Consider the following 115,831-nt stretch of genomic DNA (forward strand, 5'->3'; position numbering starts at 1 on the left):
ATATTCCGGCCGCAAAGACCAGGTCTAACATGTGTCCCGCCTGATGGGTGGGTGTTGTAACAACCTGGGAGAGTCCTAGTGTCGCCATGGATGACACCAGGTCCATCGCCTGGCTGGATGCCGCGTCATCGGCATGGACATTGAAGTCACCCAAGACCAAAAGCCTTGGGTGCTCCAACGCCCAGCCCGCCGCGGCCTCCACCAGGGATGGTAAGGCGCCGGCCGGTGCGTTAGGCGGTCGGTACACCAGCCAGATCGCCAACCCCTCCCCAACATCCCACATCAGGCCAACACATTCAACACCCGGGATCTCTGGAGCCGGAAGAGCCCTAAAGGAGTAAGCCTCTCGTATGAAGAGTGCCACCCCGCCCCCCCGCCCGCTAGTCCGTGACTGGTGAAAGACCGAGTATCCCGGGGGAACGGTCTGGGAGAGAGCTACCGTCTCCCCTTCGCGCACCCAGGTCTCGGTCACGCAAGCCAGGTCCATATCCTGTTCAATCAGGAACTCCTGCAGGACAGAGGTCTTATTATTAATGGACCTGGCGTTGCATAACACCAGTGACGGAGGCGAGTAATTCAACCTGGCCCCACTACCTGTCACCGTCGGGATGGGACGAAGGCTGGAAGGGGGTCGAGCACTGTTGTGTCTCGATCTCCTTCCTTTATAATGCTGCCTCGTCCCACCGTCATATCTTCCCCTCCCCAGGAGCACTGGAATCCCCAGGCCATTCATCTCCAATTAATGTCCCCTTAAATTGATGGAACCGTCCAGCTACCCTCTCTTCCGCCCCCTCCTCCCAGCTGATCTATCTATTTTAACTAATCTGCCATTTACTAATTAGCTATTTAACTAAATCCCCTCTAAACTTCTCAACAATTATTAGCTAAATTTAAATTAATTTAATCTACAGGCTTATTAATTATAAAACCCTCCCCAAAAATTATCTTCCTTAATCAATTTGCCACAGATCAATTTTAAGTTTCAGAAGCTCCTTAATCATAAAAACCCTCCCAATAAATTCTTCCTTAATTAATTCGCTATAAGTCAACTCTCACTTTAGCCAATAAATAATTTCCAATTTAAATAGCCTATAAACCACAACTAATAATAAATAATATCTCTCAATTGGCAGTTCAGATCTGATGGGGCGGGGGTTGGGGACAGGGGGATGTAAACAGTTGAGTAACAAGCAATGATTTTAAAGTGCTAATGCCTTTAAGCAGTGGTTTTAAAGTGCTAATGCCTATGAGTGCAGTGTTCTTATTTTTGCCGTGTTCTTATCCTTTTCCTTCTGGCGTACTGTTATCCATATGGAGCCTGCTTCTTGTCGAGCGGTAAGGGGGGGGGGGGAATTGCCGAAAAATAGATAGCTGGGTAAGGGTCATTGGAATGTTCTTATGTTGGTTATATGGCCGACTGGCCGACCGGCAGACTCGGGCAACTCTCTGTGCAGACTCAGGGGGCCCGGTGGGTATGAGCCCTCCGCGTCCCCTTCGTCCCACGGCCTCCGCCCTAATCCGCCTGTCAGCAACTCAATTCAGCCCTTCCAATGTTCTTCAGACCCTTCAGTCACCAATCCGTCCCACACTCCCCCCAGTCAAAGTCACACTCCCATACAGGGAGGGGGGTGAGGGGGACCACAGTTAGTCCGGCGTTTCTATTATCTCCCCCGGCTCACAGTTCAAACTCGCGGCTCGGCTCCTCCAGCCCCCCGCTCCGCTTCTCAGCCTCCGCGACCGCCTCAAAGATGTCCGGGTACGGTCCGGTCGGCTCAGCTCCTCCACCTCCGCGTTCGCTTCAGTTGCGCCCGGTTACGGCCCCGGCTGGCTCAGCTCGCTTCTCCTGCGGCACACACACGGCCCCGGCTGGCTCAGCTTGCCTCTCCTGCGGCACACACACCGCCCACAGCAGGTCCCGCCGCCGCCGCCGCCTTCCCACTCTACTCCGCGGCGCGGCGCAACTCGGCCCGAGCACCACAGGCAGGTTAGTTCGTTTCAGGGGGGGGAGGACGGATTGATGGTCTTCAAAATCCTCACCTCCCTTTCTCAGCTGCTTGTCCCTCCGTCTAGGGTAGAAAGCGAGTAGCTTGGCTTAGCTTGTATGGCGGTGAGAGCTGTTTCTCAAGGAGCTCTAACGCTAGGGCTCCTCCACCGCCGCCGTCTTGGTAGAAATAGAGATTGATGGCAGAAAGACAGTAATAGGAAATGTTTATGCTCCAAACAATACTCAAGAAAATTTTTTTGATATGTTGCACAAGAAATTGCTAGAATTTGAAATGGCGAATTACTGTATCTTGGGGGACTTTAATGCAGTTTATGATGCACATGAAGACAGGAAATCGGTGAAGAAGGTCAAAAAAACAAGAGGCGTCTTACCGAAATCCTTTTTTAGGATGATAGAAGAATTAAGTCTCGTGGACGCTTGGAGAACGAAAAATCCCACAACGAAATACTTTACCTATTTTTCACACGTTCACAACTCCTGGTCTAGGCTAGACATGTGCTGGCTGTCAACTTCCTTAGCCACATTATTAAAACAAGCTGACATCCTACCAAGAACTTATTCAGATCATAGTCCAGTACAAATTACTCTATACCAAGCGGTAACTAGACTACGTTGGACACTGAATACCCAAATTTTAAAAGAACAAGAGTTTTTAAAAGAGGTGAAAGAGAAGATTAAGATGTTTTTTGATCTCAATCGGAAAGAAGACTCGTCAGTACAAGTAATCTGGGATGCTTTAAAGCGTTTTTCAGAGGAATCGCTATTAGTTACTCTGCCAGAAGGAAAAAGGGAAGACTTCATAAGTATAATGAACTAGTGGAGAAATTAGACAAACAAGAAAAAATCCAGAAGGAAAGAAATTCAGAAGAAATCAAAATGAAGATTCGGAAGATACAACACCAAATTAATTTGCTATTATCAAAAGAGTTGGAAAAGAAATTAAAGTGGTCTAAGCAAAACTACTACGAAAACGCAAATAAGACGAGCAGATGGTTAGCATATAAACTGAGAAAACAAAGAGAGAAGAAAATAATTGGATCTCTGAAAGACGAAAATCAGACGGTAGTGTCGCAGAAGGGAAAAATGGAAGAAATAGTTAAGAATTTTTTTCAAAGGCTTTATAAAGGAGAACTATCGGAACATCTGCAAAGAGAATATTTGGAACAAAGCAAGATGAAACAGTTGTCAGAAGATCAGAAGAAATTGCTAGAGGAACCGATCTCCATGTTTGAGATAGCGGAGGCAATGAGGAAGCAGAAAAAGAATAAAGCCCCGGGCCCAGACGGATTGCCTATTGAATTTTATAACTGTTTTGAGTAGTTACTGATGGAACCACATAAAAGAGTGGTGGATGAAATAGCAGAAAAATCTAGGATCCCCGCATCATGGGAAGAAGCATTAATATCGTTAATCTATAAGGAAGGTACAGATGCATCAGAAATAAGAAATTATAGACCAATTTCCTTGCTAAATATAGACTATAAAATTTATGCCAATGTTCTGTCCAATAGATTGAAAAAAATTATACCACATATTATAGAAGAAGATCAAACAGGCTTCATTCCCGGAAGAACAATGAGACAAAATTTAAGAATGATTCTGAATGTTTTAGAATATTATAACACCCAGACAAACAACTTGCTGCGTTTAGTCTGGATGCCGAAAAAGCATTCAATAATGTAAACTGGAAGTTCATCTTTAAGACTCTAAAGGCGATTGGATGCGGAGATGGATTTGTGAGAGTAATAGAGACCATTTATACCAATCAAAAAGCCAAAATTAACATCAACGGATCGATATCGAGCCAGATAAGAATTGAACAAGGAACGAGGCAAGGCTGCCCGCTTTCTCCCTTACTCTTTGTTTTATCACTAGAACCTTTTTTAAACGTGATAAGGGAAGATCAAGAGATTGAGGGAGTTAAAGTGAAAAAAGAGACTTATAAAATACAAGCCTTTGCAGACGATGTATTGATTACATTAGAGGATCCTAATAAGTCGATTACAAATCTAAAAAGAAGATTAAAACAATTCAGAGAAGTGGCGGGTTTCAGAGTTAACTATCAGAAAACTAAGTTCATCACCAAAAATATGACGGAAGACCAGATCAAGGAGTTGGCTATGAACTCAGGATTTCTCTATGAAAAGAAGATCAGATATCTTGGTATTTCCCTAACTGCAGATCTGAAAACGCTATTAAGAGACAATTATGAAAAAATATTAAAAGAGATAAAAGATGACTTAACAAGGTGGTGTGACATGCAAATTTCATTACTAGGTAGAATCGCTTCGATCAAAATGAACATCCTACCGAAGGTTTTATTTCTGTTCCAAATGATCCCAATCTCAGTTCCCCAGACTTTCTTCCAACAATTAAACAAGTTAGTGACAAAATTCATTTGGCAGAATAAAAAACCAAGAATCAAATTAAAAGTCTTGCAAGATGCTAAACTAAGAGGCGGATTTGCGCTTCCAAACTGGCAGTTGTACCACAAAGCATGTGCCTTGACTTGGGTGAGAGAGTGGATAATATTAAGAAATAAAAAAGTGTTGAATTTGGAAGGGGCAGACTTACCAAGATAGTGGCATTCTTATGTTTGGTATAATCCTCCGGCTAAGGAGAGTAAATTTCTTAGACACGAGATAAGGAGACCACTTTTTAAAATATGGTGGGAGGTAAAAACGTTGACATACAGGTATACACCCAAGTGGCTATCACCGGTCGAAGCGGCAGTACACCCGAATCTTTACTCTTGGGAGGGCAACTATACATACGATTGTTTACTTGACTCGAAAGGTGAATTGAAAACCGAGGAATATTCAAAGCTAGATTGGTGGCTAAAGGCGCAAATAAGTTCCAGGTTTAAGTCGGATAAAGAAAAAGGTTTTTCAAATAAGCTAAATGATTTTGATGCAATTATTTTAGAATCAGATCAGAAATTGATTTCCAGAATATACAATTGGTTATTAGAATATAAGTTACAGGATGAAGTGGTAAAAGAAGCCTGGGTGCGTTGGATGGAAGACTTTGCCTATAGCATAGAAATTTCTGAGTGGGAGAAAATTTGGAGAGATAATTTGAAATTGACAAAATCGGCTGTGCTTAAAGAAAACCTATATAAGCTAATATATCGGTGGTACTATACCCCTGACAAACTTGCTAGAGCCTTCCCTACGGCTTCCAACCAATGCTGGAAATGTAATAAAACAAAAGGTTCCCTGTTCCATATGTGATGGCTCTGTGATAGGGCCAAAAAATACTGGACTCAAGTATCCATATGGATACATAAGATACTAAAAAAACAAATTCCGCATTTACCGGAACTGTTTTTATTGAATGTATGTAAAATCGATGTATCGAAATCAGAAAAAAAAATATTACTCCATGTCATAACTATCGCCAGAATAATTTATGCCAGATACTGGAAGACCTACAATATACCAAATCGAAACGAATTTATAGTTAAACTATTAGAGACCGTGGAAATGGATTTTCTTACCACAAGACTGAGAGATGGGAATATGAAGGAATGTAGAGACACATGGAAACCGGTGTATGACTGGGTAGAAAATATCAGATTTGAATAGACAGAACAAGAAATTATTGTTAGCAAATTATCTCTGTGCCCTTCAATGTGGTGGTGGGGGGTGTATTTACTGGTTGGTTTGTACATAATATGCAGATTACGAAACATAACAATAAAGAAAATTTAAAAAAAATGCCTTCTTCCTTTCTGTTAAAATTGTGCTGGTGTTTGTAAATCTCAATAGCTTCTCTGTTCAGGCGGGTATGATAATGTGAGACCGTAGAAAGGACTTCAGTTTTTTCAAAGTGGATGACGTGGTCTCCTTCTTGAAGTGCATGTTCAGCTGCAGCTGATTTTTCTGGCTGAAACAAGCGACAGTGTCTCGTGTTCGGTGAGACGGGTGTTGATACTGCGTTGGGTAGTGCCAATGTAGACTGCAACACAGGAGCAGGGTATTTTGTAGACTCCAGGGGTTGAAAGTGGATCTCTCATATCTTTGGCCGAGCGCAGCATGTGGCGGATCTGTTGTGTGGACTTGAAGACTGTGTCAACATTGTGGCGTTTGAGAATTTTGCCAATGCGGTCGGTGACGGATTTTATGTAGGGCAGGAAGGCTGTACCCACATTTGTGTGTGGCTCGGGATTTGGTGTGGATGGTCTCCTGGGATGCATGTTGATCCATATATATTGCGTGTTGATCCATATATATTGCTTTTGTCAGTCTTATAAAATGCTCTCCAAGATTTATTTTTTCCATTACTGCAAACGTAAAGTCCCAGTTCAGATTATCAAAGGCTTTCTCTGCATCTACAAAAAATAACGCCGCCTCTTTTTCTGGATGTTTCTCATAATATTCCACAATATTTACAACAGTTCTTATATTGTCTCTTATTTGCCTTTTAGGGAGAAATCCCACTTGATCTTCCTTTATAAAGTTAATCAGATATTGCTTAAGTCGTTCTACCAAGATTCTTGTATATATCTTATAGTCATTGTTTAAGAATGAAATCGGTCTATGATTCTTTAGAAGACATCTTTTAGTGGGCTAAGCCGTTACAAGGTTTCTCCTTGTGATTCCTTCATGCTGTCAAAGACGGCCATGTCAAATGAATCACTTTCCACACTCTGAGCATTCAAAAAGGTTTTTTCCCTGTGTGGTTCGCTAATGCAGCTTTAGAGTGCCACTGTGACTGAATCTCTTTCCACACTCTGAGCATTCAAAAGGTTTCTCCCCGTGTGGGTTCTCTGGTGCTGCTGAAGATGGCTACTCTGACGGAATCTCTTCCCACACTCTGAGCATTCAAAAGGTTTCTCCCCTGTGTGGGTTCTCTGATGCAGTCGAAGAGACGCACTTCGACTGAATCTCTTTCCACACTCTGAACATGCAGGTTTCTCCTCTGTGTGGGTCCTTTGATGTTGCCGAAGAGTGCCACTGTGACTGAATCTCTTCGCACACTGTAAGCATTCAAAAGGTTTCTCCCCTGTGTGGGTTCTCTGATGCAACTGAAGATGGCTACTCCGACTGAATCTCTTCCCACACTGTGAGCATTCAAAAGGTTTTTCTCCTGTATGGGTTCTCTGATGCTGTCGAAGACTGCCACTGTAACTGAATCTCTTTCCACACTGTGAGCATTCAAAAGGTTTCTCCCCTGTGTGGGTTCTCTGATGCAGTTGAAGAGACGCACTTCGACTGAATCTCTTTCCACACTCTGAACATGCAGGTTTCTCCTCTGTGTGGGTCCTTTGATGTTGCCGAAGAGTGCCACTGTGACTGAATCTCTTCACACACTGTAAGCATTCAAAAGGTTTCTCCCCTGTGTGGGTTCTCTGATGCAACTGAAGACGGCCACTCCGACTGAATCTCTTCCCACACTGTGAGCATTCGAAAGGTTTCTCCCCTGTGTGGGTTCTCTGATGTTCCTGAAGTTGGCCACTCCAACTGAATTTCTTTTCACACTGTGAGCATTCAAAAGGTTTCTCCTTTGTGTGGGTCCTTTGATGTTGCTGAAGTTGGCCATTCCGACTGAATCTCTTTCCACACTCTAAGCATGTAAAAGGTTTCTCCCCTGTGTGGGTACTTTGATGTTGCCGAAGACTGCTACTCTGACTGAATCTCTTCCCACACTGTGAGCATTCAAAAGGTTTCTCCCCTGTGTGGGTTCTTTGATGTTGCTGAAGAGTGCCACTGTGACTGAATCTCTTTCCACACTGTGAGCATTCAAAAGGTTTCTCCCCTGTGTGGGTTCTTTGATGCCATTGAAGATTGCCACTCTGACTAAATCTCTTCCCACACTGTGAGCATTCAAAAGGCTTCTCCCCCGTGTGGGTTCTTTGATGCAGTTGAAGATGGCCACTCCGATTGAATCTCCTTCCACACTCTGAACATTCAAAAGGTTTCTCCCCTCTGTGGGTTCTCTGATGCCATTGAAGAGTGCCACTCCAACTGAATCTCTTTCCACACTCAAAACATTCAAAAGGTTTCTCCCTCGTGTGGGCCCTAATATGCCATTTTAGAGTGCCACTGTCACTGAATCTCTTCCAACACTCTGAATATTCAGAAGGTTTCTTGCCTCTGTGTACGCTTTGGTGCACAAGGAGCTGTAATCTATTTTTGAAGTACTTCCTATACTGAATGGATGTACATGCCTTAATTATTCTCTGCTTTGGAAAATGTACATTAATCCTTTTTCCTTCTCTCTTCTCAACCATACAGCTGCCTTCCTTTCTCTTAGGTCTGCGTCGATTTCTCTTGTTTTCTTTCAACTCTTGAACTTGATTTGGCAAGTGCTGGAGAAGTTCTTCACCCTCCTCATTTATCTGATCATCCTCTGCTGGAATAAATAGAGAGATCCCTTTAACACCTGGGAGGGCAGGTAAGGTCCAAAAACATCTCTGTGACTGCAGACGGAAAGGACTGATGGCTCTTCAGCTTCCTCCAGTTTCCCTGATCTTAACCTCCTCCCACCTTTCTCCAGAATGTCTAGTATTTTAAGGATACCTCATCCCCTCAAGAGCTTGCAATCTGAGCTTGCAATGCCAATTTCCCCCCAACAAACTCCAGAGTCATCTCAGCTGTGTCATGCAATACCTGCCTGTCAGCGGAGGGCTCTTTTGTCAGATTCTGTGCAGCAATCCCTCAGTCCACCTTTTTGATGTAATTCAAATAAGGTTTATTTAAATGATGAGCATGTTCACAGCAACTACTGGTTTTGCTAAAACTGTCCTTTTCCAGACAAGCCATAACCTTGCAAATCAAAGTACCATGAAGGCCTCCCTTCCTCCTTAGCTAGCAGGACTATGATTGTACCAAGCCAAATGTTGCTCAGATGTTAATTAAAACCCCCCACGGCTATTGCTTACCTATACCCTTGACATAACCGTGAAGGATACTCACTCTCAGCTAACTCATTTAGGAAGGAAATATGTTTTTGGAATCCCCTTGAGAAACTCTCCAGCTTTTCTTCAGATGTAATACCACTGCCTTTCTCCACAAAAGTCTCTCTTATCCTTTCTTCTTAGGGGGGGGGGGGGGAGAGAGAGAGAGAGAGAGATCATTCTTATATGAGGGATGAAAGAAATTCAAGAATAAAAATTCTTCTGGAAGGATGGAACCATGATCAAGATTATAGCCTAAAATCTCAACCGATATAAAGGGGACAGATCTGTAAGACAAGCACTCTAATTCCCCTCAAGGGTCTACGTGAATTTTGTGGCCTGGTCTGACCTGCAGGTGTTCGTGATTTAACTCTCCCTGTGGCTAACATCCTTTATCATTTTCAGGGCCAGACTCAAGACTGTGGTACTTGGTTAACTGTGAGACCCTTTGCGTATCCCATTGTGTAACTAGGAGGGAGGGGAGATTGGGATGGTGCTGACAGCCTCCGGATAATTCCATCAGGGAGGACTCTTGATTGGGTTATTTGGACCACCTGACTCTAGAGGGGCAGAAAGTATAAAACTGGTAGAGACCAGAGAGAAGCCAGGCAAACTCTACGCACATACTATTCTAGTATGCTTTGATATTTTCTTGCTTCACTGTGATGAGATTTTTTTGTAGAATACCTTACGCTACAGGTGGGATACTTATGCCGTAATACGAAGCACTATCTAATACCAGGTATTTCTTGTATAAGAGAGAACAGTGAGCTTTTCATGGTTTTCTGTTGCTGTTTAGTAATGTCTTATTTTCACATCCTTCATCAGTCTTTATATATTTTTAAAGGGTCTGCTTTACTTGTGTGAACCCACTGAACTGGGTGCTGTTCAGGTGCCAAGACTGGGGACCCAGGCTTGGGGTCTTGACAGGATCATTTCCAAATCACAGTTAAAGGGGATGTTTGTAATTCTATCGAAGGGAAATGGTGTGTTGAATATGTTAGGGAAAGAGAAATCAGGAACTAACCCTGTGACGAAACGCCATTTTAGGCCTGTATCTAACTGGAGGCAGGCTTTGGGGCCTAGTCTCTTCCTCCTCTCCCCTCCCCTCCTGTCTGGAACCAGCGATTCTGAGGAGGCCTCCTAGAGAGACGGGAAGTCTTTCAGGCTGGTCTCCCAGATGGCTGGAGGAGGGTAAACCAGTTCCCGGGCAAGAACTGCAATTTATTTGGGGTGGGAAAACTGACAGTCAAAGTGGACAGTCAGTCAGTTTGAGTTCAGTCTTGGAGATTGGTTAGTTGAAAAGGTCTGGTCAGGCCTGCAACAGTCCAAGTCAGGTCATCCCGTGAGGGGAAGTAGTATAATAGGGAGAGAAGGAGCATTTCCCCCCTACTGTAATCTGTTGCTTCTGTTCACTCTTTAAAAATGCCTGTAAATAGTTGTATGTTGTAAATAAATGTTATGTTTGTTTAAAGTGCAGTCCCTCCGTACCACATAGTTTCCCCAACCGCCTTAGACCACGCTACTGCAAGAGGGGAGTCCAGGGAAGGGGGAAGGCATGCAGCTGGCAAGGGTGCCAATCCTCCAGGGGTCTCCCAAAGAAGGACTGTGGTCTCTGTGATAACTATGTGCTTTGTTGGCAGAGGACCCTGAGGCCAGACCTCAGAACTGGCAAGGAAGATTGGGAGTCCAGTTCCTCTCGTCAGGAACCCCTAAATTGAGCAGGTGGTGGCAGCATGCCGAAGTGGCAGGAAGAAGATTAGCTCCCTCCAGGAGTTGGCAACCCAAAAGGGAGTTGACGGAACCGCGTCTGAAGGCCAAATCGGGCCGGTTCTGTCACAATCCTGTTCCAGAGTTTTTCTGAGCGTCTCTGTTGGGGGACACTCTGAGCTCAGTATGAAGTCCTCAGGGGAGGAGGACTCCTCAGGAGAAGGGGAGCCATGCATGGCTGGCTTTGAGTCAGCAGAAACAGGAAACAGGCTGATGAGCTGCAGGCTGACCAAGGCTTACCACCAGCAGCTGATCCAGAGCCACCACCCAGCCCTGATACAGCAGGTGAGACTCAAGTGATTCAGAAAGGCTGAGGGACTTGGGAATCTTCAGTCTGGAGAAGAGGAGGTTGAGGGGGGACATGATTGCTATCTTGAAGTATTTCAAGGGCTGTCACTTAGAGGAAGGTGGGGAGCAGTTCCTGTTGGCAGGAGAGGAGAGGACTTGTAATAAAGGGTTTAAATTAAGGGTGGGAACGTACCTGCTGGATATTAGGGGAAACTTTTTAATGCTAAGAGTTGTTCAACAGTAGAACTGGCTACCTAGGAAGGTGGTGAACTCTCCCTCACTGGCAGTCTTTAAGCAGTGGCTGGACGAATACTTGTCAGGGATGCTTTAGGCTGATCCTGCATTGAACAAGGGCCCTTGACTGTTTGGTCCCTTCTAGCTCCATGATTCTACAATGGTGAGGGGTCTGGAGACCAAGACCTATGAGGAAGGCTGAAGGATCTGGCTATGTTTAGTCTAGAGAGGAGATAACTGATAGGTGCTATGATACTCAATGTCAAGTACCTGAAGGGCTGTCATATAGAAGATAGTGGTGTCTCGGTTTTACATCCTTCATAAATCTTTCTGTGTTTTAGAAGGGCCGGGATTAGGAAAACAGAAATCAGAATCTAGCCCCTTCAAGCATCTTTTTGAGCATCTCTGTTCTGGCCCAGCCTGAGCTCAGCATGAAATCTTTAGGGGAGGAGGACTCCTCAGGAGAGGGGGAGCCACGCATGGCTGGCTCTGAGTCAGCAGAAGCCAGTAAAGAGGCTGATGAGCTGCAGGCTGACTACCTGTCAGGCTCTGTAATGTCCATGAATATTAACTGTAACATACTAACCATGTGGACTTCTGATACTAACTCAAAGATCTTTCCTGTCATGTAGTTTCTATGCATATCAAAGAGACAGCCATTAATGTGTAAACATTGGTGATGCTCCCAGGGAACAAAAGAATGCGACCGTTAAAAGATAGCTTGGCCGCAAGGCAACGTATCAGGGGAAAGAGATAAGTTGAAGCCTGTGTGAAAGTTTGCACCTCCAACTTGAAGCGGGGATTCATTAGACCAGCAACCGCACCCCACGCGGCCCCAGTACTATTCAGAAAGAAGAAGGACGGGGGGCTTAGACTTTGCACAGATTTTCGCGGGATAAACACTATATCCATGTCAAATGTGTACCCGATCCCCCTGATCAAAGACTTATTGAGTACGGTGTCGGAAGGGTCCATCTTTACCAAACTAGATCTGAGAGGTGCATATTTCTGGATTAGAATTTAAGAGGGAGATGAGTGGAAAACGGCATTTAATACACCCATGGGGCAATTCGAGTACTTAGTAATGCCGTTTGGGCTGCAAGGTGTGCCCAGAGTGTTTATGAATTTCATCAACGAAGTACTGAGGGAATACTTGAACAAAGGGGTGGTGGTGTACCTGGATGACACCATTATCTATTTGAAAGATCTACCCTCCCACATAAAGTTGGTGAGGAAAGTACTCAACACGTTGCTAGAATACAAACTGTATGCCAAACTGTCAAAGTGCGAATTCCACCAGGAGGAACTCGATTACTTGGGATTTAGAGTCTCGGGGAAAGATTAGCCATGGACCCAGTCAAAATACAGACAGTACTATACTGGGAACCCCCGAGAACACATAAACAACTCCAATCTTTCCTCGGGTTCGCAAATTTTTACAGGGGGTTCATAGAAGGGTTTGCTAAAGTTATGCTGCCATTAACTGACCTGCTGAAAACTAAGGGGAAGGGTCCAGAGGCGAGTAAGCCAGGGGCCAAGCTAGCATGGTCTCCCAAGTGTCAACAAGCATTCGACAAGCTAAAGCAACTGTTCATGAGCGAACCTATCCTGGCACACCCAAACGAACTCAAACCCTTTGTGGTGCAATGTGACGCTTCCGATGAAGCCGTCGGAGCAATATCGATGCAGCGAGATAATGAGGGTAGATTAAAACCGTGCGCATATATCTCCAAAAAGTTCTCTAACGAGCAGCGCAATTGGTCAGTCTGGGACAAAGAGGCGTTCGCCGTAACGTTCGCGCTAAAAACATGGCGCTCGTGGCTAGAGGTGGCGCGAGTGCCGTTTGAAATTTGGACAGATCACAAGAACCTAGAGGCACTAACTGGGCGCCGAAAATTAACCGCCAAAGATCCAGTGGGTGGGATTAATTGCCAAGTTTGATTTCACACTCAAACACATACCGGGTTCCAAAAATTTTCTAGCGGACGCCCTCTCCCGGCTACCGCAGCACAAAAGTCAGAGAAAAGAGACCATAGATTCTCTCATTCCCCCCTCGGCAATAGCGGGGGGAGTGAACACGCGGCCGGGGAAAAAGACCGGGTCCTCGGAACCATGGGGGGGTAATAAACTGATCACCGAGACCAAACATGAGGGGGAGGACCGCCCAGAGGGAATAACCAAAGGGGAAGGAGAGTTTTGGTACTATGAAGGGAAGTTGTATGTCCCAAAAACCCTCCGCCCAGAAGTATTGTAGCACTGCCACAACAGTAAAATAGCCGGGCACTTCGGCTACGTGAAAATGCTGCACCTAGTAAACCGACAGTTCTGGTGGCCCCAAATGAAAAAAGACGTTTCCGAATTTGTGGCTTCATGCCCAGTGTGCATTATGGCTAAAAAGAGGGGAGGTAAAACTCCAGGTCTACTTCGCCCCACCACTACGGCCGAGAGACCTTGGTCAGTAGTACCAATGGATTTTATAGTTGAATTACCGGCCTCTCAAGGGCGCACAGTAATCCTAGTAGTGGTGGACACCTTCTCTAAGCAAGGGCATTTTATCCCGTGCAAGCAAATACCCACGGCTAAGAAACTAGCTCGATTGTTTTTCTAACACGTGGTCAGACTACACTCATTCCCCGACAAGGTCATTAGTGACCGCGGCTCGCAGTTCGTTGCCAACTTCTGGCGGGAGTTTTGTAAAATAGCGGGTATAGAACAAGGATTGAGTTCCGCCTACCACCCGCAGACGGACGGACAGACAGAAAGTGTGAACGGACTTCTAGAACAATATTTACGATGCTATGTGAACTATCAACGAACAAATTGGGTGAAATTACTCCCCTTTGCAGAATAAGGGTACAATAACAGCGTACACAGCTCTACTAAAGCATCACCATTTCAGATCGTGAATGGCTACGAGGGAAAGCCATTCCCTCTACTACCAGCTCCCGAGGGAACAGCGCTCCCTACCACTAGTCACCAATGGTGGGAAACTTTAGCTGAAGGTTGGAAAGTGATCCAGGAAAACCTGGAAACGGCTAAGCAAGACTATAAAAAACATTTGTGATGCAAAAGGAAGTAAGAGATGGGGAGAAGGAAGCAGATGACAGCCAGTTGCTTGGGGGCCTTATAGGAGCCCTCTGAGGGCCTGAATCAGCCTACAGGCCGTATGTTCACACCTGATTTAGGCTATAGTTGGAATACTTATGTAGTAACAAGGAAAGGAAAGGAAAGGTCCCCTATGCAAGCACCTGTCATTTCCGCCTCTGGGGTGACGCTGCTTTCACAACAAGAGGTACTATCTAATACCAGGTATTTCATGTTTAAGACAGAACAGTGAGGTTTTCAGGATTTTCTGAGGTTGAGCTGTAGAAACTGCACTGTTTAGTGTGGTGTCTTGGTTTGACATCTTTCATAAATCTTTCTATGTTGTAGAAGGGTCGGCATTAGGAAAAGAGAAATCAGAATCTAGCCCCTTCCATAGTCTTTCTGAGCATCTCTGTTCTAGCCCAGCCTGAGCTCAGCATGAAATCTTCAGGGGAGGAGGACTCCTCAGGAGCATGGCTGGTTCTGAGTCAGCAGAAGCCAGGAAAAAGGCTGATGAGCTGCAGGCTGACCAAGACTCACCACCACCAGCTGATCCAGAGCCACCACCCAGCCCTGATGCAGCAGGGGAGGGTCACGTGATTAAGAAAGGCTGAGGGAACTGGAATCTTCAGTCTGGAGAAGAGAAAGTAGAGGGGGGACGTGATTGCTCTCTTGAAGTATTTCAAGGACTGTCGCTTAGAGAAAGGTGGGGAGCTGTTCCATTTGGCAGCAGAGGAGAGGACTTGTAATAATAGGTTTCAATTAAGGGAGGGAACGTACATACTGGATATTAGGGGAAACTTTTTAACAGCAAGAGTTGTTCAACGGTGGAATTTGTGGGAGCCTGGATGTTGTGGAAGCAACAAGTCATCCTCTTAGACTTTGGGACCACAACACCTGACCCTTTCTTTGTGTGACCTCGGATTTTGACTTCAGCTTTGTGACTCTCTGGCTTGTGCAGGACCCTTGGACCTCCAGGCTACACTCTCCAGTTTACCCCTTCTGGTAACGACCCTTTGCCTTGTGCACTTTTGGTATGTGGACATCTGAGACCGAACTCTGGAATCTGTGTGAGCACCTGAACATGTCTGGCTTGCTGGCTCTCATCCCCACCCCTGCCTCTGGCCAGGACACCATCTCTGGTTAGGGGTGATGGCCACATCACTGGCCTCAGTTGCCCCCGGGCAAGTATCTGAAGAGGCCTCAAAATGATGCATTGCTGTGCAATAGTTTGATTCATGCATCATCCCAAGCGGAACAATTCACACCTTTGGCACTTGTGGAAGATCCTCCTTACCCAGAGAGATGACGCTCAGATAGTTCTCCTGCATGACTTCCCTGTAGAGGGTTTTCTGGCCCGGATCCAGCACGTCCCACTCTGCAGTAGTGAAACTGACAGACACCTCCTCAAAGGAAAAGGGGCACTGGAAGAAAAAGCAGATTCCCTCATCAGAGATGATGCCAGGCAGAGACTGCACACTGGAAGGGAGTTGTCTGGGGTGGAATAGGATGTATGGGTTGATATGGGTAAAGGGAGTGGTGGTCAGAACCTCACTCACCTGGAGCATTGTAGAAACTGCAGGAGCAAAAGCCCCCGCGAGAAAGTAAGAGGAAACCCAGACTGTCCCCTGCTCATCTCCCCTACCTGGACCAGAGGTAAAGTGGCTGTTTCCACAACTCTGGAAAGATGATGGATCAGCATCTCTCCACTGCCTGTTAGGAAGAGAAAGGAGGACGGTTGTTTGTTGAGACTTTTTTTCCATTTGATTGTTTGTTGCTCACTTCACACACTCCCTTTCCAAGAATTGGAAACCTTTTCCTGTGCATACTCAACACAACTTTTTGCTAAACTTTGGGAGAGCCAGAAGAGAAGTATCCATGAGCCTCAGGGGGTGATAAATGCTGCCAACATGTTTGAGACTTTTGTGAGACATAAAAATGTTCCCTGTGAACTCTGGAGTTGCAAAGGTCACAGCATCCCTGCTGGATCAGACCAAACGCCCAGGAATCCCATTTTCCTGCCAGCTGGGCTCTTGAGTCTGGGCTGGGGGTGGAAATGATGTCACATGACATGTCACCCTCACATTCAGCCCAAAATTCAGACCCACTTGAGCGCTTCTGGAGAATCTAGGGTAGTATTAGAGGCAAGCTTCACTCCAAGGCCCTCCCCCAAATCTCTGGGGTTTGAGGAAACATCCGGTCATCCCTCCTGCAGCACCCTATTTCCCACAGTGGCCTACCAGGTCACCTACCAGAACAGGCACAGAAGCAGAATTTTCCCATGATTATTTGCTCTCTACAAACTGGTTTTCAGTGTTCAGTGCAGGCCCAGAAGGCAGAGGCTCCCTGAATTCCCCCGGAAGAATAGCTCTGCCCACATCTGTCTAACTTGTTTTCTTTTTCGAGCAACCCTGAGTTCCTCTTTTGGAAGGAAGGTGAGACAAGAATATTCTAATTAATGGGAGGAACTGCCCTCTATAATTCTGTCTAATACCCTTTAAGAAGAATCACAGATAGTGGATCTTCAGTGAATATGTCTAATCCCCCCTTTGAGAAGATTCACAGTGAGTGGACATTCAGTGCTATGTGTTATGTGAAGAAGTACTGAATTCTTTTCCTGACCTGAACTCTCCACCCATCACATCCACAGGGTTCCCCAGTTGTAAATAAGCAAAAGGAGTCCTTACCCCAAGAGAGGGCATCTTGGGCACCCTCCTGGGCCTGCGCCCTCTGCCCTTCCTCCAAGGAACCTCGTTCTGCCTCAGGGAATGGAGCTTCTCTCTCCAAGGATGGTCCGCACATCTGAAAGAGCAGCGAGTGAGAAGGGGAAGAGATGGAACGGAGAAGAGACCAAGCAACGGATCCTGCCCCACTCCCAGACTCTGCACTCTTCCATCAGCAGACCCAGTGAGACATCTGGAGTGATAAGAAATTCTCTAGTAGAAGAGGCTGCTGAAGGAGGCTGTTAAATCTCCCATTTGAATGATTAACACTTGGGCAAATCTCTCTCAGGGAAACTTTAGAATTAGCTCCAATATCCTTGCTTGAATTGGACACAGCTGGAGGAAACCCCCTCACCTGCTCTGCCTGCCTCTTCTCCTCGGCCTGACTCAGGAGGAAGCCTTCGGCCAAGGCCACCGCCTGGGAACTGGTCTCCGGCCCACATTCCCTGACCCAGCGCTGCATTTCCTGGGGCAGGAGGGCTAGGAACCTCTCCAGGATCACCAGGTCCACCATCTGCTTCTTGGAGTTCCTCTCTGGCTTCAGCCAGCGGCTGCAGAGTCGATGGAGCCGGCTGCAAACCTCTCGGGGCCCATCAGCCTCACGGTACTGGAACTGCCGGAAGTGTTGGCCATGCACCTCTGAGATCTCCGTGACCTGAGAAGGTGTCTCTGGCACGGGGCTTTCCCAGCCTTCACCACCACTCCCAGCTTGGGTGGGAGGGGGGCCATTGCTTGCTGTCTTGCCAGCTGCAGCTCCTTCTGGGTCCTGCTCTTCCATCTCCCTCCCCTTCTCTTGGGTCACCTCCGACTGGATAGAGATGCCTTGAGTCACTTGACTGTAAAGAGATAGAGACAGTAACATTATCAGAAGGAAAGTGAATGAGAATTGCCCTGGTAGATCAGAAACAAAATGATCTTGTGGTTTGTAGACCTGGTTTAATATAATTTTGTTATATGACATACCAAGCTGTTTTAGACATGCCTGCTTCATTCTTTGGAAAACTTAATTGTATCTGTTGGGCTCTTTAAGGATGTTACAAGCTTAGCCTCTCATTACATGGGTTCAGTCTGTCCAAGGGGCTCATTCTTAAGGGAAACTTGAGCCGCAAAAGGACCAGGGGGACTGGTGACCGCTTAACCGTTGTCTGTATCTCTTCAGTAGACCTGAAGGGTTAGGCAAGAGCACCTCTTTCAAAAGCCATGGGGTCCCCCTTTGAACTGCAGGGTTCACCTGGTTAGATCTCCAGCAAACATGTCTTTTGGGAAGGCTGAAAACCAGCTCCTCATGGCTCTTGTCACAACTAGAAGGAGACTCTCAAGGGAGTTGCAGGACTGGATATCATGATAATGTAACCACAGGGGCTCAGTGAATTACTCTCAACATTCCACAGTTAAGAAGATAGATTTACATATCCATCTCCAATTCTGATATTTGCATCTCTATGATTATCCCCAGAATTAAATCCAAACAAATGGTGACCAGGTAAACTGAGCTTGCTATCCCTGTTTGGTCCTTGCATCTCTTAAGCATCTTCGTTATGTCGTATGCTAGTTTGCTGGTCAGTGGGAAGGGGCCATAACTAGCTTCCAGTAACCACTCTGGTTTGGGGTTCAACTCAAGCAGGGCCCAGAATAGCCCCCCTCTTCAGCTTCCCTCCCCCCCCTGCCCACACACCACGGGGTGGGGGGCACTGACGGGTGACCCCTCAAGCCTGAAGTGTCAGAAGGACCCAGGCCCATAAAGGCTTCCGTGGAGGAGGGCGGGATCGAACCCGGCTCTCCCAGATAAGAGTCCCTGCACTAACCGCAGGACACCCCACTGGCTCTCAGCTGGTCCCGGGCAGTTCAGGTGTGCGGGGAAAGGGGGCGGGGGGAGGGGGGTGCAGCAAGGTAGCCCCGCAGCAGAAGACAGGCGAGAGGAAGAGGATGGAGTCTGGGGAATGGCAAAGGGCCCTTCTTGACCCTCTTGGCGGCGGCAGCAGCGTCCCGGGGGCTCCAGGCGCGCCTCCCACCCCCCCCCCCCCCGTCTCCCTTGAGTGCTGCAAGGCCCCCTTCCCTACCTGGCCGCCTCGCCTTCCCCTCCTCCGGCCCTCGTGGCGCTGGGAGGGGCCGGAGGAGCCAGGCGCCCCGCTGGGCGATGCTGCTGCTTCTGCAACAGGGGGAGGGTCGCAGGAGGCCTCTGCTGCTCTCTCCTTCGGCCCCACCGGCGCAGCGCCCCACCCCCGGCAGCAGAGCTTGCACGTCTTCCGTTCCCGCGCTCCCTTTGCAAAGGCCGAGCCCGGGCATGCACGCCTTCCTCCCCTTCCCTTCCGGGATTCCGGGCTAGGAAAGGGGCTCCAGCGCCCCCTGGGTCCGGCCTCTGCTCTGCCGGGACTGCAGCTCTTCCACACGCCTGGACTCCTCTGGGCTGCAGAACAAGAGAAAAATATCCTGCCCCTTTTGCAGGGAGAGCTCAGCCTTGCAGCCTTCGTGCCTTTGGGGGCTGGTCCCAGACGCCTGGGAGGGGCCTCCTTGCACCGGGGGCAGAAGGAAGGAGAGTTTTTTCTCTCACAAACAAGGGAAGGATTAATCCTTGAAACCCACATGAGTGGGGGGTGGGGCGGTCATCAGCACTTTGGGCTGCCCACCAAGCATAACTTTTGTGCCCAGAATCCTAGAGAGGCAGCCTGGCATCTGTTTCCCTGGGCATTCTGGGAATTCAGGAAGACACCTTCACTTCCTGTGGTACCCATGCTGCCTTTCCCTAAATCAGACCCCTCCCCTTGGTCCATCCAGGCCAGAATTGTCCACTCAGACTGGCAGGGCCTCTGCAGGACCTCAGGAGTCCTTCACATCACTCACTCCCCAAGAGGGTCTTTGAACTGGAGGGTGAATAGGAGACCTTGGTTCTGCACGCCAAGGGGATGCTCTGCCCCTGAGCCACAGCCCTCACTCCCCTAATCCCACCTTTCCTTTCAGCCTACAGATGGTGCTAGTCCTCAGTGCTCTCAGGCAGCCGCCCAGCCCCGGGGCCCATCACAGCCAGTGTTGTCTGCTCAGACTGGCAGCAGCTCTCCATGGTCTCAGGCTGAGGTCTTTCACATCACCCACTGCCTGGTCCGTTTAACTGGAGGTGCCAGGATTCAAGCAGGGATGCTCTGCTACCACTGAGCCATGAGCCTCTGGGCGTGGAAAGAGGGAGGGGCTCTCTGCCTTGTGCTGAAGGGCCATTCATCTCTCAAGAGTGCCCATCTTTCTGACTGGCAGCTGCTCTCTTTCATACACCAGACCTTTTAGACTGGTGACTGGACTGGGGCTCTTCTGCAGGCAAATCAGAGTCTCTGTTCCTGAGCCCACCCAAGTTGGGTTTTTCTCCCCCACCCCCAAAGCGATTCCTATTTATAAGATATACCAGGCCACCTCGTTCCTCGACTGAATGGACCAGAGTGCAACAGGAGCTGACCTGCGTCCTTCGCAGGGACGTCTTTGTGTCTTGGGCTTCCTGGTTTCCCCACTGCCGTTAGAAGCCCCATCTCCTTTCCTCCAAGGCAGGAAGTGGGCCGGGAAAGTCACAGCTGATGTGGTGAACAGGATGGGCGAGGAATTTTAAAAATTCCTCTCCATAAGTGGGTGTTGAAACATGCGGACTGGCCTACTTCACAGGGTTGTTCTGGGGATTTTTACAAGCCTCAAAGTGGTGCACTGATGCTTTCAAGCACAGACTGCATTTATGCCTACAATGGAGCAGCAGTCCCTTCCATCATCAGGTAACTGGCCTCAGGTAACTCACGTGAGGTCCAATCTTTATGGAAGCTAGGAATGCCCATGTTTCAGTGGCAACTTTCCTTCTTAATTCTGGTTTGGGGACCGCAAAGAGGGCTGCCTGGTCCTGATTTCGTAAGAAAACAGAAAAGAAGGCTGAACGATCACAAACAAAACACCGTGTAAAGCTATAAATTCACAACACGCTGAACACTTCAATACTGTAAAATATTATTTCACTCCAAATCAAAATTGAATCCCTGTGTGCTGAATACACATAAATGGAATAATTTTAGTCATTATCCAGTCCATACAAATTCTGAACTTTAAATTCTCACAGTTCTGGCACGATGTGCAACATCCAACTGAAATGGTCTTTAAGCGTTTCTGCCAGTTTGCAGATAGAGTGGAATTCAATGGTGTAATGCACCCGTCATCAAAATTGTGTGCTCCCAGTGTTTCAGCAGCTTGGTTGTCAGTTCCTCTGGGAGGTTGGCAACCCTGACTGTATCGGGGGTGGGGGGTGGGCAATCAAGGTCAAGCTGTCCCTCATTTTCTGCTTCCTTTTCCCACCCCTCCAGCTGCATCTGAGTTGGGCCACCCTGTAAATGGGCAAAATCAGCCACTGACCATACACTTGCCTTCTCTGCTATGCCCCCCTCCCCGGCTTTCTGCAAATTATGCACATCTGGACCATTTCCCCCTGTGCAAGTCTAACCTCCTTCTTCCTGTCCGAGTGCCTGTTTTTCTTCTTCCCTGATACCTGCTCAGCATATACATTTGTAAATATACAGATTTTGCAAAACACTCCTATTATACTTTGCCCCAAATGGAGCTGCCCCTATAAAGGTGCCCTGGAATGCCTGAACACACGTGAACGTGCCTGATGCTGAATCAGAGGCGCCCCCCCCCCCGGTTCATCGTTGTCTACTCAGACTGTCAGTCACTCTCCAGGGTCTCAGACAAAGGTATTCCACAACACCTACCAACTGGTCCTTTTAACTGGAGATGCTGGAAATTGAACCTGGGACCTTCTGCAGGAACAATCTATAAGCTCAAAACCACACATTATAGTCTGTATGGGAGATTCATGGGTATTCCTCCGTGGAAATGCCCTCCATATTTTCTGTAGTGTTCAGGAGCAGATGACTATACTCTGGAAAACGAGGTTTGATTCCCCACTCCTCCACATGCATCCAACTGGGTGACCCTCACTCAGTCACCAGTTCATTCAGAGCTGTTCTCTGAAGAACAGTTCTCTCAGCCCCACTTGCCTCTTGGGGTGTCTGTTGTGGGGAAGGGAAGGGAAAGGAATTGGAAGCCACTCTGAGACCCCTAGTGAAGGGCGGGGTAGAAATCCAATACCATCGTCTTCTGTGAGATATAAAGTGGTCTTCTGACTGATTCTTGTGTGAGCTTTGGAGCTACACAGAATTCCTCAGGATCTCAGAAAGTGAAGGTTCTCTGCTAGATATGGGAGAAAACCTACCTACACCTGAATACATTGTGGACACATTGGATGGATAGCAGAAAAATCCTAATTTTATTTTAGGATCACAGAATCACGGAGTGGGAAGGGGCCTCCAGGGTCATCTAGTCACACCCCCTGCACAATGCAGGAATTTCACAAATCCCTCCCTCCCCCAACACATCCCCAGTGACCCCTGCTCCATGCCCAGAAAGTGGCAAAAACCTCCAGGATCCCTGGTCAAAGCAGCCTGGAGAAGTATTCTTCAGGATTTCACAAAGCATCGAGGCTGCATCCGGAGTGCTATAAACACACAGTTTTCCCACAGTTGTCACTTCGCCGTCTGGACCAGCCTCAGTTGCTAATGCACCTTGTGACCATGGAGCTGGAAAGTAAGAGTTGTGTTGTTTTAACATTAAGCAAAAATGTCTTTAGTCTACTTGTATGCATGTCTCAACGAATATTATTTCCTTTATTTTCACTTTTGGGCAATAATCAGATTAAGTAGGATGTGTGAATCGGGATAGGGAAAAAACGAAGCATTGACAGGATCTTTTATTTCTTTAGTCCATCCTTGATTTTATACTAAATTTAGATGTTTACAGTTTTAATGGCATCTTCTTTTACAATTTAATTGTACTGCCTCATGGCACAGTGTGGTAAAGCTGCAGTGCTGCAGTCCGAGCTCTCTGCTCATGACCTGAGTTCGATCCCGGTGGAAGCTGGGTTCAGGTAGCCAGCTCGAGGTTGACTCGGCCTTCCATCCTTCTGAGGTTGGTAAAATGAGCACCCAGCTTGCTGGAGGGGGGGGGGGGAAGCGTAGATGACTGGGGAAGGCGATGGCAAACCACCCCGCAAAAAGTCTGCTGTGAAAATGTTGTGATGCAACGTCACCCCAAAGACACAAACGACTGGTGCTTGCACAGGGGACTACCTTCACCTTTTTACTGCCCCCTACTTCCTATTATCTGGGTCCCTATGAATAAATGCCTAATAAAGTTTTCAGTAATCCGAAACCATGGAGCCCTTCAGTCCCTTTCCTGCTCTTCCTGGCATATCTCTTCCATGTCAAAAGAACCTTCTTCTGGGTCCCTGGGAAGGAAACAATGCCTCAGTCGCAGGTTTGCCTTGGACAGTGGGAAATAAATGCTTTTATTCACATGCAAGAGGCCCACTTGGAAGGGGAAGGAGAGCAGCCGGCATTTTGGCACCCTTGCAGGTCCAGGGGGAAGAGACCGGGCTTTTGAGCCCCAATGCAAATGCCCCTCCCTGCGATGGCGAGGGGGGGGGGCACGGAGGAAATGGGACTTGCAGGGAGTCTTGGGCAGAATTACAGTTTCCTCCTTGGCAAACTAGAAGCAGTGAAAGCAAAGAAAGGTCTGCATGGACAAAGAAGCAGCAGCAGCCAACATCAGCTGGAGAAGGAAGGTGAGTTGGGTTGCCAACACACACACCCCACCTCTAATGTAGTTTTAATGTTGAGCTGCTGTAATGGTTAGGGGACACTATGGGGGTGGAAAGATGGTCTATAAGGTCTGAAACAAACAGACGAATGAATAGAGTCTAATAGTCTCTCCCTCAGCCTTCCTTGTGCTGAACTTTACATAAATAGATCTGTTTTAACTCATAATCATAATGATGAGTGTGTTTATTTATTTATTTATTTATTTAATTCGATTTATATCCCGCCCTATCCCACCAAGGCGGGCTCAGGGCGACTTACAACACGAAAAGCTAACAAAATCAATTTAAAATACATTAATAATACATTAATAATTATAATTATACAATAAAATACATAAAATACATATAAAATACATAAAAACACGTAAACTCACTTCAGTATGTATGTGTTCCCTATGGTTGCCAGCTCCAGGGTGGGAAATACCTGGACACTTGAGGGGGGTGGAGCCTGAGGAGGGAGGGGCTTCAGTGGGGCAGAATGCCACGGAGTCCACCTTCCAAAGCAGCCATTTTCTCCAGGCCAACTAATTTCAGTTGCTTTGAGATCACTTTTCCTGGGAGATCTCTGACTCCAGCCACCACCTGAAGGTTGGCAACCCTTGAAGAAGATGCCTTTGAAGAGTGACACTGTGACTGAACCTCTGAACCTCCGGCCCACATTCCCTGACCCAGCGCTGCATTTCCTGGGGCAGGAGGGCTAGGAACCTCTCCAGGATCACCAGGTCCACCATCTGCTTCTTGGAGTTCCTCTCTGGCTTCAGCCAGTGGCTGCAGAGTCGATGGAGCCGGCTGCAAACCTCTCGGGGCCCATCAGCCTCACGGTACTGGAACTGCCGGAAGTGTTGGCCATGCACCTCTGAGATCTCCATGACCTGAGAAGGTGTCTCTGGCACGGGGCTTTCCCAGCCTTCACCAGCACCCCCAGCTTGGGTGGGAGGGGGGCCTTTGCTTGCTGTCTTGCCAGCTGCAGCTCCTTCTGGGTCCTGCTCTTCCATCTCCCTCCCCTTCCCCTGGGTCACCTCCGACTGGATAGAGATGCCTTGAGTCACTTGACTGTAAAGAGATACAGAGACAGTCACATGTCACAAAGAAAGCGAATGAGAATTGCCCTGGTGGATCAGAACTGAAGTGCTTCTTGTGGTTTGTAGACCTGGTTTAATATAATTTTGTTATATGACATACTAAGCTGTTTTAGACATGCCTGCTTGGGTCTTTGGATAACTTAACTGTCTCTGTTGGGCTCTTTAAGGATGTTACAAGCTTAGCCTCTCATTCCATAAGTTCAGTCTGTCCACATGGCTAACTCTTGAGGGAAACTGGAGGCCCAACAGTACCACGGGAACTGGTGACCCCTTAACTGTTGGCTGTATCTCTGCAATAGACCTGAGGTCCTAGGCGAGAGCAGCTCTTTCAAAAGCCACGGGGGTCCCCCTTTGAACTGTGGAGTTCACCTGTTAGATCTCCAGCAAACATGTCTTTTGGGGTGGCTGAAAACCAGCTTCTCATGGCTCTCGTCACAACTAGAAGGAAACTCTCAGTCAGGTGCAGGACTGGATATCATGATAATGTAACCACAGGGGCTCATTTGATTACTCTCAGCATTCCACAGTTAAGAAGATACATTTACATATCCATCTCCAATTCTGATATTTGCTTCTCTATGATTCCCTGCAAAATTAAATCCAAACAAACGGTGACCAGGTAAACTGAGCTTGTTATCCCTGTTTGGTCCTTGCATCCATTAAGCATCTTCGTTATGTTGTATGCTAATATGCTGGTCAAGAGCCCTGTGGTGCAGAATGGTAAAGCTGTAGTGCTGCAGTCGGAGCCCTCTGCTCACGACCTGAGTTCGGAAGCTGGGTTCAGGTAGCCGGCTCAAGGTTGACTCAGCCTTCCAAAGTCAGTAAACTTAGTACCCAGCTTGCTGGGGGAGGGGAAACTGTAGAGGGCTGAGGAAGGGAATGGCAAACTATCCTGTTAAAACATTGTGAAAGCAACGTCACCCCAGAGTGGGAAACGACTGGTGCTTGCACAGGGGACTACCTTTACCTTTTTATCTGCTGGTCAGTGGGAACAGGCCATAAATAGGTGCCAACCACTCTGGTTTGGGGTTGAAACCAGGCAGGGCCCAGAATAGCCCCCCTCTTAACCTTCCCAAGCTCCCCTGCCCACACACCACGGGGTGGGGGGCACTGGCGGGTGACCCCTCAAGCCTGAAGTGTCAGAAGGCCCCAGGCCCATAAAGGCTTCCGTGGAGGAGGGGGGATCGAGCCCGGCACTCCCAGATAAGAGTCCCTGCATTAACCGCAGGACACCCCACTGGCTCTCAGCTGGTCCCGGGCAGTTCAGGTGTGCGGGGAAAGGGGGCGGGGGGGGGTGCAGCAGAAGACGTGCGGGAGGAAGGGGATGGAGTCTGGGGAATGGCCGGGGGGCCCTCGACGCTCTTGGCCGCAGCAGCATCCAGGGGGCTCCAGGCGCGCCTCCCCCCCCCCGTCTCCCTTGGGTGCTGCAAGGCCCCTTCCCTACCTGGCCGCCTCGCCTTCCCCTGCTCCGGCCCTCGTGGCACTGGGGGAGCCGGAGGAGCCAGGCGCTCCACTGGGCGATGCTGCAGCCTTTGCAACCCGGGGAGAGGATTGCAGGAGGCCCGGCTGCTGCTCTTCCCTTCGTCCCCTCCTGCCCCACCAGCACAGCACCCCACGCCTGGCAGCAGAGCTTGCACGTCTTCCGTTCCGGGGCTCCCTTTGCAAAGGCCGGGCCCGGGCATGCAAGCCTTCCTTCCCTTCCCGGATTCCGGGCTAGGAAAGGGGCTCCAGCGCCCTCTGGGTCCGGCCTCTGCTCTGCCGGGGCTGCAGCTCTACCGGACGCCTCTCCGTGCGGCGGGACCGCTTTGGGTTGCCCCTTTTGCAGGGAGAGCTCAGCCTTGCAGCCTTCCTGCCTTCCTGCCTCGTTGCAGACGCCTGGGAGGGGCCTCCTTGCACCGGGGGCAGAAGGAAGGAGGGTTCTTCTCTTGCAAAGGAGGGGGGAGGGACTTCTATTTCAAACGGCGCGGCAAGTGTCAGCCGGCTTCGGGCTCTGTGCGAGGTGGACCTATGGAGTCTTCTAAGAATGAAGCGTTGCTACTCACTATATACAAGCACCTTTTGCACTCAGCGCTTTCTTATGAGAAGTATATTCTCTAGAAGTTTTGTATGTGCTCAGTTTACGTGTACGGTTCTAATTTTATTAATTACTGACTTTATTATACAAGTGTTGAAACGATTGTGATAGATGCCAGTATATATTTTTGGGATTTTTTATATATATTGATATAAGTGATCTTGATGGTTTTTTCATTATGTCACGGTATTTGTTTGGTTTGCAGAATCCTAGGCACGCAGCCTCGCACCTGTTTCCCCCGGCATTCTGGGAACTAGGAAAGCAGACTGGCCTACTTCACAGGGTTGTTCTGTTTTTTCCCGCCAAGCCTCCCAGTGGGGCACTGAGACTTAGAAGCACAGGCTGCCGGGGGGGGGTGTCTCTTTACCCTTACAGTGGAGCGGGAGTCCCTTCCATCATCAGGTAATAGGCCTCATAATTCATGGGTGGTCAAACCTGTAAGGAAGCTAGGAAGGCCCATGTTCCAGTGGCAGCTGTCCTCCTTGATTCTGGTTTGGGGGCTGCCTGATCCTAATTTTGTAAGCAAACAGGAGATAATACGGCTAAGGCTGAACAATCGCAAACCAAGCACTGCGCAATGCTATAAATTCACAACATGCTGAACACTCCAATGCTGTTAATATATTATTTCACTTCAAATCAACATTGAATCCGTGTGCGTTGAATACAAATAAATGGAGTGATTTTAGTCACTATCCAGCCCGTATAAATTCTGACCTGTCAATTCTCACAGTTCTACCACAATGTGCAACATCCAACCAGAACAGTCCTTAAGTGCTTCTGCCAGTTCACAGATATCACTGAATGCAACAATGTGATGCGCCTGTTGTCGTATTTGTGCGCTCCCAGTGTTTCAGCAGCTTGTTTGTCATTTCCACTGGGAGGTTGGCAGCCCTGACAGTATTGGGGTGGAGGTCATGCGCAAGCTGTCCCTCATTGTCTGCTCCCTTTTCCCACCTCTCCAGCTTCATCTGAGCCGGGCCTCCTCTAGGGGCCACCCTGCAAATGGGCAAAATCAGCCACTGACCAGCCTTCTCTGCTGTGGCCCCCGCCTTCTGGAATGGCCTGCCTGGGGAAGTGGGGAAGGCTCCCGCTCTCCTGGCTTTCTGCAAATTACGCGCAGCTGGATCATTTCCCCTATGCCAGCCTGACCTCCTCCTTCCTGTCTGAGTGCCTCTTCTTCTGCTTCCCTGATACCTGCTCAGCATATACATTTGTAAATATACAGATTTTGCAAAACACTCCTGCTATACTCCTCCAAATGGAGCTGCCCCTATAAAGGTGCCCCAGAATGCCTGAACACACATGAACGTGCCTGATACTGAATTAGACACACACCCCCACCCCGGTCCATCATGGCCAGTGTTGTCTACTCAGCCTGTCAGTCGCTCTCCAGGGTCTCAGACAAAGATCTTTCACAGCACCTACCAACTGGTCCTTTTAACTGGAGATGCCGGGGATTGAACCTGGGACCTTCTGCATCCCAAGCAGAGGCTCCACCACTGAGCCATTGCACTCCCCCTGTGCAGAACAGGACCTGGTTAAATATAATATTGTTATATGACATACCAAGCTATTTTAGACATGCCTGCTTGGTTCTTTGGAAAAGTTAACTTTCTCTCTTTGGCTCTTTAAAGATGTTACAAGCTTAGCCTTTCATTATATGGGTTCAGTGTGTCCAAGGGACTGATTCTTAAGGGAAACTGGAGCCCCAAAAGCACCAGAGGGACTGGTGACCCCTTAACCATCGTCTGTATCTCTTCATTAGACCTGAAGGGCTAGGCAAGAGCACCTCTTTCAAAAGCTACAGGGGTCCGTAACATTTAGGGACACCACGCCTTATAGAAGCCTTCCCTCCATGGGAAAAAATAAAGGACGGGGGCATTTTCTTTTGCGGCTCTTAGACTTGGACCCCCTGGTTGAATCTTTTTGAAACTTGGAAGGTAGTTTGAGGAGAGGCATCCAATGCTGTGCTGCAAATTTGGTGCCTGTAGAGTACTGGGGTCGGCGCAGTAAGAGACCAGAGTCGGAGAGTGATTTCAGCAAGCTTTACTTCAGGAACACATAACACACTAAACTCTGTTCAAACTTCCCGCTCCTTTATACAATTCTTGCCCCCTTCTGATTGGACCTTAACTATCTACATGGATTGGCTATTTACAGGGCCCTAAGGGCCTATCAGGGTACAGTATGAGCCTGGATGTTGATTGGCTACTTATGTTTCAATCCTTCCCCTGATTGGGCACGCTTAGGCCTTCTCTGGAACCCTGGTGTGGAGTGCAAGCTCTGGCTTGTTCGGCTTCCCTCCAAAAGTAACAGTTCCCTCCAAAAGTAAGTTCTCCCATTTGAGCCTAGGACACAACAGTGCCTCGATGTTAAAAACAAACAGCCAGGCAGAGCCCCAGATACCCGTGGATTAATTCTCCTATGGTCATTGGTTTCCAGGCGGTGGAGTGGGGGGGGAGGGCCCCAGTCGCCCCCCTGAAAGAAGCTGCAGCAGCCCTCTTTCTCTCCCCCCCCCTTCTTTCTTTCCCTCCAGGCAGGGGGGTCTGCAGGCGGAAGGAGGCCGCCCGGTCCAGACGCCCCCCTCCCCAGCCTGGCCAGCCCCCTTCCTCCTGCCCCCGTGCAGGGCACGAAGGGTCTCTGCAGCCCCACCCCCCACCACCACGGCGAGGTTCTCCCTGGCCGCCTCCTCGCTTTCCTCTGCTCGGTCCCTGCCGGCCTCTGGGACGCAGCTCTCCCCCTCGGGGCGCTGCTGGTGAAGGTGGAGCTGGGCCTGGGCTGCCTTTGAAGGGACGGGCGCTCCTCCTGTTGCTGCTGCTCCCCCGACGCCCCGTTTAGGCTGCAGCGGCTCTTTCTGGCCGCCCCCTCGGGCCCTCACCTCCCCGGCCCGGACAGCAGCAGCAGCAGGAGGGCGGCAGGGCTTGCCAGTCTAAGGAGCGTCCTTCCCCTTGGGGAGCCCGTGCTTGGCGAGGGAGACCCGCCGCCCCATCGCTGCCGGAAGAGGTGCCCCTGGGGTCCGGCAGAGGCCTCGGCTGGGTTGCAGGGGAGGCTGTACTGCTTTGGGTTGTCCCCCGCTCAGCCCGACGTTGTACCTTCGTGGGGTGGAGAGAGTTCAGCCTTGCAGCCCCGGGGGTCCTTGGAGCTTTCTTGCACAGGACTGTCTGGGAGGGGCCACCTCGCACCGCCATCACGAGGAAGGGGGGGAGGGTTCCTACGAGGAGGGAGGGCGAATCCTCCTCGGGATCCGCAGCTCAGCACTCCGGGACGCCCCCTCGAGCAACACACGTGCGCTTAGAATCGCAGGAAGGAAGCCTATATTGTACATCGTAGCGATACAGCACCATGAAATGGTTTTTAAAAATTTAAAATTGTAATTATGTTTTATTGGTTTTTAACTTGTGGAAATTAATGTTGTGAGCCGCCCTGAGTCTGCTTGCGGAGAGGGCGGGATACAAATTTAATGTAATAAATAAATAAATAAATAATGTCCCAGGGGCAGCTTTCCGCCTTAATTCGGGTTTGGGGGCAGAAAAGAGGGCTGCCTGGTCCTAATTTTGTAAACAAAAAGGAATGAAGGCTGAAAAAGCACAAACAAAACGCTTTGCAGTGTTATAAATTCACAACATGGTGCTGAACACTTCAGTGCTGGAATGTATTATTTCACTTCAAATCAAAATCGAATCAGAATGTGCTGAATACACATAAATGGGATGGTTTCAGCCACAGCCACCCTACCAAGCCCATACCAATTTTCACCTCAAATTCTTACAGTTCTACCATGATGCTCAACATCCAACTGGAGTAATCCTTATGTGTTTCTGCCAGTTCGCACATAGAGTGGAATTCAACAATGTGATGTACTCATTGTCAAAACTGAAAATGTGACAACATGGACCTGAGGTTGACACTTTTGCACGTTTCAAGAGAATCTCTCTTCTTCTGGTCACCTTAGTTGATGCAAAACTTAGGTTATGCCAGATGGACCCGATTGGCAAATGGTCCTTCCCTGCCAACGAGGCCTCAGTGGGTGGGGCACAGGTGTGAGGGGAACGGCAGGGGCTTCCCTCAGATGGGCACACCCCCTCCAGGAGCCTTCCAGCCCCACACACCCCTCCTCCCCCCTTCAGCGGAAAAGGGCCACAAGCAGCTGCAAGCAACCACCAAACCAGGAAGGGCCCCAAATAGCCCCCTCCTCACCTTCCCAAGCGCCCCCCCACACACCCCAGGAAGGGCACTGACAGGTGACAGATAAGCTTTTGAGGCAAATTAAAGCTTCTATTTAAACAAGGTGGGAAGAAACCAACAGAGAGAGGAAGGAAAACAACCGCTCGGGAGGAGCCCTTTTAGCAGACTGAGCAGGGAGACATTATCTCCATGGCAACCCTAGAGCGGCCTCCTCCCAGGGCACTGCTTTGCTACCTGCAGCCCAGGCTCCCAGGAGGCAACGGGCTTCCCTGGCTTGGGAGGACAACATGCCTTGAACCAGCCTGCATGGAAGTCAACCAGTATCATATTCCCTGTTCAGCCAGTATCATAATGCCCCTGTATAAATCGATGGTACGGTCTCATTTGGAGTACTGTGTGAAGTTCTGGTCGCCGCACCTCAAAAAGGATATTATAACATTGGAGAAGTCCAGAAAAGGGCAACTAGAATGATTAAAGGGCTGGAACATTTTCCCTATGAAGAAAGGTTGAAATGCTTGGGACTCTTTAGCTTGGAGAAACGTCGACTGCGGGGTGACATGATAGAATTTTACAAGATAATGCATGGGATGGAGAAAGCAGAGAAAGAAATACTTTTCTCCCTTTCTCACAATACAAGAACTTGTGGGCATTCGATGAAATTGCTGAGCAGTCAGGTTAAAATGGATAGAAGGAAGTCCTTCTTCACCCAAAGGGTGATTAACATGTGGAATTCACTGCCACAGGAGGTGCTGGCGGCCACAAGCATAGCCACCTTCAAGAGGGGTTTAGATAAAAACATGGAGCAGAGGTCCATCAGTGGCTATTAGCCACAGTGTGTGTGTGTGTGTATATATATATATGTATGTATGTGTGTGTATATATATATATATATATATATATATATATATATATATATATATATATATATATATATATATATATATGTATGTGTGTATATATATATATATATATATATATAAAATTTTTGGCCACTGTGTGACACAGAGTGTTGGACTGGATGGGCCATTGGCCTGATCCAACATGGCTTCTCTTATGTTCTTAACCAGGTAGGGTTGCCAACTCTGAGTTAAGGAATTCCTGGAGATTTCAGGGGTGGAGCTTTAGGGTTTTTTGGGGGAGGAAGTGTTCAATGCTGGGTTCAGTGGGGAAGAACGAGGGCTCCCAGAGTAGCAGCTTTTACTCAGTCATTCAGCATAACTATATCCAAGTAAATCTGGCATGCAAGCCCCAGGCTGTGGCCTGGTTACATACAGTGAGACCCCACCCTGCTCCCACCCACAGGAAGCCCCCTCTAGGTGGCCCCAGGCAGCCTGGCCAACCCTGGTTCTCATGGATGGAGAAGCCCACAAAGTCCCTAATGCTTCAGGCAAGGACATAAGACCACCTCAGAAGTTCTGGGATGGATGGAGGCTCACCCACTGAAACTTCATCCCCCGCTCACGGTTACTGGCTTTCCTCCCTGGTTTTGGTGTTATGTGTGTTTATGTTTTTACTACTGAATCTTTACAAAATTATCTTATGTGTATACATCAGGGCTGCCCAATGGTAGCTCTCCAGATGTTTTTTTACCTACAACTCCCATCAGCCCCAGCCAGTATGGCCAATGGCTGGAGCTAATGGGAGTTGTAGACAAGACATCTGGAGAGCTACCGTTGGCCACCCCTGGTATACATCACCTCGAATGTAGTTTTAATGCTGAACTGCTTTAACGGTTTGATGTTTGCCACCTTGGAGATACTGCTGGGGTGGAAAGATGGCCAAGAAGGTTTGCCATTGCTAATAATTCTGAAGCCTTGCTCTCATTGCAAATTGTATAATGGCACAGAAAAGCTTGTAGAAGCTTTAAGTGAAACAGGGCATCAAGTGCAATCCTGTCACGTTCCATATATGCCTTGCTGCACCGAACTACTGCAACATCTACTGAGAAGAAGAATTGGAGCGCGGGGCTCTGTTTAAGAACCAACCTTTGCCATAGCCTGGACTTTTCATTTGAAAATTTGGCATTAATTTCTCGGTTGTGAGACTTTGGGATACGGGGGGCATGCTCAGTGTTCTATATCTGTTTTTGTTATTCATTTCACCTTATTTTGTTCTATATTTATAAAGGACTTATAAGTTTTTGTATTATTATCGAGGCTGGATTTTTGCGGAGGTCGATTTGCCTTTTTCCTGCACCACCTGGAGGTTGGCAACACTGACTACATGGGAGGGGAGTCTTGCGCAAGCTGTTCCTTCTGTGCCTCATTGTCTGCTCCCTTTTCTCACCTCTCCAGGGTCATCTGAGTAGGGCCTCCGCTAGGTGCCACCTGCCAATGGGCAAAATCAACAACTCACCACACACGTGCCTTCTCTGTTGTGGCCCCGCCTTCTGCAATGACCTGCCTGGGGAAGACGAGAAGGCCCCCACTCACCTGGCTCTCTGCAAATTATGGACATCTGGATCATTTCCCACCCTCCTTGTTCATCGTGTGGAACCCCCTTGCAGAGCTACCCAGTCTAAGACAGCTTTTCCTCCCAGCCCCCCCCTCTTTCCCCGTCCAGGCACCCCCCCCCCCCATCTGGCTTCTCAAGCCCCTGTCCTCCAGCTCTCCTCCAAGCAAAGCCAGATCCAACAAGGAGGACGTTGGAGGACTTCAGTGTTTTTCCCCTCCTTGCTGTATCCTCTCTAGGAACTGCACACTGTCTTGTCTGCTTCTTAACCTTTTACTAGCTGCCGGGCACAGAAGCAAATAAAAGAACTATTTCCATGACTATTTATTTTCAAATGAAGGAAGAGATTCAAGGTGCCTTTAAAGCGCCAACCTGGCCCAGAAAATCTGCTCTCTGGTTCCAGAGGTATAGAATTTTGCTGTGGTTGCTCAGACACCTTGTCAGCCAAAAGAAAGCCAGGCAGGAAATCAAAGGGAGTGAAAAATTAGCTCTTAGAAGACAGGGACCATTCAAGCAATGCTTTAAAAAAAAATTAAATCTAATCCAATACAAGGGAAAATAAGTAATAAAAATATAAATCTAAATACAAAGTTCCAATTTATACAGTTCGATGCATAAACAATTTACCAAAACAGTACATAATATGCTAGATATTAAGAACTGAGAAATAGCTTATAATTAATTCTATTCGGCAAAAAGAAATTTTCCCAAAGCATTCCAAATCTGGGGCCCAAAGTAAATCCTAATCTATAGCCAAATCAGGATCATTATTGAAGAATGCTTCAAGAAGTCTGCTCCTCTGTCAGGGCTTTCGAATGACAGGCGTCTTGGAAAGGACTAACAGATGTGAGTCCAAATAATGAACAAGAAGCAGCATTCCATGAACAACACAAAGGGATTAGGGTTGTAGAACCAATCAGAAATCTAAAATCACAGCTGAAGCAAAGGCTTGGTCTTAAGATGACACATTAAATAATATATGATACAAGATTTGCTTCGTAGCATCCTAGGTTCACTGCCCTAAACACAGTAGCACAGACCACAGTCCCTAATGTTTTCTCCAAGTTAACTTTGTGAGTCATTTTAGACAGTTGGAGTCTCCTGCCCGAGTAGAAAAGCTCTCTTGATCCACTCAGGTTTGAATAGATTCTTCACCTCCTCGGGCAGGCCATTCCGCAACAGGTGTATGGGCAGTTGCTGATTTTGCCCATTTGCAGGCTGGCACCTGCGGAAGACCTCCCCCAGAGGAGCGGAGCTGTTGTGGGGGCACAGAGGGGGAGAGGCAGTCTGGCAATTACAAGTGTCCGAGGCCAGGAAGGGCTTTCTGGGTAATAGCCAACACTTTATATTGAGCCCAATAGCAGTGGAGAGGCTGTAGAATGGGAATCCTATTTATGCTCCATATAAGCTCCCATAATAGCTGAGCTGTGAGATTTTACCCCAGCTGGAGTTTCTGAATTCTGTGAGGAAAAGCCCCCTTTTTCCCGAACATCGCAGTCACCAGCATGGTTGCCAGGGCGCCTGGAGAAGTGAGCTCGCACACGTCTGGCCAGAGAGTGTGGGCAAAACTATCCAGGAACCTCAAGGGACTTATGTGTATAAGCAGCCCCAAGTTTGCAGGCAGTCTAACCCAGTACAGAGTGCTTGCTAACACACACACGGATGTTTTCCCGTCACTGCATGGGCCAGCCATGGAACAGAAGAAGCTGCGCCGCCACGGAGCTATCCAGGCGACCGGTTGTGAAGTGCTGAACATGGAATCCACCGTGTAACTCTAACACCACTCGTAGCCATCTTCCTGCCAGGCTGGACTTCATTCTCTCATAGTGGAAAGCTCACGTACTCACCCTATGTCACCCTTAGCCCGCAAGCAACCCAACGGCCCCATGAATGGATTAACAGCTCTACTGATGTTCCTGATTGTCTGGCAAAACCCTAGACAAAGGCTCCTGCTCAGAAGATGATGGGAAAAGAGGAAGAACATCTCCTGTCTCAACCAAGTCTTTTGTCTTTACCGGGGATACCTAGGTCAATATTTGATTCCCTATTGTCACCTTCCCAGATAAGCCCATTTAATCTTAAGTATTTAGCCATTTCCATTCTTTTCCCCGACTGACACCTTGGGGCCGCCCCAGGCCCTGTTGCAATCTGGAAGTTTCCAGGTACCCAGGACCAAGGCGAACTTCATTGGTCAAAAGCAGGCACCCAATTAGGTGCCACCAATGGACCTGCTATTGGCTCTGCGAATGTCCAGCCTTCGTGGTCATTACAGAGCCTCCCCTTTCTCCTCCCTGATACCTCCCATTCCCTGGGGGCTCAAGAGAGTCCTTATAACCTGTGGACTAGCTACCCACAGGTGTGCTTCTATCAGTAACCCACCTTCCACTGCATAGATCCATCCCCGATTCCTGATCAGTTTCGGGTCCCTTTCCCCCCGGCCACTTTTGTCTCCATTGGAGCCTTCCTCGAAGGTAAATATTACCCTGTATGTCCATCATGTTCCCCTATCGATCTATCTACATTTCTTAGGACTGTATGAATGTGTGATTGTTTATGTGTTTTTATCTTGTATGAAATTTTTCTCAATAAATTACAATTGATTTTATTAAATTAGAATTCTTTATTTAAGCATCACTCTCTGGTTAGTTAAACCTTGTATACATTGGTAAAAAGATTCCGAGTGAGCCAGGTGCCCACCTAACTAATTCCCCAACCTCGTTTTGAGGGCATTTAGGCTTACAATTCACAAAGTCTGATTTACTAGCAAGAAATAATAATCTCTTTAATGAGCTCTGACTTTTCCTTAGCAGTCCCCTGATTCATAAAGAAACGCTTAATCTAGGGTTGCCAACTGCCTGGAGGTAAAAAGTGGTGTCCCTTTAACAGCATGTGGGACAGTGGGATGTGTTTGAGGTCTCCAGACATGGCTAAATCTCCTGCCATAGTCTGACCATTTTTAACATTTCGTCCTGTTTAGCGTAAAATTTCTGTGTACATTCAAGCTTTCTAGAAAAGCTCTTTTGATAGGCTAAGCCGTTACAGTTTCTCCTTGTGTGGATTCTTAAGATGCTGTTGAAGATATCCATGCCAAGTGAATCTCTTTGCATTCAAAGAAGTTTTCCCCATGTGGGTTCTCTGGTGCAGATGAAGAGAGCCACTCCAATTGAATCTCTTTCCACAATCTGAGCATGTAAAAGATTTCTCCCTGTGCGGATTTTTTGATGCAGTTCAAGATGGCCACTCCAACTTAATCACTTTCCACACTCTCAGCATTCAAAAGGTTTCTCCTGTGTGGGTCCTCTGATGCCGCTGAAAATGGCCACTTCGACTGAATCTCTTTCCACATTCTGAACATTTAAAAGATTTCTTCCCTGTGTGGGTTCTCCGATGCAGTTGAAGATGGCCACTCTGACTGAATCTCTTTCCACACTCTGAGCATTCAAAAGGTTTCTCCCCTGTGTGCATTCTCTGATGCTGTTTTAGAGTGCCTCTCTCACTAAATTTTTTTCCACATTCTGAACATTCAAAAGGTTTCTCTCCTGTGTGGGTTCTCTGATGCAGTTGAAGATGGCTACTATAACTAAATCTCTTTCCACACTCTAAGCATTTAAAAGGTTTCTCCCCTGTGTGGGTTCTCTGATGTTGTTTTAGATTGCCACTGAAATTGAATCTTTTCCCACACTCTGAACATTCAAAAGGTTTCTTCCCTGTATGGGTTCTCTGATGCAGTTGAAGATGGCTACTCTGACTGAATCTCATTCCACACTCTGAGCATTCGAAAGGTTTCTCCCCTGTGTGAGTTCTCTGATGCCGTTGAAGATGGCCACTCCGACTGTATCTCTTTCCACACTCTGAGCATTCAAAAGGTTTCTCCCCTGTGTGCGTTCTCTGATGCTGTTTTAGAGCGCCTCTCTCACTAATTTTTTTTCCACATTCTGAACATTCAAAAGGTTTCTCCCCTGTGTGGGTTCTCTGATGAAGTTGAAGATGGCTACTACGACTAAATCCCTTGCCACACTCTGAGCATTTAAAAGGTTTCTCCCCTGTGTGGGTTCTCTGATGTAGTTTTAGAGTATCACTGCGACTGAATCTCTTCCCACACTCTGAACATTTAAAAGATTTCTCCCCTGTGTGGGTTCTCTGATGCCGTTGAAGTTGGCTACTCTGACTGAATCTCTTTCCACACTCTGAACATTCAAAAGGTTTCTTCCCTGTGTGGGTTCTCTGATGTAGTTTTAGAGTGCCACTGAAATTGAATTTCTTTCCACACTCTGAGCATTCAAAAGGTTTCTCCCCTGTGTGAGTTCTCTGATGCCGTTGAAGATGGTCACTCCGACTGAATCTCTTTCCACACTCTGAGCATTCAAAAGGTTTCTCCCCTGTGTGCATTCTCTGATGCTGTTTTAGAGTGCCTGTGTAACTAATTTTTTTCCCACACTCTGAACATTCAAAAGGTTTCTCCCCTGTGTGGGTTCTCTGATGCAGTTTTAGAGTGCTACTCTGACTGAATCTCTTTCCACACTCTGAGCATTCAAAAGGTTTCTCCCCTGTGTGAGTTCTCTGATGACGTTGAAGATGGCTACTCCGACTGAATCTCTTCCCACAGTCCAAACATTCAAAAGGTTTCTTCCTTGTTTGGGTTCTCTGATGCAGTTTTAGAGTGCTACTGTGACTGAATCTTTTTCCATGGTTTGAACATTCAAAATGTTTCTTGCCTCTGTGTACTCTTTGGTGCACATGGAGCTGTGATCTATTTCTGAAGTACTTGCTACACTGAGTGGCTGTACATGTCTTAATTATTCTCTTTTTTGGCAGATGTACATTAAACCTTTTTCCTTCTCTCTTCTCATCCATATGGCTGCCTTCTTTTCTCTTAGGTCTGCCTCGATTTCTGCTGTTTCCATTCAAGTCTTGAACTCGATCTGGCAGCTGCTGCTCAAATTCTTCACCCTCCTTGTTACTCTGATCATCCCCTGCTGGAATAAAGAGAGAGATCCTTTTAACAAATGGGAGGGCAGGTAATGTCCAAAAACATCTCTGTGACTGCAGCCTCCTCCAGCTTCCCTGATCTTAACCACCTCCCCACTTCTCCAGAATGTCTAGCATTTAAGGATACCTCATCCCCTCAAGAGCCACAGCTGAGTTTGCAATGCCAATTCCCTCCCACACACACACTCCAGCCTCATCTAGCCAGAACCACGCAGGGTTCCTGAATGCCATGAATTTCCAACAACACAGAAAGATTTTTTGAAGATGGTGCTTGGCAACTGAAAAGAATAAGAAGTGATTTAAAAATATCAAAGCAGACAGTATAAGCCAGCACTCTTGCTTCTATTGCTCTCAGGCAGACTTCCAGGTTAATTCAGATCCGAGCCTTGGCTGGCTGGCGGGGAATCCCAGGGGAAGTGGAGACTCATCCAGCAGTGCCTCTTGCTGCAATCCATGAAACCCCCCGGGGAACGAGGCAAAAGTGTGGGATTTTATCAGGAAGGACCAGGAACCCCCAGAGCCGATCAAAGGGCTTTTCCCAGATGACTCACTGCAACAATGAACACGCTGCTGTTTCGCACGACAGCACGGGAAAGTAAGCTTTGAGATCAAACTCCTGTAGCTAGAAGGGAGGGGCCCTGTGAACACAGCACTGGATTCTCCCCCAGCCAGCGGTGCTGTAATGATGAGTGAAACAGAGAAACCTATTTGCACAGCCTGAAATACCACACCGGAGGACTAAAAGCTTATTACAGAGTTCTTGCTCAGAAGGAGTTCTTAACCCTCCAAATCCCAGTCCCCGGAAGGTCTCCCTCCCTCCTTACCCAGCGGTCTGCATGACAGTACCAAACTAAATCTTGATCAGAAAGAAGTGAATGAAGAAAACCCCCATGGCTACTCCTTGCCTGTTCCCTGAACATGACCGTGCAGGATACTCACGCTCAGGCAGCTCATTTGGGAAGGAGATTTGTTCTTGGGATCCCCTTGAGAAACTCTCCAGCCTTCCTTCGGATGTGAGGATGTTGTCTTTCTCCACCAAAGTCTCTCTTATACTTCTGTCTTCTTTGGGGGGGGGGGGGGAGGATGGGGGGGGGAGAGAAATCATTCTTATCAGAGCCAGATATACATATTTTTGAGCACAAAAATATGGTTTTAAAAACGGAATACTTTCTTCTATCGGCATTACTTTGAGAAGGAGATCAGATCAGAGTTTCAAGCGGACACACTGGCAAGGGGGAAATGAGTGAAGTTGCCTCTTCCGACTCTACTGGTGGAACACAGAGAAGGGCAGAGTTTGCCAGGGGAAGAAAATAAAGGGCGAGCACAGAGAAAAGCTAAAAGGGAGCCTGACTCCCCACCCACACTCCCTGTGAATGAGGAAGTAAGAGACATCTCAAGGCTTCTTCTGAGGGACTACATGACCTGTCAGTGCAGCAAATTTATTTCCCTTCACCTAAGGAACGGGCTGTGCTGCTGCCTCCATTGCCTTGGGGGGTAAACGGATGTATTGAAACTAAAGTAGAGTGGAGTAGGGCACCAAACTCCAGTAGAGCAGCAGTAGTGGTGGCGGGGAATATCCTTCTATATCCTTCTTAAAATGTGGTGCCCAAAACTGAAAAGAGAAAGCTAGCCAGCAAAAGCAGCCCTGTGCATCCTCCCCCAACATTCCCATCGCAATTACAGAAAACAGAGAGGCCCTAGGCGCCCGCAAGTACATGGCAAGCCCTTTGACATCGGCAGCTTCAATTCCAACCAATAGTCCTTCAACTTTACAGGAATCCACGGTCCAGCAGCTCCGGAGGAAACCACGTAGTGTTCCAAATCCCAAGTAGTCTAGAACAGCAGATAAATCTTGCACACAGCAGTCTTGAACACAGTGATGAGGTAGTGTTTTATATCCCTCCGTTTCACTAGAAGTGTTGACCAGCTTTCATACAGAGCATGGCAAGATTCCGATATTATTGCACACCATTAAGCTACAAACTCCAAGGTCTTGCCAATTGTGCAGTTGAGAGAGCCTGCAAGCTCCCCACCCCCCTTTCTCCCCAAGGGAGGAGCCTCAGCCAGTGGAGAAAAAAGAGAGTTTGATCTGTAGCTCCTGTGCGATTGAGCAAGCCTGGCTCTCCCTCCTGTCAAGATCGACATTCCTGACTAAGAGACTGAGGGATTATGGCCTATCATAAGAACATAAGAACATAAGAGAAGCCATGTTGGATCAGGCCAACGGCCCATCAAGTCCAACACTCTGTGTCACACAGTGGCAAAAAATGTTATATACACACATACACTGTGGCTAATAGCCACTGATGGACCTGTGCTCCATATTTTTATCTAAACCCCTCTTGAAGGTGGCTATACTTGTGGCCGCCACCACCTCCTGTGGCAGTGAATTCCACATGTTAATCACCCTTTGGGTGAAGAAGTACTTCCTTTTATCCGTCTTAACCTGTCTGCTCAGCAATTTCATCGAATGCCCACGAGTTCTTGTATTGTGAGAAAGGGAGAAAAGTACTTCTTTCTCTACTTTCTCCATTCCATGCATTATCTTGTAAACCACTATCATGTCACCCCGCAGTCGACGTTTCTCCAAGCTAAAGAGTCCCAAGCGTTTCAACCTTTCTTCATAGGGAAAGTGCTCCAGCCCTTTAATCATTCTAGTTGCCCTTCTCTGCACCTTCTCTAAAGCTATAATATCCTTTTTGAGGTGCGGCGACCAGAACTGCACACAGTACTCCAAATGAGACCGCACCATCGATTTATACAGGGGCATTATGATACTGGCTGATTTGTTTTCAATTCCCTTCCTAATAATTCCCAGCATGGCATTGGCCTTTTTTATTGCAAACGCACACTGTCTTGACACTTTCATTGAGTTATCTATCATGACCCCAAGATCTCTCTCTTGATCAGTCTCTGCCAGTTCAAATAGGCACTGTTAAAATCATAATGGATACACTGCTGCTAATGTTCCCCTATAGTCAACTCCCTTCCCCCCTTGTTTTTTCTTCTTTTGATTTGTAACTCTCTCTCTCTCTCTCTCTCGGCTTGACTTCGCGAACGAAGATTTAAGAAGGGTGCAGTAGTCCACGTCTGCTGCAGGCTCGCTGGTGGCTGACAAGACCAATGCGGGACAGGCAGATCCGGCCACAATGGCTGCAGGGAAAAGTCTGATTTGGGGTTGGTGCTGTAGCAGTGCGATTCTTCCTCAATCTCCTTTTGTCCTCAAGACCAGCTATGCGTGCGTTCTCAAAGGAAGAGACAGCCTGGTGGATGGTGTGCCTCCATGCTTTGCGATCTGAGGCTAGGTCAGACCACTGGTGATGGTTGATGCGACAGGTGCCAAGGGATTTCTTCAAGGAGTCCTTGTACCTCTTCTTTGGTGCCCCTCTATTTCGATGGCCGGTGGAAAGTTCGCCATACAGAGCAATCTTGGGAAGGCGGTGGTTTTCCATCCTAGAAATATGCCCTGCCCAGCGCAGCTGCGTCTTCAACAGCAGTGCTTCGATGCTTGTAACCTCCGCCCTCTTGAGGACTTCAGTGTTGGTCACAAAGTCACTCCAGTGGATGTTGAGGATGGTGCGAAGGCAGCGCTGATAAAAGCGCTCAAGAAGTCGCAGGTGATGACGGTATAAAATCCACGATTCGGAGCCGTAGATGAGAGTTGTCATCCCAACCGCTTTGTAAACATTCATCTTTGTGCCTTTTTACAGATGCTTGTTGCTCCACACTCTTTTGTGCAGTCGGCCAAATGCACGGTTTGCCTTTGCCAGCCTGTTGTCGATCTCCTTGTCAATCTTGGCATCTGAGGAGATGATGCACCCCAGGTAGCTGAACTGCTGGACTGTCTTCAGTACTGATTCACCCACAGTGATGCAGGGAGGGTGATAATCTTCCTGGGATGCAGGCTGGTGGAGAACTTCTGTCTTCTTCAGACTAACTTCTAGGCCGAATAGCTTGGCAGCCTCTGCAAAGCAGGACGTCATATGCTGCAGAGCTGATACCCAGATGCTGCAGATGCTGCAGAGTGGGAGACGAGTGCAGCATCATCAGCAAATAGTAGCTCTCGGATGAGTTTTTCCATTGTCTTGGAGTGAGCCTTTAGTCGCCTCAGGTTGAACAGGCTGCCATCAGTGCGATAGCGGATGTAGACACCATCGTCATCATCTAGATCTACTGCGGCTCTTTGAAGCATCATGCTAAAGAAGATCGTAAAGAGAGTTGGCGCGAGAACGCAGCCTTGCTTTACACCTGTGCCTATTGGGAAAGGCTCCGAGAGGTCGTTGCAGTGTCTGACTTGGCCTCGCTGGTCTTCATGTAGCTGGATGATCATGCTGAGGAACCTCGGGGGACATCCTAAACGTTCCAAGATTTGCCACAGGCCTTTCCTGCTAACGGTATCGAAAGCTTTGGTAAGGTCGACAAAAGTCACATATAGACCCTTGTTCTGTTCCCTGCATTTCTCTTGGAGCTGCCTGAGAACAAATACCATGTCGGTGGTGCTCCTGTTAGCTCTGAAGCCGCACTGACTCTCTGGGAGGAGTTCTTCTGCAATGGTGGGCACCAGTCTGTTCAGGAGTATCCTGGCAAGGATTTTGCCTGCGATGGAGAGCAGGGTTATCCCCCGGTAATTGGAGCAGTCTGACTTTTCTCCTTTGTTCTTGTATAGAGTGATGATGATTGCATCGCGAAAGCCCTGTGGTAGTTTGCCTTGTTCCCAGCAGGTGACAAGTACTTTGTGAAGTGTGCTATGTAGTACTGTGCCCCCATGCCTCCAGATCTCTGGTGGGATTCCATCAACTCCCGCTGCCTTGCCACTTTTCAGTTGCTTGATGGCTTTAACAGTCTCTTCTAGGGTGGGGATCTCATCCAACTCTGTTTTCACTGGTTGAAGTGGGGTGAGGTGGATTGCTGAATCTTGAACTACGCGGTTGGCACTAAAGAGAGCCTGAAAATACTCCGACCACTGGTTCAGTATGGATGCCTTGTCTGTGAGGAGCACTTGGCCGTCTGCACTACGCAAGGGACTCTGAGCCTGATATGATGGGCCATATACTGCCTTCAGGGCTTCGTAGAACCCTCTTAAATCACCAGTGTCTGCACACAGCTGAGTTCTCTCTGCAAGCTTGGTCCACCACTCGTTCTGAATGTCTCGAAGCTTGCGCTGGAGGTTGCTACATGCAGTGCGAAAGATTGCTTTTTTCCTGGGACAGGAGGGCTGAGCAAGATGTGCTTGGTAGGCAGATCTCTTTTTCGCTAGTAATTCTTGGATCTCTTGATTGTTCTCGTCAAACCAGTCCTTGTTTTTCCTTGTGGAGAACCCGAGGACTTCTTCAGAGGTCAACAGGATGGTAGTTTTTAGGTGTTCCCAGAGTGCTTCTGGAGAAGGGTCTGTGGGGCAACTGGGGTCCTCAATTCTTGACTGGAGTTTTGCCTGGAAGGCAGCTTTAACTTCAGCTGACTGAAGGCTGCCAACCTGAAGCTTCCTCCGAGGGATACCTCCTCTCCTGGGTGTGGGTTTAAAGTGAAGACGGAGATTGCAGCGTACAAGACGATGATCCATATGACATTCCGCACTGGGCATTACTCGGGTGTGTAAGACATCTCGAAGGTCTTTCTGGCGCACCAGAATGTAGTCTATAAGGTGCCAGTGCTTGGACCGTGGGTGCATCCAGGTTGTCTTCAGGCTGTTCTTCTGCTGAAAGATAGTGTTGGTGATGGTGAGCTGGTGCTCCATGCAGAATTCTAGCAGGAGGCGCCCGTTATCATTGCAGTTGCCAATGCCGTGTTTGCCAAGTACTCCTTTCCAGGCTTCCGAGTCTTTACCTACTCTGGCATTGAAGTGGCCAAGGATGATCACCTTGTCCTCTGTAGGGGTCTTCCGTACGAGGTTGCGTAGATCTGCATAGAACTTGTTCTTTTCTGCAGGATCTGCTTGAAGAGTTGGGGCATACACACTGAAGAGTGTTGCATGCTGCTTGTTTTGAAGTGTGATGCGCATGGACATGATGCGGTCTGAGTGATCTGTTGGTAGGTTTTTGAGTTTGGAGGCAATGGAGTTCCTGACCATGAAGCCAACGCCAGAAAGGCGGCTCTCAGCCTTTGACTTACCCGACCAGTAGAGGGTATAGCCAGCACCATGTTCTTGAAGACTACCTTCCTCAGGGAAACGGACCTCACTGAGAGCTGCTATGTCGATATTCAACCTGAGAAGTTCGTGGGCAACTAGAGCAGAGCGTCGTTCAGGGCGACCACTGTCTACTGCGTCAAGCATGGTTCTGATGTTCCAACACGCAAGCTTAAGTCTTTGCACACTTTGTGAGGCAGGTGCATGCCTTTTCTTTGTTGTTATTTTTTGACCGCAAGTAAGGATGCCCGTTGACCGCGGCTAGCCAACTGGGGTGGGGGAGACGAGCTTTGTTTAGGCCACCTTTTCTAGGCCCCTCTCCGTGTGGAGCAAGCAGTGCTGTCCCTAGATAAGGCTGCTTGGTCATTCAGGGTGCTGCCGAAAGATGCTTTCGTCTCTGGGTCAGCATCAGGCGACCAATACCCTGAACCGCCTACATGCAGGTTCGGGACTGCGGCTTCCAGTGGCATCTTCCACCTGCCGTTTCGCCCCTTGCCCATCGCTGCAGGACTTGGTGTGTTGTGGATATGCCCTTCAGGCCTGCGCAGAGGAATTTTTAGGTGAGGCACAGTGTGCGCAGTACTGGCTCTACCCTTTCACCTTGGGGTCATCTGCCATGGCTCAGTAAGCCGGGACGCCGGCAGCGAGTCCTCCAGGTGGTAGGTGTTACATTAAAGAGCTCTATCTGCCCGGGTTTGATGTTAGAGTTTTCCTTCTCTTGGCTGACGAGGTTGGTGAGCCCAGCCTGCCCATCCGGTTATACCGCCGGACATTCGGTCGCACCATGACGTGGCAAACTCTGTGAGAAACGAGGGGGACCAGCGAGAAGGTGTTGCCACGGATGCAGTAATGCAGGAGAGGCCATTGCAGTGACCATCTGCCAGGCATAACCGGGCAGTGACCACGCGGCGTTCACTACACGGGAAGGAGAGGCTATGTATTGCGCATACACTTTCCCTGGGGGGGGGGGGTAGGATACCCAAGAGGGAGCCCTCCCCTCTTGTAACTGGTGTGAAGGAAATAGCCGGCGCCTTCTCAGGGCTCAGAGGTGGAAGGAAGCTATGCATGATAATACAATGGAATGGAATGGAATGGAATGGAATGGAATGGAGAGGAGAGGAGAGGAGAGGAGAGGAGAGGAGAGGAGAGGAGAGGAGAGGAGAGGAGAGGAGAGGAGAGGAGAGGAGAGGAGAGGAGAGGAGAGGAGAGGAAAGGATAGGTCCCCTGTGGAAGCACCAGTCGTTTCCGACTCTGGGGTGACGCTGTCTTCACAACTAGATGTACTATGTAATACCAGGTATTTCATGTGTAAGATAGAACAGTGAGCTTTTCATTATTTTCTGTTGCTGAGCTGTAGAAACTGCACTGTTTAGTGGTGTCTCGGTTTTACATCCTTCATAAATCTTTCTATGTTTTAGAAGGGCCAGAATTAGGAAACGAGAAATCAGAATCTAGCCCTTTCCAGAGTCTTTCTGAGCGTCTCTTTTCTGGGCCAGCCTGAGCTCAGCATGAAATCCTCAGGGGAGGAGGACTCCTCAGGAGAAGGGGAGCCCTACATGGCTGGCTCTGAGTCAGCAGAAGCCAGGAAAGAGGCTGATGAGCTGCAGGCTGATGAAGACTCACCACCAGCAGCTGATCCAGAGCCACCACCCAGCCCTGATGTAGCAGCTGAGGCTGAAGTAATTAAATGAGGCTGAGGGACTTGGGAATCTTCAGTCTGGAGAAAAGGAGGTTGAGGGGGGACATGATTGCTTTCTTGAAGTATTTCAAGGGCTGTCATTTAGAGCAAGGTGGGGAGCTGTTCATGTTGGCAGCAGAGGAAAGGACTTGAAATAACAGGTTTAAATTAATTGAGGGAACGTACATGCTGGATATTAGGGGAATCTTTTTAAAAGCAAGAATTGTTCAACAGTGGAATTGGTGGGAGTCTGCATGTTGTGGAAGCAACAAGTCATCCTCTTTGACTCTGTGACCACAACACCTGACCCTTTCTTTGTGTGACCTTGGATTTTGACTTCAGCTTTGTGACTCTCTAGCTTGTGCCGGACCCTTGGACCTCCGGGCTACACTCTCTGGTTTACCCCTTCTGGTAACGACCCTTTGGCTTGTGCACTTTCGGTCTGTGGACTTCTGAGACTGAACTCTGGAATCTGTGTGAGCACTTGAACATGTCTGGCTTGCTGGCTCTCATCCTCATCCTTGCCTCTGGCCAGGACACCATCTCTGGTTAGGGGTGATGGCCACAACACTGGCCTCAGTTGCCCCCGGACAAGTATTTGAAGAGGCCTCAAAATGATGCATTGCTGTGCAATAGTTTGATTCACGCATTATCCATGTGGATCCTCCTTACCCAGAGAGATGACGCTCAGATAGTTCTCCTGCATGACTTCCCTGTAGAGGGTTTTCTGGCCCGGATCCAGCAGGTCCCATTCTGCTGGGGTGAAACAGACAGACACCTCCTCAAAGGAAAAGGGGCACTGGAAGAAGAAGCAGATTCCCTCATCAGAGATCATGCCAGGCAGAGACTGCACACTGGAAGGAAGCAGTCTGGGATGGAACGTGATGTATGTCTTGGCACAGGTCGAGGGAGTAGTATTCAGAGCTTCCCTCACCTGGACCACTCTAGAAACTGCAGGAGCAAAAACACTCCTGAGAAAGTAGGATGGAACCCAGGCTGTCCCCTACTGATTCCCCTTACCTGGACTGGAGGTAAAGCAGCTGTTTCCACACCTCTGGAATTACTCAACAGCATCTCTCCACTGCCTGTTAGGAAGAGAAAGGAGGAAGGGTGTTTGTTGTGACTTACTATTCCAGTTGCTTGTTTGTTCTTCACTTCACACACTCCCTTCCCAGAAGCTGGAAACCTTGCCCTGTGTACACTCAACACAACCTTTTACTAAATTGTGGGAGAGACAGAAGAGAAGCACCCATGAGCCTCAGGGGGTGATAAAAGCTGCCAACATATTCCAGGCTTTTGTGAGACCTGAAATGTTCCCTGCGAACTCTGGAGTTCCAAAGGTCACAGCACCCCTGCTGGATCAGACCAAATGACCAGGAATCCCCTTCTCCTGCCAGCTGGCAGTGGGCCTTCAGTCTGGACTGGGGGTGGAAAAAGTGGGGGGTGGAAATGACATGACTTTACTTGAACGCTTCTGGAGAATCCAGGGTAGCATCCGTGCCAAGCTTCATCCCAAGGCCCTCTCCGAATCTCCTGGGATGCCAGGCCACATCTGGCCACCCCTCCTGCAGCACCCGATTTCCTACAGTGGCCTGCCAAGTGCCCCAATAAGAGAGCTCACAAGCTAAATTTCCACATGGTTATTTGCCTCATATGAACTAGTTTTCAGTGTTCAGCACTGCCTCAGAAGGCATAGACTCCCCGTATTCTCCGGGATGAATAGCTCTGCCCAGGTTTGTCTAACTTTACTTCTCTTTTTTGAGCCACCCTGAGTTCCTCCTATGGAAGGAAGGTGAGACATGAATGTTCTAATTAATGGGAGGAACTGCCCTCTATAATTCTGTCTAATCCCCTTTCTGTCTAATCCCCTTTCTGTCTTATCCCCTTTTATAAGCCCTTTATGGTCAGGGGCCTGCCTATCTACGGGACTGCCTTTCCCCATATATCCCCCAGAGAGCACTGCGATCAGGGACAAAAAATTTGTTGTCTGCCCCTGGCCCAAAAGAAGCCAGGCTATGTATAACGAGATCCAGGGCTTTTTCAGTGGCAGCACCAGAACTTTGGAACACCCTCCCAGAAGCTAAAAGGGCCCTGAAGGATTTGTCTGCGTTCCGCAGGGCCTGTAAGACCGAATTGTTTAAACAGGCTTTTGCGGTTTGATTGAGAAAGGGCTGCCACCGGACATCCTACAGAATGCTGGCGATCATAGTCAAGAAGTCAATACCGCCTATACTGGACTGAAACAGTGCTATAGAATGGTTTTAAAGTTAATATATGTAAATTATGGTTTTATAATGTTTTATTGGATTGATTGTTTTTATAATGTTGTCAGCCGCCCTGAGTCCGCTTGCAGAGAGGGTGGGATATAAATGAGAAGTAATAAATAAATAAATAAAGAAGAATGACATTCAGTGGACATTCAGTGATATGTGCAGAAGTCCTGAATTCTTTTCCTGACCTGAACTCTCCACCCACCACATTCAGGGAGTGCCCCAAGTGTAAACAGGCAGAATGAGACCTTACCACAAGAGAGGGCATCTTGGGCACCCTCCTGGGCCTGCGCCCTCTGCCCTTCCTCCAAGGAACCTCGTTCTGCCTCAGGGAATGCAGCTTCTCTCTCCATGGATGGTCCCCACATCTGAAAGAGCAGCAAGTGAGAAGGGGAAAAGATGGAACAGAGAAGAGACCAAGCAACGGATCCTGCCCCACTCCCAGACTCTGCACTCTTCCATCAGCAGACCCAGTGAGTTATCTGGAGAGAGAGAAGAAATTCTCTAGTAGAGGAGGCTGCTGAAAGAGGCTGTGAAAGCTCCCATTCAGATGATTAACACTTGGGCAAATATCTCTCAGGGAAACTTTAGGATGAGGTCTGATATCCTTGCTTGAATTGGACACAGCTGGAGGAAACCCCCTCACCTGCTCTGCCTGCCTCTTCTCCTCGGCCTGACTCAGGAGGAAGCCTTCGGCCAAGGCCACGGCCTGGGAACTGGTCTCCGGCCCACATTCCCTGACCCAGCGCTGCATTTCCTGGGGCAGGAGGGCTAGGAACCTCTCCAGGATCACCAGGTCCACCATCTGCTTCTTGGAGTTCCTCTCTGGCTTCAGCCAGTGGCTGCAGAGTCGATGGAGCCGGCTGCAAACCTCTCGGGGCCCATCAGCCTCACGGTACTGGAACTGCCGGAAGTGTTGGCCATGCACCTCTGAGATCTCCGTGACCTGAGAAGGTGTCTCTGGCACGGGGCTTTCCCAGCCTTCACCACCACTCCCAGCTTGGGTGGGAGGGGGGCCTTTGCTTGCTGTCTTGCCAGCTGCAGCTCCTTCTGGGTCCTGCTCTTCCATCTCCCTCCCCTTCTCTTGGGTCACCTCCGACTGGATAGAGATGCCTTGAGTCACTTGACTGTTAAGAGATACAGAGACAGTCACATGTCACAAGGAAAGCGAATGAGAATTGCCCTGGTGGATGAGAACTAAAGTGCTTCTTGTGGTTTATAAACATGGTTTAAAATAATTTTGTTGTGTGACATAGCAAGCTATTTTAGAGATGCTTCCTGAGTTCTCTGGGAAAGTTAATGGTCTCTGTTTGGCTCCTAAAGGGCGTTACAAGCTTAGCCTCTCAGTACATGGGTTCAGTCTGTCCAAGGGGCTAATTCTTAAGTTAAACTGGGGCCCCAAAAGGACCAGGGGGACTGGTGACCCCTTAACTGTTGTCTGTATCTCTGCAATAGACCTGAGGTCCTAGGCGAGAGCACCTCTTTCAAAAGCCATGGGGGTCCCCCTTTGAACTGTGGGGTTCACCTGTTAGATCTCCAGCAAACATGTCTTTTTGGGAGGCTGAAAACCAGCTCCTCATGGCTCTTATCACAACTAGAAGGAGACTCTCAAGGCAGCTGCAGGGGCTACTCACGTAACCACAGGGGCTCAGTTAATTACTCTCTACATTCCACAGTTAAGAAGATACATTTACATATCCATCTCCAATTCTGATATTTGCGTCTTTATAAATCTCCCCAGAATTAAATCCAAACAAATGGTGACCAGGTAAACTGAACCTGCTATCCCTGTTCGATCCTTGCATCTCTTAAGCATCTTCATTACGTTGTCTGCTTGTTTGCTGATTGGAGGGAAAGGGCCATAAGTAGCCGCCAGCGACCAGTCTGGTTTGGGGTTCAACCCAGGCAGGGCCCAGAATAGCCCCCCCCTCTTCACCTTCCCCCCCCACCCGCCCACAGACAAGGCGGGGACCTGACAGGAGACCCCTCAAGCCTGAAGTGTCAGAAGGACCCAGGCCCATAAAGGCTTCCGTGGGGGAGGGGGGGATCGAACCCGGCTCCCCCAGATAAGAGTCCCTGCATTAACCTCACGACACCCCACTGGCTCTCACCTTGTCCCCGGGCAGTTCAGGTGTGCGGGGAAAGGGGGCGGGGGGAGGGGGGTGCAGCAAGGTAGCCCCGCAGCAGAAGACAGGCGAGGGGATGGAGTCTGGGGAATGGCCGGGGGGCCCTTCTTGATCCTCTTGGCGGCGGCAGCAGCATCCAGGGGGCTCCAGGCGCGCCTCCCCCCCCCCCGTCTCCCTTGGGTGCTGCAAGGCCCCCTTCCCCACCTGGCCGCCTCGCCTTCCCCTCCTCCGGCCCTCGGAGCGCTCGGAGCTGCTGCTGCTTTTGCAACCGGGGGAGGGTCGCAGGAGGCCCGGCTGCTGCTCTCTCCTTCGGCCCCTCCTGCCCCACCGGCGCAGCACCCCACCCCCGGCAGCAGAGCTTGTGCGTCTTCCGTTCCGGGGCTCCCTTTGCAAAGGCCGGGCCCGGGCATGCAAGGCTTCCTTCCCTTCCGTTCTCTTCCCTTCCTGGATAGGAAAGGGGCTCCAGCGCCCCCTGGGTCCGGCCTCTGCTCTGCCGGGATTGCAGCTCTTCCACACGCCTTCCCGGTGGGGCGGGGTGGTTTTGGATTGCAGAACAACAACAACATAATCCTGCCCCTTTTGCGGGGGGAGTTCAGCCTTGCAGCCTCCGTGTCCTTTGAAGCTTGTTGCAGACCACCGGGAGGTTTTTTCCTATTACAAACAAGGGAGAGATTAGAACAAATTAGGAGTCAAGTGGCACCTTTAAGACCAACTTAGTTTTATTCAGAACGTAATCTTTCGTGTGCTCTAAGCACACTTCGTCAGAGGAGGAATCCGACACAGTCAGCAGAGCCACTTGCAGAGCTGATAGGCAATGGCCCAGAATACGAAGTGGTACAGATTTAAGATCCAATGACAGAATAGTAAAATTATCTGGTAGGCAGTGGTTTAGAATTTAAAATGGTACAAATATAAGATCCAAGTGGCACAAAACAAAACCTTCTGGGAAAGAAATGCCTTCTTTTTGACCCAGGTTTATTAGCAATAAAATAATCAGGCATTCTCATATTCTGACATGTTCTGTTTGATGGTTTCCCATGCTAATGCAACCCAGATCAAAGGTTTTCTGATTTTGTTAATTTTACTATTCTGCTATTGCAGGGGTGGCCAATGGTAGCTCTCCAGATGTTTTTTGCCTACAACTCCCATCAGCCCCAGCCATTAGCTATGCTGATGGGAGTTGAAGGCAAAAAACATCTGGAGAGCTACTACTGGCCACCCCTGCACTATTGGTGTTTAACTTTGTACCACTTGGCATTGGGGGGGTGGGCTCCCTCCGAGTATCCTGCCCCCCCCAGGGAAAGTGTATGTGCAATACATCGCCTCTCCTTTCCCGGTGTAGTGAACGCCGCGTGGTCACTGTCTGGCTATGCCTGGCAGATGGTCACTGCAATGGCCTCTCCTGCATTACTGCATCCGTGGCAACACCTTCTCGTTGGTCCCTCCCCGTTTTTCACAGAGTTTGCCACATCATGGTGCGACCGAATGTCTGGCGGTACAACCGGATGGGCAGGCTGGGCCCACCAACCTCGCCAGCCTAAGAGAAGGAGAACTCTAACATCAAACCCGGGCAGCTAGAGCTTGTTAATGTAGCACCTACCACCTGGAGGACTTGCTGCCGGCGTCCCGGCTTACTGGGCCATGGCAGATGACCCCCCAGGTGAAAGGGTGGAGCCAGTACCGCGCACACTGTGCTTCACCTAAAAATTCCTCTGCGCAGGCCTGAAGGGCATATCCACGTCCACAACCCACAACACACCAAGTCCTGCAGCGATGGGCAAGGGGCGAAATGGCAGGTGGAAGGTGCCACTGGAAGCCGCAGCCCCAGTCCTGCATGTAGGCGGTTTAGGGTATTGGTCGCCTGATGCTGACCCAGAGACGAAAGCATTTTTCAGCAGCACCCTGAACGACCAAGCAGCCTTATCTAGGGACAGCACTGCTTGCTCCACACGGAGAGGGGCCTAGAAAAGGTGGCCTAAACAAAGCTCGTCTTCTCCCCCCCCCCCAGTTGGCTAGCCGCGGTCAACGGGCATCCTTACTTGCGGTCAAAAAATAACAACAAAGAAAAGGCATGCACCTGCCTCACTAAGTGTGCAAAGACTAGCGTGTTGGAACATCAGAACCATGCTTGACACAGTAGACAGCGGTTGCCCTGAACGACGCTCTGCTCTAGTTGCCCACGAACTTCTCAGGTTGAATATCGACATAGCAGCTCTCAGTGAGGTCCGTTTCCCTGAGGAAGGTAGTCTTCAAGAACATGGTGCTGGCTATACCCTCTACTGGTCAGGTAAGCCAAAGGCTGAGAGCCGCCTTTCTGGCGTTGGCTTCATGGTCAGGAACTCCATTGCCTCCAAACTCGAAAACCTGCCAACGGGTCATTCAGATCGCATCATGTCCATGCGCCTCCCACTTCAAAACAAGCAGCATGCAACACTCTTCAGTGTGTATGCCCCAACCCTTCAAGCAGATCCTGCAGAAAAGAACAAGTTCTATGCTGATCTACGTCACCTCGTACGGAAGACCCCTACAGAGGACAAGGTGATCATCCTTGGCAACTTCAATGCCAGAGTAGGTAAAGACTCGGAAGCCTGGAAAGGAGTACTTGGCAAACACGGCATTGGCAACTGCAATGACAACGGGCGCCTCCTGCTAGAATTCTGCATGGAGCACCAGCTCACCATCACCAACACTATCTTCCAGCAGAAGAACAGTCTGAAGGCAACCTGGATGCACCCACGGTCCAAGCACTGGCACCTTATCGATTACATTCTGGTGCGCCAGAGAGACCTTCGAGATGTCTTACACACCCGAGTAATGCCCAGTGCAGAATGTCATACGGATCATCGTCTTCTACGCTGCAATCTCCGTCTTCACTTTAAACCCACACCCAGGAGAAGAGGTATCCCTCGGAGGAAGTTTCAGGTTGGCAGCCTCCAGTCAGCCAAAGTTAAAGCTGCCTTCCAGGCAAAACTCCAGACTAGAATTGAGGACCCCAGTTGCCCCACAGAACCTTCTCCAGAAGCTCTCTGGGAACACCTAAAAACTACCGTCCTGCAGATCTCTGAAGAAGTCCTCGGGTTCTCCACAAGGAAGAACAAGGACTGGTTTGATGAGAACAATCAAGGGATCCAAGATTTACTGGCGAAAAAGAGATCTGCCTACCAAGCACATCTTGCTCAGCCCTCCTGTCCCGGGAAAAAGCAACCTTTCGCGCTGCATGTAGCAACCTCCAGCGCAGGCTTCGAGACATTCAGAACGAGTGGTGGACCAAGCTTGCAGAGAGAACACAGCTGTGTGCAGACACTGGTGATCTAAGAGGGTTCTACGAAGCCCTGAAGGCAGTATATGGCCCATCATATCAGGCTCAGAGTCCCTTGCGTAGTGCAGACGGCCAAGTGCTCCTCACAGACAAGGCATCCATACTGAACCGGTGGTCAGAGTATTTTCAGGTTCTCTTCAATGCCAACCGCATAGTTCAAGATTCAGCAATCCACCTCACCCCACTTCAACCAGTGAAAACAGAGTTGGATGAGATCCCCACCCTAGAAGAGACTGTTAAAGCCATCAAGCAACTGAAAAGTGGCAAGGCAGCGGGAGTTGATGGAATCCCACCAGAGATCTGGAAGCATGGGGGCACAGTACTACATAGCACACTTCACAAAGTACTTGTCACCTGCTGGGAACAAGGCAAACTACCACAGGACTTTCGCGATGCAATCGTCATCACCCTACACAAGAACAAAGGGGAAAAGTCAGACTGCTCCAACCCCCGGAGGATAACCCTGCTCTCCGTCGCAGGCAAAATCCTTGCCAGAATACTCCTGAACAGACTGGTGCCCACCATTGCAGAAGAACTCCTCCCAGAGAGCCAGTGCAGCTTCAGAGCTAACAGGAGCACCACCGACATGGTATTTGTTCTCAGGCAGCTCCAAGAGAAATGCAGGGAACAGAACAAGGGTCTATATGTGACTTTAGTCGACCTTACCAAAGCTTTCGATACCGTTAGCAGGAAAGGCCTGTGGCAAATCTTGGAACGTTTAGGATGTCCCCCAAGGTTCCTCAGCATGATCATCCAGCTACATGAAGACCAGCGAGGCCAAGTCAGACACTGCAACGACCTCTCGGAGCCCTTCCCAATAGGCACAGGTGTAAAGCAAGGCTGCGTTCTCGCGCCAACTCTCTTTACAATCTTCTTTAGCATGATGCTTCAAAGAGCCGCAGTAGATCTAGGTGATGACGATGGTGTCTACATCCGCTATCGCACTGATGGCAGCCTGTTCAACCTGAGGCGACTAAAGGCCCACTCCAAGACAATGGAAAAACTCATCCGAGAGATACTGTTTGCTGATGATGCTGCACTCGTCTCCCACTCGGTATCAGCTCTGCAGCATATGACGTCCTGCTTTGCAGAGGCTACCAAGCTATTTGGCCTAGAAGTTAGTCTGAAGACAGAAGTTCTCCACCAGCCTGCACTCCAGGAAGATTATCACCCTCCCTGCATCACTGTGGGTGAATCAGTTCTGAAGACAGGCCAGCAGTTCAGCTACCTGGAGTGCATCATCTCCTCAGATGCCAAGATCGACAAGGAGATTGACAACAGGCTGGCAAAGGCAAACCGTGCATTTGGCCGACTGCACAAAAGAGTGTGGAGCAACAAGCATCTGAAAAAAGGCACAAAGATCGATGTTTACAAAGCGGTTGTGATGACAACCCTCATCTACGGCTCCGAATCGTGGGTTTTATACCGTCATCACCTGCGACTCCTCGAGCGCTTTCATCAACGCTGCCTTAGCACCATCCTCAACATCCACTGGAGTGACTTTGTGACCAACACTGAAGTCCTCAAGCGGGCAGAGGCTACAAGCATCGAGGCACTGCTGTTGAAAACGCAGCTGCGCTGGGCAGGGCATATTTCTAGGATGGAAAACCACCGCCTTCCCAAGATTGCCCTGTATGGCGAACTCTCCACCGGCCATCGAAATAGAGGGGCACCAAAGAAGAGGTACAAGGACTCCTTGAAGAAATCCCTTGGCACCTGTCGCATCAACCATCACCAGTGGTCTGACCTAGCCTCAGATCGCAAAGCATGGAGGCACACCATCCACCAGGCTGTCTCTTCCTTTGAGAACGCACGCATAGCTGGTCTTGAGGACAAAAGGAGATTGAGGAAGAATCGCACTGCTACAGCACCAACCCCAAATCAGACTATTCCCTGCAGCCACTATGGCCGGACCTGCCTGTCCTGCATTGGTCTTGTCAGCCACCAGCGAGCCTGCAGCAGACATGGACTACTGCACCCTTCTTAAATCTTCATTCGCGAAGTCAAGCCGAGAGAGACCACTTGGCATTCCAAACCCCACCAGCTATGTGTGGCTCTGCTCACTGTACCTCATTCCTCGTCTGAAGAAGTGTGCATGCACACGAAAGCTTACCTTCTGAATAAAACTAGGTTGGTCTTAAAGGTCCAATTGACTCCTATTTTGTCCTACTACTTCAGACCAACATGGCTGCCTATTTGGATCTATCTAAAGGGAAGGATTAATCCTTGAAACCCACGTGTGTGTGGGGGGGGGCGGTCATCAGCACTTTGGGCTGCCCAGCAAGCATAACATTTGTGTCCAGAATCCTAGAGAGGCAGCCTGGCAGCTGTTTCCCCAGGCATTCTGGGAACTTGGGAAGCCCCCTTCACTTCCTGTGGTACCCAGTTATGGAGCTGCCTTACACGAAATCCAAACCGCCCCCCCATCCATCCAGGCCAGTATTGTCCACTCAGACTGGCAGGCCTCTGCAGGACCTCACGAGTCCTTCACATCACTCACTCCCTAGATCTTTGAACTGGAGGTTGGACAGGAGACGTTCTGCATGCCAAGCGGATGCTCTGACCCTGAGCCACAGCTCCCGCTCTCATCCTCGCTTTCCTTTCAGCCACCAGACGGTGCTAGTCTTCAGTGCTCTCAGGCAGCCACCCAGCTCTGGGGTCCATCACAGTCAGTGTTGTCTGCTCAGACCGGTAGCAGCTCTGCAGGGTCTCAGGCCGAGGTCTTTCGCATCACCCACTGCCTGGTCCATTTATCTGGAGATGCCAGAGATTGAACAGAATGGGCGAGGGCGGAATCTTTTATTTTAAAAATTCCTCTCCATAAGTGGGTGTGGGAACATGCAGACTGGCCTACTTCACAGGGTTGTTCTGGTTGTTTTTTTCACCAAGCTTCCCAGTGGTGCACTGATGCTTACAAGCACAGGCTGCATTGGAGGGGGGAGGGGTCTCTTTAACCTTACAGTGGAGCGATAGTCCCTTCCATAAGCAGGTAATTGGTCTCAATAATTCACGCATGGTCAAATCTTTACGAAAGCTAGGAAGGCCCATGTCCAGTGGCAGCTTTCCTTCTTAATTCTGGTTTGGGGGCCGCAAAGAGGGCTGCCTGGTCCTAATTTTGCAAACAAACAGGAAATAAGACTGAACAATCACAAATAAAACAATTTGTGATGTTATAAATTCACAACACGGTGCTAAACACTTCACAGCTCAAATATATTATTTCGTTTCAAATCAAAATTGAATCAATGTGCGTAAAATATGCAGAAACTGGATGATCCTAAAGTGTTTCTGCCAGTTCACAGATATACTTGAATATACTATGTGATGCACCCATTGTCAAAACTGAAGATGTGACGACACACACCCTCGGTTGATACCTTTGCGTGTTTCAAGAGAATCTCTCCTGGTCACCTTAGTTGATGCAAAACTTAGGTTATGCCAGACAGACCCGATTGGCAAATCGTCCTTCCCTGGCAGTGAGGCCTCAGTGGGTGGGGCACAGGTGTGAGGGGAACAGCAGGGGTTTCCCTCAGATGGACACTCCCTCCCCAGGAGACTTCCAGCCCCACACACCCCTCCTCCCCCCTTCAGCAGGAAAGGGCCACAAGTAGCTGGAAGCAACCACCAAACTAGGGAGGGCCCAAATAGACCCCTCCCCTCCTCCCCGTACCAAGCACCCCCACATACCCCAGGAAGAGTATAGAAAGATGATAGATCAAACTTTTGAGGCAAATTCAAGCTTCTATTAAACAAGGTGTGAAGAGACCAAGAGAAAGAGGAGAGGAAACAACCGCTCAGGAGGAGCAGTTTTAGCAGACTGAGCAGGGAGACATTATTTCCATGGCAACCCTAGAGCGCCTCCTCCCCGGGCACTGCTTCGCTACCTGCAGCCCAGGCTCCCAGGATGCAACGGGCTTCCCTTGCTTGGGGAGACAACATGCCTTGAACCAGCCTGCATGCAAGTCAACCAGGTAGGGTTGCCAAAGCAGCCATTTTCTCCAGGCCAACTGATTTCAGTTGCTTTGAGATCACTTTTCCTGGGAAATTACTCCAGGCACCACCTGGAGGTTGGCAACCCTGCCTATATCAGAGAGGCGTCTCGGGCAAGCTGTCCCTTCTGTGCCTCATTGGCTGTTCCCTTTTCCCACCTCTCCAGATCCATCTGAGTAGGGCCTCCTCTAGGTGCCACCCTGCCAATGGGCAAAATCAACAACTCACCACACAAGTGCCTTCTTTGTTGTGGCCCCATCTTATGGAATGGCCTGCCTGGGGAATTTGGAAGGCTCCCACTCTCCTCTGCCTTTCTGCAAATGATGCACATCTGGATCATTTCCCCTTGAACTTCTCCTTCCCGGCTTTGCTCATCATGTGGGACAGTGGGACCCCCTTGCAGGGTTGCCCAGCCTGGGGCAGCTTTTCCTCCCAGCCCCCCCACTCTTCCCCCATCCAGGCACCCCCCAGCCTGGCTTCTCAGGGCCCCATCCTCCAGCTCTCCTGCAAGCAAAGCCAGATCCCACGAGGAGGATGTTGGAAGACTTCAGTCTTTCTCTCCTCCATGTTGTATCCTCTCCAGGAACTGTCTTGTCTGCTTAACCTTTCACTAGCTGTTGTGCACAGGAGCAGATAAAAAACTATTTCCATGACTCCCCACCCCAAATTATGGAATTCAAGGTGCCTTTTAAGTGCCAAGCTGGCACTTAAATTCCCAGAGGTATAAAACTCTGCTGTGGTCGCTCAGACACTTTGTCAGCCAACAGGAAGCTGGGCAGGAAATCAATGGGAGTAAAAAATTAGTGCAGAGAGGAAACAGGGAGCATTCAAGCAACCCTTCAGGAGATCTGCTTTCGAATAGCAGGCCTCTCTGAAAGGAGTTGTCACGATGTAAACGGGACCACGGAGGAGAGACTAAGCCACAACAAAAAGAAAAAACTCTCCGTGTAAATTGCAATATTAACTTGTGAATAATAACTATCAAAATACAAAATGAATATTATCAGTACATCTCACCAAGTTAAAACCTCTCAAGTTACTGCCCTTATGTGGCTGAAAGCCTCTAAATAACATTCAGTCCAGTATTAAAAGTAGGTGGTCCAACGGAGAACCGGTCCGCTTTGCAAGCCGTTTCGGATCTCAAATCCTTCTTCCAGGGACCATTCTTGAGTGTTTTGTACAGTTTTCCAGGTCCAGCAGTGCCAAAAGAATCCCTAGCTTTCTCTAATTAGCACGCATAATAGCGGGAACGCCATAGTCAGTACTATCCTTATCACCGCTGCAGGCGTCCAATGCAGGCCTGCATTGCTGATAAGGATAGTACTTACTATGGTGTGTGAAGGAGCGGCCTGCTTGAGGAGGTCAAGAAACCATTCGAAACTGAGTGGATCAAGAGAGCTTTTCTGCCTAGACAAGAGACTCGTACTGTCCATAATGACTTACAAAGTAAACTTGGAGAAACCATTAGGAACTGTGGTCTGTGCTACTGGGTTTAGCTTAGGGAATCTAGGATCCTGCAAAGTAAATTTGGTATCAATATATTATGTTAAAACCAACGGTTACCTTCAGCTCTGATTTCAGATTGTGCTGCTTATTAAATGCCCCACCACTCTGTTGATTGTATGCATAGAATCATAGGGTTGGAAGGGACCCCCAGGGTCATCTAGTCCAGCCCCATCTGTCACTCTTGACTCACATCTGTCACTCCTTTCAAAGAGAAAAAACTCTCAGTGTAAAATGGAGTTGCTGATTTTGCCCATCTGCAGGCTGGCCCCTGCGGAAGACCTAACCCAGAGGAGCAGAACTGTTGTAGGGGGCACAGAGGGGGAGAGGCAGTCTGGCGATTATAAGTGTCTGAGGCCAGGAAGGGCTTTCTGGGTAATAGCCAACACTTTCAGTTGAGCCCGGTAATGGATGGGCAGCCAGTGGAGAGGCTGTAGAATGGGAATCCTATATATGCTCCATCTAAGCTCCCATAATAGCTGCGCTGTGACATTTTGCCCCAACTGGAGTTTCTGAATTCACCAACTCCGATTTACCTGCAACAAATAATAATCTCTTTAATGAGCTCTGACTTTTCCTTAGTGGAGTTTTCTGATTGATAAAGAAGCAGTTAATCTAGGGTTGCCAACTGCCTGGAGGGGGGAAGTACGGTGTCCCTTTAACAGCATGTGGGATTGTGGGACGTATTTGAGGGCTTCTGACATGGCTAAAGCTCCTGCCATAGTCTGAGCATTTCGAACGTTTCTTCCTGGCTTAGCGCAAAATTTCTGTGTACATTCAAGCTTTCTAGAAGACTTTTTCTGATGGGCTAAACCAGGGGCGTCAAACTCATTTGTTATGACATAAATGGGACCTTGTCGGGCCGGGCCATGTCAGTACCTATTTAAGATTAGGCAGCAGAGATATAAACTTTATAAAGGACACAAATACTATTAAAGAATTTTTTATGGAAAACAATATTAAAATAAAACATACTTTTTAAAAAAAATGTCAATTTTTTATTGAAAGCAATAAAAGCAAATACAATGTATTCCATAAATACATGTCTAGTCCATAATCCAGAAATGAAAAAAAAAACATTGAAATAATAATATACAAAACCAAAACCAAATAATAATAACACACCCCCCCTCAGCATATAACAAACTCATACTTGGCAGTCGAGTACATTAGAGAAAATACACTCAATGTTGCCTCATCCAGATTACATTAAATTAATAATGTCAAAGTATCTACAGGGTATGTAAGAGCGCACAGAGTCCAAATGACCAAAAGAAAATTCAAGAAAGGGGAGCCATTTATAGAGTGGAGAATTGTTACTTTCAGAATCCGTTACAAAACTCAAACTATCCGCTATCTTACCCATTGCATATACCTCCCAAATTTTTGCATGCCAGACTTTTACAGAAGGGGAATTAGGCGATCTCCCTGACTGTACTAGCACCATTTTAGCTGCCGCAAGCAAAAAAGATATCAAGGATTTGCTAAGAGCTGTGATAGAAATACCTTTCCAGCAGCCTAACAATATAAGTTCCAATCTTAAGGGCAAACTATAGCCTGTGATGTCTTTGATTTTTTCAAGATCTCGGACCAAAAAGTTTTCACCACTGGGCAAGTCCACCAACAGTGGATGAATGTGCCCTCTCTGCCACAATCCTTCCAAAACACGGGGGATTGGTTTGGCCTGGTATGACACAGCCTCTTTAGTGTCAAGTACCAACGACACAAAAATTTTTGAGTTTGCAATTATATATTTAATGAATTAGATCAGGGGTGGCCAACGGTAGCTCTCCAGATGTTTTTTGCCTACAACTCACATCAGCCCAAGCCAACATGGCCAATGGCTGGGGCTGATGGGAGTTGTAGGCAAAAAATATCTGGAGAGCAACCATTGGCCACCCCTGAATTAGATAAATATGAAGGTGAGGACCAAATTTGTTGCCAAACATCTTCCTTAAGATTAATAGAACAGTCCCGCTGCCAAATTTTCTGGTAAGATTGAAGATCTGTGCTATCGTTATCCATTAGTCCTTTGTAAATGAACGAAATCAAACCCTTTCGTTTTAAGGAAGGCAAGAACAACAAACGCTCAAAGAAAGTAAGAGTACGATTAAAGTTATGTTCCCATGAAAGTGAAGTCACCAGATTTTTTGTTCGAACCGGGGGGGGGGGGGGGGTTGCCAATTTTGTTTTCCAAGGATTTTTTATCAAGCATATTGCCATTTGAAAAAATGTCCATAAAACGATTGTTTCCAAACTGGAAATGATTTGTGTGAAAAACCAGGTAAAAACCATGAAAGTTCGAGAAAATGAGAAAGCAGAGATATTGGAGGAGCCAAACAGAGACGAAGTTTATTCCATAGCTGAAAGACAGCTTTGAGAAAAAGATTGGACGAAACATCTGGTGGTCTGCACTTTGGTGATTCCCATAGTAGAGAGTGAAACGGAAGATTCTTTTCACTTACCGTGAAGTCTTCCTTCTCTGTGGTCCCGGAGTGGTCCAGTCCTCACTCTTGGGAATCATAGCTCCTTCCTTTGATAGCAGGGCTTAACAAACTTGACCCGGAGGGGAGGTGCTTGATCCTCAGAAACTCAGATCGTCTGCCAGCTACCACACCTCCCTAAGTATAACTCCAACATAAATAGGAGAAAGGAAATTTCCAGGGAACAAACACAACCCTCTCCTAAACATATCCTGGGCCCCTGTCTAAAGGGCTCTATGGCGGGAAAAAACCCAAACCTAACAGTGTACTACACCGGATTCAGTTGCGACTTCCAACCCCGCGGTCCCAGGTCAAAGCTGAAACCCTTTATACACAACTGGGTGGGTAGGACTGGACCACTCCGGGACCACAGAGAAGGAAGACTTCACGGTAAGTGAAAAGAATCTTCCGTTCTCCAGTGGTCCCAGGAGTGGGCCAATCCTCACTCTTGGGACGTAAAAAAGCCGTGTCCCAGGGCGGGCCTCTCAGCTTTGCCCAGAGACCACGTGTTGGAGGACTTTCCTTCCAAATGCAGCCTCAGCCGAAGCCACCTTATCAATCCTGTAGTGCCTAGTGAAGGAGTGAACCGACTTCCAAGTAGCCGCCTTACACACCACTTCCAGGGATGGAAAAGCCCTATAGGCCGCTGAAGTAGCAGCCCCTCTAAGTGAATGAGCCGTCACCCCTACCGGGGGCTCCAGTCCTGTTGCCTTATAGGCCTCACTAATGCACCCCCTGATCCACCTGCTAATGGTGGAGGCCGATACCTTGCGCCCAGTGTCTGCAGCCCTGAAAGAAACAAACAAGGAATCAGACCGGCGAAAGTCCTTGGTTCTGTCCAGATAGAAGCTAAGGGCTCTGCGAACATCCAGACAGTGCCATGCCTTCTCCTTCTCATGAACCGGATTAGGGCAGAAAGAGGGAAGCACAATGTCCTCTGCCCTATGGAAACGGGAATTCACCTTTGGCACAAAGGCCGGATCAGTGCGGAGCACAACTTTATCCTGGTGGAATACACACAAATCCTTATGTATGGACAGAGCCTGAAGCTCTGACACTCTACGCGCCGAAGTGATACCCACTAAGAATACCACCTTAAAGGTGAGCAGCTTCAGGCTGCATGATGCCATAGGCTCAAAGGGCTTGCCACAGAGAGCCTTCAACACCGTGTTCAAATTCCACGATGGGAATCTATGGACCTGCGGTGGATTAAGCAAGGCCACCCCCTTCAGAAACCTCCGGATGTGTGGATGTGTTGAAATAGCATTGCCCTTCTTAGATCCCCTCACTGCTGCTATGGCCGCCACCTGTCTGCGTAGTGTACTGGTACTAAGGCCTTTCTCTAGTCCCTCCTGTAGGAAAGACAACACCACGGAGACCGAGGCCTGTAGAGGATCTTCCCCTTTAACCACACACCAGGCATGAAAAATCTGCCAAGTGACATTATAGCTTCTGTTAGTTGAAGCCTTTCTAGAGGACAACATGGTGTCTATTACTGGAGTGGAATAACCTAGCCTAACTAACTGCTGCCGCTCAATCTCCAAACAGTGAGCTGAAACATTTCTGGTCGCGGATGCTGCAGGCAGCCCTGAGAGAGTAGATTCCACCTTGTAGGAATCTGCCATGGCTCTACTATTGACAGTCTTTGCAGTTCCGGGAACCAGGCTCTCCGAGGCCAAAAGGGGGCCACCACAATCACCTCCGCTTTCTGTTCCTGGACCCTCTGCAAAAACCTTTGGAGGACTTGGAACGGAGGAAAGGCATACAATAGAGTCCTCGGCCAGTCTGAATTTAGAGCGTCGATGGCAACTGCTCCTCTGCTTCTTGTCCTTGAGAAATACTGTGGCACCTGATGATTGTCGTCCAACGCAAACAGGTCCACACTCGGTGTCCCGAATCTTTGACAAATCTCGCGAAATGTCTCGTGGTGAAGTGACCATTCCGACTGGTTCAGCGCCTGTCGGCTCAGCCAATCTGCCACCACATTGTCTTTTCCTGCCACGTGTGTGGCTTTGATGGACAGAAGATGACCTTCCGCCCACCTGAAAAGGGCCTCCGCTTCGTCTTGTAGCTTTCTGTGTCTGGTGCCGCCTTGGCGATTTACATAGGCTTTTGCCGTCATATTGTCTGTTTGTATCAGGACATGAGTCCCGACCACCCATTGTCTCATGTGAAGCATGGCCAGACGTATGGCTCTCAACTCCAGAAGGTTTATGCTTTCCCTGGCTTCCTGGTCGCTCCACTGACCCTGCGCTACTGCTCCGGACATGTGAGCTCCCCAACCAAAAAGACTGGCGTCTGTGGTCACCACCACTCTCTTGGGTTCCCGCATCTCCTGCCCCAAGGAAAAAAGGCTGGGAGTCTGCCACCACTCGAGGGCTCTCGATAGGTCAGCTGGCAGTGTCAGAGAGATCGAGCTTCTGGCACCTATTTGCTTCTGAAAAGGTAAAAGAAATTTCTGAAGTGGCCTCGTGTGAAAACGCGCCCACTGAACGATGTCCTGGCACGAGACCAGCATTCCCAGTAATTTTGCCAGTAGCATCAGTTTGACTCGCTTCCTTTGCTTGACTTCTGCCATCAGCTGTAAAATCTTTGTCTGTCTCTCCGGGGTCAGAAAGACCTTGTTCTTGTTGGAATCGATCTGAACACCTAGGTGCGTCAGAGACTGGGAAGGAAGCAAGAAACTCTTCTGAATGTTTATGACGAACCCATGCGCCCTGAGCAGCCTCATGGTCAGGTCGAGATGTTTCTTCGTCTGCTCCGCCGACGGGGCCTTGACCAGAACGTCGTCCAGGTAAGGAAAAATCGACACCCCCTGTAATCTGAGGGCTGCCACCAGAGTGACCAGAACTTTTGTGAACACCCTGGGAGACGACTTGAGCCCAAAAGGCAAGGCTCTGTATTGGAAATAGCGCCCGTCGTAAGAGAAACGAAGAAACTTCCGATGACCCCTGGCGATTGGGATATGAAGATAGGCTTCCGACAGATCTATGGAGGCCATGAAGTCCCCCCGCTGGATGGCAAGAAGTATGGACCTCAGTGTCTCCATCCGGAACTTTTTTGTGACAACCGACCTGTTCACCCACTTCAGATCCAGTATCGCCCGAACATCCCCATTCTTTTTGGGTACCACGAAAAAAACTGAGTATGTGCCTTGAAATTTCTCTGACGGAGGTACCGGTTCGATGGCTTCTATCGAAACTAGATGGTCGATGGCTAGCAGTAGTGTTCGATGCTTCTCGGGAGACTGTGATCTTTGTACTTCCAAAAAACGGTGTCGGGGGGGGGGGGAGTAAAACTCCAGAGAGTAGCCGTTGGTCACTGTGTCCAACACCCATCTGTCTGAAACTGTTTGATGCCACACATGGGAGAATCTCTGAAGTCGTCCCCCTATCTGACTTGTGTCCGTGGACTCGTCCCAGTCACGCTGAGGTGGGCTTCTTTTGGCCTTTAGCGGGCTGGTTCTGTTTCCCCGTGAAGGAAGGTCTACCTTCTCTAGGCTTCGACTGCCACTTTGTTCTGTATGGCTTGAAGGATGCTTGCCTGGACTCTCTCCTATTGCCACGAAAGGACTGAAACCTTTGTCTCGTCCTGTTATCTCGTCGTTTGGATGGCAGAACTTTTTTCTTATTTCTGTCCTCAATAAGGTATCTATCCAAACCTTCTCCAAAGAGTGAGGACCCTTTAAACGGAACTGCAGCAACCTTAGCTCTAGCCGAAGGATCCGCATCCCAATTTCGTAGCCAGGTATTTCTTCTGGCCGTAACGCTACAGGCCATAGCTCTAGCTGACAGCTGAACCGCTTCCAGAGTAGAGTCTGATGCAAAAGCCGTGGCTAATGTTATCTTTTTAAGAGAGTCCTTGACGTCCTTAGGCAGGTCATCCCTCTTAGCCAGGTCAGATAGCCAAATATATGAAGCTCTACAGAAGAGAGACGTGGTGGCTGACACCTTCAAAGAGCTGGCCGAGGCTTCAAAATCCCTCCGCAGAGCCTGCTCAATGCGTTTATCCGTAGGGTCCCTTGGCATCCCATCTGCATCCATCGGGAGTATGGAATTAGAAGCCAAACTATTGACCGGGTCATCCACCACCGGTAACTTCAGCCTCTTAGCCGCCTCTGGGATGAATGAAAAGAACTTGGAAAAATTAGAAGAAACTGTTTTCGGCTTGGCCGGGTGCTCCCACTCTGACCTGATAATAGAAAAGAAACCTGACGGCAATGGCACCTGTAGGGGTTTGGCCCCTGATTTTGGAATGATGTCTTCCATACCCAAAGGAAACTCTGTATCCTCCTCATCTTTGCATTTGGGGGTGTACTGAATCTGCAGCGTTCTAATCACCTTTGGGAGTAAGCGTGTATACACGTCTGCAGGAAAAAGCTTGGAATGAGTAGAGGCTACCCCCTCCTCTTCCTCAGAGAGTTCCCCAGTATCTGGAGATGAAGAGGCATCCGATAAGTCAGAATCCTCTTCCTCTTGATCAGAGGGACAGGAGCGTATCTCTGTCCTGCTGCGCTTAAGAGGTCTAGGGGAAAAATTTTCCTCTTCCTTATCAGCCTCTAAGTGTTTAGTCTTGGATGTTCTTTTGAGTGGGGGGGTTGGAGTAGTCACAGAGGCTGCCTGGACCTCCTTTCTAACTATTTCTTGTATCCAGGATAGAAGATTAGACTTTGCCTCATCTGCAGAAATATCATCATGATGAACTTCTGCCCTTTCTTCCTGTGCTGGTGAATCAGCCAGCTCCAGATCACAAGTGCCCTCCTCCATTACAGCTCCCTTGGGGAATCTGGTGGAAGCGGCCATCTTAGAATGTATGGCCCTGCAACAACAAAAGAAGGCACAACCAAAATGGCTTCCATTCCCGCCAAAATCAGCCCCCCCATACACTCCTTTCCCCCACCAGCTCAACACTGGGATCCTCTCAACAAAAAACCAAACATTCCCTTGTTTTGTTTCCTTCCCCTTTTCCCAATGGCCAAATAGATAACCAGACCTCTCTATGCCAGAGAGGCTAAGGGATAGGGAATGAATGGGAGGGGGGAAGGGGGGGGGGAAGCGCTGAAAACCATAACTGGCTGCCAGTAGCTCCCAACATAAAACTTTCCTCTTCTGAAGGCTTCCTGGGGATGGGATCATAAGGGCTAGGTCAACTGACCTCCTCAAATCCCCCACCACTCTGCAGAGCTTTCCCAATGCAAGCCTTACCGCTGCTGGGTTTCCAAAAGCTTCTGCCTGCGTCGTTCCAGGAGGGCTGCGTGCTAACACGAGTCCTCTCCCAGCTGCTCGCTCCCTCTCTCCTCCTCTCCCTTAATTCCTTTGTCCCCAAGGCCCCTGGGTTTGCCAGAGTGCCTTTGCAGGGCGACTGGGAGAAGGAACGATCAACAGCCTTCGGCACGTCCACCAGGCTGGAAAGAGCAGAGGGAGGGCTTCGCGCGCTCGTGCCTGACTCCGAGGCTCCTCTGGCGTCGCTGGAAAAAACGCGGGAGGAAGAGTGCCTCCCAGAACGGCCACAAGAGGGAGCTCTTGCCTTCCCTTCTGCCGTCCAGGAAATTTTCAATAGGTATGTTCCTCTTGTTCTTCTTCTTCTTTATTTCTTTCTATAATGTACCGGGCCAGGAGCCACAAAGGGGCTCTATAGCACGTCCTGCTTCGATGGCAGGGCTAAAGAAACTGAGTTTCTGAGGATCAAGCACCTCCCCTCCGGGTCAAGTTTGTTAAGCCCTGCTATCAAAGGGAGGAGCTATGATTCCCAAGAGTGAGGATTGGCTCACTCCTGGGACCACTGGACGAAGTTTATTCCATAGCTGAAAGACAGCTTTGAGAAAAAGATTGGACGAAACATCTGGTGGTCTGCACTTTGGTGATTCCCATAGTAGAGAGTGAAATGATTTATTACCAAGATAAAAGTCTTCCACAATTTTCCAATCTAAATTCAGAGCTGAGACATAATATCTGACAAGCTCACCCAAAATGGCGGCCTCCTGAAGATTTAGAGTGAATAAGAGTTGAATAACCAATTCTAGATAGCCCATTGTTCCAGATATAACAAAGAAATGAGCGTCTCCAACCTATAAAAAGGCACTCAGGAATAAGGGTAGGAATAGCTCTAAATAAAAACAGAAACTAAGGGAAAATCAAAGTTTTAATAATTTGAATTTTCTCATTCCAGGGGATGAAGGAAGAATTCTTATTCTTTTGCAAATTAAGAATATCCTTATTCAACAGATGATGGTTAACCTTAAAAATCTCCCAAATTAAGGGAAATATTAACCCCCAAATATGTCCAAAACCTATCTAATTTTTTAAAGTGATACTTAGAATAAGTAGAATCTTGAAGAGCATCTGAGATTTTGACAGGATAGAGAATAGTTTTGGATGGATTAGCTCGAAGACCAGAAATGGAGGAAAATATAGATAACAAACTAAATATAGCAGGCAAGGAAGAATCAGGTTTAGTAATAAAAAGCGTTAGGTCATCATCAAACAGAGATAGTTTAATGCAGGGGTGGCCAATGGTAGCTCTCCAGATGTTTTTTCTCTACAACTCCCATCAGTTCCAGCCAGCATGGCCAATGGCTGGGGCTGATGGGAGTTGCAGGCAAAAAACATCTGGAGAGCTACCATTGGCCACCCCTGGTTTAATGGATTGCTTTTCAGTGGGAATGCCTACTATAGTGGGAGTATTACGGATAGCATTAGCTAGGGGTTCAATTGCAATCGCGAAAAGCAAAGGAGATAGGGGGCACCCTTGCCTTGTGCCTCTGGAAAGCTGAAGTTCATCTGAATCAAATTATTCACATTAATAATAGCAGAAGGTGATTTATAAAGAGCACGGATAACCTTAATAAAGTTTGGGTCAAAATACATTTTTTCCAATAAAGTAATAAGATAAGGAACTTCAACTGAATCGAAGGCTTTCTCGAAATCTATAGACAAAATAAAAGAAGACTTGATATTAAATTTCCTGCAGTATTGAATACTATTAAGGACCTTTCTACTATTGTCCATCAGTTCACAATTCGGAATAAATCCAGAGTGGTCAGGATGAATGTAATTCCCTATGAAGGTGTTCAATCTAGAGACCAGGGCTGCCGTGAAGATCTTATAATCGCAGTTAAGGAGCAAAATAGATCTATAAGACTAGGCTCTAACAAATCTTTACCTCTCTTTGGAAGGACAATAATTTTTGCCTGCGACCATGTGTCTGGAAAATTACCAGAATTCACAAACTGGTTACATGAGTCAGCCAAGATGGTAGCTAACAAAACGGTAAAAAAATTATAAAATTCTGGAATAAAGCCATCCCAGCCAGGTGCCTTATTGGATTTCAAATACTTAATAGTCTCCTGTATTTCAAGTGTAGTAAAAGGTTGATCCAAAAAAGTTTTAATTGCAGAAGAAATTGGTTTAAGCTTTGAGTGGAATTCTAAAAATGATGTTATAAGATCTGGCGATAGATGCCGAGATGAATATAAGGTTGAGTAATATCTTTTAAATACTCCTACTTGGTTGAGTATTTCAACGAGCCAGATTTAGATCGAATAGAAGATATAGCCATTGAAGACATTCTCTTCTTAACCTTCCACGAAAGGAGTTTGAGGGACAGAGGGGTTCAAAACAATACTTTTGTTTAACAAATGCCATTTCTTTTGTATATTGGAGACTTCAATGGATTCTAATTTTTTCCTTTCTATAAGAAGCTTCGAGTAAACTTTTTTACTTCCGAATTTTTTAAATTTTTCTTTTAGCTTGGTAATATTGGTAGCTAAGTCAGATCTAATTTGTTCCTTTTTTATATATATATAAGAAGCTATAGCTAAAAATCCATCCCGAATGACCGCCTTGAAGGAATCCCAAACTACATGCTGGGGAATCCCACATTCCAAATTAAACTGAAAAAACTCTTTTATGTCTTTTCAATGGAGTCCGTAACCGACTTCATAGAAAGGAGTTTTCTATCAAGTCTCCAATTAAATCAAAACGAGCTGTCAGCATTCTCTGTCATATAGCCTTCCGTCCATGAATGATCCGACCATATCATTGGACCAATTTTCACCTTAAAAAAGAGATTAGAAATAGAGAAAATCTATTTGAGAGTAGGTTTGATGAAGAGAAGAAAAAAAGGTGTAGTCCCTTTCAGTCGGGTGCCTATATCTCCAAATGGCAGACAGGTTATAAGAATGGAAGACTTTAGCTAAATCCTTCTGAAGTTTCAAACCTCGCAATTGAGATCTAGGGTTAGTAGAAGGAAGTGAAAGGCTTGCTTGGGATCTGTCAAGAGAGGGATTGACTACGTAATTAAGATCCCCACTCAAAATGATATGGCCTGCATGAAAATTTTGGCGTTTCGCGAACGCATCTTCAATGAACACAATCTGCCCTTCATTTGGTGCGTACACCGATGCCAGAGTATAGGGATGACCACTAAGAACCCCGTTAACAAAAACTTCTCTAAAAGTGTAGATTGGAAGCCTCACTACCAGAGACTCCACTTGGGTGAAAATAGCAACAAATTGGAGCAATATATAGAACAAAAAAAAAACTCCGCCCCCCAACCCCCTAATATGATTGTAACAAGCAATATCAACTCAGCATTCTAGAACTTTGCAAGTGAAATAAAACAATGCCAAACATTTAAAACTTTTCATTATAACCTTCTAGAGGAACATGAATAATACAATATTAGAACAGTGAATGAGAGAATTCAAAAGCCCATTTTATTAGAATACACCCCCTTTTCTCGCTGAGGTGTAATTACTGATTATAGGTATATGCATACTGCCACCATATGTAGAACTCCGCCTTTTCCTGCTCTCATTACCAAAATTAGCCAGCTATTAGGAGGCCCAGACCTTATCCCAGTTTGGTTAAGTGTGTGGACTCTTATCTGGGAGAACCGGGTTTGATTCCCCACTCCTCCGCTTGCACCTGCTAGCATGGCCTTGGGTCAGCCAGAGCTCTTGCAGGAGTTGTCCTTGAAAGGGCAGCTGCTGTGAGAACCATCTCCAGCCCCACCCACCTCACAGGGTGTCTGTTGTGGGGAAGGAAGGGAAAAGAGATTGTGTGCCACTCTGAGACTCTTCGGAGTGGAGGGCGGGATATAAATCCAATATCATCATCATCATCATTCCAAAAACTGCCCAAAATTGATAAAGAATAGAAAGATAAAGGAAAGAGGGAAAACCAACAAACAGACATCTATTACATTAAAACAACAGCAATCATATACATACCCATACACTCTCCAATTTCATACTTGCATCCAAACAATCTCATATATATATAGCTAAACATGTTATTAATAAAGATGAAACTCCAAGAATTCATTATAAAACAGAACACAATCATTCCCACACGTACACATCCAAACATCAGTAATTAATATTTGGATCAAAGGTCTAAAATTTCATTAAAACACAACAAGATTATGCAACATTGTAAGTCTACCAGACCGCACAATACATATCTCCCATTCAAAACTACAACCACTCAAATCCAAGCAATAGCAAACATCGTATTTATAAAAAACACACTCAAAACCATCACCTTTCAAACATTGCAGTCACATTCTTTCACAAAAAATTTCATCCAGCAGATTAAACAAAGAAAAAGGAATTTCAGAGTTACTATAAGTTGAACTGTTCCCCATAACGCAATGCATATAATTTTGTAGACACAACATACTTCCACAGACATACCTCAAAACAAACACAGGACAGACAACACCAAGTTGATAATGTCCATTGGCATTGCTTAGGGTGAATTTACAACCACAAGTGTCCACTGGAAAACTGTATAAAGAAATTATAGTAGTAATAGTAATAAAGGCTATAAAATTTAGAAGTATAGGTATACATGCAAAAGAAGAACAAAACGAAAGTCCAGGCGAGTCTTTCATAAAAATCAAAATTAAACTTAAGCAAGTCTTGTAAAACCACGTTTCCGCCTTCGTTAGGAAAGTAAACAAACTATTTTCAGCATAGATACAGTTCCAGCGTCTTAACATTTAGGAGCTCCAGGGTGATTAGCGCGGTTCACAGGCACACGACTCCATCTAGTGTCTGAATGGATGATCTTCAAAAGCTGCATCCAAAAGACCGGTAGGAATGGGGAGATTCAAATCTTGTAGCAATGCTTATTCTGCAGTCAAGATCTCTAGCCAAAAACAAATGCTCTTGAGTTGAGACTTGCTATTTATATGAAGCAAACCAGCGATATCTAATGTTTTCCTTGTTTAGAATTTTGATAATTGGTTTCAACGGCTTCTGCCTTTGCAAAGTTTCCGGTGACAAATCTTGTAGGACTTGCACAGTGTGATCTCCTAACTTAAATGGGTTTACAGCACGGGCTTTATACAAAAGTTTAGCCTTAATGGAGCCCGACGAAAAGCGAACTAGAATGTCTCTGGACACCATTGCTTTCTGCCTACGCATGGGACCGATTCCTTAAGCGGCTTCCAGGGCGCTGAGTTCAGACTCGGAAAAATCCATTGTTTTTGCTAACCACATAGAAATAAGAGACTTTAAATCAGTAGGAGATGCTGAATTCTCAAGGAGACTATGAATTTCAACATTCCCCATTTTTAATTGGTTATCAAGCGCGATAATTTTATCTGTAGCCCATTCGTCCCGTTTATAAAAGTACTGTGCGTCATCTTGAGACATACTAGCCATGTTAAAAACAGAATCGGCTGTCTCTGTCACTTTTTCCAAGGACGTTTTAAGTTCCACAATTTGGGCAGAGTGACTGCATCATAGCAGAGATTTTATCAGTCATATTCTGTTCTAAATTCTTAAAAGCTTCCATTACCTCGGATCTGAAAGATGCTAGGTTGTCTGGTGTGTTTTTCCAGCCTCCCGAAGCCACTTTGCCTGCAGAAATAGATGATGCTCTCAAGGCCATAGACCTGGGCCCTTTTGGGAAATAATCCTTGATGGACCCTTTTGCATTTCTTTTTGATCTGGATTTTTGTCCGCCAGCTGATCCCATACTAATTAAAGAAAGAAAAAATAAAGCCAGGCACTTTGGCAAGTAGGTTTATAGGGGGTAGACTCGGAGCTTCGTTTTCAAGCATCCATCTCCTTGGCTCGCAATACCACACCCCCCATAAAATATGCTGAAAACATTAGCACTTATTGGTCTTAAAGGTGCTTTCCTTGTATTTCTCCCATGGGATCCAGAGAACTGGGCAAAGCAAGCTCTGGCTCTTTCCTTTCTTCCCCAGGGGACCAGGAGGGGGAGGACCCCAGTCAATAGAAGGAAGAGAGACTTGGCTCTGTAGCTCTGCTGTGTGATTGAGCCAGTCTGGCAAAGGCAGCCCTAGCTCTCCCCTCTTTCTCCCCAAGGGAGGAGCCTCAGCCAATGGAGAAAAGAGGTTTTGCTCTGTAGTTCCTGTGCAATTGAGCAAGCCTTGCAAAGCAAGCTGTGATACAGAAGGAAGCAAGAAAGAGGAAGAAAAATGCAGATGATAGTCAGTTGCTTGGGGGCCTGATAAGAGCTCTCTGGGGGTCTGATTTGTTGAAGATATTTATGCCAACTGAATCTCTTTCCACATTCTGAGAATTCAAAGAAGTTTCCCCCCTGTGTGGGTTCTCTGATGCTTTCGAAGAGCACCACTTTGACTGAATCTCTTTCCACACTCTGAGCATTCAAAAGGTTTCTCCCCTGTGTGGGTTCTCCAGTGCTGGTGAAGAGTGCCACTGCGACTGAACCTCTTTCCACACTCTGAGCATGCAAAAGGTTTCTCCCCTGTGTGGGTTCTCTGGTGCTGCTGAAGATTGCTACTCAGACTGAATCTCTTTCCACACTCTGAGCATTCAAAAGGCTTCTCCCCTGTGTGGATTCTCTGATGCCGATGAAGAGACACGCTTACACTGAATTTCTTTCCACACTCTGAGCATGCAAAAGGTTTCCGCCCTGTGTGGGATCTCTGATGCAGTTGAAGAGATGCACTTCGACCGAATCTCTTTCCACACTCTGAGCATACAAAAGGTTTCTCCCCTGTGTGGGTACTTTTATGCAGTTTTAGAGTGCTGCTCTGACTGAATCTCTGTCCACACTCTGAGCATTCAAAAGGTTTCTGCCCTGTGTGGGTTCTCTGATGCTTTCGAAAAGGGCTACTGTGACTGAATCTCTTTCCACACTCTGAGCATGCAAAAGGTTTCTCCCCTGTGTGGGTTCTCTGATGCTTTCGAAGATCACCACTGTGACTGAATCTCTTTCCACACTCTGAGCATTCAAAAGGTTTCTCCCCTGTGTGGGTTCTCTGATGCAGTTGAAGAGATGCACTTCGACTGAATCTCTTTCCACACTCTGAGCATGCAAAAGGTTTCTCTGCTGTGTGGGTTCTCTGATGCAGATGAAGAGACACACTTTGACTAAATCTCTTTCCACACTCTGAGCATTCAAAAGGTGTCTCCCCTGTGTGGATTCTCTGATGCTGATGAAGAGACACACTTAGATTGAATTTCTTTCCACACTCTGAGCATGCAAAAGGTTTCTGCCCTGTGTGGGATCTCTGATGCAGTTGAAGAGATGCACTTCGACCGAATCTCTTTCCACACTCTGAGCATACAAAAGGTTTCTCCCCTGTGTGGGTTCTCTGGTGCTGCTGAAGATGGCTACTCTGACTGAATCTCTTTCCACACTCTGAGCATTCAAAAGGTTTCTCCCCTGTGTGGATTCTCTGATGCCGATGAAGAGAGAAACTCTGACTGAATTTCTTTCCACACTCTGAGCATGCAAAAGGTTTTTGCCCTGTGTGGGATCTCTGATGCAGTTGAAGAGATGCACTTAGACTGAATCTCTTTCCACACTCTGAGCATTTAAAAGGTTTCTCCCCTGTGTGGGTTCTCTGATGCAGTTTTAGAGTGCTGCTCTGACTGAATCTCTTTCCACACTCTGAGCATTGAAAAACTTTCTCCCCTGTGTGGGTTCTCTGATGCCGCTGAAGATCACGACTTCGACTAAATCTCTTTCCACACTCTGAGCATGCAAAAGGTTTCTCCCCTGTGTGGGTCCTTTGATGTTGCTGAAGAGTGCCACTGTGACTGAATCTCTTTTCACACTCAGAGCATTCAAAAGGTTTCTCCCCTGTGTGGGTTCTTTGATGACATTGAAGAGTACTATTGTGATTGAATCTCTTTCCGCACTCTGAGCAAGCAAAAGGTTTCTCCCCTGTGTGGGTTCTCTGATGCCGTTTTAGATTGCCACTATTACTGAATCTCTTCCCACACTCTGAACATGCAAAAAGTTTCTCCCCTGTGTGGGTTCTTTGATGACATTGAAGAGTGCTATTGTGATTGAATCTCTTCCCACACTCTGAACATTCAAAAGGTTCCTTGCCTCTGTGTACTTTTTGACGCACAAAGAGCTGTAATCTCTTTTTGAAGTACTTGCTACACTGTCTGGATGTACATGCTTTAATTATTCTTTTCTTTGGAAAATGTACATTAAACCTTTTTCCTTTTCTGTTCTCATCCATATGGCTGCCTTCCTTTCTCTTAGGTCTGCCTCGGTTTCTATTGTTTTCTTTCAAATCTTGAACTCCATCTGGCAACTGCTGGACAAGTTCCTCACCCTCCTCGTTTCTCTGATCATCCTCTGCTGGAATAAAGAGAGAGATCCCTTTAACGCCTGGGAAGGCAGGTAAGGTCCAAAGACATCTCTGTGACTGCAGGTGGAAAGGACTGACGGCTCTTCAGCCACCTCCAGCTTCCCTGATCTTAACCACCTCCCCCCTTTCTCCAGAGTGTCTAGTATTTAAGAATACCTCATCCCCTCAAGAGCCACAGCTAAGCTTGCAATGCCAATTACACCCCCTCCCCCCCCACACACTCCCGGCTCATCCAGCCTGAAGCCACGCAAGGTTCCAACAACACAGAAAGATTTAATTGAAGATGGTGCTTGGCAACTGAAAAGAATAAGAAGTGACTTAAAAATAACAAAGCAGACAGTACAAACTAGCTCTCTTCTAGTGCAATTAGGCAGACTTACAGGTCAAACCAGATGCTAGGGTCTTGCTGGCTGGCTGGCTATCCCAGGAGATGTGGAGACTCATCCAGCAGTGCCCCTTGCTGCAATAAAGGAAACTCCCCCCCCCCCCCCCGCAGGGAACAAGGCAGAAGCCTGGGGTTTTATCAGAAAGGTCCAGGAACCCCCAGAGCCAACTGAAGGGCTTTCCCCAAAAGACTCACTGCAACAATGAATACGCTGCTGTTCCGCACGGCAGCACAGGAAAGAAAACTTGTCTAGTTAGAAGGGAGGGGCCCTGTGAACAGAGCACTGGATTCTCCCCCAGCCAGCGGAGTTGTAATGCTAAATAAACCAGATGCTAGGGTCTTGCTGGCTGGCTGGCTGGATATCCCAGGAGATGTGGAGACTCATCCAGCAGTGCCCCTTGCTGCAATAAAGGAAACTCCCCCCCCCCCCCCCGCAGGGAACAAGGCAGAAGCCTGGGGTTTTATCAGAAAGAACCAGGAACCCCCAGAGCCAACTGAACGGCTTTCCCCAAAAGACTCACTGCAACAATGAACACGCTGCTGTTCCATACGGCAGCACAGGAAAGAAAACTTTGAGATCAAACTTGTGTAGTTAGAAGGGAGGGGCCCTGTGAACACAGCACTGGATTCTCCCCCAGCCAGCGGCGTTGTAATGCTAAATAAAACAGAGAAACCTATTTGCACAACCTGAAATAGCACGCTGGAGGACGAAAAGCTTATTACAGAGTTCTTGCTCAGAAGGAGTTCCTAATTCTCCAAATCCCAGTCCCCAGAAGACCTCACTCCCTCCTTACCCAACGGGCTGCATGACTGTACCAAACGAAACATTGCTCGGAAGTGAAGCAAAAAAGCTGCATGGCTGTTCCTTGACTGTTCCCTTGACATAACCGTGCAGGATACTCACTCTCAGCCAACTCACTCGGAAAGGAAATGTGTTCTTGGGATCCCCTTGAGAAATTCTCCAGCCTTTCTCTGGATGTGAGGATGCTGTCTTTCTCCAGTAAAGCCTCTCTTATACTTCTGTCTTCTTTTGGGGGAGGAGGGGGAGAGAGAGAAATCATTCTTATATGGGGAAGGAAGGAAATTCAAAAGTACAAATTCTTCTGGAAGGATAAACCATAGTCGAGATCATAGCCCACAATCCCAACAAATATAAGGAGGACACATCTGTGAGGCAAGGCACCCTAGTTCCCCTCAAGGGTTAATGTGATAATTAAGTGGCCTGGTTCATGACTTGACTCTCCCTGCAGCTCATCCTTATCTTTTTCAAGGTGGAGTCAGGACTGCGGTTATTATGGTAACTGAGAACCTGTATCCCATTGTGTAACCAAGAGGGAAGGGGGATGGGGAGGGTGCTGACAACCTCTGGAAAGTTCCACCAGGGAGGACCCTTGATTGGGTAATTTGGACTGCCTGTCTCTGGGGCGGTATAAAGTATAATACTAGTATATACGAGAGGGAAGCCAGGCAAACTTTATTGCTTGTGCCGTGCTGGTGTGCTTTGATATTTTCTTGCTTCATTGTGATTTTTTTGTAGAATAATTTAGGCCAGGTGTGTCAAATTCATTTGTTATGAGGGCCGGATCTGACATAAATGAGACCTTGTTGGGCCGAGCCATTTGTTGTACCTATTTAAGATTAGGTAGCAGAGATATAAATGTTATAAAGGACACCGACAAACACAATTAAAGATTTTTGTTAAAAAAAAACCTTAAAATAAAACACACTTAAAACGTTAGCACTCATTGGTCTTATAGGTGCTTTCTTTGTATCTCTCCCATGTGATCCAGGGAAGTGGGCAAAGGAAGCTCTGGCTCTTTCCTTCCTTCCCCAGGGGCCAGGAGGGGGAGGAGCCTCAGCCAATAGAAGGAAGAGAGGGTTAATAATAATAATAATAATAATAATAATAATAATAATAATATTTTATTTATATCTTGCCCTCCCCGCTGAAGCAGGCTCAAGGCGGCTAACAACATCGATCATACAATAATTATACAGCAGGTTTGAAAATCATAATCACTTAAAAACATTCCAATTAAAATTAACAATCCTAGTGCTACTCTGTTAGGTGTAAATACTATGGCAGAATCACTTAAGGCGACTTAGCAATCGTTCAGTTATTTGTTCAGTTAGGTGAAGGCCATCCCAAAAAGGAAGGTCTTGCAGGCCCTGCGGAATTGTTCGAGGCTCTGCAGGGCCCGCGCTTCTTCCGGGAGCTGGTTCCATAGGTGCAGAGCTGCAATGGAGAAGGCTCATGTGCGGGTGTTCTTTATTTTGCCTCCTTCGGCCCGGGGATAGTCAGCTGGTTCTTCCCAGCTGACCTCAGTGCTCTCTGGGGTTCATATGGGGAGAGACGGTCCTTCAGGTAGGCGGGTCCTCGACCATATAGGGCTTTAAAGGTAATAACCAGCACTTTGTAAACCCTAAGGTTCTGTGACAACCAGCCTCAAAAAAGGAAACAACGAAATATAAATAAACAAATTGTATAATCAGAAACACTCTCATGCAAAATATCCTATATTAACACACCCTGGTGTACAGAACACCCATGTTGAATGCAGAGGAAGGACAGAAATAAAGATAAGTCTTAAATTCCAACCAAGAGTCCTTCAACTTTACAGGAATCCACGGTCCAGCAGCTCCTGAGGAAACCATGTAGTGTTCCAAATCCCAAGTTGTCTAGTACAGCAGATAAATCCTGCACACAGCAGTCTTGAACACAGTGATGAGGTAGTGCTTTATATCCCCCCGTTTCACTAGAAGCTTTGACCAGCTTTCACACAGAGCATGGCAAGAGTCCGATATTTTAGCACACAATTAAACTACAATCTCCAAGGTCTTGCCAATTGTGCAGTTGAGAGAGCCTGGCAAACTAAGCCCTCCCTCTCACCTTCCTCCCCAAGGGAGGAGCCTCAGCCAGAGGAGAAAACAGAGACTTTGATCTATAGTTCCTGTGCAACTGAGCAAGCCTGGCAAGGCAAGCTGTGATGCAGAAGGAAGCAAGAGATGGGGAGAGGGAAGCAGATGACAGCCAGTTGCTCGGGGGCCTTATAAGAGCCCTCTGAGGGCCTGAATCAGCCCCCAGGCCGCATGTTTCCCACCCCTGATTTAGGCTATAGTTGGAATACTTATGTATTAACAAGGAAAGGAAAGGAAAGGAAAGGAAAGGAAAGGAAAGGAAAGGAAAGGAAAGGAAAGGAAAGGAAAGGAAAGGAAAGGAAAGGAAAGGAAAGGAAAGGAAAGGAAAGGAAAGGAAAGGAAAGGAAAGGAAAGGTCCCCTGTGCAAGCATCAGTCGTTTCCGACTCTGGGGTGGCGTTGCTTTCACAACAAGAGGTGCTATCTAATACCAGGTATTTCATGTGTAAGATAGAACAGTGAGCTTTTCATGATTTTCTGTTGCTGAGCTGTAGAAACTGCACTGTTTAGTGATGTCTCGGTTTTACATCCTTCATAAATCTTTCTATGTTCTAGAAGGGCCGGGATTAGGAAAAGAGAAATCAGAATCTAGCCCCTTCCAGCGTCTTTTTGAGTATCTCTGTTCTGGCCTAGCCTGACCACAGCATGAAATCTTCATGGGAGGAGGACTCCTCAGGAGATGGGGAGCCACGCATGGCTGGCTCTCAGCAGAAGCCAGGAAAGAGGCTGATGAGCTGCAGGCTGACCAAGACTCACCACCAGCAGCTGATCCAGAGCCACCACCCAGCCCTGATGCAGCAGGGGAGGGTCACGTCATTAAGAAAGGCTGAGGGACTTGGGAATCTTCAGTCTCGAGAAGAGGAGGTTGAGGGGGGACGTGATTGCTCTCTTTAAGTATTTCAAGGACTGTCACTTAGGAAAAGGTGGGGAGCTGTTTCTTTTGGCAGCAGAGGAGAGGACTTGTAATAATAGGTTTATATCCCTCCCGACCTTCGACGGTGTGCAGCTAAAGGCGGCGCAGCGGGTGAAGAGTCTGGGTGTCCTGCTGGAACCTTAATTATCAATGGAGGCCCAGATAACAGCCACTGCCAAGTCAGCATTCTTCCATCTGAGGCGGGTGAAGCAGTTGGCCCCTTTCCTGGAGCGTCGGGACCTAGCAACGCTGATCCATGTGATGGTCACCTCACAATTGGACTACTGTAACGCCCTCTACATGGGGCTGCCTCTGTGCCGGACCCGGAAGTTACAACTAGTGCAGAACGCGGCGGCCAGGCTGCTGCTTGGTCTCCCACGATGGGAACATGTACGGCCGGGGCTACGCGAGCTGCACTGGTTACCGATTGTATACCGGGTCCAGTACGAAGTGCTGGTTATTACCTTTAAAGCCCTATATGGCCGAGGACCGGCCTACCTGAAGGACCGTCTCTCCCCGTATGAGCCCGAGAGCACTGAGGTCAGTAGGAAAAAACAGACTGACTACCCCTGGGCCAAGAGAAGTTAAACTACAGAAAACCCGCTCACGGGCCTTCTCGGCTGCAGCCCCATATCTCTGGAACCAACTCCCAGAGGAGGTGCGGGCCCTGCGGAACCTTGATCAGTTCCGCAGGGCCTGCAAGACCACCCTTTTTAAATTAGCTTTTATGAACAGCTGAAGTACAATTTTACAACAAAGAAAATCCGCCATTAGCACTAACTAGAATAGCGTCAATGATAATGTTATAGTTTTTTAATTAATGTTCTAACTGGTATTTAAGGTTAAATTAATGCTTAATTTTAATGTTCTTAATGTAATTGTTTTATTAATGTACCATTGGTCAATATGTTGTTTATTATTGTTTTATTTATTAATGTACCATTGGTCATTGTGTTGTTAGCCGCCCTGAGCCTGCTTCGGCGGGGGAGGGCGGGGTACAAATAAAATTTATTATTATTATTATTTAAATTAAGGGAGGGAACGTACATGCTGGATATTAGGGGAAACTTTTTAACAGCAAGAGTTGTTCAACGGTGGAATTGGTGGGAGCCTGCATGTTGTGGAAGCAACAAGTCATCCTCTTAGACTTTGTGACCACAACACCTGACACTTCCTTTGTTTGACCTTGGACTTTGACTTCAGCTTTGTGACTCTCAAGCTTGCGCAGGACCCTTGGACTTCCGGGCTACACTCTCTGGTTTACCCTTTCTGGTAACAACTCTTTGGCTGGTGCACTTTTGGTCTGTGGACTTCTGAGACAGAACTCTGGAATCTGTGTGAGCACCTGAACATGTCTGGCTTGCTGGCTCTCCTCCCCATCCTTGCCTCTGCCCAGGACACCATCTCTGGTTAGGGGTGATAGCCACAACACTGGCCTCAGTTGCCCCCGGGCAAGTATCCAGAGAGGCCTCAAAATGATGCATTGCTGTGCAATAGTTTGATTCATGCATCATCCCATGCGGAACAATTCACACCTTTGGCACTTGTGGAAGATACTCCTTACCCAGAGAGATTACACTCCAATAGTTCTCCTGCATGACTTCCCTGTAGAGGGTTTTCTGGCCCGGATCCAGCACGTCCCACTCTGCTGTAGTGAAACGGACAGACACCTCCTCAAAGGAAAAGGGGCACTGGAAGAAAAAGAAGATTCCCTCATCAGAGATGATGCCAGGCAGAGACTGCACACTGGAAGGGAGTTGTCTGGGATGGAACAGGATGTATGGGTTTATATGGGTAAAGGGAGTGGTGGTCAGAACATCACTCGCCTGGAGCATTGTAGAAACTGCAGGAGCAAAAGCCCCCGCGAGAAAGTAAGAGGAAACCCAGGCTGTCCCCTGCTCATTTCCCCTACCTGGACTAGAGGTAAAGCGGCTGTTTCCACAACTCTGGAAAGATGATGGTTCAGCATCTCTCCACTGCCTGTTAGGAAGAGAAAGGAGGAAGGCTGTTTGTTGAGACTCTTATTCCACTTGCTTGTTTGTTGCTCACTTCACATACTCCCTTCCCAGGAGTTGGAAACCTTGTGCTGTGCACACTCAACACAACCTTTTGCTAAACTGTGGGAGAGGCAGAAGAGAAGTACCATGAGTCTCAGGGGGTGATAAATGCTGCCAACATGTTTGAGACTTCTGTGAGACGTGAAAATGTTCCCTGTGAACTCTGGAGTTCCAAAGGTCACAGCATCCCTGCTGGATCAGATCAATCGCCCATGAATCCCCTTCTCCTGCCAGCTGGGCTCTTGAGTCTGGAATGGGGGCGGAAATGATGTCACATGACATGTCACCCTCACATTCAGCCCAAAATCCAGACCCACTTGAGCGCTTCTGAAGAATCTAGGGTAATATCTGTTCCAAACTTCACCCTAAGGCCCTCCCCCAAATCTCTGGGGTTTGAGGAAACAGCCGGTCATCCCTCCTGCAGCACCTGATTTCCTACAGCGGCCTGCCAGGTGCCCCTGTAAGAACAGGCACAGAAGCAGAATTTTCCCATGGTTATTTGCTCCCTACAAACTGGTTTTCAGTATTCAGTGAAGGCCCAGAAGGAAGAGGCTCCCTGTATTCACCTGGATGAACAGCTCTGCCCACGTCTGTCTAACTTTAGTTTCCTTTTTTGAGCCACCCCGAGTTCCTCTTTTGGAAGGAAGGTGAGACATGAATATTCTAATTAATGGGAGGAACTGCCCTATATAATTCTGTCTAATAGCCTTTCAGAAGAATGACAGATAGTGGAACTTCAGTGAATATGTCTAATCCCCCCTTTGAGAAGATTCACAGTGAGTGGACATTCAGTGCTGTGTGTTATGTGAAGAAGTACTGAATTCTTTTCCAGACGTGAACTCTCCACCCATCACATCCACAGGGTTCCCCAATTGTAAACAAGCAAAATGAGTCCTTACCCCAAGAGAGGGCATCTTGGGCACCCTCCTGGGCCTGCGCCCTCTGCCCTTCCTCCAAGGAACCTCGTTCTGCCTCAGGGAATGGAGCTTCTCTCTCCAAGGATGGTCCCCACATCTGAAAGAGCAGCGAGTGAGAAGGGGAAGAGATGGAACGGAGAAGAGACCAAGGAAGGGATCCTGCCCCACTCCCAGACTCTGCACTCTTCCATCAGCAGACCCAGTGAGACATCTGGAGTGATAAGAAATTCTCTAGCAGAGGAGGCTGGTGAAGGAGGCAGTTAAATCTCCCATTCAGATGATTAACACTTGGACAAATATCTCTCAGGGAAACTTTAGAATTAGCTCCAATCTCCTTGCTTGAATTGAACCCAGCTGGAGGAAACCCCCTCACCTGCTCTGCCTGCCTCTTCTCCTCGGCCTGACTCAGGAGGAAGCCTTCGGCCAAGGCCACCGCCTGGGAACTGGTCTCCGGCCCACATTCCCTGACCCAGTGCTGCATTTCCTGGGGCAGGAGGGCTAGGAACCTCTCCAGGATCACCAGGTCCACCATCTGCTTCTTGGAGTTCCTCTCTGGCTTCAGCCAGTGGCTGCAGAGTCGATGGAGCCGGCTGCAAACCTCTCGGGGCCCCTCAGCCTCACGGTACTGGCACTGCCGGAAGTGTTGGCCATGCACCTCTGAGATCTCCGTGACCTGAGAAGGTGTCTCTGGCACGGGGCTTTCCCAGCCTTCACCACCACCCCCAGCTTGGGTGGGAGGGGGGCCTTTGCTTGCTGTCTTGCCAGCTGCAGCTCCTTCGGGGTCCTGCTCTTCCATCTCCCTCCCCTTCTCTTAGGTCACCGCCGATTTAATAGAGATGCCTTTAGTCACTTGACTGTAAAGAGATAGAGACAGTAACATTATCAGAAGGAAAGTGAATGAGAATTCCCCTGGTAGATCAGAAATAAAATGGTCTTGTGGTTTGTAGACCTGGTTTAATATAATTTTGTTATACGACATAGCAAGCTATTTTAGACATGCCTGCTTCATTCTTTGGAAAAGTCAATTGTGTCTGTTGGGCTCTTTACGGATGTTACAAGCTTAGCCTCTCATTATATGGGTTCAGTCTGTCCAAGGGGCTGATTCTTAAGGGAAACCGCAAAAGGACCAGGGGGACTGGTGACCGCTTAACCGTTGTCTGTATCTCTTCAGGAGACCTGAAGGGTTAGGCAAGAGCAGCTCTTTCAAAAGCCACGGGGTCCCCCTTTGAACTGCAGGGTTCACCTGGTTAGATCTCCAGCAAACATGTCTTTTGGGAAGGCTGAAAACCAGCTCCTCATGGCTCTTGTCACAACTAGACGGAAACTCTCAGTGCAGTTGCAGGACTGGATATCATGATAACGTAACCACAGGGGCTCAGTGAATTACTCTCAACATTCTGCAGTTAAGAAGATACATTTACATATCTATCTCCAATTCTCATTTGCGTCTCTATGATTATCCCCCAAATTAAATTCAAACAAACGGCGACCGGGTAAACTGAGCTTGCCATCCCTGTTTGGTCCTTGCATCTCTTAAGCATCTTTGTTATGTCGTATGGTAGTTTGCTGGTCAGTGGGAAGGGGCCATAACTAGCTTCCAGTAAACCACTCTGGTTTGGGGTTCAACCCAGGGAGGGCCCAGAATAGCCCCCCTCTTCAACTTCCCTGCCCACACACCACGGGGTGGGGGGCACTGACGGGTGACCCCTCAAGCCTGAAGTGTCAGAAGGATCCAGGCCCATAAAGGCTTCCCTGGAGGAGGGGGGATCGAACCCGGCTCTCCCAGATAAGAGTCCCTGCATTAACCGCACGACACCCCACTGGCTCTCAGCTGGTCCCGGGCAGTTCAGGTGTGCGGGGAAAGGGGGCGGGGGGAGGGGGGTGCAGCAAGGTAGCCCCGCAGCAGAAGACAGGCGAGGGGATGGAGTCTGGGGAATGGCAAAGGGCCCTTCTTGATCCTCTTGGCGGCGGCAGCAGCATCCAGGGGGCTCCAGGCGCGCCTCCCCCCCCCCCGTCTCCCTTGGGTGCTGCAAGGCCCCCTTCCCTACCTGGCCGCCTCGCCTTCCCCTCCTCCAGCCCTCGTGGCGCTCGGAGCTGCTGCAGCCTTTGCAACCGGGGGAGGGTCGCAGGAGGCCCGGCTGCTGCTCTCTCCTTCGGCCCCTCCTGCCCCCCCGGCGCAGCACCCCCCCCCCCGGCAGCAGAGCTTGCACGTCTTCCGTTCCGGGGGCCCCTTTGCAAAGGCCGGGCCCGGCATGCAAGCCTTCCTTCCGTTCCGGAGAAGTGCTTTGGAATGGGCTCCTGCGCCCCCTGGGTCCGGCCTCTGCTCCGCCGGGATTGCAGCTCTTCCACACGCCTGGCCGCCTCGCCTTCCCCTCCTCCGGCCCTCGTGGCGCTCAGAGCTGCTGCTGCTTTTGCAACCGGGGGGAGGGTCGCAGGAGGCCTCTGTTGCTCTCTCCTTCGGCCCCTCCTGCCCCACCGGCGCAGCACCCCACCCCCCGCAGCAGAGCTTGCACGTCTTCCGTTCCGGGGCTCCCTTTGCAAAGGCTGGGCCTGGGCATGCAAACCTCCTTCCCTTCCCTTCTGGAGCAGCAGTGCTTTGGAAGGGGCTCCAGCGCCCCCTGGGTCCGGCCTCTGCTCTGCCGGGACTGCAGCTCTCCCGGATGCCTGGACTCCTCTGGGTTGCAGAACAAGAGAAAAATATACCGCCCCTTTTGCAGGGAGAGCTCAGCCTTGCAGCCTTCTTGCCTTTGGGGGCTGGTCCCAGACGCCTGGGAGGGGCCTTCTTGCACCGGGGGCAGAAGGAAGGAGAGTTTTTCCTCTTACAAACAAGGGAAGGATTAATCCTTGAAACCCACATGAGGGGGGGGGGGGGTGTCATCAGCACTTTGGGCTGCCCAGCAAGCATAACTTTTGTGCCCAGAATCCTAGAGAGGCAGCCTGGCATCTGTTTCCCTGGGCATTCAGGAAGACACCTTCACTTCCTGTGATACCCACCTGTGATGCTGCCTTTCCCTAAATCAGACCCCTCCCCTTGGTCCATCCAGGGCAGTATCGCCCACTCAGACTGGCAGGGCCTCTGCAGGACCTCAGGAGTCCTTCACATTGTCAAGTCTGCTGTATTTTAATCAATACTTGGGCTAAGCCTGGTTCTGAAGTGAAGGAGTCTGGGTAACTTCCAGGGAGCCCGAATGCTGCTAGCTAACTTTCCTTGCCCCCCTCTCCGCGATGCCTTTGTTGTGTAGTTTGCTTTGAAATGCTGATATGTGAATAAGATAACAGAGCCTTCTCAAACCGGGCGTCTGCAGGGGTGTGAAGTGCCGAGGCAGCGGCTTGGGAATGAGAGAGTAACATCCTAGTGTGAAAATGTACTGCATAGAGTGCCCCGCCCCCGTAGGAATCCTTTGATCTATACCTTAAATACTTGGTTAATATCTATGTACCCCAGTCCTTCAATCTATATCATGGTCTCCAGTTCTGCTTTCAATAAACTCGTTACTTTGTTTCAACCGAAGACTCGTTATTGAATTCAGCCGACTTGACACACATCATTCACTCTCCAAGAGGGTCTTTGAACTGGAGGTTGAATAGGAGACCTTGGTTCTGCATGCCAAGTGGATGCTCTGCCCCTGAGCCACAGCCCTAGCTCCCCTAATCCCACCTTTCCTTTCAGCCTACAGATGGTGCTAGTCCTCAATGCTCTCAGGCAGCCGCCCAGCGCGGGGGCCCATCACAGCCAGTGTTGTCTGCTCAGACTGGCAGCAGCTCTCCAGGGTCTCAGGCCGAGGTCTTTCACATCACCCACTGCCTGGTCCGTTTAACTGGAGGTGCCAGGATTCAAGCAGGCATGCTCTGCTACCACTGAGCCATGAGCCTCTGGGCGTGGAAAGAGGGAGGGGCACTCTGCCTTGTGCTGAAGGACCATTCATCTCTCAAGAGTGCCCATCATTCTGACTGGCAGCTGCTCTCTTTCATACACCAGACCTTTTAAACTGGTGACTGGACTGGAGCTCTTCTGGAGGCTAATCAGAGTCTGTTCCTGAGCCCACCCCCCAAAGTTCGATTTTTCTCCCTCACCCCCAAATAATAATAATAATATTATTTTATTTATATCCCGCCCTCCCCGCCGAAGCAGGCTCAGGACGGCTTCCAAAGCGATTCCTATTTATAAGATATACCAGGCCACCTCGTTACTCGACTGAATGGGCCAAAGGGCAACAGGAGCTGACCTCCTGCGTCCTTTGCAGGGACGTCTTTGTGTCTTGGGCTTCCTGGTCTCCCCACTGAAGTTCGAAGCCCCGTCTCCTTTCCTCCAAGGCAGGAAGTGGGCTGGGGAAGTCACAGCTGATGTGGTGAACAGGATGGGCAGGGGTGGAAATCTTTTATTTTAAAAATTCCTCTTTGTAAGTGGGTGTTGAAACATGCGGACTGGCCTACTTCACAGGGTTGTTCTGGGGATTTTTACAAGCCTTCCAGTGGTGCACTGATGCTTTCAAGCACAGACTGCATTTATGCCTGCAATGGAGCAGCAGTCCCTTCCATCATCAGGTAACTGGCCTCAGGTAATTCACGTGTGGTCCAACCTTTATGGAAGCTAGGAATGCCCATGTTTCAGTGCCAACTTTCCTTCTTAATTCTGGTTTGGGGGCCGCAAAGAGGGCTGCCTGGTCCTAATTTTGTAAGAAAACAGAAAAGAAGGCCGAACGATCACAAACAAAACACTGTGTAAAGCTATAAATTCACAACACGCTGAACACTTCAATACTGTAAAATATTATTTCACTCCAAATCAAAATTGAATCCCTGTGTGCTGAATACACATAAATGGAATAATTTTAGTCATTATCCAGTCCATACAAATTCTGAACTTTAAATTCTCACAGTTCTGCCACGATGTGCAACATCCAACTTTAAGCGTTTCTGCCAGTTTGCAGATAGAGTGGAATTCAATGGTGTAATGCACCCGTTATCAAAATTGTGTGCTCCCAGTGTTTCAGCAGCATGTTTGGAGCTGCCCCTATAAAGGTGCCCTGGAATGCCTGAACACACATGAACGTGCCTGATGCTGAATCAGAGCCGCCCCCCCCCCCCCCCCCCCCCCGGTTCATCATTGTCACGTTGTCTACTCAGACTGTCAGTCTCAGGGTCTCAGACAAAGGTATTCCACAGCACCTACCAACTGGTGCTTTTAACTGGAGATGCTGGGTTCGAACCTGGGAGCTTCTGCAGGAACAATCTATAAGCTCAAAACCACACATGGGAGATCCATGGGTATTCCTCCGTGGAAATGCCCTCCATGTTTGGTGTAGTGGTCAGGAGCAAATGACTATACTCTGGAAACCCAAGTTTGATTCCCAACTCCTCCACATGCAGCCAGTTGGGTGACCCTCACTCAGTCACCAGCTCATTCAGAGCTGTTCTCTGAAGAACAGTTCTCTCAGCTCTCTCAGCCCCACCTGCCTCTTGGGGTGTCTGTTGTGGGGAAGGGAAGGGAAAGGAGATTGGAAGCCACTCTGAGACTCCTAGTGAAGGGCAGGGTAGAAATCCAATACCATCTTCTTCTGTGAGATATGAAGTGGTCTTCTGACTGATTCTTATGTGAGCTTTGGAGCTACACAGAATTCATCAGGATCCCGGAAGGTGAAGGTTCTCTGCTAGATATGGGAGAAAACCTACCTACACCTGAATACATTGTGGACACATTGGATGGATAGCAGAAAAATCCTAATTTTATTTTAGGATCACAGAATCATAAGAGTGGGAAGGGGCCTCCAGGGTCATCTAGTCCAACCCTTTGCACAAGGCAGGAATTTCACAATCCCTCCCTCCCCCGCCAACACATCCCCAGTGACCCCTGCTCCATGCCCAGAAGGTGGCAAAAACCGCCAGGATCCCTGGCCAAAGCGGCCTGGAGAAGCATTCTTCAGGATTTCACAAAGCATCGAGGCTGCATCCGGAATGCTATAAACACACAAACAGTTTCCCCACAGTTGTCACTTCCCAGTCTGGATCAGCCTCAGTTGCTAATGCACCTTGTGACCATGGAGCTGGAAAGTAAGAGTTGTGTTGTTTTAACATTAAACAAGTATGTCTTTAGTCTACTTATATGCATGTCTCAACGAATATTATTATTTCCTTGTTTATTTTCACTTTTGGGCAATAATCAGATTAAGTAGGATGGGTGAATTGGCACAGGGAAAAAACGAAGTATTGACAGGATCTTTTATTTCTTTAGTCCATCCTTGGTTTTATACTAAATTTGGATGTTTACAGTTTTAATGGCATCTTCTTTTACAATTTAATTGTACTGCCTCATGGCACAGTGTGGTAAAGCTGCAGTGCTGCAGTCCGAGCTCTCTGCTCATGACCTGAGTTTGATCCCGGCGGAAGCTGGGTTCAGGTAGCCAGCTCGAGGCTGACTCAGCCTTCCATCCTTCTGAGGTTGGTCAAATGAGTACCCAGCTTACTGGGGGGGGGGAAGTGTAGATGACTGGGGAAGGCGATGGCAAACCACCTCATAAAAAGTCTGCTGTGAAAATGTTGTGATGCAAAGACACAAACAACTCGTGCTTGCGCAGGGGACTACCTTCACCTTTTTACTGCCCCCTACTTCCTATTATCTGGGTCCCTACGAATAAATGCCTAATAAAGGTTTCAGTAATCAGAAACCATGGAGCCCTTCAGTCCCTTTCCTGCGCTTCCTGGCATCCCTCTTCCATGTGAAAAGAACATTCTTCTGGGTGCCCTGGGAAGGAAACAATGCCTCAGCCGCGAGTTTCCTTGGACAGTGGGAAATAAATGCTTTTTTTCACATGCAAGAGGCCAACTTGGAAGGGGAAGAGGAGCAGCTGGCATTCCGGAGCCCTTGCAGGTCCAGGGGGAAGAGACCGGGCTTTTGAGCCCCAATGCAAATGCCCCTCCCTGCGATGGCGGGGGTGGGGGCCGCAGAGGAAACGGGACTTGCAGGGAGTCTTGGGCAGAATTACAGTCCCCCCCCTTGGCAAACTAGAAGCAGTGAAAGCAAAGAAAGGTCTGCATGGACAAAGAAGCAGCAGCAGCCAACATCAGCTGGAGAAGGAAGGTGAGTTGGGTTGCCAACACATACACACACACACCCCACCTCTGTTGAGCTGCTGTAATGGTTTGGGGACACTATGGGGGTGGAAAGATGGTCTAGAAGGGTCTGAAACAAACAGACAAATGAATGGAGTCTAATAGTCTCTCCCTCAGCCTTTCTTGTGCTGAACTTTACATAAATAGATGTTTTAACTCATAATCATCATGAGTGTGTTCCCTAGGGTTGCCAGCTCCAGGGTGGGAAATACCTGGGCACTTGAGGGGGGGGGAGCCTGGGGAGGGAGGGGCTTCAGTGGGGCAGAATGCCACAGAGTACAACTTCCAAAGCAGCCATTTTCTCCAGGCCAACTGATTTCAGTTGCTTTGAGATCACTTTTCCTGGGAGATCTCTGACTCCAGCCACCACCTGAAGGTTGGCAACCCTTGAAGAAGATGCCGTTGAAGAGTGACATTGTGACTGAACCTCCGACCCACATTCCCTGACCCAGCGCTGCATTTTCTGGGGCAGGAGGGCTAGGAACCTCTCCAGGATCACCAGGTCCACCATCTGCTTCTTAGAGTTCCTCTCTGGCTTCAGACAGTGGCTGCAGATTCGATGGAGCCGGCTGCAAACCTCTCGGGGCTGAGCCAAGCGCTGTGGCGGCCTCCCTGACATCCAGAGAGCTGGCAAGGATCATGGGGCCCAGCTGTGCTGTACAGTGGCCTCCCCAGGGTCCAGCTGGCCAACAGGGATTGTGGGGCTCAGCCATACTGCGCAGCGGCTTCTCTGGGGCCCAGCTGGCCTGCCAGGACTACTGCAAGGCCTGGAAAAGTCACTGTCACAGTTTAGGTAAGTTTTCCCCTCATTTCTTTATTTCCCTTTCTATTTCTTCCCCCCTTTTCTTTGTTTCTCTTAACTCTTTCTCCCCATTTTTATTTTATTTTCCTTTCCTCCCCATTTATTGCCCTTTCTTCCCATTTCTTTATTTCCCTTATTCCCTTCCTTCCTTCCTTCCCTCCATTTCATTTCCCTTTCTTCCCATTTCTTTATTTTTCCTTCCTTCCCCTCTCTGTTTGTCTCTTTCTTCTGTGGAGCCTGAGTGGTGGGCATTGTGAAGGACTGCTGCCGGGGTCTGTGGGGGCCTTTAAAGGTCTGCTGAGAGCAGCTGCAGTTTCAGCATGAAGGGAGGGTGGGGGGTGGGAGCCAGCTACTACCAGTTCAATTTGCACTTGATTATCCCAGATGGCCTAATATGCTAATGAGTGTGACCTAATATGCTAATATTGGGGATGTAGTTTAATATGCTAATGAGTTCCTGCTGGGCTTTTTCTACAAAAAAAGCCTTGGACCGTTACACTTGTCTAGGACGGCAGGCTGGGCGGGTGTGTGTGTGCATGTTCCGAATTAGGTTTGCCCCCACATGACTTCAAATAGAAAAACAATTATTTGCATTAATTTTGCCGGCCTGAATCATTCTCCCTTGGCAGAGTACTGTTTTTTAAGTTGATAATTTTGTATGGCCCGTGAATGATGTTATAAATATCCAAATGGCCCTTGGCAGAAAAAATTGTTTGTATTTCTTCAGTAGCCCTGAAGTGTTAAGCAAGAGAACCTCTTTCAAAAGCCATGGGGGTCCCCCTTTGAACTGTGGGGTTCACTTGGTTAGATCTACAGCAAATATGTCTTTTGGGGAGGCTGAAAACCAGCTCCTCATGGCTCTTGTCACAACTAGAAGGAAACTCAGGGCTGTTGTAGGACTGGATATCATGATAACGTAACAGCAGGGCTTAAGTTAATTACGCTCAGCATTCCACAATCAAGAAAGTTATTTACACAGAAACATCTAACTTTGAGATATTTGTTTCTCTCTGTTTCCCCCTAGAATTAAATCTAAACAAACGGTGACCCTATAAAGTAACCTTCTTATTGGTCCTTACATAATGAAGATGTTAATCTTCATTATACCATATGCTAATTCACTGCACATCCTCTATCCATATGTATGGACCGGTAACTTCTACTTCAATGTATCTGAAGTGTGCATGCATACAAAAATCTATACCTTGAATAAAACTTTGTTGATCTTAAAGATGCCAGTGAACTCAAACGCTCTTCAAAATTTGACAAAAAACTCTCCTGAAGAATGAAATATCGTATTAGAAAATGCCATGGGTTACACGAAGTCTGTTGAGCAGAAACCCTGCTAAACACCAGGAAGAAAGCACACCAGGGAAGAAAGCTAATTGCGAGCCACCTTGCACTCTTTTGCCGTCTCAGAGGCTCTGCTCCTTTGGCTGCCCCAGGTGTGAAGGGCTCAGAATTGAGTTCCATGAAGAAGGTCCTTTTTAGTGGTTGCCCCTTAGTATGCGTAGAACTGTCTGTGGAAAGTTTATAAGCCCTTTCTTTTTGCCTATTCGTTAACTCCTAAAAACACTTCTGTACTTCAAAACCCTTGACAAACAAGGCTCTCAGGCACTGCAACCAGCCAGCATCCCCAGTTGAAATACGGTCCACGGGTGTGGCACAGGAGCCCTCTGGCCACACACAGACACACCCTTTCTTCTTCAGCAGGAAACGACCATAACTAACTGCCAGCAACCTCTCTGGTTTGGGGTTCAACCCAGGCAGTGCGCAGAACAGCCCCCCTCTACACCTTCCTAAGCCTCCTGCCCACACACCAAGCCTGAAGTTATCCCGAAGGATAAATTACAGATAAAAACAGAACAAAAAATTTCCTGGTTGAATTATTATCAGATTAGACATTTGTTAGAGACCCTAGGAATAATCAGGTCTTGGCAGATGCCACTGACTCCATTTGAATTACTCTTAAAGCATCGGGATAAACAACACAAAGGACTTTTATCTAAACTGTATAAATTGTTTGGCTTGCAAAAGAAAACCCCAGGAACAGCTCTGGAAGCTTAGATGAAGGATTGTGAAGGTAGACTATCTGTACAGGACTGGAAAGATACTTGGAAAGCACCAAGGTTTAACTCCAAAATACCTACAATTAAATTTAATGCTTTTAAAATATTATACAGATGGCATTTTACCCCTGTGAGACTTTCTCGATTCTATAAAGGGGTAAAAAATAAATGTTGAAGGGGCTGTGGTCAAGTAGTTTTTGGAGTTGCCCGGTAATTAAAAGATTTTGGAATGAGGTGTTTTCACAAATAGATATAATAGTTGGAATACAAATCAGTAGAAACCCAGAAACTGTCCTTCTTGAGTAAGTCAAATGAACAAGTTAGATAAAACAAAACAAGGCATACTTTCAACATTATTAGCAATTGCTAAGATAGAAATTGCATGTAAATGGAGACAGAAAAAAGGGCCCAGGTTGGAGGAATGGTATAACGCTATTTGGAATAATTTTGTGTTGGGTAAATTAGATCTCTCTCCAGGGTTACAAAATTTAGTTACTTACCAGAAAAAATTTCAATCAGTCTGGTTTCCAATAGTTACATAAGAACACAAGAGAAGCCATGTTGGATCATGCCAATGGCACATCCAGTCCAACATTCTGTGTCACACAGTGGCCTATACACACACACACACACACACATATATATATATTGGCCACTGTGTGACACAGAGTGTTGGACTGGATGGGCCATTGGCCTGATCCAACATGGCTTCTCTTATGTTCACATTTCCAACATTTATTAGATATATTAGCATACATCTTACACAACTTCTGTGGGGTCACGTACCATCTGTAAAACATTTTATACAAATTTTCTTTAAGTTACTGACCTAGTTAATTTAATATTGAATTTCCACAATCTCTTCCATCCTTCTAACATAATATTATGACCCAAATTTTTTGCCCATTGGACCATACAATCTTTTACAACTTCATCTTGCGTCTTCATCTGTAGTAAGTATGCATATATTTTAGAGATTAGTTTTTCTTGAGGACCTAAACATTTTTGTCAAATGGATATTGTTCTGCGTTAAAGCCAATCGTCTTGTCTTTAGGGTTTGTAGAATCTTTCGGGATCAAGTGCTGTGTTCTACTGGAGAAAGTTTTCCTTCCAGACGTTTCGTTCTCACTGTTATTGGTTCATTTAAAATAGCCAACTGTCACTCCTTTCTAAAGAGAAAAAACTCTCTGTGTAAAATAGAGTGGCTGATTTTGCCCATTTGCAGGATGAAGGAAGAATTCTTATTCTTTTGCAAATTAAGAATATCCTTATTCAACAGATGATGGTTAACCTTAAAAATGACTCCCAAATTTAGGGGAACATTAACCCCTAAATATTTCCAATAGAATCTTGAAGAGCATCTGAGATTTTGACTGGATAGAGAATAGTTTTTGATGGATTAGCTCGAAGGCCAGAAATGGAGGAAAATATAGATAATAAATTAAATATAGCAGGTAAGTAGGTATCAGGTTTAGTAACAAAAAGCGTTAGGTCATCAGCAAACAGAGATAGTTTAATGCAGGGGTGGCCAACGGTAGCTCCTTCATAGAAAGGAGTTTTCTATCAAGTCTCCAATTAAATTAAAATGAGCTGCAGCATTCTCTGTCATATAGCCTTCCGTCCATGCATAATCTGACCATATCATTGGACCAATTTCCACCTTAGAAAAAAGATTAGAAATAGAGTCAGAAACTAAGGGAAAATCTATTCGAGAGTAGGTTTGATGACGAGAAGAAAAAAAGGTGTAGTCCCTGTCAAGTCTATTCCTAACTCTGGTCAAGCCTGCACCCAATCACTGGTTCAGGAGAAAAGCATCCTGGGTAAAGCCATACTGTATTCCATTGCTGCTAGCTTGAACTCTCCTCACCCCCCCCCCCCTTTTCATTTGTTATGTAGCCTTGCTTTGAAATGGGAATATGTGAACAGTTTTATCGTGCCTTCTCAGGCTTGGCATCGGGGGAGGTTGGAGCCAAGAGACGCTCAAGGCCAAACCAGGCCTGAGAAAGAAATTGTAACATCAATGTGTGAATGTGCCCTGCATAGTACCCCTCCCTCAAGAATCCCTTTGAAGTGTACCTTATATGATTGCATTCTACTGAATGATCTTTAGTCTTTCAATCTTACTGTAGTCGAGAGCCATGATATCAATAAACTAGATACTTTGTTTCTGCAAAGACTCATTATTGAATCTGCCGACTTGACAGTCCCATTCAGTCGGGTGCCTAAGCCTCCAAATGGCAGACAGGTTATAAGAATGGAAGACTTTAGCTAAATCCTTATGAAGTTTCAAACCTCGTGGTTGAGATCTAGGGTTAGTAGAGGGAAGTGAAAGGCTTGTTTGGGATCTGTCAACAGAAGGATTGACTTCGTAATTAAGATCCCCACCCAAAATGATAGGGCCTGTATGAAAATTTTAGAGTTTTGTGAACGTATCTTCAATGAACGCAATTTGCCCTTCATATGGTGCGTACTCTGATGCCAGAGTATAGGGATGACCATTAAGAACCCCGTTAATAAAAATATAACGGCCACTAGGATCAATTGAAGTGTTTTCAAGAGTGAAACGGACTGATTTACTAATCAAAATGGCCACTCCTCTTGTTTTGGAGGATCCGTGAGCCTGAAATTGGTAAGCAAAAAATTTTGATTGAAAAACTTTAGGCTGGATACCCTTAAGATGAGTCTCCTGCAGAAAAATTATGTCAGGCTTCTGACGGGAAATGGCAGAGGCTATTCGTCCCCCCACCCCTAATATGATTGTAACAAGCAATATCAACCCAGCATTTTAGAACTTTGCAAGTGAAATAAAACAATGCCAAACATATAAAACCTTTCATTATAACCTTCTAGAGGAACATGAATAATACAATATTAGAACAGTGAACGACAGAACTCAAAAGCCTATTGCATTAGAATCCACACCCTTTTCCCACTGAGGTGTAATTACTGATTATAGGTATACTCATACTGCCACCATAGGTAGAATTCCACCTTTTCCCACTCTCATCACCAAAATTAGCCAGTTATTAGGAGGAGGCCCAAACCTCATCCCCAAAACTGCCCAAAATTGATAAAGAATAGAAGGACAAAGGAAAGAGGGAAAACCAACAGACACCTATTACATTAAAACACCAGCAATCATATACATACCCATACACTCCACTTTCATACTTGCATCCAAACAGTCTCATAGATATATAGCTAAACATGTTATAAATAAAGATGAAATGCCAAGAACTCATTATAAAACAGAACACAATCATTCCCACACATACACATCCAAACATCAGTAATTAATATTTGAATCAAAGGTTTAAAACTTCATTAAAACACAAGAAGATTATGCAACATTGTAAGTCTACCAGACCACACAATTCATATCTCCCATGCAAAACTACAACCACACCAAGGAATAGCAAACATCGTATTTATAAAGAACACACTCAAAATCACACTTTCCTGAACCCATCACCTTCCAAACATTGCAGTCACCTTCTTCCACAAAAAATTTCATCCAGCAGATTAAACAAAGAAAAAGGAATTTCAAAGTTACTATAACTGAGTTACTATAACAGAGTTACTAGAACTGTTCCCCATAACACAATGCATATCATTTTGTAGACACAACATACTTCCACAGACATACCTCAAAACAAACACAGGACAGACAACACCAAGTTGATAATGTCCATTGGCATTGCTTAGGGTGAATTTACAACAAGTGTCCACTGGAAAACTGTATAAAGAAATTATAGTAGTAATAGTAATAAAGGCTATAAAAATCTAGAAGTATAAGTATACATGTAAAAGAAGAACAAAACGAAAGTCCAGGCAAGCCTTTCATAAAAGTCAAAGTTAAACTAAAGCAAGTCTTGTAAAGTCATGTTTCTGCCTTCGTTAGGAAAGTAAACAAACCATTTTCAGCATAGAAACAGTTCCAGCGTCTTAACATCTAGGAGCTCTAGGGCGACTAGCGCGGTTCACAGGCACACAATGCCATCTAGTGTCTGAAGATAATGGATGATCTTGAGAAGCTGCTTCCAAAAGACCGGTAGGAATGGGGAGATTCAAATCTTGTAGCAAGCTTATTCTGGAGTCAAGATCTCTAGCCAAAAACAATTGCTCTTGAGTTGAGACTTGCAATTTATATGAAGCAAACCAGCGATATCTAATGTTTTCCTTGTTTAGAATTTTGATAATTGGTTTCAATGGCTTCTGCCTTTGCAAAGTTTCCGGTGACAAATCTTGTAGGACTTGCAGAGTGTGATCTCCTAACTTAACTTCCCCATTTTTAATTGGTTTTGAAGCGTGATAATTTTATCTGTAGGCCATTCGTCCCGTTTATAAAAGTACTGTGCGTCATCTTGAGACATACTAGCCATGTTAAGAGCAGAATCGGCTGTCTCTGTCACTTTTTCTAAGGATGTTTTAAGTTCCACAATTTGGACAGAGTGGCTGGATCATAGCAGAAATTTTATCAGTCATGTTCTGTTCTAAATTCTTAAAAGCTTCCATTACCTCGGATCTGAACAACGCTAGGTCGTCCGGTGTGTTTTTCCCACCTCCCAACGCCATTTTGCCTGCAGAAATAGATGATGCTCTCGAGGCCTTAGAAAAAATAAAGCCGGGCACTTTGCCAAGTAGGTTTATAGGGGGTAGACTCGGAGCTTCGTTTTCAAGCATCCATCTCCTTGGCTCACACCACACACCCCATAAAATATGCTGAAAACATTAGCACTTATTGGTCTTAAAGGTGCTTTCCTTGTATTTCTCCCATGGGATCCAGAGAACTGGGCAAAGGAAGCTCTGACTCTTTCCTTCCTTCCCCAGGGGACCAGGAGGGGGAGGACCCCAGCCAATAGAAGGAAGAGAAGCTTGGCTGTGTAGTTCTGCTGTGTGATTGAGCCAGCCTGGCAAAGGCAGCCCTAACTCTCACCTCTTCCTCCCCAAGGGAGGAGCCTCAGCCAATGGAGAAAAGAGGTTTGCTCTGTAGTTCCTGGGCAATTGAGCAAGCCTTCCAAAGCAAGCTATGATACAGAAGGAAGCAAGAAAGAGGGAGAATAAAGCAGATGACAGCCAGTTGCTTGGAGGCCTGATAGGAGCTCTCTGGGGGTCTGATTTGTTGAAGATATCTGTGCCAACTGAATCTCTTTCCACATTCTGAGCATTCAAAGAACTTTCCCCCCTGTGTGGGTTCTCTGATGTAGATGAAGAGACGCACTTCGACTGAATCTCTTGCCACACTCAGAGCATGCAAAAGGTTTCTCCCCTGTGTGGGTTCTCTGGTGCTGCTGAAGAAACGCACTTCGACTGAATCTCTTTCCACACTCTGAGCATTCAAAAGGTTTCTCCCCTGTGTGGGTTCTCTGATGCAGTTGAAGAGATGCACTTCGACTGAATCTCTTTCCACACTCTGAGCATTCAAAAGGTTTCTCCCCTGTGTGGGTTCTCTGATGCAGTTGAAGAGATGCACTTCGACTGAATCTCTTTCCACACTCTGAGCATTCAAAAGGTTTCTCCCCTGTGTGGGTTCTCTGATGCAGTTTTAGAGTGCCACTCCAAGTGAATCTCATTCCACATTCTGAGCATTCAAAAGGTTTCTCCCCTGTGTGGGTTCTCTGATGCAGTTGAAGAGATGCACTTCGACTGAATCTCTTTCCACACTCGGAGCATTCAAAATGTTTCTCCCCTATGTGGGTTCTCTGATGCAGTTTTAGATTGCCACTCCAACTGAATCTCTTTCCACACTCTGAGCATGCAAAAGGTTTCTCCCCTGTGTGGGTTCTCTGGTGCTGCTGAAGAGATGCACTTCGACTGAATCTCTTTCCACACTCTGAGCATGCAAAAGGTTTCTCCCCTGTGTGGGTTCTCTCGTGCTGCTGAAGATGGCTACTCCGACTGAATCCCTTACCACACTCTGAGCATTCAAAAGGTTTCTCCCCTGTGTGGGTACTCTGGTGCTGCTGAAGATGGCTACTCTGACTGAATCTCTTTCCACACTCTGAGCATTCAAAAGGTTTCTCCCCTGTGTGGGTTCTCTGATGCTTTCGAAAAGGGCCACTGTGAATGAATCTCTTTCCACACTCTGAGCATTCAAAAGGTTTCTCCCCTGTGTGGGTTCTCTGATGCTTTAGAAAAAGGCCACTGAGACCGAATCTCTTTCCACACTCTGAGCATTCAAAAGTTGTCTCCCCTATGTGGGTTCTCTGGTGCTTCTGAAGATGGCTACTCTGACTGAATCTCTTTCCACACTCTGAGCATTCAAAAGGTTTCTCCCCTGTGTGGGTTCTCTGGTGCTGCTGAAGATGGCTACTCAGACTGAATTTCTTCCCACACACTGAGCATTCAAAAGGTTTCTCCCCTGTGTGGGTTCTCTGGTGCTGTTGAAGATGGCTACTCTGACTGAATCTCTTTCCACACTCTGAGCATTCAAAAGGTTTCTCCCCTGTATGGATTCTCTGATGCCGATGAAGAGACACACTGTGACTGAATCTCTTTCCACACTCAGAGCATGCAAAAGGTCTCTCCCCTGTGTGGGTTCTCTGATGCTTTAGAAAAAGGCCACTGTGACCGAATCTCTTTCCACACTCTGAGCATTCAAAAGGTTTCTCCCCTGTGTGGGTTCTCTGATGCAGCTGAAGAGACGCACTTCGACTGAATCTCTTTCCACATTCTGAGCATGCAAAAGGTTTTTCCCCTGTGTGGGTTCTCCGGTGCTGGTGAAGAGTGCCACTCTGACTGAATCTCTTTCCACACTCAGAGCATTCAAAAGGTTTCTCCCCTGTGTGGGTTCTCTGATGCCGCTGAAGATCACCACTGTGACTCAATCTCTTTCCACACTCAGAACATTCAAAAGGTTTCTCTCCTGTGTGGGTTCTTTGATGACATTGAAGAGTGCTATTGTGATTGAATCTCTTCCCACACTCTGAACATTCAAAAGGTTCCTTGCCTCTGTGTCCTTTTTGATGCACAAAGAGCTGTGATCTCTTTTTGAAGTACTTGCTACACTTTCTGGATGTACATGCTTTAATTATTCTCTGCTTTGGAAAATGTACATTAAACCTTTTTCCTTTTCTCTTCTCATCCATACAGCTGCCGTCCTTTCTCTTAGGTCTGCCTCGGTTTCTATTGTTTTCTTTCAGATCTTGAACTCGATCTGGCAACTGCTGGACAAGTTCTTCACCCTCCTCGTTTCTCTGATCATCATCTGCTGGAATAAAGAGAGACATCCGTTTAACGCCTGGCAAGGCAGGTAAGGTCCAAAGACATCTCTGTGACTGCAGGTGGAAAGGACTGACGGTTCTTCAGCCTCCTCCAGCTTCCCTGATCTTAACCACCTCCCCGCTTTCCCCAGAGTGTCTAGTTTTAAGGATACCTCATCCCCTCAAGAGCCACAGCTAAGCTTGCAATGCCAATTACACCCCCCAAAAAACACACACACACACTCCCGGCTCATCCATCCAGAAGCCACGCAAGGTTCCAACAACACAGAAAGATTTATTGAAGACGGTGCTTGGCAACTGAAAAGAATAAGAAGTGACTTAAAAATAACCAACCAGACAGTACAAACTAGCTCTCTTCTAGTGCCCTTAGGCAGACTTACAGGTCAAACCAGATGCTAGGGTCTTGCTTTCTGGCTGGCTGGATATCCCAGGAGATGTGGAGACTCATCCAGCAGTGCCCCTTGCTGCAATATAGGAAACTCCCACCCCCCACTAGGGAATAAGGCAGAAGCCTAGGGTTTTATCAGAAAGGACCAGGAACCCCCAGAAGCAACTGAAAGGCTTTCCCCAAAAGACTCACTGCAACAATGAACCTGCTGCTGTTTCGCATGGCAGCACGGGAAAGAAAGCTTTGAGATCAAACTCCTGTAGCTAGAAGGGAGGGGCCCTGTGAACACAGCACTGGATTCTCACCCAGCCAGCGGTGCAGTAATGCTAAATAAAACAGAGAAACCTAATTGCACAACCTGAAATAGCACACTGGAGGACGAAAAGCTTATTACAGTGTTCTTGCTCAGGAGGAGTTCCTAACTCTCTGAATCCCAGACTCCAGAATGCCTCATTCGCTCCTTACCAACGGGGTGCATGACTGTACCAAATGTAACATTGCTCAGAAGTTAAGCAAAAAAGCTGCATGGCTGTTCCTTGACTGTTCCCTGGACATAACCATGCAGGATACTCACTTTCAGCCAGCTCACTCGGGAAAGAAATGTGTTCTTGGGATCCCCTTGAGAAATTCTCCAGCCTTTCTCTGGATGTGAGGATGCTGTCTTTCTCCAGTACAGCCTCTCTTATACTTCTGTCTTCTTTTGGGGGAGGAGGGGGAGAGAGAGAAATCATTCTTATATGGGGAAGGAAAAAAATTCAAAAGTATAAATTCTTCTGGAAGGATAAACCAAAAAAAACCCTTAAAATAAAACACACTTAAATCGTTAGCACTCATTGGTCTTAAAGGTGCTTTCTTTGCATCTCTCCCATGTGATCCAGGGAACTGGGCAAAGGAAGCTCTGGCTCTTTCCTTCCTTCCCCAGGGGCCAGGAGGCGGAGGAGCCTCAGCCAATAGAAGAGAGACTTAGCTCAGCAGCTCTGCTGTGCAATTGAGAGAGTGACAAGAGAAAACTCTGTGACAACCAGCATCAAAAAAGGAAACAACGAAATATAAATAGACAAATTCTATAATCGGAAACACTCTCATACAAAATATCCTATATTAACACACACTGATGTACAGAACACCTATGTTTAATGTAGAGGAAGGACAGAAATAAAGGTAAGTCTTAAATTTCAACAAATAGTCCTTCAACTTTACAGGAATCCACGGTCCAGCAGCTCTTGAGGAAACCACGTAGAGCTCCAAATCCCAAGTAGTCTAGTACAGCAGATAAATCTTGGACACAGCAGTCTTGAACACAGTGATGAAGTAGTGGTTTATATCCCCCCGTTTCACTAGAAGCTTTGACCAGCTTTCATACAGAGCACGGCAAGATTCCAATATTTTTGCACACAATTAAACTACAATCCCCAAGGTCTTGCCAATTGTGCAGTTGAGAGAGCCTGGCAAATTAAGCTCCCCCTCCCCGCTTCCTCCCCAAGGGAGGAGCCTCAGCCAGTTGAGAAAACAGAGACTTTGATCTGTAGCTCCTGTGCAACTGAGGAAGCCTGGCAAGGCAAGCTGTGATGCAGAAGGAACCAAGAGATGGGGAGAAGGAAGCAGATGACAGCCAGTTGCTCGGGGGCCTTATAGGAGCCCTCTGAGGGCCTAAATCAGCCCCCAGGCCGCATGTTTCACACCCCTGATTTAGGCTATAGTTGGAATACTTATGTAGTAACAAGGAAAGGAAAGGTCCCCTGTGCAAGCACCAGTCGTTTCCAACTTTGGGGTGACTTTGCTTTCACAAGAGGTACTATCTAATATCAGGTATTTCATGCGTAAAATAAAACAGTGAGCTTTTCATGATTTTCTGTTGCTGAGCTGTAGAAACTGCACTGTTTAGTGGTGTCTCGGTTTTACATTCTTCATAAATCTTTCTATGTTTTAGAAGGGCCGGCATTAGGAAAAGAGAAATCAGAATCTAGCCCCTTCCAGCGTCTTTTTGAGTATCTCTGTTCTAGGCCAGCCTGACCACAGCATGAAATCTTCAGGGGAGGAGGACTCCTCAGGAGCATGGCTGGCTCTGAGTCAGCAGAAGCCAGGAAAGAGGCTGATGAGCTGCAGGCTGACCAAGACTCACCACCACCAGCTGATCCAGAGCCACCACCCAGCCCTGATGCAGCAGGGGAGGGTCACGTCATTAAGAAAGGCTGAGGGACTTGGGAATCTTCAGTCTGGAGAAGAGAAAGTAGAGGGGGGACGTGATTGCTCTCTTGAAGTATTTCAAGGACTGTCGCTTAGAGAAAGGTGGGGAGCTGTTCCTTTTGGCAGCAGAGGAGAGGACTTGTAATAATAGGTTTAAATTAAGGGAGGGAACGTACATGCTGGATATTAGGGGAAACTTTTTAACAGCAAGAGTTGTTCAACGGTGGAATTGGTGGGAGCCTGGATGTTGTGGAAGCAATAAGTCATCCTCTTAGACTTTGTGACCACAACACCCAAACCTTTCTTTGTGTGACCTTGGATTTTGACTTCAGCTTTGTGGCTCTCTGGCTTGTGCAGGACCCTTGGACCTCCGGGCTACACTCTCTGGTTTTACCCCTTCTCTTAACAACTCTTTGGCTGGTGCACTTTTGGTCTGTGGACTTCTGAGACTGAACTCTGGAATCTGTATGAGCACCTGAACATGTCTAGCTTGCTGGCTCTCATCCGTACCCTTGCCTCTGGCCAGGACACCATCTCTGGTTGGGGGTGATGGCCACAACACTAGCCTCAGTTGCCCCCGGGCAAGTATCTGAAGAGGCCTCAAAATGATGCATTGCTGTGCAATAGTTTGATTCATGCATCATCCCATGCGGAACAATTCACACTTTTGGCACTTGTGGAAGATCCTCCTTACCCAGAGAGATTACACTCCAATAGTTCTCCTGCATGACTTCCCTGTAGAGGGTTTTCTGGCCCGGATCCAGCACGTCCCACTCTGCAGTAGTGAAACTGACAGACACCTCCTCAAAGGAAAAGGGGCACTGGAAGAAAAAGCAGATTCCCTCATCAGAGATGATGCCAGGCAGAGACTGCACCCTGGAAGGGAGTTGTCTGGGATGGAATAGGATGTATGGGTTTATATGGGTAAAGGGAGTGGTGGTCAGAACCTCACTCACCTGGAGCATTGTAGAAACTGCAGGAGCAAAAGCCCCCACGAGAAAGTAAGAGGAAACCCAGGCTGTCCCCTGCTCATTTCCCCTACCTGGACTAGAGGTAAAGTGGCTGTTTCCACAACTCTGGAAAGATGATGGATCAGCATCTCTCCACTGCCTGTTAGGAAGAGAAAGGAGGAAGGTGTCAAGCAATTAGATTTCAAATTAACCAGTCCTTGAGTTGAAACGAAGCATGGCTTTACTGATAATCCATATGCATCTATTGAGCTAGGTATTGGAACTGATACATAGTAACAGCAGAGAGCATACTTAAAGATGGCAGATCAAAGGTTCTCTAAACAAAGCTACAAATTCTAAACAATACTGCATTCACGTCTGAATTTTCACACGGTTACTTTATTATCTCTCCTGTGGTTTCTTTTCCTGGGACCAGGCTTGAGAACCTGTCCCTGGAGGCGCTTATCTTCAAAGAGCAAATTCCTGCATTTGTTAGAAAAAGCGAAAGAGGCACAAAAGAGGTGATAAATGACAGGAGAACATATAAAAAGTTGACAGAAAAATTGAAAGACAATGGCACAAGGTATAGATGGATAATCCCCGAGGGTGTGAGCTTTGAACTTCAGGGGAAGAGAGTCACGATCACAAATGCCCGAGAACTGAGGAGATTCTTTGAAGAAAATAAAGAATTTGCACCATGATGGATTACAAACTATTGTCTTGGAATGTTAATGGACTAAATTCACCACAAAAAAGAAGGGCAACTTTTCATTGGATTAAAAAGCAAAATTGTAATATAATTTGTTTGCAAGAAGTCCACATTAAACAAAAGGATTATAAATTTTTATGGAACAAACAATTGGGAAGGGAATTTTTTTCGTTAGCTGACCAGAAAAAAAGGGGACTAGTTTTTTATATTAAACAAGACCTGGAGCCAAAATTGGTATTTAAAGATAAGGATGGAAGATTTGTAGCAGTGGAAATAACATCAAATGGGAAAAAAACGCTGTTATTGGGACTATATGCACCTAATGGTGCAAAAGATGTTTTTTTTAAAGACATTACACAACAACTAGATGAGTTGACCTACGATCAAATACTCTTAATGGGAGATTTTAATGGAACAGTTGAGAACTCATTGGATAGATCCGGAGGGAAAAAAAATAGTGGAAAAGAAGGAAAATTGCCAAAGTCTTTTTTTGAATTAGTAAAACAGGAAAATTTGGAGGACATATGGAGAAAGTTTAACCCTGAAGGGCGGGACTATACTTTTTTTTCTGCAAGACATAAGACATTTTCTAGAATTGACATGCTATGGGGAACCAGAGATTTAGGCCTCATAACAAGAAAGATAGAGATTTTGCCTAAAATTGGCACTGACCATAACCCAATAATGTGGATTACAAAACTGTCCAAAAGATTGAGAAGATGGAGATTGAATGAAGACTTGCTACAGAACAAAGAAACAGTGACTTTCCTAGGAAAAGAAACTAAAGAATTTTTCCAAGTGAATGATAAAGAAGATATCGATTTTCAGACGGTCTGGGATGCTTATAAAGCAGTAATGAGAGGGTTGCTGATTACTTTGAACAATAAAGATAAAAGGGAAAAAGAAAAACAACTACTGGATATTCAAAATGAAATAAAGAAAAAAGAAAGAGAGCTGAGAAAAAGACCAGGGAAAAAGAAAATTCTAAGGGAAATTTCAATATTGCAAACTCAACTAAGACATTTATTAAACAAAGAAGTAGAATGGAATTTGAAAAGGCTCCAGCAAAAATCGTTTGAAGGAGCAAATAAGACGGGGAAATACTTGGCGTGGCAGCTGAAAAAAAAGAGGGAAAATAAAATAATTAATAGAATTGTGATAGATGAAAGAGACGTAGTTACTCAAGAGGGAATAAAAAGAGAATTTTTTAAGTATTATGCCAAGCTGTTTAAAGGTGCTGAAGTAAAGAGAAAAAAGATAGATGAATATCTACAGAAAATAAAAATTGAGCCATTAACTGAGAATATGAGAAAAATTTTGAATGACCCAATTGAAAAAATAGAAATTGAGGCAGCAATCAACGTGATGAAAAATGATAAAGCTCCCGGGCCAGACGGTTATACAGCCAAGTATTTTAAAATGTTTAAAGATGAATTAATACCAAAATTACAGAAGCTGATGAATGCAATAAGAGTCAAAGGGAAGGTACCAAATACATGGAAAGAAGCTGTTATTTCTTTGATACCTAAAGAAGAAAGAGATGTTACAAATGTGAAAAATTACAGACCAATTTCACTTTTGAACAATGATTATAAAATATTTACAAGAATTCTGGCAGAACGTCTTAAGCAATATTTGATAAATTTTATAAAAGAGGACCAAGCCGGTTTTCTTCCCAAAAGACAAATAAGAGACAATATTAGAACTGTTGTAAATATTGTAGAATATTATGAAAGACATCCAGAAAAGGAAGTAGCGCTATTCTTTGCGGATGCAGAAAAAGCATTTGACAATTTAAATTGGGACTTTATGTTTGCAGTGATGGAAAAAATGGAGCTTGGAGAAAGTTTTATAAGAATGATAAAGGCAATATATTCTGAACAAAGTGCAAGGCTGTGCATCAACGCAGATCTTACAGATGAAATGAAAATTAGTAAAGGTACCAGACAAGGCTGCCCGCTTTCGCCATTGCTGTTTATAATGACTCTTGAAATTTTACTAATGCAGATTCAAGAAGAAAAAGATTTAGAAGGACTACAAATAAAAGGATTTACCTATAAATACAGAGCATTTGCAGATGATATAATGTTTATAAATGAAAATCCTTTACAAGTTACACCTTTGTTGTTAATGAGAATACAAGAGTTTGGGGAGTTGGCGGGACTTTATATAAACAAAGAAAAATCAAAAATCTTATGTAAGAATATGCAGAAAAATAGACAACAAGAACTACAAAGACTAACGGGTTGTGAAGTTACCTCTAAGGTAAAATACCTAGGGGTAGAGATAACAATGAAAAATATTGATTTGTTTAAGAACAATTATGAAAAGCTATGGCGTAAAATAGAAGAAGATATGCTAAAGTGGAACAAGCTCAATTTGTCACTGTTGGGTAGAATAGCTGCAGTAAAAATGAATATTTTACCAAGGATTATGTATCTGTTTCAAACCATCCCCATTGTGAAAGATGCTAAGCAATTTGATAAATGGCGAAGAAAAATTTCGGAATTCGTGTGGGCCGGGAGGAAACCTAGAATTAAAATGAAAGTCCTGATAGATGCGAAAGAGAGAGGTGGATTCCAATTACCAGATTTGAAACTGTATCATGAAGCAATTTGTTTAGTATGGTTAAAAGAATGGATAACGTTATTAAATAAAAAACTTCTAATGTTAGAAGGCCATGGAAAAAAATTCGGCTGGCATGCATATTTGTACTATGAAAAAAAGAAGATGGACGGTCTTTTCTCTCACCATTATATAAGGAGTAGCTTATTAAATGTGTGGATAAAGTACAAGAAATATGGTGATGAGAGGAGACCTTTATGGATAGTGCCGGCTGAAGTGATAAAGTTAACGGCCAAAACAGTCAAGGAAAAACAACTATCATACAACCAGTTACTAAAAATACAAAGCGGGAAAATAGAATTGAAAACTGCAGAAGAACTAAACTATAAATATGATTGGTTTCAAATGCAACAAATAAAAAGTTTGATGGAGAATGATATCAAAGCTGAAGGAATAAGGAAAGAACAAACAGAAATGGAAAGAGTTCTGCTTGGAGATAATGAGAAATTAATTTCAAAAGTGTACAAATTACTTTTACAATGGGCTACAGAAGATGAAGTAGTGAAATCTCAAATGATAAAATGGGCAATTAATGTAAATAAAGAAATAAAGATGGAATCTTGGGAATATCTGTGGAAAAATTCCATGAAACTCGCAACATGTCATAGTATTAAAGAGAACTGTTTTAAGATGATGTATAGATGGTATATGACTCCAAAAAAATTAGCAAAGATGAACAATAAGATGCCAGATAGGTGCTGGAAATGTAAAAAGCATGAAGGTTCTTTCTACCATATGTGGTGGACTTGTGAAAGAGCTAAAATGTTTTGGCAAATGATTCAACAAGAGATATCTAAGATCCTGGGATATGAATTCAATAAAGAGGCAGAGACTTTTCTGCTGGGATTACAAATGGAAAAATTTCCAAAAGAAGATAGAACATTAATATGGTACTTGCTCTCAGCTGCTAGGACATTGTATGCGCAGTTGTGGAAGCAAGAAAAAATACCAGAAAAATGGGACTGGATTATGAAAGTTATGTCATGGAGTGAAATGGACAAATTAACAAGAAAATTAAGAGACTGTGATTTAGAACTTTTTAACCAAGAGTGGAAGAAATTCAGAAGATATGTAGAGAAAGAGTGGAAAATAAAAGGACATTGGACAATTTTTGAGGATTAAGATTTTTAAGATAACAACATAACTCTTGAAGGGGGTTCTTCTTCCCTATGTTTCTTTTTTGTTTCGTTTTTTTTCTTGATAGTTAAGGGTACCTTTAATATCTGTTTTTTTAAAGAAAATAACACTGGCGGGGGTCAAGTAATTGGGGGAGGGGTGGGAGAAAGTAAGATGTGGGGTAGAATGATGGTCTTTTTCTTAATATATATTAAGCTTTTTATAAGTTGTAGTTCTAGTTCTACTACCATATGTTACTAATAAAATTGTTTATTCACAAAAGAGGTGCTGGCTATTTTCTACTTTGATGTGCCAAACTTAGTTCACGGTTAGTAACATTTATGGAGCATTGCAAATACATTCAGTTATCCATATACTATCAGAGGAAAGTTTAACATTGCTTGACAGAAGGCTGTTTGTTGTGACTCTTATTCCACTTGCTTGTTTGTTGCTCACTTCACACACTCCCTTCCCAGGAGTTGGAAACCTTGTCCTGTGCACACTCAACACAACCTTTTGCTAAACTGTGGGAGAGGCAGAAGAGAAGTATCCATGAGCCTCAGGGGGTGATAAATGCTGCCAACATGTTTGAGACTTCTGTGAGACCTGAAAATGTGCCCTGTGAACTCTGGAGTTCCAAAGGTCACAGCATCCCTGCTGGATCAGACCAAACGCCCAGGAATCCCCTTCTCCGGCCAGCTGTGCTCTTGAGTCTGGACTCGGGGCGGAAATGATGTCACATGACATGTCACCCTCACATTCAGCCCAAAATCCAGACCCACTTGAGCGCTTCTGGAGAATCTAGGGTAGTATCAGAGCCAAGCTTCACCCCAAGGCCCTCCCCCAAATCTCTGGTGTTTGAGGAAACATCCGGTCATCCCTCCTGCAGCACCTGATTTCCTACAGCGACCTGCCAGGTGCCCCTGTAAGAACAGGCACAGAAGCAGAATTTTCCCATGGTTATTCGCTCCCTACAAACTGGGTTCCAGTGCTAAGGGCTGTCCCAGAAGGCAGAGACTCTCTGTATTCACCCGGATGAATAGCTCTGCCTGGGTTTGTCTAACTTCAGTTTTCTTTTTTGAGCCACCCTGAGTTCCTCCTATGGAAGGAAGGTGAGACATGAATGTTCTAATTAATGGGAGGAACTGCCCTCTATAATTCTGTCTAATCCCCTTTCAGAAGAATCACAGATAGTGGAACTTCAGTGAATATGTCTAAGACCCCCTTTGAGAAGATTCACAGTGAGTGGACATTCAGTGCTGTGTGTTATGTGAAGAAGTACTGAATTCTTTTCCTGACCTGAACTCTCCACCCATCACATCCACAGGGTTCCCCAATTGTAAACAAGCAAAATGAGTCCTTACCCCAAGAGAGGGCATCTTGGGCACCCTCCTGGGCCTGCGCCCTCTGCCCTTCCTCCAAGGAACCTCGTTCTGCCTCAGGGAATGGAGCTTCTCTCTCCAAGGATGGTCCCCACATCTGAAAGAGCAGCGAGTGAGAAGTGGAAGAAATGGAAAGGAAAAGAGGCCAAGCAATGGATCCTGCCCCACTCCCAGACTCTGCACTCTTCTATTAGCAGACCCGGTGAGATACCTGGAGAGAGAGAAGAAATTCTCTAGCAGAGGGGGCTGCTGAAGGAGGCTGTTAAATCTCCCATTTGGATGATTAACACTTGGGCAAATATCTCTCAGGGAAACTTTAGAATATCACTGCTTGAATTGGACACAGCTAGAGGAAACCCCCTCACCTGCTCTGCCTGCCTCTTCTCCTCGGCCTGACTCAGGAGGAAGCCTTCTGCCAAGGCCACCGCCTGGGAACTGGTCTCCGGCCCACATTCCCTGACCCAGCGCTGCATTTCCTGGGGCAGGAGGGCTAGGAACCTCTCCAGGATCACCAGGTCCACCATCTGCTTCTTGGAGTTCCTCTCTGGCTTCAGCCAGTGGCTGCAGAGTCGATGGAGCCGGCTGCAAACCTCTCGGGGCCCCTCAGCCTCACGGTACTGGCACTGCCGGAAGTGTTGGCCATGCACCTCTGAGATCTCCGTGACCTGAGAAGGTGTCTCTGGACCGGGCCTTTCCCAGGCTTCACCACCACCCCCAGCTTGGGTGGGAGGGGGGCCTTTGCTTGCTGTCTTGCCAGGTGCAGCTCCTTCTGGGTCCTGCTCTTCCATCTCCCTCCGCTTCTCTTGGGTCACCTCAGACTGGGTAGAGATGCCTTGAGTCACTTGACTGTAATGAGATACAGAGACAGTCACATGTCACAAGGGAAGCGAATGAGAATTGCCCTGGTGGATCAGAACTAAAGTGCTTCTTGTGGGTTGTAGACCAGGTTTAAAACAATTTTGTTATATGACATAGCAAGCTATTTTAGACATGCCTGCTTCATTCTTTGGAAAAGTTAATTGTGTCTGTTGGGCTCTTTAAGGATGTTACAAGATTAGCCTCTCATTAGATGGGTTCAGTCTGTCCAAGGGGCTAATTCTTAAGGGAAACTTGAGCTGCAAAAGGACCAGAGGGACTGGTGACCGCTTAATAGTTGTCTGTATCTCTTCAGTAGACCTGAAGGGTTAGGCAAGAGCACCTTTCAAAAGCCATGAGGTCCCCCTTTGAACTGCAGGGTTCACCTGGTTAGATCTCCAGCAAACATGTCTTTTGGGAAGGTTGAAAACCAGCTCCTCATGGCTCTTGTCACAACTAGAAGGAAACTCTCAGTCAGCTGCACGACTGGATATCATGGTAATGTAACCACACGGGCTCAGCTAATAACTCTCAACATTGCACAGTTAAGATATTTACATATCCATCTCCAATTCTGATATTTGCGTCTCTATGATTCTCCCCAGAAATAAATCCAAACAAATGGTGACCAGGTAAACTGAGCTAGCTATCCCTGTTTGGTCCTTGCATCTCTTAAGCATCTTCATTACGTTGTATGCTAGTTTGCTGGACAGTGGGAACGGGCCATTTCCAGCAACCACTCTGGTTTGGGGTTCAACCCAGGCAGGGCCTAGAATAGCTTTCACCTTCCCAAGCCTACCCACCCCCCGCCCACACACCACGGGGGGGGGGGGGGGCTGACAGGTGACCCCTCAAGCAGGAGGGGGGACTAGAACCCGGCTCTCCCAGATATGAGTCCCTGCCCTGAGCCACACGACACCCCACTGGCTCTCAACTTGTCCCCGGGCAGTTCAGGTGTGCGGGGGAAGGGGGCGGGGGGTGCAGCAAGGTAGCCCCGCAGCAGAAGACAGGCGAGGGGATGGAGTCTGGTGAATGGCAAAGGGCCCTTCTTGATCCTCTTGGCGGCGGCGGCAGCAGCGTCCAGGGGGCTCCAGGCGCGTCTCCTTTCTCCCCCCCCCCCCTGTCTCCCTTGGGTGCTGCAAGGCCCCCTTCCCCACCTGGCCGCCTCGCCTTCCCCTCCTCCGGCCCTCGTGGCGCTCGGAGCTGCTGCAGCCTTTGCAACCGGGGGAGGGTCGCAGGAGGCCCGGCTGCTGCTCTTCCCTTCGGCCCCTCCTGCAGCACCCCCACCCCCGTGCACGTCTTCTGTTCCGGCGCTCCCTTTGCAAATGCCGGGCCCGGGCATGCAAGCCTTCCTCCCCTTCCCTTCCGGGATTCCGGGCTAGGAAAGGGGCTCCAGCGCCCCCTAGATCCGGCCTCTGCTCTGCCGGGATCGCAGCTCTTCCACACGCCTGGACTCCTCTGGGTTGCAGAACAAGAGAAAAATATCCTGCCCCTTTTGCAGGGAGAGCTCAGCCTTGCAGCCTTCGTGCCTTTGGGGGCTGGTCCCAGACGCTTGGGAGGGGCCTCCTTGCACCGGGGGCAGAAGGAAGGAGAGTTTTTCCTCTTACAAACAAGGGAAGGATTAATCCTTGAAACCCAGAATTTTTTTTTTGGGGGGGGGGGAGGGGGTCGTCAGCACTTTGGGCTGGCCAGCAAGCATAACATTTGTGCCCAGAATCCTAGAGAGGCAGCTTGGCATCTGTTTCCCTGGGCATTCAGGAAGACAGCTTCACTTCCTGTGGTACCCACCTGTGATGCTGCCTTTCCCTAAATCAGACCCCTCCCCTTGGTCCATCCAGGGCAGTATTGTCCACTCAGATTGGCAGGGCCTCTGCAGGACCTCAGGAGTCCTTCACATCACTCACTCCCCAGGAGGGTCTTTGAACTGGAGACTGAACATGAGACCTTCTGCATGCCAAGCAGATGCTCTGCCCCTGAGCCACAGCCCCCGCTCCCCGCTGCCTGGTCCATTTAACTGGAGATCCCAGGACCTCAGGAGTCCTTCACATCACTCCCTCCACCCCGGTCTTTGGACAGGAGACCTTCTGCAGGCAGAGCGGATGCTCTGCCCCTGAGCCACAGCCCCCCCTCTCCTAATCCCACGTTTCCTTTCAGCCTACAGACAGTGCTAGTCCTCAGTGCTCTCAGGCAGTCGCCCAGCCCAGGGGCTCATCACAGCCAGTGTTGTCTGCTCAGACCAGCAGCAGCTCTGCAGGGTCACAGGCCGAGGTCTTTCGCATCACCCTCTGCCTGGTCCGTTTAACTGGAGATGCCAGAGATTGAACCAGGGACCTTCTGCATGCAGAGCAGATGCTCTTCCACTGAGCCATGAACCTCTGGGCCATGGAAACAGGAAGGGGCGCTCTGCCTTTTGCTAAAGGACCATTCATCTCTCAAGAGTGCCCATCGTTCTGACTGGCAGCCGCAGCCTGGTTCCATCTGCGGACAAGTGGAGACCGTTTCTTTTGTACAGCTCCTGCTTGTTCCAGAAAGCATCCCAGTGCCTAACAAATTTGGGCCTGGCGTGACTTTGTCCACGGGGTCTCTAAGAGTCGGACTCGACTGTGCGACTGAACAACAAAAACAAGGTGGGAATAAAACAACAGAGAGAAGAGAACTTTTAAGAGCCTGAGCAGGGAGCCATTATTTCCAGCCAGGAGGGCAAAATGAGCACAGAAAGGGGCCGGCAATAACCTTCCCCAGGCAGCTGCCTCTCTGACCTGCGTTGCCCCAGCCCCCCCTCCTTGGATGGAAGTGGATTAAGAAGGGGGGGGGTCCTTTCTTGCTGGCTGCTGCAGCTCCTGCTGCCACTTACTCAACTCCCAGGAGGAAAAGAAGGCCTTCCCTCTGCAGCAGGGCCTGATATGCCTTCTCCAAGGCTCCACCCCGAGTGTTGATTGGCCTTCCCTTTCCCTCCAATTCCACCCCTGAGTAGGGAATGGCCTTCCCTCCAATTTCACTCCAGTCCAATCACAGGGCTCAGAGGTTGCCTGGGAAATCTAGGCCTCTTGCGAACTTTACAGCAGGCCTCAGAGGCCTCCTGGAGGGCTGTTGGCTGCGCTGCTTCTTTGGCCTCAGTCCCGGGATCATGCCAGGATGATCTGGGGCAGGGATGCTCTTTCTTCTTGGGGCTTGGGGGGCAGTGGGGGGCGCGCTTCTGGAGGTCTGACCCCACTGAGATGGACTCCCAGATGGCCCTTGAGTGTTGGACTGGGTGGGCCACTGGCCTGATCCAACATGGCGTCTCTTATGTTCTTCTGTGACACAGAGTGTTGGACTGGGTGGGCCATTGGCCTGATCCAACATGGCTTCTCTTATGCTCTTATGCGTGACACAGAGTGTTGGACTGGATGGGCCACTGGCCTGATCCAACAGGGCTTCTCTTATGTTCTTATGCGTGACACAGAGTGTTGGACTGGATGGGCCACTGGCCTGATCCAACATGGCGTCTCTTATGTTCTTATGCGTGACACAGAGTGTTGGACTGGATGGGCCACTGGCCTGATCCAACATGGCGTCTCTTATGTTCTTATGCGTGACACAGAGTGTTGGACTGGATGGGCCACTGGCCTGATCCAACAGGGCTTCTCTTATGTTCTTATGTGTGACACAGAGTGTTGGACTGGATGGGCCACTGGCCTGATCCAACATGGCGTCTCTTATGTTCTTATGCGTGACACAGAGTGTTGGACTGGATGGGCCACTGGCCTGATCCAACAGGGCTTCTCTTATGTTCTTATGTGACACAGAGTGTTGGACTGGATGGGCCACTGGCCTGATCCAACATGGCGTCTCTTATGTTCTTATGCGTGACACAGAGTGTTGGACTGGGTGGGCCACTGGCCTGATCCCACATGGCGTCTCTTCTGGCCTTATGTCTGCGGCACTGATGCTACACAGAGTTCATCAGGCTTGTGGAAAGTGAAGATTCTCTGCAAGATGAGGAAGAAAAGCTAATTCCAGCTCAATATTGTTGGGCACTGGATGGATAGCACCCAAATCCTAAATTAATTCTTTATTCGCAGTTTTGCTAAACGTTGTGGCTGCGTCCTGACTGTTGAGATCACACAAATGTTTCCCACTGTTGTCACTTCCTAGTCTGGACCAACCTCATCCCCCGAAATTTCCAGGAATCTCCCATCCAGTGGTTGGCATTGCAACCTCAGCCCAGGGGACACCCACACATTCCCACATTCAAGGCCACGCTGGATCCAGGGGAGCCCTTCTGGTGACTGGGGCCCTGGAAACCGGACTTTGGTGCCACCGTCTCCAGGGCTGGGGGGGGGGGTGTTGCATTTCTGCCCTGGGAGCTTCAGGGATCGCTCAAGGAAGGCTTGGAAATGGGATGCGCCGAAGCAGCAAAGCGAGAGGGACTCCTTCATAAAACCACATGCAGAGCAGCTTCATTGCTGGGGGGGGGGGGGAAGGAAGGGGGTCCCCTTAAAGGCTTCGGGCCAGCAGGCCCCTGGGCAGGTCAAGCACAAGGGGAAGGGAGAGCCAGTTTGGTGTAGTGGGTAAAGTGTGTGGACTCTTATCTGGGAGAACCAGGTATGATTCCCCACTCCTCCACTTGCAGCTGCTGGAATGGCCTTGGGTCAGCCATAGCTCTAGCACAGTTGCCCTTGAAAGGGCAGCTGCTGGGAGAGCCCTCTCAGCCCCTCCTACCTCACAGGGTGTCTGTTGTGGGGGAAGAAGGGAAAGGAGATTGTTGGCAGCTCTGAGACTCTGTCCTATAAAGGGCAGCTTCTGAGATAGCCCTCTCAGCCCCACCCGCCTCCCAGGGTGTCTATTATGGGAGAGGAAGGGAAAGGAGATTGTAGACAGCTACTGTGAGAGCTCTTTCAGCCCCACCCACCTCACAGGGTGTCTGTTGTGCGGGAAGGAGCTAAAGGAGATTGTGAGCCGCTCGGAGTTGCTGATTCAGAGAGAAGAGCGGGATATAAATCTGCAAAAAAAAAAAGTGTGGGGGGGTTTCCCCCTAAACCCTTCTGTCCAGCAGCCTCCAGGTGGGGGCTCCAGCCGCGCCTCCCTTCCCAGCGACTGCAGCAGGACCCCCGCCCCCAAAAGCCGTTCCAGAGGCGGGAGGGTTGCTTCCCAGTCCCTCCCCTGGAAGGAGCTGCTGGCTCCACCATGGCTCTGCAAGGTGGAGAAGCCGCCCGACCGGCCCCGGCTCAGCTGGGGGAACCGGAGGAGTCAGGCACCCCGCTCGGAGCTGCTGCTGCTGTTTTTGCAACGGGGCCGAGCGCAGGAGGCCCAGCAGTGGCTTTCTCTCGGCCCCTCCTGCCCCGGTGGCGCCACTCCAACAGTCCCGCCAGCAGCAGAGTGGGCATGTCTCCCAGGGGCTCCCATTGGAAAAGCCAGGCCCGGGCAGGCAGGCCTTCCTTCCCTTTCCTTCCGGAAACCAGGGCTGGGAAAGGGACTGCAGCGCTCCCTGGGCCCGGCCTCTGCTCTGCCAGGGTTGCGGCTCTCCCAGCAGCCTCTCCGTGGGGCGGGACCGCTTTAGATTGCAGAACGAAAGAAAATATTTCTCCTGCACCTTTCTTGGGGAGAACAATGCGGGAGTCAAGGGGCACCTTTAAGACCAACCCATTTTTATTCAGAACGGAAGCTTTCGTGTG

General features: G+C 47.6%; 4 protein-coding genes across 4 annotated transcripts; all 4 read right to left on the reverse strand.

Annotated features, from left to right (window-relative positions):
• Nucleotides 1-6,926: 6,926 nt before the first annotated feature.
• Nucleotides 6,927-26,442, reverse strand: LOC132574412 (zinc finger protein 497-like; the record flags this gene model as incomplete). The annotated part of the gene is made up of 4 exons (XM_060242771.1): nt 26,205-26,442; nt 20,775-20,902; nt 19,066-19,412; nt 6,927-8,028 (listed from the first exon to the last, which is right to left on the reverse strand). Coding segments are annotated over exons 1-4 (1,815 nt in total), but the record flags the coding sequence as incomplete, so codon positions are not given.
• A 9,631-nt stretch (nt 26,443-36,073) lies between these two features.
• LOC132574413 (zinc finger protein 208-like) lies at nt 36,074-75,437 on the reverse strand. Its single transcript, XM_060242773.1, has 2 exons — nt 73,666-75,437; nt 36,074-38,067 (listed from the first exon to the last, which is right to left on the reverse strand). Exons 1-2 carry the CDS (start codon nt 75,435-75,437, stop codon nt 36,747-36,749), a joined length of 3,093 nt encoding a protein of 1,030 aa, XP_060098756.1. The 3' UTR covers nt 36,074-36,746.
• Nucleotides 75,438-81,313: 5,876 nt separating this feature from the next.
• Nucleotides 81,314-83,612, reverse strand: LOC132574414 (zinc finger protein with KRAB and SCAN domains 5-like). The gene is made up of 4 exons (XM_060242774.1): nt 83,132-83,612; nt 82,741-82,855; nt 81,697-81,764; nt 81,314-81,475 (listed from the first exon to the last, which is right to left on the reverse strand). Exons 1-4 carry the CDS (start codon nt 83,552-83,554, stop codon nt 81,314-81,316), a joined length of 768 nt encoding a protein of 255 aa, XP_060098757.1. The 5' UTR covers nt 83,555-83,612.
• LOC132574415 (zinc finger protein 420-like) lies at nt 83,570-111,516 on the reverse strand. The gene is made up of 8 exons (XM_060242775.1): nt 111,332-111,516; nt 103,494-103,510; nt 103,232-103,351; nt 100,925-101,047; nt 99,802-99,946; nt 97,923-99,690; nt 84,807-85,432; nt 83,570-83,612 (listed from the first exon to the last, which is right to left on the reverse strand). The coding sequence occupies exons 1-8, from the start codon at nt 111,514-111,516 to the stop codon at nt 83,570-83,572; spliced, it is 3,027 nt and encodes a 1,008-aa protein (XP_060098758.1).
• Between the last annotated feature and the right edge of the window lie 4,315 nt (nt 111,517-115,831).

This window comes from Heteronotia binoei, chromosome 6, assembly GCF_032191835.1.
Source record: "Heteronotia binoei isolate CCM8104 ecotype False Entrance Well chromosome 6, APGP_CSIRO_Hbin_v1, whole genome shotgun sequence".
Taxonomy (NCBI): Eukaryota; Metazoa; Chordata; class Lepidosauria; order Squamata; family Gekkonidae; genus Heteronotia; species Heteronotia binoei.

Excerpts from the sequence above, each read along its gene's own strand:
- LOC132574413 (XM_060242773.1), bottom strand. The coding sequence starts at position 75,437 with ATGGATGAGAACAGAAAAGGAAAAAGGTTTAATGTACATTTTCCAAAG. Across the intron at positions 38,068-73,665 it reads TGCTCAGAGTGTGGAAAGAG|ATTCAGTCGGAGTAGCCATC; the intron begins GTTCAGTCGCAG and ends CTGTGGGAAGAG.
- LOC132574414 (XM_060242774.1), bottom strand. The coding sequence starts at position 83,554 with ATGGAAGAGCAGGACCCCGAAGGAGCTGCAGCTGGCAAGACAGCAAGC. Across the intron at positions 82,856-83,131 it reads AGAAGAGGCAGGCAGAGCAG|ATGTGGGGACCATCCTTGGA; the intron begins GTGAGGGGGTTT and ends CTGCTCTTTCAG. Across the intron at positions 81,765-82,740 it reads CCAAGATGCCCTCTCTTGGG|GCAGTGGAGAGATGCTGAAC; the intron begins GTAAGGACTCAT and ends TCTTCCTAACAG.
- LOC132574415 (XM_060242775.1), bottom strand. The coding sequence starts at position 111,516 with ATGCCCGGGCCCGGCATTTGCAAAGGGAGCGCCGGAACAGAAGACGTG. Across the intron at positions 101,048-103,231 it reads TTGGAGTGTAATCTCTCTGG|AAGACAGAAGTATAAGAGAG; the intron begins GTAAGGAGGATC and ends CTCCCCCAAAAG. Across the intron at positions 83,613-84,806 it reads GGGGAAGGCGAGGCGGCCAG|TCAAGTGACTAAAGGCATCT; the intron begins GTAGGGAAGGGG and ends ATCTCTTTACAG.